The sequence below is a fragment of the Chanodichthys erythropterus genome, chromosome 10, assembly GCF_024489055.1.
Source record: "Chanodichthys erythropterus isolate Z2021 chromosome 10, ASM2448905v1, whole genome shotgun sequence".
Classification (NCBI taxonomy): Eukaryota; Metazoa; Chordata; class Actinopteri; order Cypriniformes; family Xenocyprididae; genus Chanodichthys; species Chanodichthys erythropterus.
The window spans coordinates 23,650,112-23,794,290 of NC_090230.1; the positions used below are offsets into that span (position 1 = coordinate 23,650,112).

The 144,179-nt window shown below is 37.3% G+C and overlaps 5 protein-coding genes and 2 long non-coding RNA genes across 12 annotated transcripts; 5 read left to right on the forward strand and 2 right to left on the reverse strand.

Annotated features, from left to right (window-relative positions):
- Positions 1–1,258: 1,258 nt before the first annotated feature.
- Positions 1,259–18,352, reverse strand: LOC137029269 (SLAM family member 5-like). 3 transcript variants are annotated; one of them, XR_010896267.1, is made up of 6 exons: positions 14,924–16,487; positions 13,259–13,537; positions 10,246–10,350; positions 10,082–10,143; positions 5,675–5,789; positions 1,259–1,387 (listed from the first exon to the last, which is right to left on the reverse strand). XR_010896267.1 is itself a non-coding variant. In XM_067398843.1 (5 exons), exons 1-5 carry the CDS (start codon positions 15,216–15,218, stop codon positions 5,742–5,744), a joined length of 789 nt encoding a protein of 262 aa, XP_067254944.1. In that variant the 5' UTR covers positions 15,219–16,487; the 3' UTR covers positions 5,513–5,741. The 3 variants fall into 3 exon arrangements, 2 of the variants coding, with proteins under 2 accessions (XP_067254944.1, XP_067254943.1); XM_067398843.1 differs by lacking the exon at positions 1,259–1,387 and having other exon boundaries at positions 5,513–5,789; XM_067398842.1 differs by lacking the exons at positions 1,259–1,387; positions 5,675–5,789 and adding an exon at positions 18,036–18,352 and having other exon boundaries at positions 8,535–10,143; positions 14,924–15,244.
- LOC137029270 (uncharacterized) lies at positions 10,125–10,902 on the forward strand. Its single transcript, XR_010896268.1, has 3 exons — positions 10,125–10,184; positions 10,269–10,338; positions 10,879–10,902. It is a non-coding gene; the product is annotated as an uncharacterized lncRNA (long non-coding RNA).
- A 3,836-nt stretch (positions 18,353–22,188) lies between the features above and the next one.
- On the reverse strand, positions 22,189–25,215 carry LOC137027999 (uncharacterized). Its single transcript, XR_010896138.1, has 3 exons — positions 24,932–25,215; positions 24,478–24,842; positions 22,189–24,222 (listed from the first exon to the last, which is right to left on the reverse strand). It is a non-coding gene; the product is annotated as an uncharacterized lncRNA (long non-coding RNA).
- Positions 25,216–25,330: 115 nt separating this feature from the next.
- Positions 25,331–34,587, forward strand: LOC137027968 (carcinoembryonic antigen-related cell adhesion molecule 1-like). 2 transcript variants are annotated; one of them, XM_067396623.1, is made up of 9 exons: positions 25,331–25,536; positions 27,161–27,490; positions 28,676–28,978; positions 30,618–30,947; positions 31,223–31,342; positions 31,468–31,499; positions 31,760–33,060; positions 33,207–33,251; positions 33,342–34,587. In XM_067396623.1, exons 1-7 carry the CDS (start codon positions 25,488–25,490, stop codon positions 31,886–31,888), a joined length of 1,293 nt encoding a protein of 430 aa, XP_067252724.1. In that variant the 5' UTR covers positions 25,331–25,487; the 3' UTR covers positions 31,889–33,060; positions 33,207–33,251; positions 33,342–34,587. The 2 variants fall into 2 exon arrangements, with proteins under 2 accessions (XP_067252724.1, XP_067252725.1); XM_067396624.1 differs by lacking the exon at positions 25,331–25,536 and adding an exon at positions 25,626–26,604.
- Positions 34,588–36,160: 1,573 nt separating this feature from the next.
- Positions 36,161–48,507, forward strand: LOC137027976 (uncharacterized). The gene is made up of 4 exons (XM_067396639.1): positions 36,161–36,270; positions 43,683–43,991; positions 45,114–45,440; positions 45,828–48,507. The coding sequence occupies exons 1-4, from the start codon at positions 36,213–36,215 to the stop codon at positions 46,037–46,039; spliced, it is 906 nt and encodes a 301-aa protein (XP_067252740.1). The 5' UTR covers positions 36,161–36,212; the 3' UTR covers positions 46,040–48,507.
- Positions 48,508–48,593: 86 nt separating this feature from the next.
- LOC137027969 (uncharacterized) lies at positions 48,594–69,052 on the forward strand. Of its 3 annotated transcripts, XM_067396625.1 has the most exons (9): positions 48,595–49,710; positions 49,833–49,882; positions 55,359–55,428; positions 62,276–62,608; positions 63,656–63,985; positions 64,590–64,919; positions 65,407–65,538; positions 65,651–65,679; positions 66,341–69,052. In XM_067396625.1, exons 3-9 carry the CDS (start codon positions 55,359–55,361, stop codon positions 66,389–66,391), a joined length of 1,275 nt encoding a protein of 424 aa, XP_067252726.1. In that variant the 5' UTR covers positions 48,595–49,710; positions 49,833–49,882; the 3' UTR covers positions 66,392–69,052. The 3 variants fall into 3 exon arrangements, 2 of the variants coding, with proteins under 2 accessions (XP_067252726.1, XP_067252727.1); XR_010896119.1 differs by lacking the exons at positions 65,651–65,679; positions 66,341–69,052 and having other exon boundaries at positions 48,594–49,710; positions 64,590–65,020; positions 65,407–65,516; XM_067396626.1 differs by lacking the exons at positions 48,595–49,710; positions 49,833–49,882; positions 55,359–55,428 and adding an exon at positions 61,140–61,601.
- Positions 69,053–136,243: 67,191 nt separating this feature from the next.
- On the forward strand, positions 136,244–139,454 carry LOC137029342 (CD48 antigen-like). The gene is made up of 5 exons (XM_067398930.1): positions 136,244–136,313; positions 138,099–138,434; positions 138,533–138,843; positions 138,924–139,037; positions 139,302–139,454. The coding sequence occupies exons 1-5, from the start codon at positions 136,244–136,246 to the stop codon at positions 139,452–139,454; spliced, it is 984 nt and encodes a 327-aa protein (XP_067255031.1).
- Positions 139,455–144,179: the final 4,725 nt, after the last annotated feature.

Genomic DNA, 144,179 nt, shown 5'->3' on the forward strand with positions numbered 1-144,179 from the left:
GTTGAGCCTATGTACAATGCATAGAAGCTTAAACTCTGTCCGTTCATGTGCTAGATGGCATTAAAACGTGTCTGATTAACTAATAACAGCTGTAATCTGTGAATTCGTCATGATGTAATCAGAATTAACTGAACTAGCAAAAACTGGATTGTTTTAAAAGCCCTTCATCTGCATGCAGACACACACTTAATACTACATGTTCATGCAGAACCTGTCTGTCCACCAACAGATTAAACCACATTTTATTACAGAAGTAAATGAAATGTATGTATTTTGCATCTGTAGTTCTCTTGTATACTATCATGGCCTAAATTAGTTTTGAGACTTTACAGTCAGGCATGAAAATACTGGGCCATACGATACAGATAATGTTTTAAAAATGATTGTATAACAAACTTATTTTGAAGATTCTAAGAGACTGTTTCATCAGTCCATCTCTGAATTGATTTTAAAGCACCAGAATCCCTCAGTTATTCTGTAATCAACCTGTTAAAATTGTGAAGGGAACTATGATTGTAAATTGACGGATTGACGAGTAACATATGCAAATAAGTAAAGGATGACAGGTAAAATGATAGAGTCTAAGCACACTCAATGGGACAGGGACAGTAAAATATGTTTCTTTAATGGCAAGTCAGTCTTTTACAATCATAAAATACTCAAAAAAAAAAAAAAAGTGACATTGATAACATTACATCAACAATCCTAATACGGTGTATTAATCAAAAACATTAAAACCATTTCAGCCAATCACTAGCAATAATAACTGTATCTTTAACACAAAAGATTAAGGTCTATCTATCTTGATGGCAAGATTAGCCTATATGTGTACAGGCACAGCTGATATAATGATGTTAATATGACATTTTTATGTAGGCATAATCTGTGTTTAATTGAGTTTGTCATTAAACAACTACTAACTAACCCATTAAACAACAGGAGGCAGAGCAATGATCAGGTGAGGATGTCTTATAATCTTATAGTCTTTTAGTGACTATTAGTATAGCTGTCTTAGAGAGATGTGATTTTCTGCTTTGGACACTAAAGAGCATTGACGTGCTTGTGCAACATTTGTCAAAACATCCAGCATAGTGTCTGTGTGATTATTTGAATAAATAAAGGAGGAAAGGCAATAATTGATAGACAAAAGAAACAGTGAAGGGTGGGATCAATGTTTAATAATGAAAGTTTGGTAAATTTCCATATGATGAGATAAAAATAGAACATTTTAGTTGAGTTTCTGAATGCTAATAGAGCAGCACTAAATTAAACTAATACAGAGAAACAACATTTCAAACAATACAATAACAACTGTGATGTGCATATGAAGTGTATTTAATCATCGTTTTTTGGGAAAATTTTCATACACAGCATCTGTCTTCGATTTCTGCAAGAAAAAAAATACACTCAATCAGGAATGTTTCTGATACAACAGAAAATTAATAGCAGACAAAGTGATAGTTCTCTGTGCAAAGGTTAATCTTTTGTTTTGAAAAAATGCTGAACAAATGCTAACATGGAGCAGCAAGAGGAAATGACATCAGTCATGACCTTTTAAACAGTTAAATCATCAAACAGATTAAGTTCTAAAGGTTCACTGCAAAAACTGCAGTGTTAAATTAACTCTCCTGGGAGTGTATGTGAGACCACACTCAAGTGTGTGAAAGTGTTAAAATAAGAGTGTTAAATGAACTCTGAAGCGGTGTTAAAGTTAATGAGATAATTAAGTGATTAATTGAGTGATGATTGAGCATTATTGAAGACACCTGATGATAACAAGCAGAATCACCAAAGGAGAAAAAATCACAATTTGTAAGTCACCATTATGGAAATCAGTGCTTGCTTTAGTTTGGGTTTTTGACCTTTACATTTTTAATATTAGATTTTGTTTGGGCTGTTGTAACGGAGTTTATTTAATCTTTAACCATTATTTGATCTGAATCATTGAACTCATTTAGAGCCCAATCTCTGAGTTAGATTTACATTATTGATTACAGCAGCACTGTGATTCTATAAATCAGATTATATTGATAAAGCTGATCTTGTGCTGTAGAATCACAGTGCTGCTGTAATCAATAATGTAAATCTAACTTAGAGATTGGGCTCTAAATGAATTTGGTGATTCACGTCAAATCTCTCTTCCAGGAGAGTTCATTTCACACTGGAGTTTTTGCTGTGTTTGTCACGACAGCCTGTGCTGACTTATTGTCTTTCAGTTTCATACAAAGCAATAGCAGAGGCACTTGTTGCAGCACATCTGCAAAGCAACCAATGGCTAAAGCTGCATTTCAGCTCAGATAATCATGAACCGCAGAGACGCTGCAGCTCGAGGACAGACTTCAGCACAGCTAACATGAAAGTGACATGTGAAGGCCCGGTTAGTGATTGGGGGTTAGGTGCCTTGCTCAGGGGCACCTCAGTCATTTCCTGTCATTACTGAAATCGAACCAGCAACCTTTGGGTTCTTAACATGGATAACAACTTTGTGTCCTACTTTCTATTCTATCCATTGAAAATCTAATGGCATAAAAGCTGATTTTGTATGGGTTAAGCTAACCACATTACATATGATTTTACACAAAAGGTCATTTGGGCCACAGATCACATCAGGAGCAAAAATAAAAAAAATTGAAATGGTCTGTCCATAAACTAAAGGCTAAATTCAAACAATACACCGGTGTGACATGAGACTGACAGAGCAAGATTGATCATGGTTTTAAGACTGTAACATCTGATTGGATTACATGTATTGTTTAAAGTGTTAGTTCACTCAAAAATTAAAATTCTGTCATTAATTGTACTCACCCTCATATAGTTTTCATTTTCAAGCCCCAGAAAGGTGGTTAAGTCATTAAAGTACTCCATGTGACTCCAGTGGTTTAACCTCAATTTTATGAAGCAACACGAGTGCTTTGTTTGTGCAAAAAACCCAAAAACATAATTTATAATTTCATTCAAAAATTCATAATTTACCACTTATTAATCTCCAATGCAAAGTTCAGGAGAGCATCACGATGCATGCATGTTGACTCATTGTTGCGAGAGGATATGTTGTTGTGTTTTGTACATGCATTGGAGATAAATATTTTGTAAATAAAGTGGTAAATAATTTTTTTTGTGCAAACAAAGCACCCGTGTCGCTTCATAAAATTGAGATTAAACCACTGGAGTTATATGAAGTATTTTAATGATGACTTTCTTTACTAACTAACCCTTTAGTACCTTTATGGATCTTGAGAGAGGAAATGTCATTGCTCCCTATATGCAGACCTCACTGAGCCATCGGATTTCAACTAAAATATCTTAATTTGTGTTCCAAAGATTAATGAAGCTCTTACGGGTGTGAAATGACATGAGGGTAAGTAATAAATGACAGAATTTTCATTTTTGGGTGAACTAACCCTTTAAAGTTGAGAAATTAGATGAGAAATGAGAAATTAATTGAGTTGACTAAAACTGAAATGAAATATTTGCATCAAACTCGGTACACTCCAGAGCCTCGGTATGGGCTCAATCTTTGGTCATGATAAAAAAAAATCCTGTCGATTGGACACCAAAAAACATGAAAACAGCTGAAACTATGCAACCGTTAGTCCGATTGACTTGAAATTTGGCATGCAGTGTCTTGGTCCAAGGGTGCATGATAAATTATGAGGACACTGGCATATCTCAATAAACATGGCCACCATCGACCAATGAAGTTTGAGCACATATTAGACAAGGTTAACGGAGGCCGATCGGAACAAAACTCAGTGGGTTTGTTCAACTCATGGGCCTAGAGGTGTGTAAGAAGATGGTGCTAATGATTTTTTACGCCTCTGTAATCACGTGGTGTTTCACAGATCATTGGATCGATCACCACATTCTGAACAACTTTGCCTCAAGAACCAATACTGTCAATCAAATCGTTCATTAAATATTCATGATTATGTGAAAAACCTACTTTTCGGAATGAGATCAGTGCAGAACAATTCTCTGGACTCTCTAGATCAGTGGTTCCCAAACCTGTCCTGGAGGACCCCCAGCACTGCACATTTTGGATGTCTCTCTCATCTAACACACCTGATTCAACTAATCAGCTCATTAGTAGAGACTGCTAGACCTAAATAGGTGTGTCAAATAAGGGCGACATACAAAATGTGCAGTGCTGGGGGTCCTTCAGGACAGGTTTGGGAACCTCTGCTCTAGATCAATAATTATCAAAAAAAAAAAAAAAAGTTGAACTTCACTCTTTGGGTCGCTGTAACAGGGTCATTTATGAAATGGGTGTGGCTAAATATACCCAAAAGCCTATAAAGCCTAAACAAAAACTCAGAACTTCACAAAAATAGGTATAATTGTTAAAAACCTTTTTTAAAAAACATGTTTTTAATGGTTTTAGGTGAATATGTATATAACTGTGGGTGTGTTCAACTTCTTTTCACGGGAGTAAATCATTGTGATTTAATGTTTAAAAAACTTTTGCGAACATCTTGGTCCGATCGAGACGAAAACAGCTTAGGAAACACAAAGCCTAAGTTGGTTTACAAAATGTTAAAGCCCAAATGTCAAAGTTTTTGATAGGAAGTGACAAAAACAAAAATCAAATCACAGTCTCTCATGGGTCATTTTTATGCTCTCATACATTGAAGTGTATATAACTTCAAAACAAAATGAGATATTTTCACCAAATTTGACACACATATGTATGGACACGCTCTAAGGACACCCAAAAAAATTGTGGAGATTGGGCAATAGGTGGCGCTATAACTGTCAAAAAACCTTTAAAAAATTTTTTTTTTTCATTAGTAAATTGCCTGAAACTATCATTTGGTGCCACCAGATGGCAGTAGAAGGCCACTAGTATAGTTCAAGGTTTCAAGGTTTAGTAATTTAAAACCCCTTTTTAAACTATATAAATTATTATAATAACATTACAAATACCATTTTGTCAAAGTTTAACATTTCATTTGTTCATTTGACATACGTTTTTGCAATTATATAACATTACAATTACATTGAGACCTGAAAATGATGATTCAGATCAAATAATGATTATGTGAAAACATAACCAGCTCATGTTTTCTCTTTGCTTGTCAAGCTATTGTACTTTAACAGCCAAGCAAATTGAAAAATGAAAGAGTCAAGAGCTAAAATAATGCAAACATTGATTTCCATGATGGTGACATAAAATTGTGATTTTCTCCTTTAGTTGTTCTGCTTGTTAACTTCAGGTGTCTTCAGTAATAGTCAATCATCATTCAGTTATTATCTCATTAACTTTAACGCCGCTTCAGTGGGTGGAGTAAAAATATGGCAGGACTTTTACTTTCTGACCCCTGGACTTTACACCTCTGCTAGAGAGACATCAGAGAGTGATGATGTGCTTGTTACATTCCAAAATATTCAGCATTGTGTGTGTGTGTAATATTGTAAACCAGAGAAAACAAACAAACAAGAACAGTAATTGATAGACAAAGGAGCACAGGATAAATGTTTAATAATTAAAGTTAGATAAACTTCCAAATGATCAGATAAAATTAGCACATTTTAGTTGAGTTTCTGGATGCTAATAGAGGACCACTAAATTAAACTAATGCAGATAAACAGCATTTCAAACAATACAATAACAACTATGTGCATATGAGCAAAAACAAATATAGACATCCTGTCATAGAATTAATGTGAATAAAACCAAAAACGTGAGGCGTTGTCCTGTATGAGCTCTAACATCAGTTCCAGTAGAAAGATACAGTATTTGATCATCGTTTTTTGGGGACATTTTCATACACAGACTCCGTCTTTGATTTCTGAAAGGAAACACAAACTCAATCAGGAACCTGCTGATACAACATGAAATTAACAGAAGACGAGCTTAGGTTTCTCTATGCAAAGCTTAATGTACAAATACTGACTTTTTTTTTTAAACTACTACTAGGAGGAGACCAGGGATGGTGTCACACTGCATGGTTTTGGGGAATACATGTGGACGATGGAGCTTCAATAACCAGGTCTTTAATGACAATACGCAGGAGAACAATACACATAGCACTACACAGACGTATTACAGAGACAAAGACTGAGGAAGAACACAGGGAATATATACAGGACAGACAAAGGGGCAAAAAGGCTAATAAACAAGACAGCTGGGACTGATAGAACTCAATCAGGGTGACCAAAGGAACAAACTAGAGGTGGGAAAACTGAACAAAAGAACAAGTGACACAGAGAAACAAACACAGACCACTTACATTACTCCCCCCTCCCGGAAGTCGCCTCAAAAAAGTCCAACCGGGAGTACTCTGGAGGCTGGTAAGGGCGTGGTTCAGGGGGATAGGGAGCTTCCAGAGCGGATCGGGCAGTCCGGGGGGCCACGCCGGGTCAGGCAACTCGAGGGCCCAGAGCAGTGCCGGTAACTTGGGGCCACGGTGGTGCAGCCTCCGTGCACCTATGGCCACGGGTATATGGCGCCCCCCCCCAAAAAAATACCTGGGAGGAGCTATGGGTCTCTGGGCTGGAACGGGGTTTGAAGCAGGCTCGCAGGCTGGAGCGGAGTCTGTAGTGGACTCAGGGACTGAAGCGGAGTCTGGAACTAACTCAGGGACTGGAGCCCTCTCTGGACTTCGGATGGGAACTGGAGCTACCACTGGACGCTGGTCAGGGGCTGGAGCCTTTGTGTGGGTGGCCCAAACACACACAATAGCTAGTGTCATTATAGACACTAATGTCCTCTGGGCTAGGAAAGGGACTCAGGGACTGGGGCTAACACAAGAACTGGACTGTGTTCAAGGAAGGGAGTCGCCTCAGGACTCGGGACAAAGGAAAAAGGGGACGAAGGAGAGAGAGTCGCCTCTGGACTCTTGTCACGGACTGAGGCAGACACTGTAGCAGATTCTGGGCTCCAGGACTTCCCATCATACTCCACTAAAAGGCCCAAAGGCACAGGTGTGGAGACCATTACGGCTGAGGGCTAAGGTGTGGTGGCGGCCATTTTGACCAAGGGCTCAGGCGTGGCGGCCATCTTGCGACTAGGCTGGTTGTAACACGGGTTAATTGTAACACTTCCAAGTTCTCCAATCAAGAACAAGTTACAAATCACCTGCTTCACTTCACACATGCTCGGTTTAGTCCTTATTCCACATGTGGTAAAGTAGAGCCCTATGGTTGACAGCAGATTTTACAGAAGAAGAACTCATTTTGATGCAAGAAAGTAACTTATTTTACTTTATTTATTTATTTTTTTATGGCAACTTTTACTTTGTAGTTAAACTCGTCAAAGTTAAGTTATGTTTATTGTGTGTCTGTGTAGATATTTTTCATAGTGCCAGTGTTTTGGATGTTAGCTGTAAGGTGAGCTAGTTCATGGCTACAAGACTTTTTTGAATAAAAAGCTTTCAAAACTGATTTTTTTTTTTTTTTTTGCTAGTGGATATCATAATGTTACATCTAGGGTTGGGAACCAAGAACCGGTTCTCATCCGGAACTGGTAGTGTTTTTTGAAAAGAACTGGAACTGTGCAAGATTTTTTGTAAGTTTCGGTTCCGAAAACGGTTCTGGTGTGATGGGTGGTCGAAGTGCGGGGAGCGTATCCTTTCATAGAGACATCTCACATCATGAATATTATAGCAATGAATGCATTGAAAAGCCCTCGCGCGGCGCTACTCATATACGCAAGATTTCAATAGAGAGAGAGAAAGAGACGTGCCCAAACCTGCACGATTAATCTTTAAAAGATCGCGTTCTCGATTTCATCACCCACATGATCGCCCCTGTATATTAAACCTTTGACAAAAGTAAAATCGCGACATTCAAACCTGCGTTTGCGCTGCCGTTGATCTGAAGAGAGTTGTAATGTGTATACAAACAGCTTCACAAACAGTCTTTTCAAAAGCACAGTAGGCTATCATTATTTCTGTGTGACAAATAGGCCTATTCCAATTATAACAGAAGTATACAAACGTTTATTATTCAGATAGAAACGCTGATGTTTATGTATAATAAATTACCTTCTGTTCTGAAAGTGACGACTGTATCGATTGCATTGTTACGCCACTAGGTGGCAACAAATTTACTGTTAAAAATGTGTCTATCAATGAATCATTCTGTCAGAAACAAGTCTTTATGAATCCAACTTACACAAATATTCTGTTTCACCTGTCTGAATCTTACATGTTTGTTCAAGCATCTTATCTAATTTGTGGCAACACTTTATAAGGTTCATTTATAAACTAACCATCAGTAATACCTTTGTTACTGTATTTGTTAATCTTTGTTAATGTTAATAAAAATACAGCCGTTCAGAGATGTTACTTCACAGTGCAATAACTAATGTTAACAAATACAACTCTTGATTTTAATAATGTAAATGTTGAAATTAACATTAACAAAGATTATAAATGCTGTAGAAATGCAGTTCATTATTAGTTCACGTTAATGTAGTTAACTAATGTTAACTAATGAACCTTATTGTAAAGTGTTAGCGAATTTGTTGAGATTAACAGTTTGTTAAATTAATTTTACACAAAAAGGACTGTTTGAGTTGAGTATTGTGCATTTTTCCCTTACTACTATTTTTTAATAGTTGTTTAATTATTTTAATGGAACTGGAACCGGAATCGTTAGGCAGAACCGGAATCGGAACCGGAACCGGAACCGGAAAATTTCTCACGATTCCCAACTCTGTTACAACTAACCCGGACCATGGAGTGAATTGTAACATTTCACTTCTTGTGTTTGAAACTAAACCACACATTTTCTGTTTGTGCTGCAAAGATAACATTTAAATAAGATTTAATATCTGACACTTAACTAGTTTCAATCACATTTTGAACGCACAGGCTTAAAGGGATACTCCACCGTTTTTTCATATTAAACTATGTTATTCCCTTAACTAAGACGAGTTGATACATACCTCTCTCGTCTCAGTGCGTGCACTAAATCGCTCTGTCTTGCGGCGAAACTTTGTTAGTACTTAGCTTAGCCCAGTTCATTCAATAGGGGCCAAGCAGAGAAGCTACCAAACACCTCCACGTTTTCCCTATTTAGTTCCCTTTAAAAGAACTCCAAGATACAGACAGAAATGTCAAAAATGTTACAACCATCCCTGATCTCCCTACAGAACAGATGATAACATGGATCAGCAAGAGGAAATTACATCAATCATGACTTTTTTAACAGTTAGAAGTTTAGCAGGTTTGTCACAACAGCCTGTGCTGAGTCTTTCACACTAAAGCAACAGCAGAGGCACTTGTTGCAGCACATCTGCAAAGCAACCAACGGCCGTTAAAGCTGCATTTCAGTTCAGATAATCATGAACCGCAGAGACACTGCAGCTCAAGGACAGACTTCAGCACAGCTAACACGGGTAACAACTCTGACGGTATAAAAGCTGATTTTGTATGGGTGATTTTACAATAATAAACCAGATTAGATGTGATTTTAAACATATCAAAGATAATTTTGGCCACATATCACATCACAAGCAAAAATAAAAATTAGAAATGGTCTGTCCATAAATTAAACACGTCACGATGCAACAACTCCATGATTATAACAGTGAAATGATACACCGGTGTGACACGAGACTGACAGAGCAAGATTAAAACTATAACATTTTTAATGGATGACATGTATTATCTATCACAACATGTTTTAATGTGTGTTTTAATGAAGTGTGTGTGTGTGTGTGTTTTAAATATAATAGTAGCTTTCCTATGTGCCGGCTGTCATGGTATCCAACAATGGACTTTAATGTATCAATGACAATATATTACTGTTGTTGAAAAAAAAAAAAACATTTTAATAAATGTATACATTTATAAATAAATACATATTCTATGTACTAATATTTTGATTTGCACTGTTTTTTCTTTTCTTTTCTTTTTTTTTTTGAAGCCTGAAAAATCAAAATAGCCCTGTACAATGGAAAAACTTACACTGAGGTGCAAATAGTGACCTTAAAAAATCTTTTTGATCTGCTCTCTACTGAAGGTAATAATAACTGTTGAGTCGATAAACCACAAACATCTGTTCACAGACCGTCTGATGCTGCAAACTTCAAACACACTATAACTGACTGCAAAAACTTCTTGCAACTTGTTACCTTTTGTCGTGTTGTTGGTTTACACATTGATGAATCAGTTCCATCTTCCTCCCGTGTCTCGACTGCATTAACAATAATGTGTTAAAACAACAGTTTCAATATTGTATTGAAATTTCTTTCCTAAAAAAAGATTTATATTTATACAGATGAATTGCCCTCCTGACCTGTTTTTCTACATCTCCTGCAGGTGCAGCAGATCACGAGTACAATCACCAGAGATCCAGCAGCAGCAGCAGAGATCAGCACTATGTACAAAGGTAGGTGTTGATCTGTAATGGATGAAATGAAGCATTAGTGTGACTGAATCTGTCCTAATCTATGTATGTAATCTATGTTTGAAGTTCGAAGTATATTTACTAGGACTGAATTTATGAATTATAATGTAAGACCACTAATAAAAGTATAAAAACTAATACAGATGCACATTATAGAAGTATAAAAACCAATGAATGCAAATATAAAAAAACATGCTCAGGAGTACAATACCAAATAATGATACATCACTTTTAAAACAGATGTGTTAAAAACAACACAACCTGTGTTATATCTTAACACACCCATGTGTCTAGTTAAGGACAACATATTTTGTGTTACTTGTAACTCAACCAGTGTGTTATTCTTCTTAACACAGGCAATGTATTAAAATATTTAACACACTAATGTGTCATAAATCACAATTTGTGTCATAGATGTGCTATTTTTGACCAGTTAAAATAAATGCAATACATGTATATATAAAATAAAATCTCTGTCATTTAGAGACAGAGACATCAATAATTATGTGTTTTGTTAAACAGTGTTACAAAGAGCACAAACTCACACAAAAAGCCAAGAGTCAAACTGCCCAACTAATGGAAACACTGATCACCAAAATGGTGAGCAAACATTTTCAATAAAATATCAACATCTAAACCTCTGTTAATTCTCAAAAAGAGCTTCTGCTGAGATCTTGAGAGATTTATTGTCTTCTTTTATCTTCAGTTGATTTCAGGCTGTGTGGCTTTTGTCAGTTGTAGTTGTGTTTCATTTTCAGAGAGTTCAAGCATGATGTTGAACCAACTTCACATTGTAACATTGATTCAGTGTCATTACCATTGATTTTTGTTGAAATTTCAACATTTTTCAACATTAATTCTTTTTTGTGCATACGCAACGTTTATACATCGAGCCCCTTGTGTAAATAAGAATATGTCTCCCTCGTCTACTTGTGATCCGATCGACCAAATCACATCTTAATACAAAGTGTAAACACGGCCTAGACATTTCTTGTATTAATTTGATGGCGGCTTGCTCTCTCTGAGCTTGCAGATCAGGTGTACTGATGTTTTTGTAGTTTACTCACTAATACATTGCGATTTTTTCTGTATTCTTTCCCATAGAGCTACTTATGTTTTTTGTGCAACCAACTAACAGCACATTTGCATCTTCTCTAGACAGGGTCTTATCAGGGAACAACACATACTGACTAAATAAATCATCATAAGAAGCTCCATGTGTCCCAAACGTAGACGCTGAGATTTTGAACGCCTTTTTTACACACTCGTCTATTTCACATTCTATAACACATTACTGGAGCCTCCCCAACAATACATGTTTTCCATGTCTCCTTAATCAAACACATCTGATTCAGATCATTAGTCGAGACTCCAAGACCTGAAATGAGTTGTCAGACAAAGAACAGTGTTAATTTTGACAGCAAATTTTGATTTAGTTTTAGTCATAGTCTTTTGACTAAAATGCCATTTAGTTTTACTCATATTTTAGTCATCGGAAATTGTTTTAGTTTTAGACTAGTTTTAGTCGACTAAATATCATAAAATTTTAGTCGACTAAATCTACAGTAGAGTACAGCCAAAGCGGACAGTTTTTGACTGTTCAAGTGCAAAAACACACGAAAGAGCAAAATTCAGTACTTGACACTTAACATTGAGATAGGCTACAATTATAGATTTCATTTAACATTTTTTATTAGATTAGATTTTTTTTTCCGCTTTCATTGTAATTTTAGTTAAAAGTTTTAGTAATTTTTTGTGTTTATGTCTTTAGTTAAATGTCTATAAGTTTTTATTTCTGTTCATTGTAATATCTCAGGTTAAGCTAAAGCTTAGAAACTAGATGTTTACATTTTTATATATTTATTTTTTATTTCAGTTAATGTTTATTTCAAGTAATGAAGATTTCTTTGGTTTTAGGTTTAGTTAACTATAATAACCCTTATACTTGTAAAATATATTGAATAATGTGTCAAATAATGTTCTTAGTCTTTCCTTCCTATAACAGAAGATACAGTAGTTTACTATGAATAAATAGAAATTACATTAAATACAGTTTATTGTGTAAACATAATAACAATAATGACCAGGAAAAAATAATTATAAACCATCCCAAAATACGCATTTTTATTTAGTCATTTTTATTTAGTCTCGTTTTCGTCCGTGAAAAAATGTCGTTGACGAAAATTATTACGAAAATTATTCCTCAACGAAATTAACACTGACAAACAAGACATGCAAAATGTGCAGGCTCAAATAATGTGTTAGGGAACCCCATGGTCTATGTGATAATTTCCATTTAGTTGGTTGTCAAGTGACCATAATACCACAGTAACCATTTGAGTGGCTCTGGTTGTGTTGGAAATCCATTTGTTCATTTGTTGTTTAATGCCCAAGTCTCTAAAGCATGTATATTCATTTCTATTTTTGTCTTTTTCTATGTCTTTTAACTTAATTGCTCATGCTATTCTGCATAAGCTGTGTCCAGTGTATCACTGAAAATTACTTCACAGGTTAAAGTATGGAGTATTTTACAAAGTTAAGGAAATTGGTCTCTAGTCAGATTTTTCATTTGGATGGGCAACCTTTGTAACTGGGAAAATATTACTGTGTCTACACTAGATGTGACAGTTGTCACGCTATGCCGCACCGCAATAAAAGCTTTAGCTTATTGCAAATCCCTTTGCTCTACATGTTCAAAAATATAATTCACAAGCACTTGTTTGAAGGTGCCATAAAGAATTAAATGTCTAATCTTAGAAGGGCTTGTTTTATCTGTCCTATACTACAAAGTGCATGCTTTTTTTTGGTTTGGCCAAAGGACAAATTGCAAACATGTATCAAAAAACATCAGCAACTTGATAGATCAGCGTATTAATCAACGTTAATATCAACACCAACATACCTGAACATGTGTGACAGAGTTGAGTGATATTCAGATGTTGAGTCTGGTTGCTGAAGGGATTGTTCAGCACACAGCTGTAGGTGTTTTTATCCTGATATTCCACCTCCAGAGGTAGAGAGAGACTGATGCTGAGATCAGACACACTGATGCTGGACAATAAACTTTTTCCTTTGTACCAGGAGAGAGTCACATGACCCACATTCACAGCTGAACACAACAATGAACAATTTGATGAAGATGATGAAAAGTCTCTGGTAATGTTAGGAGTGGTCAGAGAAGCTGGAAAACATGAGAGAATAATCAGAAATATGAACAAATGTAAACATCACTCTTATTAAAACCGTGCTGTAAAAAACAACCAAATTCTGACAATAACATACCATTTTCCATTAAATCAGTAATATAGCCTACTGTATAGAAAACAATGCTTTATGTGTAATATTTGACATATTCGTGAAAATAGCCTACAGGAATATATTGTGAATTAACATCGCTCAAAATCGACACTCTGAGGCTGCACAGCAAAATCCCCAGTGTTAAATGAAGACCCCTCAGTGTACATATGTGTCCACACTACAGGGTGTTAAAGGTAACACTGAAGCAGTGTTGAAGTTAATGAAATAATAAGTGATTATTTAAGTGATGATTGACCATTAGTAGTGATTCTAATGGATCTTAATAAGCAGAATCATCGAAGGAAAGCGAAACAACAACAGAAAAAAAGAGAGACACAACAACTACAACTGACTTCCAGCCATTAAACATTATTACACTTATTATTAACCAGTTTTGTTTATTTCTGTAATACATCAACAAAAGTTCTTACTGAGAATTAACAGATGTTTAGGCATTAATGTCTTAATGAAAGTTTAGTTTGAAGTCATCATGATGGCGATCGGTGTTTTCTTTAGTTGTGCTCTTGACTCTTTACTTTTTGGGCTGCTTCAACTTTGTGTTTGTAAAGCACATTTGTTATAGCTAGAGAAACTATGATCTGGGCTGTGTTTCCCAAAAGCATCATAAGCATAAATTGACAATCAATTTAGGTTTGCAATGCTTTGGAAAACACAGGCCAGGTCATGATGGTTTGTAGATTTGAAGTTCGTAGTCACTATCATGGTGGCCAGTCAGTGTTTGCTTTTTTAAGTTTTAGTCAACTCTAATGAAATAAGTTCATAGTAATAATATGCTCACATGATCAGCACATTATAAATATTACTATTATTATTAATTTATATGGCAGAGCGACAATTTCTCGCCAATCTCTCCAATTCTGAGGACTTTTTTTTTTTCACAGAATTGCGAGCATATATTTTGCAATTCTGAGGAAAAAAGTCAGAAGTGTGAGATAAAAAAGTCACTGTTACCTTTTTTTTGTTATTAAGTGGTGAAAACATGCTTCCATAGAATGGGGCCAATGTGTAAACGTTAAAATACATCTTTGCCATGACAATACACCATAAACTGTAAAATGACTAAAAATTCTGAAGTGCTTCTGAAGTTTCCTTTATATCCTTCGAATCATAATCCATCAATTATAAGTGCCTCACCATAACCTCCAAATGAGAGATAAATCCAAATTATTTTTTGTGGTAACTGACACAATGTCACAAATGCTGTGGATTGAGTTATGTAAAAGACAAGACAAATTATCTTTCTACTCACCATAGACAGAAACACTGAATGTTTTTGTTGTCAGTTTCGCTCCATTTATCTCTAGTTTATAATCTCCAGCATGTTCAGTTGTGGTGTTTGTGATGGTCAGAGATCCAGTTTTATTGTCCAGCTTCAGTCTGTCTCTGAATCTCCCATCAAGAACATCATCATATATGGAAAAGATTTGGTTCCCAATGCTGATTTTAGCAATGATAGACTTTTCAGCTCCAAATCTCCACAGTATGTCGTCGTCTTCATGTATTTCAGTAAGATCAGTGTATAAAGTGACAGAATCTCCCTCCATCACTGACACTGAATCACCAAACACACCTGAAGAACAGACAAAAACAGATTAAGACTACTGTTGGTTTACAAATCCTCAAGTCAGCTGTAGTTTTACATGTTAATTGCTTTTTGACTACATTTAATAATTTTGTTGATCATGATTACTGCAGTAATTTTTTAGAGTATGCTCAGTATGTACACTAAACAAGCCTTAAAATCTATTTGAAACTACAAAAACAACAACAACAAAAAACAATTCACCTTTTGATCCTCCATGAGTTTATTCGCTATAGATATTTTTCCTGACTTAATGCTTAAAAACACTTTAACAGGCCTGCAAATCACAATTTTAAAATTCTGTGGCAGAGACCAACTGCAAAGTAGATCACACAATCTCGGTTTGATTAGATCTATCTGAGATAGTAGCAAGTCAAAACAGTAGATTGTTACTCTGTTCTGAAATATTAAGCAATATATATTTTTTTAAACTTACCGATCAGATGGCACCAGCACAAACAAAACAAAACAAACATGTGAAACATTTTCTTCAGCGGTTCAGTGTCTGATCTCAAAAGAGCATCTGGTAAAAACACTCAAGCTGGTGTGAATCCTCCCATGACAGAGTTTGACCCTCCTAGTGCACACAACCTGAATGCATGTTTTATAGCCTATAGTTACATTAAAATACTCTTTTGGCTCTTATTAAGATTGTAACTGTTTTAATAGTGGATTTATATATATATATATTTATATTATCGTTCGTAATATAGTTGTCTTGTGTATTAAATACATGTTCTTTGAATCATCTTGAATTGCATGGGTAGAAAGAGCTTAATGAAATTTTATAATTCAATTATATTATGCATTTATCAATTATATCAATTGCGTATATGGAAAAATAACTGAAAAGATTCAACTGTTTGTAATCTCACACTGCCAGTTTTATTGAGGTTTGACATTAGCAGCTTATCTTCTGTGTCAAACTGAAACTTGCTGTGGTCTGATTTCTATAGAAACGTGGCTTGATCTGCTGGATGGACAAGCATCGTGTATGACGCCAATTGTTTGATGTGTGTTTAATTTGTGGGTAAAAGTCTTCTTCCTGTCCTGCTGTTATGAACCTAACTAAACATCTGTAAATTCTCAATAAGATCTTCTGTAGACATGTGACAGAAATAAAGTCAGTCTGGTTAGTAATAAGTGAAGCTGGTAATGCTGTTTGTGGAGATGTTTAATCAGATCTTCAGAGATTTAATGTCTTTTATCTTCAGTTCATCTAAGGCTGTGGCTGAAGAAAGTTGTAGTTTGTGTTCTTATTTCTCTTTCTTTCAGTGTTTGTTCACAGCAGGTGTTTGAATGATTGAAAGAATGTTCCAGGAACATCATACTAACCTTTAAATAACATTCTACTAACATTAAGGAAACTGGACATTTTCATGTTCTTGGAATGTTACAAATCAACGTTCCTACAATGTTGAATTTTAAATCAAAATTAAGTTGAATAACATCATAACCTATAAAAACGTTCCTCTAAACGTCAAGAAAACTGGAAATTTTTTTCATTCCCAGAACCAACACTGAATATTTAGAGAATGTTCTTATAACACATATAATAAATATCTTTTTTTTTTTTATTATTATATTGAATTTGTGTTCTGAAGATTAACGAAGGTCTTACGGGTGTGGAACGACATGAGGGTGAATAATTAATGACAGAATTTTCATTTTTGGGTGAACTAACCCTGATACAAAAAAAAAAAAAACCACCCATCTTCTAATTTAATTCTAAATTCTAATCTTCAAGGATTAGTTCACTTTCAAATTAAAATTTCCTGATAAATTACTCACCCCCATGTCATCCATGATATTCATGTCTTTCTTTCTTTAGTCGAAAAGAAATGAAGGTTTTTGATGAAAACATTCCAGGATTATTCTCCTTATGGACTTCAATGGCCTCCAAACGGTTGAAGGTCAAAATGACAGTTTCAGTGCAGCTTCAAAAGGCTTTAAACGATACCAGATGAGAAATAAAGGTCTTATCTAGAGAAACGATTGGTCATTTTCTAAAAAAAAATGTAACTGTATATCCTTTATAAACACAAAATGTCGGCTTGCACAAACTTCCCCATTTTTCAAAAAGCTTACGCTGTATGTCCTATGCCTTCCCTATTCATCTTACGGAACGAACGGGAAGCCAGTTCCATTTTTTTTCTGTAAGTAGAATAGGGAAGGCCATATTTGATAATATCTGATATTTGTTCTGTTTTGTATTTTGTTGTGTTTGAGTCTATTCTGCTATATGCTGCCCTGTCCATATAATGTTCTTTTACTGTTTCTTCTAACTATTGTTTGTCATAATTGTCTACTATACTAGTGTTATTCCTTCCTTGTTAAAGGTGGGATCAGTAGTATTTGTTGATATTTGATATATTGTTGATATCTGATATCAACCCAAACAAACCCACCCCTCTCTTCATTGCTCTGCCTCCAAAAGTCACACTCCAATCCTAACCGCCCTGCTCCGGCCCGATTGCTGCTGGCGAGTGCACTAACACTGACGCTAAACACCTCATTCACTAGTGGCCGTCAGTGTGCAGTAGTTTAACTGCAAAACTCTCACTGTCTGGCCACACGCAATGCGAGGATGTCTGTTTATTACAGGTGATGCACAACAAAATAATGCTTCACAAAAAATAAAGCGTAGATGATGAACGGACGACATGGAAGCACAAAAAATTAATGTATAGTACACAAGAGTAAATACAAACAAGTGTTCATTGTTAGTCACCTACTACAGCACAGCAGCTCCAGACAATCAAAACCCTGTGTTACTCACATGAGAAGCAGAATCAAAGTAGTCTCCTCATCTGTTTTCAGGCCTTCCCAGGGGCGGCGCCAGCCAATTTTGCCGGGGCTTCAGCCCCGACTGTTTTGAGTCAAGCCCCGAATGTAATGACTGTCAAAAGCCCCGAATCTTTCAGGTTTGAGGCTAACAGTGCTGTCAAAATATAATTTTTTTCTAAACATATCTCTCTATTAAAATATGTTAAACAGTTCAATACCGCTTTTCTACAGTATCCGACCATAAACCTGCAGCGCTTTCTCTCTCTTCTCTCCGACAGCGCATTCACGTGCCGCAGTTGAACACAGACACGCCTCCTGTCACTCACTCAGAGCAGCGGCAGGCCTCGAGACTCTCTTTCAGTCCGGTTGAAGGGTATTTGTTATGATACTGTATAACAACTAATGTGACAACTTTGGCACATTTGTCAGCTAAACATTCATTCAGTGTTTCCCATTAATTACCCTATGCCGCCATTGTTTCATAATAAACCGAAAATTTATAGCCTAAATGGTCTCTAACGTTGTATTTTGCCAACGAAAATCGAAACTTTGATATGGCTTTGTGCCTTTATAAAACAGCAAAATACAGTGATTAAGTATACAGTCTGTCCATGCTGTGTGTTTTGAAGAGAAGTGAGCACATTTGCTCACGAGATCAGCTGGTGATCAAAATAAAAGTGCAAGGGTTTATCTTAGAAATTAGTAGTCTACAATAGTATTGTAATTTCCCTATACTTTTGTGTAAAGTAGCTAATACAAATTGTCATTTATTTTAGAGTGCATTTGTTACAATATATGGATATTACTGTCATAAAACATTATTATATTATTAATTTATTGTAATAATTGTTAGGCATCCTAAAACCCAATGTAGACTGAGACTCTATATCACAACTAAAAAGATGTTTGAACTCTCTTTAATGTCCAGGTACAGGTCAATGCTGTTTCTTTGTTCAATGTGCACACTGTACATGGGTTAAAGCTCTTAATTTTGAGTTTCCAGAGTGCACCAGATTGATGCATTTAACCTTAAAATGTACAAAATTTTCTTCCGGGGGTATGCCCCCGAACCCCCCTAGTGTCACAGACACGTCATGTTCCACCTCCCAACAATACCCACGCACTCAATCCCCGGAATTCTAATCACCGCCATCTGCACATCATTAACGCCGCTATCACTGTCACTACAAAGGACTCACACACACTCACTGTCTGGTCTCGTTTGCACTACAGCTAGTCCCGGCGCCAGGACATTTTAGCAGGGCGGGCTACCATTTCTGCCCGGGGGGGCACATAGCGTGAGTGTCAGTGGGCGTTTGGTATCGATATAATTTAATTTTGCCTATAAAACAAAGTGATTAGTATTACTATGTAACTATTCGCAAAGAAGAAAAATGTATTATGACTTTGCACTGGGCCGATGCCATCAGAACTGGTTCAAACTTTACACAAACATTTTTTTTAAAAGTCAGGATTAAAATAAGATGACGTTATAAACAACCTTTATAAACGCATTCTATAATAAATAAAATAACACCAACCTGCTAGAACAGCAGTCTGCGGCGCATACTCTCTTTACTTCTCAGTAGAGTCGTAGCTACTAGGAGACAAATCTCCGCCTACCATCAAGGGGCTCGCACACCGGACGCGAAGCTCAGCGCCGCGACAAGTCTTTCAAATTCAAACGCATTGTTTTCTATTGTTTTCCGAGTCGTAGCTGGGCGCCGCGGACAGGCGCCGAATGTCGACGATAGAAAACACTCATAGAAAACAATGCGTTCGAATTTTAAAGACGTGTCGCGGCGCTGAGCTTCGCGTCCGGTGTGCGAGCCCCTTCAGTCCTATAGTCATGTCATATTTTTACCTGATATTTTTTTTAGCGGGTATGGTATGATTAAAACTCGATTCAATTTAAAATGAATAACGTCTTGTTTTTTGTTTTTAATTGAAATTACAAATCACAATTTATGTCACACTGTACTTAATTACGTTTTTACGTTCTCTTCTGCCAGGCTTGGGAAAGGAGGGGCCTGAGATCATCGCAGGGTGGGCTAAGCCCCCCCAAGCCCCCCCTTGACGCCGGGCCTGACTACAGCCACATGTATGCTTACCTTAAGGACTCCTATTACATACTTACCTGTCTCCAATGTCTCCAGTCTCCCTCGTGTGCTTCTCCATCTGTGTGTGAGTGTTCCCAGTCTCCAGTCTCCAGCGTCTTCTCCATTCTTCGATCTGCAATCTACAAAAGGACAGTATTAACTCTGCTACTCATTTCAACCTTCAACATTGACTATTACTCACCTGAATCTCTGCTGATATCAAATAAACACAATTGTTTGCTTTTACATCTGCCTCCTTGCCGTCTCTGTTGTGACCCCTAGAGACTTCGGTAAAGTTGGTTTTATATTCGCACATTCGGACTTTGATAAATTCAGACTTTCCAATAAATGCAATAAATTAATGTTTGAGAATTTGAAGCAGCGACATGATATTGAAAACCAACGATTGTCAACTTACAACATTTTTCACAGTCGATCAAAATAGGCAAGTATTGTTTTAATGGCATATTTATTTGTGAATGTCCACTGAATGTCCAATGTAGTGTGATTAACAAGGCTATTGAATACGGATGTCCGAATGTGCAAATATAAAACCAACTTTACCCAAGTCACCTAGAGGACGTAGACCTACACAAAACATAGGCTAGTTCTACAAATTACAGTGACAAATAATGTACATTTAATGAACTTTATTCAAGAATACTAAACACAAAGTTCCTTTCGTGTCAGTAAAGCTGTTAACAGAAAATTAAAATTGTCATTGGACAAAACTGATTTGGGCTATGCCCCAAATGTTTACAATGTCTGCAGACCAAATTCGGGGCGTAGCCCATGGCTCCGCCCCTGCTTCCCACTTAGCTCTCTCCAGCGCTGGAAAGCTTTTTTTTTTTTTTTGTATATATAAAAGCATGTCCTAAAACACTAGCCCAGTCATAAACCTTCATTCCAGTGATATTATTTTGAGCTCTTTTGTATTGTCTCATCTCTCGTTCTGCATTTTTTTTTTCTTATTTTCAAATCTCCCTCTTGCTCATTCTCTCTCCTCGACCGTCATAAGCCCCTAATGAGGGGCGGAGCCAGACATTGTAAACATTCGGGGCTTAGCCCAAATCTATTTTGTCAAATCACAATGTAATTTTCCGTTAACAGTTTTACTGTCATGAAAGGAACTTAGTAGTAGTATGCTTGTGTAAAGTTCATAAAATGTACATTACTTCCCACAGGATTTTGTACTAGAACTATGTTGGGTGGACCTAGGGGGGTCCGGGGGCATGCCCTCCAGAAGAAAATTTTGTACATTTTAAGGTTAAATGCATCAATCTGGTGCACTTTGAGAGCTTAAAAACATAGAGGTCATGTACAGTGTGCACAATGAACAAACAGCATTGACTTGTACCTGAACATGAAAGAGAGTTCAAACATCTTTTTAGTTGTGATATAGAGTCAGTCTACATTACATTGACACTGGTGTTTCAATTATTAGGCCTACTACAATAATATTATAATATGGTTTAGGCCTTTATAATTATTAATATAAAAGTAATATCCACAGCCTATATTGTAAAAAAAAAAAAAAAAATGCACTGTTTAAAATAAATGAGAATTTTATAAGTAGTTACTTAACAATAGGGAAATTGCAATACTTTTGTACTAATTTCTTCACTTACAAGAGATAAAACCTTGCGTTTTTATTTTGATCACCAGCTGATCTCGTGAGCAAATGTGCGTACTTCTCTTTAAAACACGCAGCACAAACAGACTGTATATATAATCACTGTATTTTGCTGTTTTATAAAGTCACAATGTCATATCACGGTTTCGATGTTAGTTCGTTGGCAAAATACAACGTTAGAGACCTATGTATGATTTAAATTTTCGGTTCATTATGATACAGTGGCGGTACAGGGCAATTAATGGAAACAATGAATGAATGTTTAGCTGACAAATGTGCCAAAGTTGTCATTTTAGTTATGTCATATCAAAAACTCTTCAACAGGACCGAAAGACCGTATCGAAGCCTGACGCTGCTCCGAGTGAATGACAGGAGGCGTGTCTGTGTTCAACTGCGGTGTGCGTGACGTGAACTCGAAAGCGCTGCAGTTATATCGGTCTTTGTCAGACACGTGATTTTGTTGTGTGTGACGTCACCGCGGCGCCATATTTGTGGTATCCCTGCTGACTGTGAGAATGAAAGAGATTACACGAGTTGAGATAACAAGCAAATAACTCGCAAATATGAAGAAGCACAAGAACAAAGTTAAAATTTCATATCGCGATAAACTCACCAAAGATGCCAGGGACCGTTATTTGGAGAATTTTTCATCCATTCATAACATAGATCTGTACGAGCTGACTGCAGTAAGTTGGAGTGCTACTGACCCCGCATTGCTACCTAAATCATCATACTTAAATATTGTTAACTGTCTTGTTTATGGCATAAACGCATAGTGAACAATTTAAAAACTATCAATCCCTCGAAGATCACAGATATTTCACTAATGGGTGCAGGATTTATTTATGTTCTGAAGGAAGGACTGCGATAACACAGTATAGTAACGATAATGATGTCGTGTTAACTATATAACAAGTGCATGATTAAGGATGGTTTAGTATTATCAGGAAGAATTTTGAACTAATACTACCCTTTTTTTCATGCATTTTTTTTCCTTTATTGCATTAAGTACATAAACCAATGTATAACACAATAAACATTGTTCCAATAAACAAGGCATCATCAGAGATGTATGTAGAATTTAATAGTGTATTTTATTACAGTACATTCTGATATAGTATACCTTTTAGACCTACCTCTGTGTTGTCTGGGTCAATGACATTATGAGTCTTTTTTTTTTCTTTTTCTTTTTTTTGTCCAAAGGCCTTAATAATAATAAAAACAAAGATATGTCATGCAAGTTAAATATCTGATTTACAGATTGTGTATATTATTAATTATCCTGTTAATACTATAAGTGCATATAACATAAATCTACAAATCACCCTGAAAAATTTAATTATACATGCTTTATTGTTCATGCAAGACTGGATAAAGCATCAGCACATTTTTACACTACAATTCTACAAAAGATTCAAACATGCGCTGATTGGATGGTTTCTCTGTGAAAATCTCAAAACAGTCAGTAATCTCTGCTACTCTGTATTTAAACAAAGGAGACATATTTCTGTGCAAATCATCTCTGTATGCCCATACAGCTGAAAGCTTCAGGTTTGCATAGATATGACACAGTTTCATTGAATGTTCTGTATACCGTCTCAGGGGAAACATTAGAAGTGTTGTGCAGGCAGACCAAATCTGAGGTATATTAAGGTTCACAGAAGCATTTGAAATTTGTATTTGTTGCGTCTGGAATCAGAGGCACAAAAAAAAAAAAAAAAAAAAATTGTAACGCCATAAAGGTTCCCAGGTTTGGCAGACCCGTATAGTACATTAACATCATCTCCAAAACAAACATCAGACATCCTGTACATATCAAGTCGGTTTACTTCTGCACATGCAGATCACCATCTCCTCCAGCCTCCTGCATCTTCTCAGTGTGAAGATGATCACTTTCTCCAGCCTGATGGACCATAGTGTCAGCTGACTGACTTGGGTAAAGTTGGTTTTATATTCGCACATCCGTATTCAATAGCCTTGTTAATCACACTACATTGGACATTCAGTGGACATTCACAAGTAAATATGCCATTAAACAATACTTGCCTATTTTGATCGACTGTGAAAAATGTTATAAGTTGACAATCGTTGGTCGTCAATATCATGTCGCTGCTTAAAATTCGCAAACATTAATTTATTGCATATTTATTGGAAAGTCTGAATTTATCAGAAGTCTGAATGTGCAAATATAAAACCAACTTTACCCAAGTAGCTGACTGGATTGTTTTTCCTTAGTGTCTGTGTGTGCATCTCAATCAGCTCTGAGCTCTTGAATCAGTATATTGTGTATACAAATTTTGTGACTGAGACCGTCCTGATCAGTGCCCTAACTAATGAACTAGGGAGCTGATTGAGACACAGCCTGTGTTTAATGCTGATGTGGCCTTAATGTAGGGAGGGATGGTGTCCAGTTGGGGTCAGTCTCCATAATCTTTAAGCAGGCTGATCTGCAATGAAATGAAAAGGTCCACAGACCACAGCTGTAAAAAGTAGTCAGAAAATTAGAATCAGTATATAGATACAGAGCAAAAATGTCGTACCTTAAGTATAAAAATGCTGTAGCAAAATTAAGAAAAATAAAATGTAGACATATTCAAGTAAAGGGATTCAGTTTAAATTGACTTGTTTCATAGCACATACAATCCAAAACAATGCGTTGCTATAACGTTTTCTACTTTAGAAAACAGAAACCTCTAACTTACCTTTGTGAAATGTAGAAAGCAAACATACTTGAATGGAGATATCTTGACGAAAGTGATGTTTTGCGTCTCACCGCGGCAACCCGTGCGATCCGGCGCCTCTGTTATTGCCTCTAACGTTACATACTCTCCGTACAGCCTTTTTTCAAGTAGGAAACCGACTAAATCTAATCTCGTAGTAAAGTTTTTGACATTTTCTATCGTGGGACATATTATTGCAGCTTTTCACACAACAAAAGTGTGCCATTTTTACAATGAAAAGTAGCCAAAGAAGAAACAACTCTGCACTGATACAGAGATTGTTTGGATACCTCAGAAATGGCGACGACACCCATAATGCACTTCGGTTTTCACGAGTGTGACGTCACCTGACAAAGACCGATTGAACTGTTTAACATACTTTGGTAGAGAGATTAGAAAAATTATATTTTGACAGCACTGTTAAGAAACCTCAAACCTGAAAGATTCAGGGCTTTTGGGAAAACATTCGGGTCTCCAGCCCCCAAAGCCCACCCCTAGCGCCGCTCACCAGAACCACGCGATTGCAAACAACCTTTTAGCAGCACTGAAGCACTTCCTTGAACTCAAAGATTGAACTACGCGAATCTTGTGACGATCAAGCATTTTGCAGTGTTGCCACGTCTGTGGTTTTCCTGCGGTATTATTGGGCTACCTTTAAGTTATTTACAGCGGGAAAAAAAATAATTTCCGCGGGTTGACTTCCACCCCCGTAAGTAGCCTACGTTTTTGGCGCTCTAACACCCCATACGAACAAATTCATTAGGTAATTCGCCCGTCCGATGAAGATATATATATTTTTTTTTTTTGGCCATTGGTCTACCTTTACCTTAGTTGCATAGACCTGGCAACCCTGGTCCCACCGCAAGACTCTCGCCTCACTTTCTCTTTCTCTCTCTCTATCAGGACAGTGGGCTGCACAGCTTTCACTACTTAAACAGCTTAGTACTTTTAATCATTAAAAGCTGCATCATTGTTTCAACAAACTGGTGAAAATGAAACATCTCCTTATTTTGCCCTTATTACTCTGGTGTTTCGACCATGGTAAGATATTTACGCGTATATAATGTCTCTTCCGGTCTAATTTTGCCTACTGCGCAGTTATGTTTTTAGTCAATAACAGTCCCAGACGTAGGTGGTATGCTTCGTGTGACACAACAGAACCTGACAGATGTAGGTTTGTCAGCGTGGAATGTGTTTTGACTGGGAACTAAACTCGAAAGAATTGTTGTTACCAAGTTAACCAACTTTACCTAAGTAGGCCTATTGTGTTTTAACATGGCCTGAGGTTTTACTAAGCTCTAAACAAACGCCACAGTCTAACCATACCCATAAAACCGTGCAAATATGTTGGTATCCGTATCCCGATAGGTATAATATATATTCAGAAGAACACCGGACGTGAACGTGACGCAGTTTAATATCAGCTAGTCTCTTCGACATAAATGCATTTATCATTTGTATATCAGAGTAGTTTTTTGTTTGTTTGTTTTTGCTATGTTTTTTTTTTTTTTTTTTGGCTTGCTTGACCATGATGCAAATGTTAAAATCTCGCTATTTTGACGAATGTGACGCAGTTATGCAATTTCAGTCAAGGCCTACGAGCCGAGGCCATAACTTCGAAAATATTGTCCATGTATTGTTTACATAAGTCCACGTAAATGAGATTTGATGAGATTTGATAACGAATATAATAGTAACGTGGCATCATAGCCCGAATAAATGGTGCACAAACTGAGCAAAAGTAAATTTTGAATTCGAGTCGCTTTTGGATAACTTCTTCCACAACAGTCTAAATGAAAAACATGTGGCAGACTGAATGACATGACATCGTCATATGCAGTTTTATTCAAATTTTAATAAAATTCAAGTACAATGTAAAAATATTTTATGGGTAATACTTATGGGTAAAATTTATTCAATTGAATTTTAAAATTCTTGGTTGTGAGAATGCACAGCTAATACATAAACTTAGTTTACAGCCCTTTGCAGAATATGCGAAATATAAATAATGTAATGTAAATAACAAAAATAAGAGAGATGATAATGTCACTGTGATTTGGAGATCCATTTTTTTTTCACACTGATGCAACTGGGGGACTATTACAAAAGGTGAAAAATTTGGTGATGTTCAAGAAGGGAAACTGCATTATTTTGACTTGGGTAAAGTTGGTTTTATATTCGCACATTCGGACATCCGTATTCAATAGCCTTGTTAATCACACTACATTGGACATTCAGTGGACATTCACAAGTAAATATGCCATTAAAACAATACTTGCCTATTTTGATCGACTGTGAAAAATGTAAGTTGACAATCGTTGGTTGTCAATATCATGTCGCTGCTTAAAATTCGCAAACATTAATTTATTGCACATTTATTGGAAAGTCTGAATTTATCAGAGGTCCGAATGTGCGAATATAAAACCAACTTTACCCAAGTATTATTTTGATCATATAAGATCACTTTTTTATAGTATAGTACTGCCCTTCAAGAGCTACATAATAGATTTAAATGTTTTCCAAAAGACAAAATTAGGACAATTTACCCAAATCATCAAATTCAAAAAGGCAAAAAACAAAACAAAACAAAAAAACATGTTAACTGCAGTTTCCCATTTGTATAATTTAGTTTGGCTCATAATTATCTGTTCATTTTTTTCTTCAGGAGTGTCTGGTGTTGATAGAGAAGAAGTGTTTGTGATGGAGGGAGATTCAGTCACTCTAAACACTGGTGTTCAAACAAACCAACAAGAAAAGATTAGATGGTATTTTAATGACATTCTCATCGCTCAAATCAATAGAGATCAGAGTAAGGCCTGTACAGATGTTCAGTGTAATGAAGGAACTGAGAGATTCAGAGACAGACTGAAGCTGGATCATCAGACTGGATCTCTGACCATCACGAACATCAGAAACACAGACTCTGGAGAATATAAACTGAAGATCATCACCAGCAGCAGCGACAGTGAAAAGATCTTCAGTGTTACTGTCCGTGGTGAGTCATTATGTTTAAAAGCAAGTCTTGTCCATTTAAATCATATTATTGTGTTCAGTGATTTTTGCAGTGACATTCAGTTTTCTTTGTATTACATTATTTAGTACATTATTTCATATGCTGTAGATCTTTTCAAAACCACATTTGACTACAGTTATAAAATGGATAATTCTGGTCTTTGATTATGATTGGCTGAGCCATGTTCAGAGCTTTTGTAAAATATTCTATAAACATACATGTGACCATGGTGCTTTCTATAAATTTTAGTATCTCTATATAATATTCAAGTAATTTTATGTAGACAATGTGAAGTTCACTTGACAACCATATGCTGATTTCCTATAAGGGCTGTGCTAAAAAGGTTGTTAGAAACAAGAAATATGTAAGCATAAGCTTAATTTGTACTAATATTTGGATCAGACTTCAGCATCAGTTCTCAACAAACACAAACAACAGCACAGTAAGAATACTGTCATTGCCTCTGTTTGAACCAGCTGAAGTAGTGAGTCATCTTCATAGTTTATTTTTTTCAGTAATATAAGTACAATTAATTTCTTTGCTCTCAGATTGTGATTTATTCATTATAGAACACAATTTCCCAGCCAAGCAATCCTCCTTGTCATTGAAACATTAAAATGTAGTTTGTTGTGGAAAAAAATATTTTGTCCATGACATTATTTACAATATCTGTGAGGTTCAAACAGCAGGAGTGTATATATATATATATATATATATATATATATATATATATATATATATATATATATATATATATATAAAAACACTTATATATAATTTTTTTTTTTTAAACATGACATTGTACATTTAATATGGAAGAAACTATAGCAACTTAAATGAAATTTAAAATAAAAAATAAATCACGCAATACTCCACTAATAATGAGTAATATTCATTATGAATTATAATACTTGTGTGAAAGCACAGATAAGGGAAAGGAGGCAAAATATGCATCAGATGTGGGCTACATGAATGTTTGTCTGATGAGCGAATGTGTAAATCGATGTTCTTCAACCATTTGTTTGCTTGTGTTACATTATGAATCCAGACATACTGTATTTCTCTACTCACAATCTTTATTATCTGTGGAAAAACATTTTCACAGCTCTTTCATGTTGTATAATTAATTGTTCATTTCTTTTTTATGTGTGCCTGGTGTTGATATAGATAGAGTATTGGTGATGGAGGGAGATGCAGTCATTCTAAATGCTAATGTTAAAACAAACCAACAAGAGAACATTAAATGGTATTTTAATGACATTCGCATCGCTCAACTCAATGGAGATCAGAGTAAGAGCTGTACAGATGTTCAGTGTAATGAAGGTACTGAGAGATTCAGAGACAGACTGAAGCTGGATCATCAGACTGGATCTCTGACCATCACTAACATCACAAACATAGACTCTGGAGAATATAAACTGAAGATCATCAGCAGTGACAGTGAAAAAAGCTTCATTGTTACTGTTCAAGGTGAGTCATTATGCTTAAAAGAAAGTCTTGTACATTTAAATCACATCATTAATATATATATTTTTTGTCTTGTTTTGTTTTTTGCAGTGACATTCTGAGGTTTTTTTAATGTTTACTTTTATTTACCTTTTGATTTGCATAGTTTAAATTATTTTTTTTTCTCTCCAAAAACTTACTGTTGAATTTGTAACCTTAAAGGGGGGTACCACGCACAGTTTCTGCCAATCTCGTGTTAATCTTGAGTACCTATAGTAGTAGTGCATCCTTCATATTTCCAAAAAGTCTTTAGTTTAATCATATTTCTAAAAGATATATACACTGTACTGAGTATTTACGAAAACAGCCGAGTGCCTGGAGGCATGTCGTTGTGAGCGGAGATACAGTGATGAGCTATCACGTGTATGCGCAGCTTTTGTGTAGAGATCATCTACAAGCTATCACTGGTCAGCTAAACAACTGTATTTAAACATACACAATACACCATCGCATTAGCCCTGGATAACTTTTGAATCACTATAATGAATATAACGTATAATGAATGATGAATAATGAATTCATGAATTCACTACGTTCATATTGTTTACATTATATGCACTCAGGTGCCTATTGCCAACAAAACAGACATTTGATGCAGTTTTACTCTCCATCTGTGGTTCCGACTCATGACTGGGATCATTATCGCTGTGACCCTCCATCTTTCAGTTTCAAATGATCTGTAAATCCAGTGCTGAACTGGGCCTTCTTTATGAAACCATAAGCGCTGATCCTGAGGGCTCGAGTAGCCATGGAAAAACATGAGATATTCTCCATTCATTTTAACCAATAAAGTGATTGATACTATCAGTTTCTATGGTTATTTTAATAACAAATGTCAAGAGCGCATCAATGTATTACGTGAGAACAAAACTCTCAGCTACTCTTAACGCTGGGTTCTTTGGGAAGCAAGGTTATCTTTCCCTCACAACCAAAAACACTTCTTTGGTGACATTGTTGATTTTGTGCAGTCCTGTGACCTGTGCTGACGACTTCCGTAAATCCGAACGCGCATTGATGGGCGTGCTCTTGCTCTCTCGCTCGGTCGACGTGTGCGCGCGCCCTTCCGGGAGATGTGCCCGTACAAGGAATTCCGCCCTCATTGATGTCACTCAGGACCACGCTTGACAGCCGACCCCTGTGGCGATTTGGAAGATAATTTTTTGGAACAGAAATACTCAAACTCACTTTGGCCATGTTTAGCATGAGAATCCAACTCTTTAACAGTGTAAATAAGTCAGAATACATGAAATAGCATTATACCCCCCTTTGACTACAAATTTAGTTATGATGTAAAACATTTCATTTTTCCAGTGGTGAGTTTTTTTCAGTTTTGTTCTGATGAAGATGTCAGTTTCTCACAATGACATCTTAGATCACCCTTCTATTATCTGTTTAATAGTGTTTTTTTTTTAGTTCACCAGCGATCCAAAACACAGATGATTTCATGTAAAATTTATTCATAATCACAAAAAAAGGATAAATATTGCTTTTCAGACTGAAGGTCAAAGAGAATGTTTTATTGCTTTAATAAGCACAGTTCTCTCATGTTGTGTGTCTTTCCACCAAAAAAAGATCCTCCAGATTCTGTTGGTTTGTGTTTTAGGTGTTTCTCCTGCTGAACGAGATGAAGTGAAGAGAAAGTCAGTGAAGGAGGGAGAATGTGTCACTTTAGAGACTCCTGTAGGAACAAACCAATTTGATGTGATGGCATTATATTTTAATGGCATTCTCATTGCTGAAATCACTGGAGATCAGGGTAGGATCTCTACAGATGTTCAGTGTGATGAGAGATTCAGAGACAGACTGAAGCTGGATCATCAGACTGGATTTCTGAACATCACAAACACCAGAAACACAGATGAAGGATTTTATGAACTAGAGATCAACAACAGCAGATTCAGCATCATTAGGAGCTTCAGTGTTTCTATCACTGGTGAATAATTTGAAATACTTAATATCCACTCAGTAAAGTCCACAATGTAAATATAAGTCAGTTTTCCTTTGAACAACTGTATCCTGTTGAGTTCACAAGGGTAATGCTGGTTTAGCTCTTGTTGCTCAAACATCCACTAGATGGCACCATTTATCAATTATCAATAAATCAATTTAATTCGACTTTCTACTGACAGTAGAAGTCAAAACTATTGGTAGATCTGATTATCAGTTGATCTGTAGTAATAATGGTTAATCTGTCTTTATCTGTTCCAGAGTCAGGTCTAGGTCCAGGTGCTGTAGCAGGAATAGCTGTTGGCATTATTGCGTTTGTGGCAGCAGCTGTGGGTGTGATGATTTACATTCTCTACAAGAGAACTGAAGAAAGTCAAAATGGCAAGTTATGCATACAGCATATTGTGCAACGTGAATATATTTATTGTGCAACAATAATCTTAAAAAAAATATGGATTTATATTTTAACTGACCAGAGTAAGAGTTTATAATTTTTGTTTAAACAGGAGCCAGTGTGCAGAATGGTGATCATAATCAGGTGAGATACTATATGCACTGAGTCTGACAAAAACCTCACTGAATTTACTACAGATTTAGATTTGTGGGTTCAGAAATCATTTCATAGAAACACCAAGAATAACTGAATTATTTGAAAGAGAACTCTTGTGCTGTTTTACCTGAAAAACCGTTAGTGATGAATATGGGTTTACATTTAACATATATAAAAAGGAGAAACACATTTAGGTGTATGTGAAACTGAATCATAAATCCTGATCATTTGTTTTTTCTTTCTTTCAGGGTGATACAGAGATTCCACTGACCAGCAGGACACGCATTCATGCAGCAAGCACTTCATTGTCGAATTCTTCTAATGGGGTACACCATTCTGAGGCTGATTCTCCATTAATGACTAATGGGACAAAATAGTAATAATATTTATTTTTTTAAGAGAAACTATGAAATTATGAAAAAAGGGAGTGAGATCAGCTGAAATTCTCATGGAGAAAAAGTGTCACTATACCAAAATATCAGTAGTCAGTGACATCTCACTGGTAACTGCACATTACCAGAAGTAAAGCCAGGAGGAGAAAGTCACCACGATAAAATGTTTTTTTTTTGTCTTGATGACACTAAAACGAATGCTGACAAATACTGTTAAGAGAGATTTTAGGCTAATATTTAGTAGATCTCATCAATGACTAGTTCATAAGACATAAATAAACATAAAAGTGTTTGTAAGACATATGTAAACATACACATCACGCATTGTGCATGTCTACAAGGGATTTTTGAAAATGACTGAGAAGATAGATGCCAAGTGTTTTTACAGTACCCCTCGCAATCTGATGTAAATTTAAATTTGATTGATTGAGGTGTTTACATTAAGGCTTTTCAATCAATTTGAGCCATCAGTCCGATTACTAACATAGTTTGGGTGCATGTAAACCTGATCTTGACATATCAGATGTTTTGTTAACATCCATTTATATCTGATTGTGGACAAATATTTTTTTCAGGATGGGCATATTACTGGCCATATGTGCATATGAGACAGGCAGCTCCTAATTTTAGTCTGTAGTGTAGTACCGATACTGTAGAATGTTAATGTTACATCTTTGCAATTTTCACATTAACATCTTGACAGCACTACAGAGGAACATCAGTGTTGAAAATAATGTATAAAATAATACTTGAACAAACTTTAAATCTCAGGAACTTAACATGTAATAACTGCACTGAAAGACACTGTGGATAGAAGTAGAAACAAAATGCTAAATACATGTTTTATAATGTATTGTTATATGTAATATTCTAACTGTTACAGGAACCACCTGTTACCATCTGTGCCATGGCATTAGCCATCTGAATTGTCTTCTGATAAAAACAGATTTATTTATTATAGATTTCAGATATTTGATACTTTCACTCAGTGTCTTAATTGTTGAAATGTGCAGAAGTGAATGTATTTCTTGTAATTTGTTGTAACAAAAGTGTTATAAAGTGTAAAATTCTGCTTTTTGTGAGATGATTAGGTTGTTTAATTGCCAAGTTTATGCATTTCTTGTGAGGAGGAAGAAGGAGACCTGTGGGACATAAAGGTAAAAATTAACTACTTCACATTATCTGTCTGTTTTTGTCCCTTTTGTGTCTGTTTTGGCTCTCAAGGCACGTTAAGGTATATTCTTTAATTAATGTGTAATTTTATATCATCTAATTGTGCTTTTCTATTGTGTTTGTATTGTAGAATGTTATCACTTTGTAATGGAAATGTGCATCTGTACTTAAACAGGTAAAGCATGTCTGACCCCAGTTTAAATATCTGTTTGTCAATAGAAAACGTGCCTAATTTTGCAAATCTAATTCTAATTTTGTTTCTTAGATTGTTTACAGTCTCCCGTTCAAAGAGCTTATCAACTGCCTACTGAACACTTACTGTACATGTTCCTGCTCAGAACAACAACAGGATGTGGAAATGTTACTGTGGTGCCTTTTTGTATTAGAGCTGACATAATATAGCCAGTATAGTCTGTAACATGACCTAAGATTCAATAATTGTGTGCCTTGAGCAGAATGTCTTTAGACTGATTCTTAGTTTTTGTATTAGTAACTTTGCATTAGCCAAGGAAAAGGTTGAGGCTATGAACACTATTTAGTTTTTTACAATGGAAAGGAACTTGAAAAGGCATGTTCATTTGTAGATGCCATTAAACAGACTTGACTTGTAATGGCTGGAATCTGAATTTGTCATAACTTTAGAATTTTTAACCAAGTAAAAACTTAATCGATTTAAAATCCCTTCAACTGCATGCTAGTCATACAGACACACCAGTGACACACACAAACTGACAACAACCACATGTTTGTCTTGCTCAAGATGCTTCAGCACTGTGCAAACTTATCGGCGTATGACCTCAAAGTACCACAAGAGCGATTCAAAAGCAGAGTCGAATGCTCTCCAATCACATTCACTGTACTTTGTTGCCATACGCTGATCGGTCTGCGCAATGTCGATGCATCTCAAACAAGCCTACCCTGCATCCCAATGTACATACTATCTGCCCTAAATGGTATATGTCTTACAAAAAAGAACTGCAGTATAATTAAGCACAACCATGTAATTAAGTATAATCACAGTACAACTGCAGTACATTGAAGTTCAACAGCAGTAAAATGAAGTACAACTGAAGGTTTGCAATATAATTAAGTATAAATACAGTAGGCTATAACTTCAGTTCAGTGATACTGAAATGCCTGTATAAACCTACCACTCATACTACATTACTGCAGCTGTGTTTACAGTACTACTGTGCAGCAAGTAAAAGCTGTGGACCACTACCAGACACAGCAATCGAGGAAACAATAGAGGTGAGTGTTTGAGCGCAGGTTTCTTGAATAGGAGATTGTGGAAGATCAGAGGAGTATAACAGGAGATCGCTTGAGCACAGGGATGAATACTTTAAATACATTTAGTCTCTCAGCCTGTTATTTAAAGTTTAAAGAAAAGTAAAATAACATTTATTGTTGCATTGCAGTTTGAGATATTAACTGTTGTTTTGTTCCTTAATTCATTATATTGCAGATGTGTGAAAATAAACTTAATATTCTGTGATATACTATATAGTTGTACAGCATTTTATTAGTATTGCACATAGTAATGTAATTGTACTTTAGTATTTGTATAGTTTTGTATTCTGTATTGCAGTACTACCACAGCAGTATTGCATTATTATTTTAGTACATCTGTATTGCAGTAATACTGCAGTTGTACTCCAGTAAAAATTCATTTTTTGTGTGTCCAAAAAACTGTATTTTTCTATATGTAACAAAAACTAGTATTCTAAAAAACCGCTGTAATCTTTTGTAAGGAATAACTAATGTCACATACTAAGGTACGCATAGTTACATATCTATTGTGGTAATTTGCAGGCCATGTCAAAAAAATTTTGGTCTAGATAAATAGCTGTATTCTGTACGTTTGACTCGTCAAGTCACCTTTATTTATATAGCGCTTTTTACAATGCAGATTGTGTCAGAAGTAGCTTAAGTGATAGAGGGAACATACTTTTTTAAAATATTGTGATTGTCCAGCTTAAGTAAGTTCAGTATTGATTCATTCTATTGTAAAAATCATTAGTTATTAATTTAGTTCATTTATCAGAGCAGTTTCCAGAGTCACTGTTCAAAGAGCTCAACAACTCCCTACTGAACACTGAACGATTCCTGCTTAGAACAATAGTTATAATTATGGTGACTATTTTTGCAATGTAAGTTTTATACATTTCAATATCAAAGCTGAAGTACTGTAATAGGCTTAAAGGTGCCCTAGAATTAAATATTGAATTTATCTTGGCATAGTTGAATAACAAGAGTTCAGTACATGGAAAAGACACACTTGAGTTTCAAACTCCATTGTTTCCTTCTTATATAAATCTCATTTGTTTAAAAGACCTCCGAAGAACAGGCGAATCTCACCAACTGTTATGTAACAGTCGGGATCATTAATATGTACACCCCCAGTATTTGCATATGCCATGGCATGAGCCATAGCCCTCAGCTGAGCAGTTATAGTGCACACCACCTTAAATATTTTCCTGGCTAGTATACACCTGGTATTGGTATTAACCTATTATTATTATTATTATTATTATTATTATTTATAAAGATGTAAGTTTTTTCCCCCCAGAAGAATATTGCCCTGATGTCAGTGAAGAACGATGCTCATTGCATTGAGAGTTTGTGGTTACATTTACCAGCAGGTCCATGAAGGATAAAGATTTTAATCTGTTGCACTTTGAGATGCTCCTCTCCCTCACTTCTTCCTAAACAAAATGGTTTAATGAACAGATATGTGATTGTAAAGAAAATGTAGAACATGTTTTAATTAAATGTGGACAATTTAAAGAATGTATTATTAAATTAGGGAGAGAGTGGGATATTAAAGGTATTTTAGGCATAGAAATTTCTCAAAGTGAAGTTGTTGAAGCATTAATGAAAATCATGCAAGAAACTGCTATAGTTTTAAGAATTTAAAAAATATTAATGAATCAATGATTTTACACACTCCAATATAGTAGGTGGCGGTATGGACCTTTAACGCTGGTCTGTAATCCGCCATAAAAATTAAGAGGTAGAAGAAACTATATACCGTTATTGTGGTTATTTGCCCACTTTCACTTGCTGTCGACGAGGAAAGAACTTAAAATGTCTCGTGTATAAAAATCTGCATTGATTGATTTTATTCAGAGAAATAATGAAATTGAAGCTTTTCATTTGTTTTTCCTCATTGCTCTGGTGTTTACTCGATCATGGTAAGATATTTAGGTTTATGCCTATATCTCTCTTCTTGCTGACGCAGTTGTTTTCTATCTACTCAAGTGCTAAATAGGCTGTTTGATAGAAATGCATTGTGTAGTTTGCAGTGTGTGTTTTTATTTGAGCAGTGTTAGACATTTAGGTTTGTCTCTTTGTCTCTATACCGCGTGGTTGCTGAGTGGGCTGACATTTTTGACACACCCGCCAAACAAGAGAAAACGAATCTCAAGCCCCATTGCACAGAAACGTCGTTCAACACGGAAATCGTAGCAAAACGTTGCGCACCGGTTTTGAGCATTTTTTTTATTATTATTTTTTTTTCTTTAAATGAAACTTTCAAAATTACAGAATTCAATAGCAACACAATTCCACACATTTCCACATTTTTAAATGAAAGAACAATAGTTAAAATAAAAAAACAAAACAAAAAAGAATAAAATTAAAAAGGGCATCACAAATATACAGTTCGTTGGGCTTTTCGGTTTTTTGAAAACTTTATAGATTCTAAATAATCTTTAAAGACTGTTTGAAAATGGGCAAAATTGGTTTTCGAGTTATTCCATTTAGATTGATGAATGAAAAATTTTCCTAATAACAAAAACAAATCGACAATACATATTATTCTTTTGGAAAAGTCATATTCATGTGAATGAAGTAAAACAGAGGACAAATTTAAGACTAGGTTGAAATTCATTTTAACACTTAGAATTTGAACTTGGGTTCTTCTCGAAACGTAGCCTACATCACGTCCGGGCGACGTAAAAAAAAAAAAAAAAGCGACAACAAAGAAGCCTCCACTCAAAAAAACAAAAAAAAAAAAACAATATTTGTTTTGATTTGTTTTAAAACGGCATTTAAAAAGAATATACCATTATACAGCGAGTAGTTTTAAATTATTATGTATTTTACATGAGTGCCTAAATTAATTAATATACCTTGAATACGTTGTTAGTTGCTGTGGATAAAAGTGCAAAATGCATAATATGTAAATGAAAACATGTAATTTATGTGGGAGATTTAAACTAAAATGTCAATATATGGTAAAAACATGTCATATCTGAATGTGGTAGAAAGTAGCACAATTTTAATAAAATACAAAAATAAAAATATTTTGTCGGTAATGTTTTAATAATTACAATGGGAAATATTCATTATAAAGTTGAATATGAGTAGATCTTTGCAGATTATGCAAAATGTTATTATAAAATAAGTGGGATCATATTATGATAAAATATTATTGTGACTGGCTGTTGTAAATCATTTTTTTTCACACTGGTGGTATTTGAGGGACTCAAACTATCACAAAAGGTGAAAACATTCACTGATGCTCATCAACACAAAGACTGTATGTAGAAGCAAATTAACTCTAGAAAACAGGCACCTCAAATTAGCCCTGTAAGGCTAAACACCAATAAAGGAAATCTGGGCTATCATCCTGTTTTCTTAACTTTTACAAGTTTGCAACAAAAACCAAGACATATCCAACCTTTTGGACTACGGATCAGACCACATTTATGCATATTGGAACAAACATACTCCCTTAAAATCCCCCCTTTGAGATTCAAAAAAACAAAAATAATTCTAGATTTTACAAGAAACAAAAAATCTGAAACACACCCAAATAACTTTCAACAAAAACTCTTCTACATCAGAGAAATGTTTCCATCACATATCCCTTAATATACTGACAGATCAAAATCTGAGGACTGTCTGTGTATCATCTGCATTTGTAATCAACCATCAAAAAAGAGGAACATCCATCTCTATCTCTAAACATAGCTCAATTTTTACAGCAGAAGCAATGCTATGATTTTTGGCATCAGATTACATAAAGATTATGCAACTGAGATTTCTTATAATTACAGATTCAAAGTCATGTCTCCAAGAAATGATATACCATAAAAATGATCACCCAACACTTGTAATGATTTTTTTATAAACTGCTTGAACTAGAGGGTCATCAATTTAATATCTGGTTTTGTTGGGTACCTTTAGTTAACTTTGAAAATGCAGATGAAAAAAACCAAGGATTGTAGCTGCTTGCAGTACTAAACATTCTTTAGTTGTCTTGACACATTTTAAGTTAAAAGACTACCTGTACACATTAGATGAACACACATTTTTAAGATGACTTATTTTTATTTTTATTTTTATTTTGTTCAAGTTTGCTCAACTTTTTTAGTTGTCTTAAGAAGTTTTAAGTTCAAAATATTACCTGGTACTCATTAGATGAGCAAAAGTATTTAAGTTGAGTATTTAAGTTTTTAACTGGAGGGAAATAGTTGAGTTAACTTAAGTTTAGTGCGATAAGTTGCCTTATTTTAAGTTTTTTTTTCCAGTGCACTGTGGAATCAAAGGAAATGAGGGAAGCAGACTCTACTGCAAAAGAGCTTGGTTGGGGAGTAGCGGAATACATGTAACGGCGTTAAATTATCAAGACACAAAAATCCAGTAACTAATTTGTTACAGTTACGTCGATAAACGTAGTAATTAGATTACAGTTACATTTTGAAAAAAAAGGGGGGATACTATCAGGATTACAATCGTTTCATAATATAATCGTTTCATTTGCCATAATAACACATATTAATTATACAGTATTTCCTAGTTCTGTTGCCAGTGATGACTTACATGGGCCACCTACTGGTGCATGCGCATATAACACCCGTCTACAATCTCCTCAGACGCAGATTGAATCACTGCTGCTACTTGAAACGATCTGTGGGGAAACCAGTTTCAATTAATGGAAATTTTGCTGCTATCTTGTTTTCAAAGCAATCAACATGGTTGTACAGTGCAAACTCTGCCTTCCAGCTAAAACACTTTCTTTATCAAAGGGCCAAACAATAATCTGTAATACCATAAGCTACTGTAGCCACTAGATGTCTGAATAGCCCTTTACATAATATATTCAGGGCTGTGTATTCCCAAGCTGTGGAAAGAGACATGATTGCTTAGTTTTTAAAAGTAACCAAAATGCTAAACATTAAAATGAAAGCAGAACAAACATAAACAGAAATGTTTGATCCAAACTTGTTCAGTTTGGTCATGATCTGATGTGACTTTTATATTTTTAAACAACAACAACGATAATAATATTGCAATAGATAATTTATCAGATTTGTAAAATATTTTTATTGTTGTTCAATGTGTGTTTGTGTACGTGAACTTGAAGTAATCCAAAAGTAATATAGAAGTGAATACTTGGATTACGTTGCTGAATACTTTTTAAAAAAATTTGTAACTTTAATGGAATACATTTTTAAAGCCTGCAAAAGAGGCATTATCAGCAGACGTCAAAATTAGTACAGTACCTCCTATGGATCTACAACCAATAATTAATTTATATGTATTAAAAACAAATGGCAAACAGAATATGATTTATATACTATGAACAAACTTCATGAAATCAACCACAAGGTTGGAAGAAGTAGTTTCTATCAAATCTCAAACTGATGGGACCAGATTGTTTATACCCACTGCAGAATAGGTCATTCCAGGATATCACACACACATTTTTAATACAAAATGTTCTTTCTGTCACAGAAAGTTTTATTAGATTGTGCTGGTTTTAACCCTGTAAGAAACTTTTTTTTTTTTATTATTATTATTCAGTTAACTCTTTTGAAGAAGTTTTTTTAACAGAGTTAAACCAAATAGCCCATATTTTTAGAGTTTTGGCAAAAATACTTATATTATTATAAATATAACTATTATAATTATTATTAAACATCTGATACAGTTTTACCATAAAAGTTTCTCGCATGAAAATAGCCTCAGAATGAGAATGCAATCTGGCATGGCATTAAAAACAAACAATTAAACAAGGAAACGCATAAAACATATAACCATATAATATATTTACATGTTTACTACAATACAAAATAAGATGATTTACCCAGATAATTCAATTCAGAAATGCTCTTCATGCATTTTGCAAATTTCCTTTTCCTTGAGCGTGTAATCCAGGGGCGGAGCAAGGTTGTGGCTTCTGGTGCTCCAGCTCCGCCAATTTTTTCGAAAGCCCTCAATCCTTTAGGCTTCTTAAAGGATTAGTTCACTTTCAAATAAAAATTTCCTGATAATTTACTCACCCCCATGTCATCCAAGATGTTCATCTCTGTCTTTCTTCAGTCGAAAAGAAATTAAAGGTGCCCTAGAATGTTTTTTCACAAGATGTAATATAAGTCTAAGGTGTCTCCTGAATGTGTCTGTGAAGTTTCAGCTCAAAATACCCCATAGATTTTTTTTTAATTAATTTTTTTAACTGCCTATTTTGGGGCATCATTAACTATGCACCGATTCAGGGGCTACGGCCCCTTTAAATCTCGTGCTCACTGCCCTCTGAGCTCGCGACTATAATATACAGTAGGGCTGGGCGATATATCGAATGCTTTTGTCACGCGCATCTCGTCAGTAAAGCCGGTTCCCTGATTACTGCTAAATCGTCATCACCTGCTTTCAAATGAAGCGGCATTTAATAGACAGAGCCGTAGTTCACTGATAAGCCACGCAATATCGCGTTCAATATCGACGGCGATTCATATCGATATTGAACGCGATATTGCGTGGCTTATCAGTGAACTACGCCTCTGTCTATTAAATGCCGCTTCATTTGAAAGCAGGTGATGACGATTTAGCAGTAATCAGGGAACCGGCTTTACTGATGAAATGCGCGTGACAAAAGCATTCGATATATCGCCCAGCCCTAATATACAGTGCATAAACAAAATCAACACAGCTAATATAACCCTCAAATGGATCTTTACAAGATCTTCATCATGCATGCTGCTGCATGCTTCGGATCATGTGAGTATAGTATTTATTTGGATATTTACATTTGAGTCTGAATGAGTTTGAGGATGCTCACATATGCAAATATTGGGGTCATACATATTAATGATCCCGACTGTTACATAACAGTCAGTATTATGTTGAGATTCGATGTTCTTCGGAGGTCTTTTAAACAAATGAGATTTATATAAGGAGGAAACAATGAGTTTGAGACTCAATGTATGTCTTTTCCATGTACTGAACTCTTGTTATGCCAAGGTAAATTCAATTTTTGATTCTAGGGCACCTTTAAGGTTTTATATGAAAACATTCCAGGATTTTTCTCCATATAGTGGACTTCAATGGAGCCCAAACGGTTGAAGGTCAAATTTACAGTTTCATTGCAGCTTAGAAGGGCTTTTTTTGACCTTCAACCGTTTGGAGGCCATTGAAGTCCACGATATGGAGAATAATCCTGGAATGTTTTCATCAAAAACCTTTTTATTTTTTTCAACTGAAAAAAGAAGGACATGGACATCTTGGATGACATAGGGGTGAGTAAATTATCAGGAAAAAGTTATTTGAAAGTTAACTAATCCTTTAATAGTGTTGTCAAAAATAAAATAATCAATACATATCAACTGAAATATTTGAAACGGTTCAATACCGCTTTTCTGCATTATCAATACACTGATATCAGATCTCTTTTCTCTCTGACAGCGAGTTCACGCACACAGCAGTCCTGCATAGATTCAAGCATTTTTGAGATATTCAACTACCTACACTTTGGCGGACCACCATAGTCTTTATAAAAATGTCCCTAATGTTGTTCTGCACCATTGCTTTGGCAAAGTATCTGTCAAATTTAGTAAAAATGAAAGTACGATAAGGCTTTGTGCACCCTTATCAAATCACATTTGAGACCTCAAAAGTATATAGTCTGATTGTGCTGCGTGTTTCAAAGAGAAGTGAAACACACTGTTTTACAATTGTAAAACTAATCCATAAGAATTGAGCGGTTTAGTCCAAAAATTCTGAAGAGACTCGATCGCTTCATATGATGAACAGATTTAGACCTCTAAAGGCTAGCAATTTAGGCTACTGTACATGTGTGCCTGTGGAGTTTTGTGTGTCATAATTCTGTGAGGAATATCTCGTGATCAATGCAATGGACTCATTTTAATCATGAGAATCAGCTGTAAAAATTATATGATGTTTCATTAACAAAATTCGGGAGGAGCACTTTCAAATGATCCTTTCAATCATCACGTCATTCCAACCAGCTGTCAGCAATCAGTAATCAACATGTCTACCCAATCAGCATAAGTGGAGACCATTATAAATACGCAGTCGACTCACCCATGTTCCTCGTCAGTTTTTCAGCATCCCTCCACCACCCCATCTCCTCACACTCGCATGGTTATCTTCCTAACCGAATCTCACACTCGCATGGTTATCTTAACCAGGATACGGGGGGAGTGTTCTGGGTTCGGGCCAAATACCAAGCTCGGAGCCCTCTCCTCGGACAGCAAGCCAATTATGCATACTATTTATTTTTCTGACTTATTTGCAAGTGTGAACTCATGAAGTGCCATTTTCCACAATTGAAGCATGTTTTGTGAAGATGTATGAAAACGTAAACATTTTAATCAAAGCCCAAAAATGACATGAAAATGACTATGACACATAGTACAAAAATGTATTTCATGAATTATGAAACATTTTTTTTATTTATCAACAAATAACTTTACTAACGCTTTACTAGGAGTTTATCGAATTGGCTGCATTAATTATAAAGTTCAGACTCTATTTTTTTTTTCAGTTTTTTTTTTTTTTTGGTCTTTTGTTTTTTGTGCATCAGAGACAAAGGCACATTTGAATACTAGCACATTTAACAGTCATTGCGATGGTTAAAGAATGCGTAATGTTCAGAAGCCGCACACCACCAACAGCATCTTTGCACTCAGACTGTGATTTCTGAACACAATTTCAATAGCTAAGCAATTTATTAAAATGTAGCTTGTCATTGTAAAAATATTCCAAAAACAGTGTGTCCATTTATATTTATTGCTAAAATTTGGCATGAAACAGAAGTTGTGATTTGTCTTTTCTTTCCTATTATGACGTCTATCAGAGTGAAATGGCATCTGGACAAAAACAAAAGTAGGGCAGGGCTTGGTTTTGTCCATGACATGTTATTTGTGTGGGAGATTAAAACAACTGCATAAATAATATTTTGTAGAAAAAAACATGACATTGTCTAAATCTGAATGTGGTGAATAATAATTTTTATAAAGAAGAAAGTAAAAATGAACAGTATTCATCTGTTTAATATTAATAACGGGTAATATTCATTATGATTTTGAGTATGAGAATAATTGTGTAAATGCACAGATAGGGAGGGGGCGAAATATGAATCAGATGTGGGCTGCATGTACATCTTTCTGATGAGTGAATGTGTGAATCAATGATGTTCTTCTGCTGTTTGCACGTTACCTTATGAATCCAGACATATTTCTCTACTCAATCTTTATGATCTGTAGAAAAACATTTTCACTGCACTTTCCTGTTGTGTGTTTTTCATTGGCTTATAATTAACTGCTCATTTCTTCATGTGTGTCTGGTGTTGATTCAGGTGGAGTGTTTGTGATGGAGGAAGATTCAGTCACTCTACACACTGGTGTTGAAATGAACCAAGAAGACAGAATTAGATGGTATTTTAATGACACTCTCATCGCTCAAATCAATGGAAAAAGTGAAACATGTACAGATGTTCAGTGTGATAAAAGTAATGAGAGATTCAGAGGCAGACTGAAGCTGGATCATCAGACTGGATCTCTGACCATCATGAACATCACAAACACACACACTGGAGATTATGATCTGAAGATCATCAGCAGCGGCAGCAGTGGCAGTGAACAGGTCTTCAGTGTTATCGTCATTGGTGAGTCATTATGTTTAAAAACAAATCTTGTACATTTAAACCACATCAAAAATGTTTATTGAATTATTTTGCATTGACATTCAGAGTTTTTTTTTTTCTTTACCTGTAAAAACATTATTTTTCTCATCATTTAACAGTACTACAATGCCTGTTTTCACCCTGTGTGGATGCTCTGTGTTAGTTTCCGTTTCATTTAAAGTTGCCTTCCAAAAAGCGCAGTTTGCTCTGATTGGTCAGTCGCCCCAGTGTGTTGTGATTGGTCTAGTGCTTACTTGGAGCATATAACCATCAAAGTATTAGCTGCGGAGGCTTCATGAGATGCTGTAAACACAACTGTAGCTACTCTGAGTCCAATAATGACTGTTAAGAAGAACGAGCTGATCAACCTGATCTACCTTTGCAAACATGACTTGTGCATTATGTTTCACAGTGGTGATTCTTTATTTTATACCTCCTTACATTTTGGATTTAATGTTATAACTTTGCCATTCATAACATCTGACCTGCATTGGTAAAAAAAACATTTGTTTGAAAAAACATTGATGTTGAGGTTGTATGGCTGAGAAGTGTCCTAAGTTAGGAACGTAGAAGAGGGAGATTTAGACTTGGGGTGGAAAAAACAGTTTCTCTTGGACATGGCTAACATGCTACTAAATCAACCCTTTATTCTACATATGCCTTGGATGGAAATTGTTTAAATTAGGAATATTTGCTCCTGGAAGAAAACTCAAGACTGCAATGGAGGAGTTTGAGGGAGTTCAGGAATAGTGACACTGATATAGAGAATAACTCCCGCTGGAGGGACTTTGCAGAGCTTTTTCTTCCTCAAACAGCAACATTACACACTAAAGAAAGATGAACATGAAAAAAAAGCATGATTTGTCCTCTTTAAACACATTTTGCTCTTCTGTTGGTTAGTTGTTTTATCTTTCAGTTGTTTTCTCAACAGTTTCTCATCATTTTCCCCCAGCAATCAAAATACAGAGGTTTTGATGTAAAAGCCTGTATTGTATAAAGCACTGTATAAATAATGCATGTTTTATTTTTTTCATATCCACAGTTCTTATGTTATGTGTCTGTCCCCCCAAACATCCTCCAAGCATCTATTGGTTTGTGTTTCAGGTGTTTCTGCTGCTGAACGAAATAAAATGAAGAGAAAGTCTGTAGAGGAAGGAGAATCTGTCACTTTTGATCCTGGTGTAGGAAGAAAATCAAACGATTTGATGTGGGATTTTAAAGACACTCTCATTGCTGAAATCACTGGAGATCAGAGTAAGGTCTGTACAGATGTTCAGTGTGATGAGAGATTCAGAGACAGACTGAAGCTGGATCATCAGACTGGATCTCTGACCATCACAAACACCAGAAACACAGACTCTGGAGAATATAAACTGAAGATCAACAGCAGCAGATTCAGCATCATTAGGAGCTTCAGTGTTAATGTCACTGGTGAGTGTCATTGAGTCATTCAGTTCATTTTCACTTGAGTAGATTTAGAAAACAGTTTGAAATAGTTCTCTCAGTAAATGTTTTCATTTCAGATAATCTCTATCAACTTATGCACATCAAAGTGACAGACAGTTTTCACAGTTTTGGTCATTGCAAGTTTTACAATTTTGAAGTCTATTGTTACTAATAAAGAAAAATGTGCAATATTAGTCAACTTTTATGTGAATCCGCTGTTTTCGCTGCTGTTGCACAAAAGCCCACCAGATAAATAATAAATCAATATCATAGAACTTTTTACTGAAAATAGAAATATGTAAATGTCATTCAGAAGTATTGGTAGAGTTTATTATTAGTTGATCTCTAGTAATAATGACTGTCTGTGTTCAGCTGTTCCAGGTTCAGGTCTGTCTCCAGGTGCTGTTGCAGGAATAGTTGTTGTTCTTCTTCTTCTTCTGCTGCTGCTCATTGCTGTTGGTGTGATTTACAGGAGATCTAGGGAACAAGGCAAGTATAGCATACAGCTGAAAAAAATAGATAAATATGAGATTTATTGTGCAAAAATAAAAATATGTAAAAGTATGTATTTTTATTCTAATTGACCAAAGGAAGAGTTTGTTGTTATTGTTCAAACAGAAAACAGGACAGCTATTCAGGTGAGATACTGTGAGCTCTGAATCTGTCTGTCTGCAATGAAACATATTTTTACAGCACTATCAGCTTCGAGTGAAACTAAACAAGCCAATGGAATTGGCACGCGATGTTTGCATAATGCGCACTGCCCCCGTCAGGTGGGTATAAATACAGAAGCAGATGCGATCACACTCTGTTTTTCGCTGAGAAGACAACCTGAGTCTGCACTACAGCGAAGACACAGAAACTGTGATGACGGGACGTATGTCTCCATTCCCTCCTTCAGGGAATGAGGGTTACATACATAAAAGGGAAGACACTGGCTCACCGTGGGGAGTTTGACCATGGAAAATATGCATATGGGACCACTCACATGGAGGGGGTCACAACATATGGCACCCAGCCAAACCTCAACGTCAGATACAGAGATTTGGCCTGGCATCAGACACTCCGCAATGTCTGAGCTGCAAGGGGAGGCGGAGGAACTTGACAGTGTTCGCCAAGTGGGCCCAGGGGGTGGGAATGGCATTGCAAGCTGACACTCGAATTGGTTCTTCGCGTTTCTGGAAGCAAGCATGCGGGAAGATACCGGTTTCACACAAAGGCTATAGAATCTAACAAACATGTTGGGTGTCGCCCAACCCGCAGCTCTAAAGATATCTGTCAGCGAGGCGTCATGCACCAGCGCCCAGGAAGAGGCAACTCCTCTGGTGGAGTGAGCTCTTAACCTGAGCGGGCAAGGCAGGCCTTGGGACTGAAAAGCCAAGGCGATGGCGGCCACTCTCCAGTTGGCCATCCTCTACTTGGAGACAGCCTTTCCCTTCTGTTGGCCTCCGTAACAGACAAAGAGCTGATCTGAGGTCCTGAAGCTACTGCCATCCACGTACAGGCGCAGAGTGCGGACGAGACGGAGCAAAGCCAGGGCTGGGTCTGCCTCCTCCGAAGGCAGCGCTTGCAGGTTTACAACCTGATCTCTGAAGGGAGTGGTAGTAACCTTGGGCACGTATCCGGGCCGGGGTCTCAAGATGGCGTGAGAGTCACCAGGCCCGAATTCCAGGCGCGATTCGTTGACCGGAAATGCGTGCAGGTCCCCTACCCTCTTAACCAAGGCCAATGCAACCAAGAGGATGGTTTTAAGTGACAGTACTTTTAACTCCACTGACTGCAAAGACTCGAAGGGATGACCCCAGAGAGATGTAAGTACCAGGGAGAGATCCCAAGAGGGTATCGAGGAAGGGTGAGGCGGATTCACTCCCCTCAGAAACCTGACAATCAGGTCGTGCTTCCCCAAAGACTTGCCATCAACTGCATCATGATGTGCGGCAATAGTGGCAACATACACCTTGAGGGTGGAGGGAGACAGCCTTTGCTCCAAGCCCTCTTGCAGGAAGGAAAGCACTGACCTGACCGAACATGATCGGGGGTCCTCTCGGTGAGAAGAACACCATTCGACGAACAGGTTCCACTTCAACGCATAGAGGCTCCTGGTAGAAGGAGCTCTAGCGGAAGTGATAGTGTCTACAACTGACTGGGGGAGATCACTTAGAACCTCTGTGTCCCGTCCAATGCAGATTTATTTTTACAGTCATCTTTGATCATATTTACCAAGGGTGCCAATAATTCTGACCAGCACTGTATATGTTAGCCTTAAGGTTATGAATAAGCTGCTGTGTTCTAAAACAATGACAAAATTCATATAAATTTTTGTACGTTTGATATTCATTCAAAACTTACAGCCTTTCACTTCCATTAAAATGGATCACGGATTTTCATGAAGTCACATCACACTTCAGCTTCTCATCAAATCTTCTGTCCAATCAAATGCTGTCTAGAAACTGAAGTCCCGCCTCTTCCTACACTCAAAATCAGTCATTTGTTCACACATTTACTAGTTTCTACATGGTGAATGGCACATAGTGCACTATATAAAGAATAGGGAATGATTCAGACGGTGTAAATATGCTTTCGTTTGAAGCGAATGAAGTCCATTTTCGCATTAGTGTCACATAGGATGATCTGCCATAACGCGTGCAGTCTGCTCCGGTCAAGAGACACGAGCGCACAGAGCGGATTATATGTGTGTGGCGAGTCGGCACAGACCACAAAAGGTATCAGAGCCATTTGAATTCTGCACAGAATGCTGTATATTAAAGCATATAAAGGACATTAGGAGGAAAAACGGTTAGAGATTAGAAGGCTATTTTAAAAAAGGGGCGAGGCTGTTCGATATATAACACTGTCTTTCTGTTTCAGTTGAAATTATGTCAACACATTGTCTTGGCTGCACATAAGTGTACTTTAACATAATGACTAAGGGTTTTCTTAAGCCCCTGTATGAGTTTGTGTTTCATTAAGAAATCATCACATAGAAACACTAATAATGATTGACTTGTTTAAGATAGCGCTACTCTTGTTCTGTTTGACTTCAGAATGTAGAACAGGGGTCTTTACATTCAGAAAAACACAATTTTGTGTTTGTTTAACGGAATCATCAATCCTAATCATTTGTTTTTCCTTTTCCTGTAAATCGGTTTCTTTCAGGAGAATGGTGGCCCAGAAGAAGTCGTCCTTAATCAGACTTGGACTCCACAAACGGATGAAGCTAATGGCACGTCCTTTATCGGACAGAGACTCTGCAGATGGTTGTCAATTATGGGGCATCCTTAATCAGACAAACCTCCCTTGTTCAGCTAGCTTTGTTAACCCTAAACTGGCATTTCTACCCAGGAACACTTGAGAAATTAATCATTTTGGTTAACCTGTAAAACTGCCCTGAAAGACACTGGATTGAAACAGATACAAAATGCCAAATATGTTTTTTACAAAACTTTTGTATTTCATAACTGTTACTGACTGCTGTGCGAGCCTTTTAATGGGCGTTACGACTCAGATTATGGACCAACATAAAAAGCCGTTGAAAAGAAGTTATGCAAAAATCGATCAAGATCAAATTTATTGGCAGTAAAAGTCTCAAAACTATAACAAGCAAACAAACAAAACGAAGAAACATGTAAACATACAAAACTCAAATCGGGACTGGTGAGCTAACTAATCTAAACTACAACTCCTCACTCCCAAGGAAAATGACAAACACAAAAGAATCTTCCGGGTCTGATTACTTACCTATGCTTTCCCGCTATTCTAATATAACTAAACAAACAGATCTCACCATCCTTTACAAAAAAAAAAAAAAGAACAAACTACAAAACCTCCATCAACAGGTTTCTTGAGGTAGGCCAAAAGTGAAGTGCCACCACCTGCTCTTAAATAGGCAGAGGCCACAGGTGTTGGAGATAAACACCATCAAATTGGCAACTATGCTCAGAAAAGAAAAAGAAAACAAAAGAAAGAGCAGGGGCACGTAACAATGGGATTGATCATCTGAATGGCATTTCAAGTGCTTTTCACAAATGTGTTTACCGATAAAACAATGATATTCGTTTTTTATTATAAATTTCAGATGTTTGTTTATTCTACTGAATGTCTTTGTTGAAATATGCAAAATTGAATATTTGTTTGTTTTTTGTACTGTGTAACTTGTTTCATTCTGCCTTTTTTCAAGCTTTTGAGGTGTTAAGTTCTTTATGTGAAGTTCTTTCTTTTCACGTGAGGAGTGATGGAGACCTGCGGGGAGTTCAAGGTAAAGATTCACTACTGTTTCCCTCCATTTCTTGACTAATTATTTTCTTAAAGCATGTTGAGCTGTGCTGTATTTTAGGGTAATCATTTAATTATTGTTTTGCTGATGTGTTTGTGTTGTAGAATATTATCACTGTGTGATGGAAATGATCGCCTGCACTTGAACAGGAAAAGTATGTTTTACCCTAGTTTAAATGTCATGTTTGTCTGAACAATGAAAAAGACCTGTAATTGTGCAAATCTCTCTGTCTTTCTCAAGTTAATCAGAGCTGTTTCCTACACTAACTGATTACACTATGTCAAAAGTAACTTCTATCTTCTGTCTGTCTACTTTTTGTTCAATATAGAGCATTAAAAAGTCATTACTAATTCAGCACTATTTAGCCCTTCAGAATTTGTATTGCTTAATGCTTATGTGAATATTAAATTATTGTCTAACGCTTATTAATTTAACTACTTTTAGTTCCTTTTTCAAAAATGTGATTTGTCAACTATGGATTGTTATATATTGCTTGCGTGATTTTAAATGCTAATAAAAATGTCATTAGCCTGCATAACAGTTGGATTTGTGAATTTCTATGGTTATTTTAATATTTCTAGTTAAAGGTGCCCAAGAACGTTCTTTCACAAGACGTAATATAAGTCTAAGGTGTCTCCTGAATGTGTCTGTGAAGTTTCAGCTCAAAATACCCCATAGATTTTTTTTAATTAATTTTTTTAACTGCCTATTTTGGGGCATCATTAACAATGCACTGATTTACACTCGGCGCCGCCCCCTTAAATCGTGCGCTCCCTGCCACACCAGCTGTCGACTATATTACAGCGCATTTACAAAGTTCACACAGCTAATATAACCCTCAAATGGATCTTTACAAGATGTTCGTCATGCATGCTGCTTGCATGCTTCGAATTATGTGAGTAAAGTATTTATTTGGATGTTAAAGTTTTATTCTGAGTGAATTTGAGGCTGTCCTCCGTGGCTAACGGCTAATGAGGAGAGATTTATAAAGAATGAAGTTGTGTTTATGAATTATACAGACTGCAAGTGTTTAAAAATGAAAATAGCGACGGCTCTTGTCTCCGTGAATACAGTAAGAAATGATGGTAACTTTAACCACATTTAACAGTACATTAGCAACATGCTTACGAAACTTTTAGAAAGACAATTTACAAATATCAGTAAAAATATCATGCTATCATGGATTATGTCAGTTATTATTGCTCCATCTGCCATTTTTCGCTGTTGTTCTTGCTTGATTACCTAGTCTGATGATTCAGCTGTGTGCAGCTCCAGATGTTAACTGGCTGTCCTTGTCTAATGCCTTTTATAATGTTGGGAACATCATGGGCTGGCATATGCAAATATTGGGGCGTACACCCCGACTGTTACGTAACAGTCGGTGTTATGTTGAGATTCGCCTGTTCTTCGGAAGTTTTTTAAACAAATGAGATTTATATAAGAAGGAGGAAACAATGGAGTTTGAGACTCACTGTATGTCTTTTGTTATTTAACTATGCCAAGGTAAATTCAATTTTTGAATCAAGGGCACCTTTAAGTAAAATGTTAACTAAAATGTTACTATGATTTGAACCCCTAAATAGGTTCTACAAAGAACTCTAAAGGATTCTTCTATATGGAACCCTTTTCTTCTAAGAGTGTACAAAGATTTTGACTGGGCCAGCGAAAGGATAGCTTTACGTACATTTACTATCATTATATATAATTGTAAGGCTTACGCTGCTATTTTGAACCAATGATCAGAAACAAAAAGCAGTTGAAGGATGACGTGCATAATTCAGTTATTTATCTGACTCCAGTATAATTAATCTGACTTCATTAAAGTTGTTGTTATTTTTTACCTCTTATTCATTAAAAGTCTTTCTTAGAATTGATAGGAAAACGTAGGATTTAACCTGAAAGTTTAGATAATGAAAGTTACAATCAATTTAGCTTTCAACATTATCAGTTACAAAAGGAAAGATTCTTAAAACCTTTAAAGCAAAGTTAAATATACAGACAGCAGAATGGAACAACATCCTGTATAGAAAACTTGTAACGAATAATGCACTGCTGTGCAGAAGAGACTGTAAAAGCTTTTCTTGTATTCAGAGGTTACACACCGGTGTGCGGGAGTGGCAGGGTTACAGCCTTTCTCCCAGAACATCAGTTACCTTTCCTTCTTATACCCTGAGCAAAGCATTGTTATCCATGAGTGGAATACCAACACCAACTGACAGGAAACCAAAAGATATGGCAAATGGGTGGTGATCAAGAGGGGGAGAAGTACATCAGCATACTGTGATGATGAAGGCAATTGTGCCATTTTTATTGTGCCGATTGTGCCGAGGAGAGTTGAAGTCAGGTCAGCTTTATGGTAATAACCAATAACGTGGTTCAATGGCAACCAGAATGTAGAGGTCCTTTGCTTGAGAGGATCTAGAGAACACAGTTGTGTAAACTTTGGTTCAGACCAAACATTAGTTCCCAAGCATAACAGAGAATAGGTGGATAATTGCCGTGGCGGGTTTCCCAATAATATACGACGTGTGTCCCTGTGTACAGGGGCATAAATAAGAAAAATGATGCGTGGACCAAGGTGTCCGACATTGTTTGCATGCTATGTCTGAATGGCAGTAAGTGATAGACAAAAGAGAATAAAAGGTGGGATCAGTGTTTAATAATGAAAGGAAAGAACATTTTAGTTGAGTTTCTGGATGCTAATAGAGCAGCACTAAATTAAACTAATACAGATAAACAACATTTTAGACAATACAATATCATCTTATGTGAAGGAGTGTATTTAATCATTGTTTTTTAGGAAGATTTTCATACACAGCATCTGTCTTCGATTTCTGAAAAAAAAAAAAAAACACACTCAATCAGGAATGCTGCTGATACAACAGAAAATTAACAGCGGCCAAGTGAGGTTTTTCTGTTGCAAAGCTTAATCTTTTGTTTTGAAAAACTACAGAACAGATGCTAACATTGAACAGCTAGAAGAAATGACATCAGTCATGACCTTTTAAACAGTTAAATCATCAAATAGATTAAGTTCTAAAGGTGCACTGCAAAAACTGCAGTGTTAAATTAACTCTCCTGGGAGTGTATGTGAGACCACACTCAAGTGTGTGAAAGTGTTAAAATAAGAGTGTTAAATGAACACTGAAGCAGTGTTAAAATTAGTAGTTAGGTTATTAATAGTGATGATTGAGCATTATTGAAGACACCTGATGATAACAAGCAGAATCACCAAAGGAGAAAATCACAATTTTTAAGTTACCATCACAGAGATCAGGGTTGACCCTTGACTTTTAATATTAGATTTTGTTTAGCTGCTGTAACTGAGTTATAACAGCCAGACACAGGCTGTCATGACAAACACAGCAAAAACTCCAGTTTTAAATTAACTGTCCTGGAAGAGAGATTTGATCTGAATAACTGAACTCATTTAGAGCTCAATCTCGGAGTTAGATTTACATTATTGATTACAGCAGCACTGTGATTCTACAGCAGAATATTCAGCTATAACCCAAAGGATTTTTTAAAAGTTGTTCTAATCGAAGAACTTCATCAAGAATCAGCGTATGAATCTCAACAACAGTGACAAACAGCATATTCTGATAAACTCTGATCATTAAACAAGCAACTAAAAGTCACATAAAAACAGCTAATATAAGAAAATATTAAGAATAAAAGGAAATTACTAAGACAGTTCAGCTCATAATTTATTTATGCAGCAATGCATGATGGTAGTTTTTTGATCAGAACTTTTAAGATATCCTTTAGATTACATTGATAAAGCTGATCTTGTGCTGTAGAATCACAGTTCTGCTGTAATCAATAATGTAAATCTAACTCAGATATTGAGCTCTAAATGAGTTCAGTGATTCAGATCAAATCTCTCTTCCAGGACAGTTCATTTAACACTGGAGTTTTTGCTGTGTTTGTCATGACAGCCTGTGCTGAGAATGATTGTCTTTCAGTTTTACACAAAAGCAACAGCAAAGGCACTTGTTGCAGAGAGTCTGCAAAGCAACCAAGCTGAATTTCAGCTCAGATAATCATGATCCGCAGAGACGCTGCAGCTTAAGGGCAGAGTTCAGCACAGCTAACATGAAAGTGACATGTGAAGGCCATGGTAACCCATACACAGAATTTGTCCTCTGCGTTTAACCCATCCAAGTTAGTGCACACGCTATAGGAGCACTAGCAGTAAGTAGTGAACACAAACACACTGCAAACACACCCGGAGCAGTGAGCAGACATTGTGCTGTGGTGCCCGGGGAGTGATTGGGGGTTGGGTGCCTTGCTCAGGGGCACCTCAGTCATTTCCTGCCGGTAATGAAATCAAACCAGCAACCTTTGGGTTCTTTGTTACATGGGTAACAACTCTGTATCCTACTTCTGTCCAGTGAAAATCTAATGGTATAAAAGCTGATTTTGAATGGTTTAAGCTAACCACATTACATATGATTTTACACAAAAGATTATTTAGGCCACAGATTACATCAGGAGGAAAAATAAAAAATAGAAATGGTCTTTTTAAACTAAAGACTAATTTCAAACAATACACTGGTGTGACATGAGACTGACAGAGCAAGACTGATCATGGTTTTAAGAAGATATTAATTAATTAAATATATTTTTTTAAAGGGTTAGTTCACTCAAAAAAATTCTGTCAATAATTAGGCTACTCACCCTCACATCGTTCATTTTCTTAACACAAATGAATATATTTTTGATGAAATCTGAGAGCTTTCTGTCCCTCCACTGACAGTCTACTCAACTACCATTTTTAAGCCCCAGAAAGGTAGAAAAGATGAGTAATCCAGTAATCCAGGTGACTCCAGTGGTTTAACCTCAATTTTACATAGCGCCACAAGTGCTTTATTTGTGCAAAAAGCATAATTTATAATTTCTTAATTTCATAAATTCATAATTTGCCACTTTATTTACAAAATATTCATCTCCAACGCAAAGTTCATGGTGTATGCGTGCTGAGTTGATGTGAGAGCAGATGTTGTGTACTGTAAGTGTGTTGGAGATTAATATTTTGTAAATAAAGTGGTAAATCATATTTTATAATTATATTATATATTATATACTTTAAATGATGTCTTTACTAACTAACTAACTAACCAACCCTTTAACACTGCTGTATGTTTCAATCTGTGTATTTCTAGTGTGCTGCCGTATCCAACGATGAAAAACATTCTCTATTTGCTAATAAATTTTGATTTGTACTAATGAATTTCTTTAGCTCTGCAGAATTGAAATAGCCTTGCAAAATGGAAAAATTACACTGTGCTGAAAACCATAGCCTGTAGGCTTTTGATCTGCTCTACTGAAGGTAATAATGACGGTTGAGTCGATAAACCACAAACGTCTGTTCACTGACCGTCTGATGCTGCAAACTTCAATCACACTATAACTGACTGCAACAACTTCTTGCCTTTTGTCGTGTTGTTGGTTTACACAATGCTGAATCAGTTCTGTCTTCCTCCCGGGTCTCGACTGTATTGACAATAATACAGAAAGTTACAATGACTGTTTTTAATATTATAAAGACATGTATGTCTTAAAAAAGATGTCTATTTATACAGATTAATTGCTTGCTCTGCTGACCTGTTTTTCTACATCTCCTGCAGATGCAGCAGATCACAACTACAATCAACAGAGATCCAGCAGCAGCAGCAGAGATCAGCACTATGTACAAAGGTAGGCGTTGATCTGTATGGACAAAATGAACCAGTAGTGTGTCTGAATCTGTCTGTCTAAAGCAAACACTATATGAAATATCAGACAGCACTATCTAACTTGAGAGATTATCTCTGTTGTACCTGAACATGTGTGACAGAGGTGAGTGATGTCCAGATGTTGAGTCTGGTTGCTGATGGGATTGTTCAGCACACAGCTGTAGGTGTTTTTATCCTGATATTCCACCTCCAGAGGTAGAGAGAGACTGATGCTGAGATCAGACACACTGATGCTGGACAATAAACTGTTTCCTTTGTACCAGGAGAGAGTCACATGACCCACATTCACAGATGAACACACCAATGAACAATTTGATGATGATGAAGAACATTGTGAAGAGTTACTGCTGATGACAGGAACAGGCAGACGAGCTGTAAAACATGAGAATAAACAGAAATATGGATAAATCTAAACATTTTTATATTAATGTCTTATTTTCAGTGTAGTGTGTTGACAGTCAATGAGTTTTTCTTTGATTCGCTGTGACTATAAAATGATTAAACATTTTAGTATGTAAAGATTTAAAGAAATATTCACTACAGAGTTCATTACAAGTTAATCTCAGTCTAATGTATTTTTGTTGGCATAATGTTGATTACCACAAAAATGTATTTCAGTTTGTCCACCAGAAAAGCAACAATCTGTTACAGTGAGGTGCTGAACGGGCGATCTGTAAACGTTAAAATATTCAGTGTTTCAGTTGTGAAGGACAAGACAAATGATCTCTACTCACCATTGACAGAAACAAGGAATGTTTTTGATGTCAGTTTCACTCCTTTTATCTCTAGTTTATAATCTCCAGCATGTTCAGTTGTGATGTTTGTGATGGTCAGAGATCCAGTTTGATCGTCCAGTTTCAGTCTGTCTCTGAATCTCCCATCAGGAACTTCATCATATAGGGAGAAGATTTGGTTCTCAGTGCTGATTTTAGCTATCAGAGAGTTTTCAGCTCCAAATTTCCACAGTATGTCTTCATCTTCATGTATTTCAGTAAGATCAGTGTATAAAGTGACAGAATCTCCTTCAATCACTGACAATGAATCACCAAACACACCTGGAGAACAAAAAACAGTTTTTTTACAAACCAGTAGCCATGCAGTTGCAATAGCTAGATGGCAATTGATTGTAAGACTATAGGCTGGACATTAAATGCACCTTAAGTCCTGCGTAGAATTAATACCTGTTGCACCATTTAGGCATATTGCACATCTAAATATCACCTACTCAAAGGTAGGTGTAAAGTCAAAAGTCATGACTTGTTTGGACAAGATTACTTTCATGCCTGTAAAGTTTATGGTTAATTTGTGGATACGTGAGATGGGTGTGCCGACTGCACACTGACGACAGATGTAATGGCCTGACCTAACAAAATTTCTGTAGGAAATATTAAAAATGAACTTATCTGGGATTATTAGCAGAAACTGTATATCATGCATTTTCCTGCTCAGAATGACAGTATGTTTGGTAATATTTTATGTCTTTATGGATTCCCAGAGGCGGTCCTCAGCCAGGATGGTGTTCTAACATTCTGTCAGGGGTTAGTTGTGTGGGAAACACACGTGGACGATGGAGCTTCAACGTAGAGGTCTTTTATGACAAAACTCAGAGATAACATATACAACCTAACATAAACGAGAACTGACCAAGACAGAGGGAAAACACAGGGAATGAAGAGTTCATTTGCAAAAACCGATAAACGCCATTTTTAAAAAAAAATGAACTAAGTGTTGTGCATTATTCTCCATATATAGCACGTTCTGTACCCTAAATCCATTTTGTCAGAAGAGCCGGTTTTGCCTACTTTCAGGCATCGCAAGTTCACGTTTTACAGCAGAAGCCGACAAGCGCCCTTGTTTGTGTACAGACAGAAACCGATAAGTCCGTTTTAGCGAATCAGCGCGCAGTATTCAGGTCAGGTGACAAGGCTTCTAGTCACTTCAAAAAGACGCGCTAGCTGAGGGAAGTTTTATCAAAGCTCACTAAAAGTGATCGAGGATTTATGATTTCGATTCCTGTAAGTCCTTGTACACCATACACGACTTACATGCTGAAAAATTGGTTGTCCTTTTGCTTGTGTGTGTGTGTGTGTGCGCGCGCGTGGATGAGTGCGTGCGTGTGTACCGTGTGTACTTGTGTGCCGATCTGTGTGTTTGTGTGTGTGTGCGCGCGTGGATGAGTGCGTGCGTGTGTACCGTGTGTACTTGTGTGCCGATCTGTGTGTGTGTGTGTGTGTTTGAGAGAGAGAGAGTGAGAGAGAGAGCGTGCGTGTGTGTGTGTGAGTGTCTGTGTATGTGTGTGCCGATCTGTGTGTGTGTGTGCGCGTGGGTGTGTGTGTGCGTTTGTGTGCACATGTGTGTTTGAGAGTGTTTTAAATGCAATTACTTGGGTTTTGTTTAACTATGAAACATGAAATGTGGAGTTATCTGCTTTTGCTAAAAAAACAAAGTTTTAATATATATATAAAACATACTTTCAATGAATTTTAATTTTTTAATTTACCTGTATTTTTTAGAGTTATCATTACTTAATCAAAACAGCCCAACTGCAGTTTGATTGTTATAACTTGGAATGCACAATAAAAAAAACATGATTTGTGAGAATTCATAAAAATGGAGTTATCTGTTTTTGCAAATAAACTCTTCATATACAGGATAAACAAGGACCAAATGAGACTAAAATTAAGAAGACACAGCTGGGACTAATGAACTCAATCAGGATAACCAAGGGAACTAACAAGTAGTGGGAAAACCGAGAACAAAGAAGCATGTGACACAGAAAATAAACAGAACCCTGATACTCACACTTTGAATAAACAGGGACAATTCCCGACTTTAAATAAATGACCATTTACATGCTCAGGACGTTTGCGATGTAAGGATATAAAAACCCCATTCGGTATAATTGAAATCAGATGGTGCAGTGGCTTCACTTGTTATGATGACATGAGCAGTTCAGTTCTTTATTTTTAGCAAAGAGTGTAACCGCTGTCAATCATCAACTGGTGTAGTTGCACCTGGTTGTAGTTTTAGTTTTAGCAACAGGTGTAAATTTTTATCGAATTGCTGGAAGTAGCTGACCCGAGCATAGACCTTACAATCAGCTGGTGCAACCAGCCCCTGTCTTTTGAAATATGTTAATTGCTTTTTGACATTTTTATTTTTTTTTTACTTCTGTTGTTGTTCATGATGATCAAGGTATTTAAAAAATAATTTTAAGACATGGCTATTAGTATTTGTATGTTCTTTATTAATCCTTAAAATAAATATATATTTAATCCTGAAGAAAAAAAAAAAAAAAAAAACTCAAAAAAAGTTTTGAAAAGTGCTTTCTGAGCCCCCACTGAGTTTATTCAGTATAAAAATCTCCATTATTTCCCTTGGCTTTAAAATTTTAAATACATTTTTCAGACCTGTAAATCACAATTTCAAAATTCTCTGGCAAACAACAGAAGTGAACGGCATGCGCTGTTCTGAAATATTAAGCCTTAAAAATGTTTTTATAACTTACCAGTCAGACTCCACCAGCACATACAGAACAAAACAAACATGTGAAACATTTTCTTTACCCGTTCAGTGTCTGATCTAAAAAGACTATCCGCTGAAAACACTCAGTCTGTGTGAATCCTCCCCCGACAGAGTTTGACCCTCCTAGTTCAAACCACCTGAACGCATGTCATACAGTCTATAGTTAAATTTGAGAAAAGTTTTTTCCAGCTCTTATTACGACTTTAACCCCCGGTTTCACAGATGAGGCTTAAGTCTAGTCCTAGACTAACATGCATGTTTGAGCGGTTTTAACTTAAAGCAACTTGTACTGATATATCTTAAAATATGTCTAAGCCATTGTTCTGTCTCAAGACACACACAGTAATATTTTTTCTAGTGAACATTTACAAAAGCTACTTAAATGTCCTAATTGAACTAAGGTCTAATCCTGGCTTAGTCTAAGCCCTGTCTGTGAAACCAGGCCAATATTTTTTAATATTGGAAAAAAAATGTTTTTTCATTTAACCTTGATACGTTAAATAGGCTGTTTTGTACATCTCTTTGAATTAAGAACTTCAAATGGTTTTATAATTCTATTGAATAATCAATTATTGCGTATATATGACAAAAATAAACAGTTAAAACTGTGTGCTATCTGTCATTGAGGTGTGACTCTTGCAACTCATTAATTTAGACAAACTGAAACCTGCTGCGGTCGGTTTTCTTCATCTGCTGCAGCTGGATAGACAAACAGCTTTTGCATGGCAAGGGCCATTTTGTTTTATCTGTGTTCAGCTAGGTGAAAAGTTTCTTCCTGTCCTGCTGAGCCTCACAGTCCTCTTCTCTCTAGATAAACCTGCTTTACAGAGTAATAAAGTACTGAATCAAAACTAACATCAGTGAAAGAAGAATCACAGTTCTGTATTCTCCAAACTGAAAGTAAAATGTCATGACTACATAAATGTTTGTTGACATAACTGGACAGTGAATCTAGTTCCAGCATGCTTTGATACTGCATTAGGAGAGTAATGTTGAAATCAATTGTTATTTTACACACTTTTCAGTAAAGTTAGACGTTTTAGTGTTTAATATTATGTTGGCAATTTAGAAGAGTTTCTGTGATGTTTTTTTATGCTTGGGTTAAGGCTGTCTACATCTACAGTGACATGTGTTTTGAGTGTATACCAGACATTAAAAACATTTTTCCGGCTAGTATAGGCCTAGGAATGGTACTGCAAGTTATGGTTTGTGAGTGATTCAAGGTTCCAGAAGAATATTTCTATAGCCCTGATTTTAATGATAAAAAATTACTTATTGCACTGAGTGTGTAGTTACAACATTTACCAGCAGGTGCTAGAAGAAAAAGGGTTATATATAGAGACTGTAATCTGTTGCACTATGGGATGCTCCTCTTCCTCGCTTCTTCCTGAACAACATGGTTTAATGAATATAAGGTAAATCAAGTCTTTAAATACACATGTTATAGTGAATATATAACTGACAGTCAATATTTATAACTAATTGAGTTGGTCTCTTTTTACTCGTTTGGGGATGTAAAAGATGTTTAAATTCACCATGTCCATAACCAAAATAATGAAATGCCAAATTATACTATACATTTATAATACTAAACTACAACATTCTTCTGCTCTTTTTTTTTTTTTTTTTTCTTTTCATAAGACATATCAATGTTTTAGGAAAAGTGCTTTTAAATTTTTAGACTAACAAAACCACACTGTGAGTTAAAGTGATACGTCCTCTTTTTTTCCCGAAAATGTCCTGGCCAGGATTTCTAAATTGCCTAAAGTGCCCCAGTTTTAACTTTATTTTCATACTTGCTGAAGGAAATTAATGACTGAAAAGTAATTTGACCAATAGCGTGCAGGGATTGTACATAATTGACCGATCGTTTACGAGAAGGCGGGATCTACAGAGCAGCACTGTCAAAGCATTGCAAAAAATACGACATTTTAATGTATGAAGACCCTCAACAGGAACAGTGGTGTGCACAGACCTCATCAGCGTAAATTCGCGTTCCGAAATCGCGTTCCGGGGGCACCTCGATACGACCGAGAAAGGTACTTTCATTTAGAAGTGCTGGCCAGGACATGTCCGGGAAAAAAAGCACATATGCACCAGCGCCGCACAAACAGAAGCCAAGTCTTTTTTTTTTTCTTTTTTTTTTTTTAAACAATTAATAATGTACAAACAACATGACACTATCAACACATCTTTGCATTACAATTTACAGAACAGGTGTATGAGAGAATACGCCAGAAGTAATTTTTAATACAGTTTAAAGAAAGTGATGTAACGTCATACGTCATCAAGCATAGACATGCGCAGATCAATATTCCTTCATTTGGTATTTATTTATTTAATTTAATAACTGTATTTGCAGTATTGTACGGGTAGTTTTAGGGTTGAGGGTATGGGAAATCGTTAATAAAATACAATCTGATAAGTAGCAAATTAATTTACTGTTATTTTATCATGAAATTTTGCCTCATTTCCGGTCGTTACTACATCCCTTCTAGGCACAACACAACTTTTGAACAAATCTATTACTTTCACATGTCTTAGGAAATGTGGTAAAAATGAAGCTTTTCTTTAGTTTGCCCTTATTGCTCTGTTGTTTACTCGATCATGGTAAGATATTTAGGCTATATCTCTCTTCCGGACGAAACCGAAAGTAACTCAATTATCAGCGCTAATCTTTTTATATTCGACAGAAATGCGTGTATTTCGTTATCTGTGTTTTTGCTCGACCATGGCAACACATTTATTTAAATTTTTAAATTAAATTAAATTGAATTAAAATCTCACTTACTTTCATCGATAAAAAACCGGAAGTTTCCAACTTGAAGTTTTGTGAGGTGCGACGCCTCGTTTTTGGAAAGACAGAAAGAAAGAAAGTCGTGTCGAAAAATATTAAGGTCCGGGTAAATGTGATTTGGTATATCCCCCTTAAATATCTAAAAATTATGCTTTTGCTTATTGTACTGAATATGACTTGGGTAAAGTTGGTTTTATATTCGCACATTTGGACATCCGTATTCAACAGCCTTGTTAATCACACTACATTGGACATTCAGTGGACATTCACAAATAAATATGCCATTAAAACAATACTTGCCTATTTTGATCGACTGTGAAAAATGTTGTAAGATGACAATCGTTGTTTGTCAATATCATGTATCTGCTTAAAATTCACAAACATTAATTTATTGCACATTTATTGGAAACATAAGTTATTTCATCTTGTTGTGGACTATATGTAAATGTTTTTGTTTGGCATATAATGAACTTCATTTCTTTTTCAGGTTTTCTCTGTGTTTCAGTTGGAGTGTCGGTGTCTGTGATTGAGGGAGATTCAGTCACTCTAAACACTGATGATGAAATAAAACAAGAAGAGATTAAATGGTATTTTAATGACATTTGCATCGCTCAGATCAGTGGAGATCAGAGTAAGAGTAAGATCTGTACAGATGATCACTGTGAAGATGCTGATGGGAGATTCAGAGACAGACTGGATCTCAACTGTCAGACTGGATCTCTGACCATCACAAACACCAGAACCACAGACTCTGGAGAATATCATCTAGAAATCATCAACGGCAGCATCAGTGAAAAGATCTTCAGTGTTACTGTTCATGGTGAGTCATGTTTAAAGCAAGTCTTGTACATTTAAAGGTTGGGTAGGCAATTTTTTTTCTGGTTGAAATTCTCTTCACATCCTGATAGCAATCAATAATAGAAGTGGTCTAAATATTAAAACATGTACATATATCTGTTGTGGATGTCTCAGGACCAAAAAATCTTCTTCCAGTCGTCGCATTCCATCCGATACAATGTCTTACCTGTCAACATATTTATTTTCGTTTCCTCTGCGCACCTTCTCTCTTAGACATGTCACACACGTCATCAGTGCGTTCCATAAGGCTCAACAGATTTGTAGACAGACGAGCACCAAAAAATGAACAGCAGCTGCCTTTTATAGTTTCTCCTGAACAAAAAAAATGAGCTTATGCTGCGCTCATGCCATGTTGTAACCATAATTATGGGATGTGACCTATGTCGTTCTGCCAGAGATGTTCACAAGTCTTCATCTGAAGTCTGAGTCATGTCTGGAGTCTTTTGTCACAAATCTGAATTGAGTCTCAATAAAATGGCCATAAATCGGTTTTCCCATTCAATGCATTTAATCTCTACACTGTATATATATATATATATAATGTGTTATTGGAGCAACATGTAATGAAAAAAAGTGGGAGTAATAGTTGGCAACATTTTCACAATAATATCTAATATTCCATAGGAATATTGATATGTAATTTCTTTCCCTATTCACTTGGTGTGTCCTTCAATGATAAACATAATTTAAGTACTGGTGTCTTCTACTGAGGACATGAAATCAATGTCCTGTTTTGTAACAGAAAGTCATAATTTGAATAGAAACCCCATGACATATTCCTGAGATGTTGATTTATGACAAACAATTTGAAAATTAATAAATGTGCTCTTTACAGGACATCCACAACTGTGACATGTATAATGCCAGAGAAATTCACTAAAATCTACATTATGAATCCAGACATTTTTCTACTCACAAACTGTTAAAATATATTATTCTGTTAATATATTAGAATATTAATATTTTATTAATTTGTTTGCTTATAATGAACTGTTCATTTCTTTCTCAGGTGCATCAGGTGTTGATACCGACAGAGTGTCAGTGGTGGAGGGAGATTCAGTCGCTCTACACACTGGTGTTGAAACAAAACATCAAGACAGAATTAGATGGTATTTTAATGACATTCGCATCGCTCAAATCAATAGAGATTTCAGTAAGATCTGTACAGATGTTCGGTGTAATAAAGGAACTGAGAGATTCAGAGACAGACTGAAGCTGGATCATCAGACTGGATCTCTGACCATCATGAACATCATAGACACAGTTGTTGGAGTTTATCAACTACAGATCAGCAGTGGCAACAGCGACAGTGAAAAGACTTTCATTATTGCTTTATATGGTGAGTCATTATGTTTAAAATCAAGTCTTGTACAATAATTACAAATTAAACCATTAACGTGTTTTGTGTTATTTTTGCTGACATTCAGAGGTGTATTTTATTCAAAAACATTTGTAGATTTAAATATAAATGACTATGGATGTTGCAAAAATATCTTATGTAATATAATTAATGTAGTTAAAATAGTAATAGATATTATATAGCATTATTATTTGTATCTGTGTAAATAATAATGTCGTTATGGTAAAAAGGTTCAGCAAGAAGAAATCCTTATTGTAATACATGCTTCATTGACTTCATCATCATCTTGCTTGCTGAATACTTGTACTCTTTTCATTGGATACTTTTTTTACTTGCAATTAAGTAATTAATAACATTATTACTTAAGTCATTACTTCTATAAATACTCATACTTTTACTTAAGTAGAGATTTAGGTTATCATACCCACCTCTTGTGTTTATAAGCACAAAATCTGTAAAATGTTGTTTTTCAGACTGAATGTCAAGAGAGCATGTTTTATTGCTTTGATATCCACAGTTGTCATATTATGTGTTTTTCCCCCGAAACAACATCCTCCAATCTGTTGTCTATCTTGTGTTTCAGGTGTTTCTGCTGCTGAACGTGATGAAATGAAGAGAAAGTCAGTGAAGGAGGGAGAATCTGTCACTTTAGATCCTGGTGTAATAAAAAAACTGAATGATTCAATGACGTGGTATTTTAATGAGATTCTCATCACTGAAATCACTGGAGATCAGAGTAAGATCTGTACAGATGTTCAGTGTGATGAGAGATTCAGAGACAGACTGAAGCTGGATCATCAGACTGGATCTCTGACCATCACAAACACCAGAAACACAGACTCTGGAGAATATAAACTACTGATCAACAGCAGCAGATTCAGCATCATTAGGAGTGTCAGTGTTTCTGTAACTGGTGAGAGTTAATCATTCTGTGGAATTCCCCATCAGCAATTTTAAAATGATTTACTACATATAAAACCAAAACTGAAATTTCATTCTGGCCTGTTTAAAAAGGTGAGCTTTGACTCCATATTAAAATATAATTGAGATAATCTATCATCACAGACAGCTGTCACATTGAGTTTTAAGTTGCATTATTATGTTTACATTTGAAGTCTATTATATATATATATATATATATATATATATATATATATATATATATATATATATATATATATATGAATAAGAACACTCCATACAATCCATAATATCAGTCAGTTTTCCTGACATTGTTTCCTGTTAAGCACACAGTGCTGATGTTGTGGCTGCTGTTGATAAAAAAATCCACAAGATTTATCAAAAAAATAAACCAGCTATTAATGAAATAAATCAATATCATACGTCTTTCTACTGAAATTATCAGTTGATCTCTAGTAATATTTACTGTCTGTCTTTAGCTCTTCCAGATTCAGGTTTGTCTTCAGCTGCTGCAGCAGGAATAGTTGCAGTTGTTGTTCTGCCGCTTGCTACTGTTGGTGGGATTTACTATCACCACTGGAAATCTAGGAGAAGGAAAGCAATACAAAAAAGCAAGTATTACATACAGCTGATCGTTCAAAATGTGAATAGAAGATTTATTGCATGTGTGTATTTTTATTCTAATTGACCAAAGTAAAGAGTTTGTTGTTATTGTTCAAACAGGAAACAGGAGAATGTGTGATGATCATCAGGTGAGATACTATGAGCTCTGAATCTGTCTGTCTGCAAAAAAACTGTGAATTAACAACAGATTCAGATCTGTGAGAACTGTGCCCTAATGACATGATTTCAAACAAAGTCAGACCAAAACAAAGTTTGTTCAAAAACAGCTTGTTTCTGGCTCTGGCTGGTAAACACCTTTTGAACTACCGATTCACATAATATGATTACATTATATGTCGATGTGTCTCCGCCTTCTGCTTTCTTAACTGTGGTTTCCTCACCACTGTCAACAGGAACATCTCCAAATGTAACTGCTGTGATTTTTGTTGTGTTTATTTTGTCATTGAGAGGAAAGTGCACAGCACATATCTACATATTCATCTAAAACGCCACTCTCCGCATTGTGAAAGGCTTCGGGATGTTCGCTAACAGTGTATTGCTGGTCATGTATTTGAAGAACTAAAAAAAATGGTTTGATGGTTTATCTCTCTGTTTGTGGCTTTATTCAGAATTTATCACTCAGAAACACTAATAATAACTCTTATTTAAGAGAGCTTTGCTCTTGTGCTGTTTCAGAGGTCTTTACATTCATAAACATCAGAGGGAAAAACACATTTTTCTGTATGTGCCACTGAATCATCAATCCTGATAATTTGCTTTACCTTCTGTGAATCTGTTTCTTTCTTTCAGGAGAATGGTGCCCTAGAAGAAGTGCCCCTTAATCGGATTGGGACTCCTTAAATGGCTGTTGTGCATCGTTCATAGAGGACACTAGCCCCAGTAGTGTGGCTCTGCTGGAAACTGCTGACAGACCCTCCACACAAACAGGAGTTACAAATAGCCTTATCCAACCATTGTGTGGCTTTGTCAGTGTTGGATGTAGATGAAGAAAGGCTTTTCAGGTGCAATAATAGAATGTGCCACACCCATGTGCACGATCACCTGTTGACAAACACAACCATGGATATCAACTGAGTGCTTGGAGCTGGTAGAGAAGCGAAAGCAGGCAAAGTTGGTCAAGGCGTTACTCCCAGCTTAATCAAGAAGTCAGACTGAGGTGGAAAGTGGAACAAGAGTCGTACTGGAATCAGGTGGCAGCTGATCTTGAACAAGCAGCATCCAGACACAAATACCACATTCTCTATCGTACATTCAGAAGACGGAGTGAGAAAAACAAATCGACCAACAACAATATCGGAAAGCTAACGGTACCTTCGTGTGATGATCACCTCTTGAAGTGAAGGCGGCTGTATGATCACTGAAAATGGCAAGGCACCGGGAGTAGATCCCTATAGAATCTATTGAGCCTGGAGGAGATGTCCTGCATCTTCATCTAAATACACTTCTTCAAGCCATCTCGTTTAACTAACATGTGCCAAGCACATGGAGAAAAGCCATAATCATGCACATTTTTTAAAAAAGGCAGTAATCCGTGGGTGCTGTGACCAGATCTTTGTACTTGGGCAGCTGCTGAAAGAAAGAATTCAATACAGCCAACCATCATTGTCTTTATTGAGCTAAAGTCAGCATTTAACTGTATCTACTCGCAGGCCTTGTGGAAGACACTAAAGACGAAATTCATTCTCCAGAAGTTCATTAAACTCCTTCATGCATCCGATCAAGGATCAACTAGCCAAATACGAATCTGGTTTTAGTCCAGTATGGAGTTCATCAAAGGGACGTCATCTCCCTGTTATTCAACATCGTAACTGATGCTGTCATGAGAAAGGCTTTCCAGGGTATTTGTGGAGTCCAGAACGATAAAGATCACTTTTTAACCGATCCAATGCTTGCCAGAGACAGTACCATATTCATAGACGGTGATGCTGAAACTATGAATATAATGCACACCATCACTCACCTCGCTCATTTGTATGGCTTGAAAATAAATGCAGACAAAACCAAAGTGATGGCAACCAATGGCTCGCAGGTCACTGTCTACCTCGATATGTAGGGTCGCTTGTTCAGGAGAAGTAAGTGGCATCCACTGTAGAGATTCATAGCAGTATTGGACAGGCAGCCAGGGTTTTCGCTTGCCTCAAGTGTTGCATGTCGAAGAGGACCAACATCTCACTTCATCTCAACATCTCACCTCTTCCGGACTCTTTGTTTTGCCAATTCTTCTTTACGGATTAGAAACATGGACCCTTATCAAACCCGACCATGACTGATAACAGATTACCATACAGATTCCTCTGGGCTTTTTTTCTATTGGGAAGATTGTGCTCTCCAGTGAAAGACCAAGGAAACATGAGTGAGGCAAGTAGAAGAGGATGTAAGGAACCACCATAATGTCCTCAATCAAGCAAGGGATTTCACCTAGCATTTACACTGCAAGACCCAATAACACACTGATTTATTTTGAACTAATTCATTCATACTTTAAGATGCAAGTTCTCTTCATAGAAAATGTGTACCGTTGGGTGTATGACAGAGAATTTCTGTGCCAAATACACTCCTACAGGATTCGTATAAGTTTTGGAAGGTTTTTTTCCAAGTATGTCCCTGTATGACGTCATAAAGAGTGGAATTCCTTTTATGGGCACTCCTCCAGGAAGAGGGATTTCAGTTATGTTTTATAAACAAGGCCCAGTTCGACACTGGATTTGCAGGTCATTTGAAACTGAAGATGGAGCAGTCCTAGTGATAAAAGATCCCGGTCATGAGTCGGAACTGCATATTATGTAAACAACACAAACATATAGTGAATCAAAAGTTATCCAGGGATATTGTGTGTGTGTTTAAATACATGCTGTTTAGACGGTCGCTACACAAAAGCTGTGCATGGTCATGACTCTTTAACTCTGCCCATGGCACACCTCCAGGAGCTTGACTGTTTTCTGAAAGAAGCGGTACAGCTGTATCTGATTTTTATAAATCCGATAAAACTAAAGACTGTTTGGAGGCATGAAGGATGCAGTACTACTCTATAGGTACTCAAGATTAACATGAAATTGGCAGAAACTGTGTTATGTCCCCTTTAAATCTTATATGTCATATGTTACTGACTGCTGCAAGCCTTTTAATTGTGTTAATCATCTGAATGGTGTTTTAAGTGCATTTCACAAATGTGTTAATTCTGTGCTACAATAATTGTAATGTGTAACATTCTGCCTTTTGTAAAGATTTTACTGCCAAGTTCTTGCATTTCATGTGAGGAGACCTGTGGGGTGTTCACTACATCACATGTGTCTGTTACAGATGTTTTGTCTATGTCTGTCTTTCAGTTCTATTTATAAAGCATGTTCAGATGTGCTTTGTTTGTTTGAAGTGATTGTTATTAATTATTGTGTATTCCTGATGTGTTTGTATTGTAGAATATTATCACTGAGTGTTGGAAATGATTGAATTCACTTGAATTATCTGTATGTTCAGTCTCTACTGCCACGTTCCTGAAGAGCTGCAAAGAGAGGTTAGTATGTTTAACTTGTTTTAAACATCATCTGTTTGTATGAACAATAGAAAATTCTTCTAAATGTGCAAATCTCTCTCTCTTTCACAGGTTTTTCCTGTTACATGTGGATTTTCATCTTTCTTATAAGTTAATAAAAAGTTGTAACTTTTTAATGCTTAATCGTTTGAGAAGTGATCATTGTTCAACTCACTCAATTCTTAGTTGATTAGACTATTCTTTCTATTAGATGAAGGTGAAGGCTGTTCCTGGAAAGGTGAACTGTTAGGACACTAGATGGGGCTCTTGTAAAGTACATGCTCTTTGAAGAAGACCCCATGTCAACTAACTCTGAATATTAGTAGACATAATAATAATAATAATACATTTTATTTATAATGCGCTTTTCTGGAACCCAAAGCGCTACAAACAAATGAAATACAAAACTACATTAAATGTAATACAAAGTAGAAGCTAAAAACCTAAAATAATCAATACAGTAAAACACAATAGAATATTACTTACAGTCCATAAAAGCAATTTTAAAGAGATTAGTTTTTAACAGCTTCTTAAAACTGGCTAGTGAGACAGTTTTAATATCTGCTCTTTGAGGAGGAAAGACTGCCTCCATTTCCAACTTATCAGCTAATTCTCTTCCACTGGACAACACAAACTACTGCTAGGATGTCATCTTATGGTATTGATAGAAGGGCTGTCTGACAGGGAAATACAGACATTTTGGGAGGCAGGTGCTTAAGTGTAAAAAGAGCACCACCTTATTATTTAAAAAGTAAAGTTAAATATTGTTGATCATCTTCTAATTAATTACACTAATAGAGCTGTTATATGAATTAACTCCATATCAACAAAATCCATCTTACCAATCATCAAAATAAATTTACTTACATTCATTTTCAAAATAAAACATTATGATATATAAATAAGCAATGTTTGCAAAAATGAAACAATACTATTAATTATGAAACTAAAACCGCCAGTAGGTGGCGGCAAGTCATAATAAGAGATTCATGGAATCATTAATTCAAACTATTTGTTCAAACCGGCTGATTCAATCATGAATGAAGCAAGTGTCTATAGGGGATGCTTAGTACTCAAACTGATGTGTCCTCGCTCCTCCATCCTGCAGCCTGTCACCCTGAAACCGGTCAAAGAGAGCCATTTTGAAGGACATCTCAATTGTCTAATTGCACCATGAGGAGTGATGAGTGAGGATGAACAGATGTATTTTATGCAGAAGTCTTTCTTGTCAAAAAACCTGATGCACATATAAATTGTCCTCCCCTTCACATCTGTCACAATCATTTTATTATGTTTTACCTTTGCAGTTAAAGCAGCAGTCCGCAACTTTTTGGGGTTAAAAATACATAACCAGTCAGTGTTCAAAACTAACAAAGATTCACAATGATAAGCTTGTAATAATGTGTTCTGATCTGAGTGGTACTGGTGGGTGTTTGGGGGAAACTCAAGCTTGCTGCCGTTCGTCTTTGCATCATTACATCACGTCTGTTTGTATAAATGAGTCCTGGCTAGTAGGTTATATCACATGTGAGGATGCTGCTGGTGATGGATCATTTATAGCCTTTTCTCAGAGCAGTTGGAATAATTAACTCATTATGATGGCAGATTGTAATTAAGATTAAAATTTAAAAAAAAAAAAAATGCCTGCAATTTTTTTTTTTTTTTCTCTCAATACCACATTTGCATAGATAATGGGTTCTATTGTTTGTCCTCACGATGCAATTGGATAGAAGAAGTGTTTATAGGTCCGGTCATCTGGCCATGAACTCACTCTACAAACTCTACTCTGCAAACTTCGCATTGAGCTCATCTCTTTTTTTTGCATGTCTGGATGTCGTCAAGATTCAAGTAAGTAAAATTCCTTACATATTTTTTTGTGTTTATTACAATGTCTAGAACACATACATATTTAGTTAGTTTGGAAAACATTCATCAAATTTGATTTAGAGATTGTAATTCTACAACGTTGGGCCAGAGTGGTCAAAATAGCCTGTGCTCCTACATGTTACATAAGGACACTGCACTTCTCACATGGTCACAAATTGAAATTTAAACTGTTAGATGATTCATTTGAACTAAGTTAGTACTCAGTTTAGCTTATACCATAATTAAACACAGGAATGCATTGTATGTGGAATTTGAAACTCCCATCATCTAGAGCAGTATCTGAAATTTCCTGTATCTTTGTAATTTTTTAACTTCTAAATGAACCTGAGATTTTTTATGAGTGTTGCCCAAGTAGCAGTTTATAGCATTAGGATATAGAAAAACAGGCTCTGAATGTTCTGGATTTTTTGGGGGGGGATGCCTGTTGCATCGTTCAGAGGTGTGAATGGTCTTGAATATGAACCTGTAAGTGCTCTGGGGGTGTGCATGTGTTCCTTTTGGTATGATAAGTAGAGCGCATAATAGGCCAGTCAGACAGTATTGTTTGAATGTAGTAGTGGAATTTTGATTAGCATTTGCATTGAAATTATAATACTTTGATGGATAATATTTAGATCTCTACCCTCAACACATGGTCTACCACCCTGTATTCTTTCAGTTTATCTACAATATAAGACCCATTTGTATTATTCACTCATTATTTTTTTTTACTTTTTCCATTTCAGAATGCCAAGATGTCATCGGACCACCATCCACTGGATGTACGCAAAGACATGATTGCACATTTCCCAGTAAAGACGAAGAGAGGACGCTGTAGACACTTCAGTAATAGATACACAAATACATTGTGTAGCAAGTGAAATGTTCGCCTGTGCTTCTCAGATGAAAAGAACTTGGGGACAATCTTAGGGACTATCACTGCAAAACACAGACTTCATTCAAACCACACTAAAAGTGCTAGAAGAAAAAGTTTTATAAATATAAATTTTCTCAATATTTTTATTAATAAATGCTTATTTATAAAAAAAAATATGATTGTTGTGTGATTATTACTCATGATATATACTGTTATGGGGCTATGTAAGCAATCAACCCTGCAAATGAATGCTAAAATGCTCTGTATATCTGCTCAGACAAAGTGAGCACAAATATAGAAATCCTGCTCCTACCTAGGCCCAACGTTGCAATATTACAACATTTCCCTAAAAAGTTACTAAAATGTAAAAAATTTGAAAAATCTTTAATTTCTACACCAGAGGCCTCCTAAAACTATATCTGAGAGGTCAAAAAAAATGTTGCTCATTTTTTTCTATATTTGGGTTTTACAGGGTTTTAAGCTTTCTCAACTTTAAATTTTGGGCAAACACTGTCATCAGTGAAGCAGGTCAGAGAGACGTGGATGCTGCTCTGCAGAGCGCTGTGGTGACTGTGACAAAGGATGTTGGAGAGGGGTCTATATCTGTGCACGTACCTGCTGTGTCTTGTCTGTGCACGTTCTCAATTTCCTCTCTGCTCCTTGAGGTTTTTTCCACTGCATGAAAAAATGGACGCGTAGCGTGAGAAGTCTCAATTGCATCAGTCTCACGCTGAATGCATAAGAGTTGGGGGCCTGGTGTGAGTGACTGTGCAAACATGAAAAACAAGTTATCGGAGCTATCTTTTTCCAGATTGCCAAAAGCTACAGAAAATATATGTAGAATGGATAGCTGTGATTTGCAGAAACATTTGGATAAAAAGGGCCTTGCTAAAATCACTTTTTTTTTTTTTTATGGTTTGGTTGATGACAATAACTAACTCCATATATTTATACCTTGGAAGTCTGATTTAATATGGTCATTTAAAAAAAATTACTAACAATAAAATTAACTTCATCATTAATGCAAGTTTACATTTTATTCAATAATTGATCATACCTTATTTCTACTGAAAAGTTTAAAAAATCAATAATTTGATCCAATGTTAGCTTCACTTCCTGTCTCCTGCAATTCCTTCAACTGATCTGTTTTTGAAGGCAGCACAGATGTATCCTTCACTGTCTTTAATATCCCACAATCCTGTGCATTCCAATGAGCTAGAAAATAAACATGGCATCTAAAAGTTGCATTTGGTGTTCAGTTTGTGTGTGAATGTACAATTTTAACCAACATTTTCCAGTGTCATTTCTTGTGGGAAATTACTATGGTAGTAATTAAATATTCACTTAGTTATTCCCAAATCTCGCTCTATTCTGCAGTAGATCACTAAACTCTTACGCTGCCTGAAATCAGTTCTGTGATGCCAAATGCTGCCTGCAACGTCATTGCCTGATAACATGAGGCAGTGAGGCAACAATCAGATGGTTATATTCAGACGCAGCCAATGATTTAACAGGAAAATGTTACTGGGTCTTGCTGTCACTGTTTTAATGAAAACAGATTTACACATTTCAAGCTCAAACTACTGCTGTTGTCAGTGCAATCTGCTGCATTTCAAGAAACATAATTATTAGTTATTTTTGGTGCCAAATAAGGTGCCACCATCAGTTCACTGGTGCTTCTGGTCTCAAATGTTAGTCTGGAGCTCTGATTATATTTATAAAAAAGATGTGAGATCAAGAATAGTTCTTCTTAAAAAAGACCCTCCTCTTACTAGAGCTATAAATAAGCACTGAAACTAGCAGATCTTATCTGCAGGATCACAGCATGAGGAGATGAGGACGAGGATATAGAAATGCTTCTTGATTATCAATCAAAATATTTCACAGACATATAATAAGATCTCACAGTAATATCACTGTTTGATTTGAATGAATCTTTTATCTGTCAGATTGAGTATTTTGCAGTAAAACTTTTGTCTTAAAGAAGTCAAATGGTTTCCTGTGAGCAACAATGGGGAATAAGCCCTTTAACCGCATTCTGTTCACTCACAGTCTATTCACACCTCAGAGACACAGACATCAAAAACAAACGTCCAACAGTAGACATGTGCTCATGCACAATTTGGCCCAACCACATTTACAACAGCAAGGTTCACTCCTTTTAAAGAGTATTTTTCATCTACATTTTGCACATATTCATGAGATGTAAACACATGGTCTATTTAACATTCAAGAGTCAATCTTGAAAATGATCAATACGATTTAGATCATTTCTATTACAAGGCAAAATCTTTTTTTCATTAATCAGTCTTTACATATCAAACTTTAAACTGTATGTGCGCTGTGATTTCCTGATGCTACATGTGATGATTCTCTCAGTCCCAAAACTCGATCATCGACTCAGAGTCTGAGGTTGTCGCAGGAGGTTGAGAGCGAAGACACAGTAGCTGATACTAGAAAAAGATTGACGATTGATCATCTTATGGCAACAGCTGCATACTCCACATGACCCTCCTCTTCAACAGTCTGTTAAAAACAAAACAGCACACAAAGAGATAGTAATGAAAAACAAGTGTGATGATCTCAGAAGGACCTTTTCGTAAGAAAGATTACTTCTTGTAAGCATGTGACTTTCTGGCTTCACCCTATAGTGAAAAACAATTTACTAAAATATATTTGAAATTACATTTTTATTTATGTGCTTAATAAAATTACCCAGCTATTGAACTTTTAGTATAATAAACTGATATACTTAAAGTCTGCTAAATTAGAACAACTTAATGTACTTTAAAGTGGAGCTATTACAAGTATAGGCCTACTTTAGGTAAACTTAAAATATCTTGCATTTAAAGACTGATATTATACAAAGATCATACAATCCTCATTAATAGTGATATTAAAACACATTTTAGGCATAATAATAAGACATGTGCATTGTTCAATAAAGAAATACTCCAAATAAAATTTCAATTTTATATCAGTAAGTTTGTCAATAAATATGTTCATGGATTTGAAGAGTACTCAGTATGAAATAAATGCATTTTAAATAGATTTTGGTATAGTTTTGTTATTGTTGTTGTTTACTAGGGCAGTGATACATAAGAAAATACAAGATATTAAAGTAATGCCAAATTGGACACTAAAACATGATCTTATATGAGATTTTGCTGTAACAAAATCCTATCCAGATGTCTGCAAATAATATGCTTCTTTTTTTTTTTTGGAACAAAACCAGCAACACTTGTGGCGTGGTGGGATCAGAAATAAACAAAAAACTGGAGCTAAAAAAATCAAGACTGTATTTTGCCAAGGCGTTTTGGCACACAGGCCTCCGTCAGGGCTAAAAGGGCACACCTGTAAATTTTGGCCTGACGAAGGCCTGTGTGCTGAAACACATTGGCAAAATAAAGTCTTGATTTTTTAGCTCCAGTTTTTTGTTTATTTCTGATCCTGCCACGCCACAAGTGTTACTGGTTTTGGATGTGTGAAGTTGCACCAGACTAATTATATTACACTCTGCAAAAAAGATGCAGCCATTGCGTTCTAAAGCAGATTTGACATCATTGTATGATGTAAAAAGCACATTTTCTCGTTAACTGTTGTGCAAACCATCAGAAAAAGATGCAATGTTACGACTTTCATTTCCTGAAGGCTTCAGTTTCCTGTCAGACGGTTTAACATAGTTTCTGCTAAAACAAACGAACACTGTTCACTGCTCGAATCAAACACGACGTTCAATCCAGGCACATGCACAAGACCCCACAAGTCATTTTGGCTTCTGACTAAACAAGTGCCCTTTTGCAAGATTTTTTTTTTACTTTTTTATTTTATATTTCACTTTTTATTTAACTGCATTTATGTTCTAATTCTGTGATACCTGAATTCTGAAGAGACACAGTCTACTTATATTTGTAAAACAGAACTTAATTGTTTAATATTGGGACAAAATTTGCTTTTTTTTTTTAAACAACCAACTGGGCAGTGGATTCCCAGCATGTTTTTGATGGCACTGCATTATGAGTGTAAATGTTTAAATGAACAGTAATTAAATGTGTTTTTCAGCAAACAATTAATGTGTTTATTGTGTTGCTTTGCTCAGTAGAATTAACTGTGCTTATTCCAATAACACATCATATTTAGTACACATATATGTATATGTGCTATATAGTAGATAACTGACACGCAAACTTGGACGTGTTTCTGTTGTATGTTTGAGCATAGACCTGGAAATGAAATTTCCAACTTAAACTGTCGTAAATCTTGAATGGTTTGGAGCACAAACTTCAGTTTGGTCTCTTTGTAAAGAAGACACTTGGCAGATTATTGCTGAAGTGAAAAAAAATATAGAAGTTTAAGTTTATTATTGTGAAATAACTGCATAAAAATATGTTTTTTAAAGTATATATGAAATATAGCCTATATTTTCCAAAACATGTTTTACTGTAAAACTGAGCAAATCAAAGTCAAAAATCTAAACAAGTTGTTTTCTAATTTTGAGGTTGATTAAAAAAAAATAAATAAAATAAAAAGTTCAATAAGATTTTGTTTAGGCAAAGTACCAAAAGTTTCCACTAGAAGAAAATCACTTACATTTTTTTTTTTTTTTTTTTGGACCAAACAGTTCATTGAACAAACTTTTTTTTTTTGTGTGTGTGTGTGTGTGTGTGTGTGTGTGTGTGTGTGTGTATGCATATTCATTGACCGAAAGTTGAAGTTTATAGTGTTGATAATGTTTAGAGATCCCGGACTCTTTCAGTCTTTCTCATTTTCATTTCTTTCTTCAAAAATAAATTACTTTGGCTTTTTTAGAAATACGTTTCTTGGCAGAGTTGATATTTTGTGTGTCTCTAATACTGAATGATATGGTGCTGTGTGTGCAGTAGATCAGAAATGATACAGATACTTAGGAATACATAATCTTACCAATGTATGTGCGTTTCTTTTGTGGCCTGTCGGATGAGCGTAAGTGATCTTTCTGTTAAGAGTCTGAACTGTTTCTACAACAACAATAATAGATGCATTAAAACAACAAAACAATCTTAACTCAATCTGATTTTTGAAACATTATTAGGGCTGTCAGATAAAGTAGTTCCAGCAGGTCTCGACCGCAGTACAGTTTATCACTTGATCTGCAGTTATTTCAAAGATCCTTACAGCCTAAAACCAAAACTTACAAAAGCGCTGACCAAACTATTAAATATAATAAACAATAGAATACAAATGTCAATCTATTTCCATTTTTCCCCCACTAAATTATCTTTTATTCTCGATGGAAAGCTCTCTCTCTCTCATATTGTATGGAAACATATATGTGCACACAAACTTTTCACCGCTGCCCCGCAATTTACTTTTCTGAGAATATATTTTGCAACTGAAAACCTATGCCATTTTTCACTAGAAGTAGAAAACATGTACCTTCTTGATCAGTTTTTCTACATATCTTGCTGATGCAGATGATCCCAATGAATGCAGCAACAATCAACAGAGATCCAGCAGAGATCGGCACTATGTACATCAAGCCCTGATCTGTAATGGATAAAATTAAAGTGAAAGTGTGTGATCTATAACAAAAGACAGAGATCAGCTCAGTAAATAATCACATTATATCAGTTCTGTTGTACCTGCACATGTGTGACAGAGGTGAGTGATGTCCAGATGTTGAGTCTGGTTGCTGATGGGATTGTTCAGCACACAGCTGTAGGTGTTTTTATCCTGATATTCCACCTCCAGAGGTAGAGAGAGACTGATGCTGAGATCAGACACACTGATGCTGGACAATAAACTGTTTCCTTTGTACCAGGAGAGAGTCACATGACCCACATTCACAGCTGAACACACCAGTGAACAATTTGATGAAGAACATTGTGAAGAGTTACTGCTGATGACAGGAACAGGCAGACGAGCTGAAAAACATCAGAGAATAAACATTAAAAATGAACAAATCTATGCAAAAATATTCAGTTCAGTGTGTGTTGAATGATTCAACTTGAATTGAAGTGTTTATATGGTCTGTCATCTCAAACTATAAAATTATTCAACAATTCAATATGTAAAAATAAAACAAGAACACTTTAATGTTTGAACAAATGATCTCTACTCACCATAGACAGAAACACTGAATGTTTTTGATGTCAGTTTCGCTCCATTTATCTCTAGTTTATAATCTCCAGCATGTTCAGTTCTGGTGTTAGTGATGGTCAGAGATCCAGTTTGATCGTCCAGCTTCAGTCTGTCTCTGAATCTCCCATCAGGAACATCATCATATGTGGAGAAGATTTTGTTCTCAATGCTGATTTTAGCTATCAGAGAGTTTTCAGCTCCGTATTTCCACAGTATATCGTCGTCTTCATGTATTTCAGTACGATCAGTGTATAAAGTGACAGAATCTCCCTCCATCACTGACACTGAATCACCAAACACACCTGGAGAACATGATTTTATTGGTTTACAAATCCTGAAATCAGCTGTAGTTTTTTATGAACTGAAGAACATTCACAACAGCAGCAGAGACAAAAAAAAAAAAGGTGTGTAAAGTTACATGTCCATTATTTTCCATGACCTTTAATTGCAAATCCTGTCCAGAATTTCTGTGTAAAATTCTGAATAGAAATCTGAATTCAAGGTTAGTAGATTTCACAATTATTCAAGATTCATTTGGTACAGCAGATAAAAATAGTCTAATAAGCAGCAGCTTTATTACTCTAGAAAGAAATTAAGTCATAAAAAAATGTTTATATATCTTACCAATCAGACGGCACCAGCACAAACAGAACCAAACAAGCTTGTGAAACATTTTCTTCAGTTGTTCAGTGTCTCATGATGCTATAGACTAAAAAGACTCGGTCTACAGTATGTGTGAATCCTCCCACAGCAGAGTTTGACCCTCCTTCACCCGCTGCATTTGCATATAATATAATGTTATCATTCATATGGCCTTTAACTGTTCTTAATGGGTAAAAATTCTTTATTTTTATAATTGAACATACTTTTTGTAAGATTGTTGCCTGACTTTGTTAAATGGCTAAATAGAAGAATATTGTGTGAATTGTGTATAAACTATTCTTCATGGTAAAATAGAGTTTAACTATATGTGATTTAAAATGGTTGTGTATATTTATTCATTTCTCAATTTTAGTGAATGGAAAAACAGAAGTAAAAAGTTAAAACCGTATATGAACTCACATTACGAGTTTTACTGACATTCATCTTCCGAGTCAAACTGAAAGCGGCTGTGGTCGTTCTTCAGAGATGTGGTTTGATCTGTTGGGTCTACAAACATCTTGTGTGTGGGCATTCAGAGCGCCTTTAGTTTGTAGGTCAGGGTCCTTCCTTCCTTCTACTATAGGAAGAGCTTTTGAAAGACCCCATGTGGTGAAAGTCAAGTTTTTACTGTCTATGTGGCTTTTTAAATATGTTTTAAGACAAACCATATACAAATGCATGCATCAGTTAATCAACACTATTGCTGAGAATTTTCTCCTTAAAACTGAAATTACTAAAGATAATGTGCTTTGATATACTCTTGTTTCCTACCATCACAAACATGTTGTCAATCCCATAAATGTACGGGAAAAGGCAAAATATAGCATTTCTAAGGAAGCTGTTTTTTAAAAGGCAGCTGTCTGACATTTTGTCACAATCTGTGGTCTTTTCTGTTTCGATTTCAAGGACTTTTAAATTTGTTTTCGTCATTTCCAGTGTTTGCTTTCTGTTTTCTTTCATTGCTATTCAATGATTATCACACAGCAGTTCCTCATTTGAACTTTTGTTCACGTGCATATAATGCCCTCAGTTTCTTTAGTTCACTGTCTGTGCTTGTGCACAATGGTACATTAGCTTTGTTCACTCTGAAGTGATGTTTTACCAGGTATCCTTGAGAAACTGAACATTTCACACTCCACACTATCAATTGTTTGGTTAAAGCTTTGTGGTTAAAGACAGGTAGTATCAAGTAGGTGGAATCTAGCAAGAGCTGATCTATGAAATATCACCATTATGTCTTTCATCAAACTCTGAATCTCAGGAACTGATCCTGTAAACATAAAATGCAATTGTTTGAGTCCTATGGTGGAAAATACCACTAGGTTATAGCTTTAAAGGTGTAATATCCATCAGGCATCCAATATGCTCATTGCTTGGGTCGTATAAGTGTACAAATATATGGGAGCAGGGTATAGAAATAGGATGTAGGTTGAATGATGTGTATCCACATGAAGGTTTGTGAGTGAATGTGTTTGTGTCACCACCATCAGGTGGGTTCCTGTTTCCTGTTGCAGTTGTTAAGGAATTTTCAAAAAATCACAACTAACTTTTCTCTTTCTTGTAGGATTAACATTTATATGCTTTTCAATACTAAGTTCTCAACACTTGGGCCAAAGTTAGTGTGTCTGAATATAACAAAAGTGGAAACGGAACTAGACAGATGCCTAGTTATATGTAACCTCATGACCCTACAACAAGCTGAAGTATCAAGGAATCCAACAGGCATTTACCTAAACTGTAAAGCCTAACAGTGATATGTACTAAATAAAATTGAATTCATTGAACTGAAATATTACCGAAAGTTATGTGGACACAATGACTGAAACAGAACTCCAGCTGAATGAAAATTTCTAGTTCCCAGCATGACAACTGGATAGTAACTAGACTCTCAAAAAGGATGTGTTAATTATTAACACATTTTTTTGTGTTATGGCTATTTTAACACATTTTTGTGTCAATTTAAGTTGATCATGTGTAGAGAGAGAGAGAGAGAGAGAGAGAGAGAGAAAGAGAGAAACAACACTGTGTCCAACACAACATGTGTTAAACTATCATCCAATCACATTGCTGCTACGTCACTCCGCAAGCTGTTAAGCACGTTTGTGCCTCTTTCTTCATCGGTGGATGACTTGTGTTCATTTTGACACATTTATTGTGTCAGGAAGATGATCTGCTGTTAACAAGCAGAATCAAAGGAGAAATTCACAATTTTAAGTTACCATCATGGAGATGAGTGTTTGCTTTAGTTGAGCTCTTGACCCTTGACTTTTTAATATTAAATTTTGTTCGGGTTGCTATAACTGAGTTATAATAGCCAGACAAGCAAAGAGAAAAGATGATCAGGTTGTGTTTATGTTTTCATATAATCATTATTTGTCTTGAACTTGTTTAGAGCCCAATCTCTGAGCTAGATTTACATTATAGCAGAAGATCAGCTTTTTCTACATAATTTAAAGGTATTACTTAAAAAGCTGTTCTGATAAAAAAAAAAAACTTTCTTTTAGGCACACACAGACATCAAGAATCAGCCTGTGAATCTCAACAGTGGTGACAGGCAACATATTCTGATTTTAGAAACATTACAAAATAAGCTACTAAAAATTCACATAAAACAGAGAAAAAATTAAGCTCATAATTTATTCATGCAGCAATGCATGATGGGAGCCATGGATGAATTTTGATTGGTGGCTCCCAGAATGCACTGCAACATGCTTTATGATGGCCACCACTGTTGAGATTCACAGGCTGATTCTTGATGTCTGTGTGTTTAAATGAAAAAGCTTTTTCTTTTTTTTTAATCAGAACAACTTTTAAGAAATTTTTCAGATTGTATTGATAAAGCTGATCTTCTGCTGTAGAATCACAGTTCTGCTGTAATCAATAATGTAAATCTAACTCAGAGATTGGGCTCTAAATGAGTTCAGTGATTCAGATCAAATAATGATTATGTGAAAACATAACCAACACCACCTGATCATCTTTTCTGTTTGCTTGACTAGCTATTACAGCAGTTCAATCAAAGTCTAATATTAACAATTCAAGGTTCAAGATCCCAACTAAAGCAAACACTCATCTCCATGATGGTGGCTTGAAAATTGTGATTTTCTCCTTTGATTCTGCTTGTTAACAGCAGATCACTTTCCTGACACATTTAATGTGTTAAAATCATTGACTCAGTGAATGTGTCAGAATTAACACAACAAGCGTCGTCCCTAAACTCACACACTGATGTGTAAGAATTTAACACATTTTGAGTCAGTTTTAACACATCCTTTCTAAGAGTGTGTATTGCATTCATTTTAACTGGTCAAAAATAGCACATCTATGACACAAATTGTGTGATTTATGACACATTAGTGTGTTAAATATTTTAACACATTGCCTGTGTTAAGAAGAATAACACACTGGTTGAGTTAAAAAAAGTAACACAAAATGTGTTGTCCTTAACTAGACACACGGATGTGTTAAGATATAACACAGGTTGTGTTGTTTTTAACACAACCTGTGTTATATCTGAACACACCCATGTGTTAAGTCATCCGCCAATGAAGAAAGAGGCACAAACTTGCTTAACGGCTTGCGGAGTGACGTAGCAGCAATGTGATTGGATGAGAGTTAACACATGTTGTGTTGGACACAGTGTTGTTTCTCTCTCTCTCTCACACACATTAGTGTGTTAAATATTTTATGCCTGTATTAAGAAAAAATAACACACTGGTTGAGTTAAAATTAACACAAAATGTGTTGTCCTTAACTAGACACACAGATGTGTTAAAATATAACACAGGTTGTGTTGTTTTTAACACATCTGTTTTAAGAGTGTATATAATTAAGTGATGATTGAGCATTAGTAATGAACACCTGCTGTTAACAAGCAGAATCACTGAAGAAAAGAGAAACACAAGAGTTGACTTCAGTCACAGCCTTAGGGTACGTTTACACAACAACAATGTACTGAAAACTGACTTTTTTCTTTTTTTTTCAACACGGCTATTCCAGAAAGTTATAATAAGAGGTCTAGAGACAACGTCCCTTTGAAAAAGAGCCTGAACCGGTCGATTATTGTGTTTAACAGAGGAATAAGAAAAGCAAACTTGACTAATAGCAGTGTCAACAGGGTCTAGATACTGTAAAGACAATTGGGAACATGAGTTACAAAGCATTTTTAACCCGGAGGGGACAGCATCCATAACTACAGCATATTCTTTGGGAGTGATTGAGATTTTAAATTTTGACAAAAAGTATGGTCTTTATTTAAAAAGTAATAGCTGTGCTCTCTTCAGCTATAGTCTCCTTTCTAAATACTTTAGTACATGCAGGTGTGCTTGTGCATATGAAACATTAATAATGTAAATAATTATAAAATATAAAAAATATATTCAATTATACATTTCTCTATAGGGGCATGTGTGTTTAAACTGCATGAGTAAATTTATTTGCAATATATACATATATCACAAATACATCTATATATTGTGAGGTGTACAGAATACAAAATTACATAAATTATGATATGTTAATAAATATATTCTCATACGTTTCAATATATGAAAAGTGGCAATTGCTTATGTATTATTCAATATATCGTAATATATTGACACAATATATTATTCAGTATATTTTCAAATATACCATTAAATCGTTTAATATATTGATCATTCATATATAGCAAAATATATTTTCTTTGCGTATAGGATTAACTGCTCTTATTCCCATCATTAGTGAAAGTAGCAGGGCATGATGATAGAAATATTGACCTCTTTACATAATATATTTTACAAAATTACGGTTGTGATCACGCTAGTCCATAGGGTTACTTTCACTTTAACTAAACAACTGCGACTACAGTGAAGCAAAAGAACGACATTATACAGCATTCATTTGTCTGAGGAAAAAACAAAAAAGTGAAAATAAAGCTTCTCTTTAATTTACTCGCAGTGATCTTATTTTTCCACTATCTCGGAAAGGCATTTCATGTATAATTCCTCATTTATGCTTATGAATGGAAGTGAAATGTGTTAGTGATAAAACGATGTGGACATATGTTATTTATAGACACCGTGCGCGACGACACAATCGAGGACTGCGTTTAGAGGACGCCCTCCAAAAAAGCATCGTAAACCTTACAAAATCTTATCAACTATTTGCACTAGGCTACTTAGGCTTTATGATTGTATACGCGTCAAAGAACGTGACGAAGCGTCAGTGCGTCATCGCGCTGCAGCAGTGCAGTAGCATAACTGAATCATCCCAAAATATTGCTTTCTCTTTAGCATCGACGCAGAGGAGGACCAGAGCAATATTGTGTATCAAAAGCTGCGGTGATATTTTAAGTAGAAGTGACGAAAATGAAACCTCTAATTATTTTGTCCGTTTTGCTCTTGTGCTCAATCAATCATGGTAAGACATTCAAGCTTGTTATTGTCTCTTACCTTATCGATTTATATTCGACAGAACTTTTTATCATTTTCCCCTTTTTATCTAGCTATTTATCATTTGTATTTTGCAGTGTGTGTTTTTATTTGATAATTGTAAGACATTTATGCTTGTACACATCCCACCCTGCAGAAGCCCATTTCAGAGAGTTGTGATCATTTAGACTCACACAGACATCAACAATAGAATCTGAGTGCTTTTCAATTCTTATTTGTGCATCCTCGTTTCCTCTCGCATTTTAGCTCCACCCCTTCAGGATGCGAGGATGTCCAAATACCCACCTGACCACTTGTCTACTTACATTATGTATTTCCTGTTTTTGGCCCAAGTGTTCAAGTGTGCATGAAGACCACAAGTGTGTGTAGAAATTTTGATTATTTTCAGTACTCTGCATTTTATAATACACTTCTAAATGAGACTGTTTTAAAATTGTGGTGCTTCTTTAAGTGATAAAAAGTTGCAATTGTTGTACAAAATACACATAGCCCACTCATCTTTGCATCAATAAAATGTGCTACACTTTATATTTTACTACCAAATTATATGTAATTTATAATTAATTTACCTTACATTTGTATGTTTTCCTTGACATCTTGCGATTTCAGGGCACGTGAGTTCCCGAACATAATGCATGATGGGATATGCTTAGCCTTGAATAGCACTCAGAAGTGGTATTCAAGATAGTGTGGGTTTAGTGTTCATTAAGGGCACTGCACTTGGACATTTTAAAGACATGGGACAATCTTGTGCCCATACTTCCTGTTGCGTGCACGAGCTCTCAAGTAGCCAAGACCGCAAGTGTGGGTATTTGGACAAGCCAAATGAATCAAGTGAAATGATATCCTCACTCCCTTTAGTGTCACTTCAAAGCGTCATCAGTTGCACTCGAGGGATCATATGTTGTTAAAGTTTGGTTATTAAAGTTTTGGTTATATATATATATATATATATATATATATATATATATATATATATATATATATATATATATAATATTAAGAAAGCAAGATGCCCTGTTGAAATATGTGAGATGTAATGTTTATTTAAACTGTAAAAGTAAAAGTAAAGTATACATTTAAATTATTGTCAAGTCAAGTCAAGTCACCTTCATTTATATAGCGCTTTTTACAATGCAGATTGTGTCAAAGCAGCTTTACATTGATAATTGGTATATAATTTTTCCTTTTAAAGAATAGTGTCAATGCAGGCAGATCAAAAGCACTGTTGAATAAATGTCAAGGATACTGTTGAATATCAAATGTCAAGTCAAATTAAATTAAATTAGGGCTGCACGATTAATCGTATTTTATCATGATAACGATATCTGCTTCTCTTGATTGATTTTAAATAATCGTCACGATATTGGCCTGCTCTATGAAAATGAACATCATTTGGAAATATTGGAAGTAATATTAGGAATTTCGCTGTTTTATCTTTTGAAGTTCCTAAAGGTTTTACCAGTTTTCATAATGAATCTGGTTTGTCTTATTGCAAACGAATTGTGTTGCTTTAAAATCTAATGTGAATACATATTACAAAGCGCTCACCAAAACCATGTTTTGTATTGATTTACCATCTAACGAAGTTATCATAGGCTACATTCACACTGCAGGGCTTAATGATCAATTCCGATTTTTTGAAAAAATTCGTTTTTTTTGCAAGGCCGTTCACATTTTCAATTAAATGCGACCTTTTGTGATCTCCTGTGTGAACGTGAAATGACCCAAAAGTGACCCGCATGCGCAGAAGAGTACACGGTCAACGACGTCACTCGTTGTTTGCGGAAGTAGACGGCCACCTCGTTTGTTCCAGGCTTTAACCTCCTTGTATTTGGCTCGGAGGCTTTTTATTTTTCGCTGGCATTGGAGCCAGGATCGTCTGTAACCACGCTCGGCCATTTCGCTGGAAATGTTTTCGTAAACCGCCCGGTTCCGATAAGACCCCTGGAGTTTGGCCTGAATAGAGCTGTCACCCCAAATATTAATTAAATCTGTGACCTCGCTTCCCTTCCATTGACTGGTCTCAGCAGCATCGTCCGCCATGGTTGTTGTTTATCTTCTCGTTCCCGCCTACTTCAACGCACAATTATGACATTTGTAGCGTATCAATGACGTACGGGTCGGATATATGTGGTCTGGATGTTCAGACGGAGGTCGCATTTCAAAAGATCGGATACGTATCGGATTCAGGACCACATACCCAAGTGGCCTGGGTCACATTTGAAAAGATCGGATCTGTGTCGTTCAGACTGTCATGAAAAGATCAGATACAGGTCGCATAGGGGCAAAAAAATCGGAATTGGGTCGTTTCAGCCTGCAGTGTGAACGTAGCCATAGTTGGTTAAATTAAGTCGTTGTGCCACCTACAGGCCTTTTGGGTGAAGTGTAGGTTGGTAAAGAACTTGCAAAATAGCCATAGTTACATTACTCTTTTGATAGAATAAACATGATTAATAATCGTGATTATAATTTTGAGGAAACTGTGGCACTGGCTGTCGTGTTGATGGTGTCTTCACAATGGATGATCTAGTCGACTCAATCTCTGCTGATACAGGGCTGCGTTGTGGTCGTGTCAAGGCACCGGTCCTCGGTCTCATCTGGAAACGGCCCCGAATCTGGTTGACTACGGTAAACCTCGGGATAAACAGAAAGACTAATATTAGCGTAGATGCCATTCTTGTGACAGATATGAAGGGGGAGGGGAATGTATAGGCCTACGTTTATCAGGTTTTTCGTCGAGAAAGACTTCCGCAAAGGATGCACCTGTGTATCCTCGCTCATAACTCCTCAGGAAGGTTCCTCACTCCTCGTTCCTCACCTCCTCATGGTGCAGTTATAGAATTGAGATGTCCTTCAAGATGGCTGTGTTCGGGTCATAGGATGGAGGATAGAGGAGCGAGGGAATGAGGAGAGATATTGAGAAGCACTATTGGTCAGTGTTGTGTCATAGCTGGGGGTGTGATGTCGGGGAAAACAATCCTTTCTCCCTGACTGGAAAAGTATGGTGTTAAACCATTATGATGTACCTAGAATCACTTCTGTCGCTCGATAGAGCCAGATACATTGAAAAACTTAACCGGATTGTCCATACAGTATCCGTGACTAGAAAAAAGACCCAACGGAAAGGCCAGAGGTGTCGTTTTCCTACATGTTTGTAACCTAACTGAGTCTCCAGGTATAATAGACAGCTAATCTTGGATTATTCATTCTGACTATAATATCAGTATCTCACACTCTCAAAAGGGATGTTAATTAATGGCTATTTTAATGTGCAATTTTAAGTTGATCATGTGTAAAAAGAAAGAGAGAGAGAGAGAAACAACACTGTGTCCAACACAACATGTGTTAACTATCATCCAATCACATTGCTGCTACGTCACTTCGCAAGCCGTTAAGCAAGTTTGTGCCTCTTCATCGGTGGATGGCTTTGGTGCACAAACTATGTCAGGTATGTGGATTTATTTGTTATTACACTCTAAGAAGAAATGCGTATAAAAATGATATGATGTATAACGTTCTAGTTTACACATTTTGTGTCAATATTACATAAAAATGTGTTGGAAGACTTCATTTGTTTTACACAAATTATGTGTAGTTTTAAAATTACTGTTTGTATTTGTTCACAGCATCAACACAATCTGTGCAGCCAAGAATAGCTATAATGTGTTAATATTACACATTTACACATCTTTCACGAGATCATGTGCCCATATAATCTTAGCGTAAGTGGTAAACAGATTTGGCTGGCTGTCTGCTATAGAGGAGCTCAGAAAGGATATCCTACTTGAGCTCTGATTGCCCTCAATAACAGGCAAAAATAGTACAAGGGGAGGAGGAGGGATGCTGAAAGAACTACCAACAGGAAGAAGTAATATGCTGGTTTTATACTTTGGTATTAATTGGAAGATTAGATGGGCGTACTCCTCCCAAAATTATGTTTATTAACTTCATTTCAGAGGTGAAGACCAGACCTCCAAAACCAAGATCATTCAAGACCAGAGGTGTGATCGAGACCAGACCTTCCAAGACCAAAACAAGACGATTCAATCAAGATAATTCATTAATATTGTGACTATTAGTGATATTAGTAACACCTGCTGTTAACAAACAGAATAACTGGAAGAACAGAAAAAACAGTAGAAACCCAAGGACAAGATAAAATACATTAAATGCCAACCCAACACTTCATCACAACCTTTCAATTCAACTTGAGTCATCAACCATTACTCCTTCCAGGACAGCCAGGAACCTTGGAGTGGTGATGGATGATTGTTTAAGCTTCACAGATCACGACCATGTCCTGCAGATTTGCCATGTACAACATCAGGAAGATTAGATCCTTCCTATCAGATCATTCCACACAAATTCTTGTGCAAGCTCTTGTTCTATCCAGACTGGACTATTGTAATGCTCTTTTGGCTGGCCTTCCAGCATGCACTGTCAAGCCTCTACAACTGATCCAGAATGCTGCAGCAAGACTGGTCTTCAACGAATCGGAGAGAGTGCATGCCGCTCCTCTCTTCATCAGTCTGCACTGGCTGCAAATAGCTGCTCGCATCCAATTCAAGGCTCTGATGTTTGCCTACAGAACGACCGCTGGCTCTGCACCGCTATACCTTAACTCACTACTTCAGACTTACGCGCCCTCCAGAAACTTGCGTTCTGCAAGTGAACGGCGCCTTGTGGCGCCATCACAAAGGGGCACAAAATCACTCTCGCGGACCTTCTCCGGGACTGTTCCTGGCTGGTGGAATGACCTGCCACGCTCTATCCAAGAAGCTGAGTCCTTGGGCACTGGACTGCTAAATGCATATCTTTTTCATCAACATTTGACCCAGTAATAGTAGCACTTACTTTTTATTTATCTTTCTTGTCTTCGATTTCTACTCTTTGTTCATCTATGTATGTATTTTTTTTAAAAACAAATCCTTGCTACAAGCACTTTACTGATTAAACTGTGACTTCACACAGTACTTACATACTGTTGTACTCATGATGATTTGAGTGCTACTACTGTCATTTTAAACAACTCCACAAGCAGAGGTGGAAAGTCCAGGGGTCAGAAAGTAAATGTCCTGCCGGATGATTCACAGCATAATGGCCGGTGTTAAATGAACACTGAAGCAGATGGTAGCAAGCTGAATCATTAAGTCATCATCACTGAGATCAGGGTTTGCTTTAGTTGAGCTCTTGACCCTTGACTTCTTAATATTACATTTTGTTTTGGCTGCTGTAACTGAGTTATAACAACTAAACAAGTGATGATGAAAGATGATCAGGTGGTGTAGGTTATGTTTTCACGTAATCATTATTTGTTCTGAATCATTCTCTTTTTCTTTCTTTTAGGATCACACAGACATCAAGAGTCAGCATATGAATCTCAACGTAAAAAGTCTCATCTGTAAAAAGTCACAGAAAAAACAGCAAAAAATAAAATAGAATAAAGGAAATTAATAAGACAATTAAGCTCATAATTTATTGATGCAGCAATGCATGATGGGAGCCATGGATGAATTCTGATTGGTGGCACCCAGAATGCACTGCAACATGCTTTATTATTCTCACCACTGTTGAGATTCACAGGCTGATTCTTGATGTCTGCGTGTGCCTGAAAAAAATGTTTATTTGTTTTGTTTTTTAAATCAGAACAAATCTTTTGGATTATATTGATAAAGTTGATATTCTGCTGTAGAGTCACAGTGCTGCTGTTATCAATAATGTAAATCTAACTCAGAGATTGGGCTCTAAATGAGTTCAGCGATTCAGATCAAATAATGATTATTTGAAAACTTAACCAACACTGCCTGATAATGTTTTCTCTTTTCTTGTCTGGTTGTTATAACACAGTCACAGCAGCTAAACAAAATCTAATATTAAAAAGCTAAGTGTCAAGAGCCCAACTAAAGCAAACCCTGAAAATTGTGATTTTCTCCTTTGATTCTGCTTGTTAACATCAGATCACCTTCCTGACACATTTACTGTATTAAAATCATTACACAGTGAATGCATCAAAATTAACACAATGAGTGTTGTCCCTAAACTCACACACTGATGTGATGAATTTAGCCATTTTGAGTTGGTTTTTAACGAATGCTTTTTGACACATTCTTAATGTCTGTGTTTGACATTGTCCTTAACTAAACACACAGGTGTGTTAAGAAATAACACTGATTGTGTTGTCTTTAACACATCCTTTTTGAGAGTGCAGGGTCAATCTCTCAGTCTGTATAGTATTATTACATGTTCATTAAAGCTATATAGATAATAGTATGTCTTAGCATGTTAAATTCCATTCATGTCCTGACATTTCATCCTACCTGTTAGATTGTCTTACCTGGGCTTACTGAGCATGCGTCCCAATATTTAATCATTTCTGTTATGATAAATAACACACAATTACTGTATTTGCATTGTTGCAAGGGTTAGTTTAGGTGTACGCTGTTAAATGTCGCTGTAGACTTAGCAACACAGTACTGTAAAAACCTACAGTACAATACCACTATTATTTCTATTACTATATTTCTATATTACAGTAAAATACTGTAATTTATATTGCATTCCGGGTAATTTTGATTGAGCGGGAATATTTTACAGAAAATTTTAGTGCTAATATACGACGCAATAATACAGGATTACTGTAAATAATGACCCATCTGACGTCACATCAGAAGAACACAGCCGCTGGTGACTGGAGAAGTTTGGTAAGTTAATTTTACAATTAGGTTTTTACACAGTGTAACGTTACATCGTTTTTATTGTGGAATGAAACTACAGTTATTAGTTGTCTATGTACTGTTTCGCCCCGCTGCTATCCCGACATTTTAAAAATCTAACTCAGGGAATTAGCTTAGGGTTTATTTCGATATATTCAGTCCGCGGACGGCTGCTGCGTTCACGGTCAACACTGCATCTTCAGTGCTTAGGCACAAAAACATGGAAAAAGACGGCCCAGATCGAAAATACTTAAGTTTCATTTGAAAAGTACTGTAAATTGATGGTTTGGGGTCAGAGAGATTGGCTATTGTTAACTTGACCACCAGATTATTACTGGATCTGTTTGGGCAAGAAGACCCTGTTCTGTAGCATAGTGATTGTAATGACAAGTAAACAATTATGATAATAAAAAAAAAATATGAATAGGGGTGTAAATTACTTTTATCACTGCTAATAATTATCTATTAGGCAACAAAGCAAGTATAATGCATGCCATGTCAAAATATTCAGCAAGGTCAAGGATAATATTTGACTAATTTTTTTCTAATCTAAATATTATTGAAGTGAATGAAATGAATATGTTTAGACGACAGTGTGTGTTAGCCTCCGATGCCGGAGACCCAGGTAGAGGGGTTACATCTGTTCGTCTTTATTGGTGCTGTGGATAAACAGTTTTTGTAATACGTGTATTTGTGTATGTGCCTTGACTTCGTTACAGTTCCAGCATTGAAGGGAAGAAATGTACTGCCAGACAGGGAGTGAGCAGAAGATCAGGACAGTGGTGCAGAGTGTTGGCCATCAACCCACATGTCAACAGCTTCATTCGGTCCTTGATGTTGGTGTTTAAATGAAAGCCTTTACACTGAGGGTCTGTGGCCTGTTTGCCACCATCCACATGCCCTTCAATTAGGAGTGAATGTTGTGGGACACTTGTTGTTTTTGCTCACTTTTTAAGATAAAGCAAATTGCTGATGCACTGGACCATGGCGAAAGATGGTGACAATTCTGAAATGTTTTCAAATGTTTAAATATATTGATTGAATTAAAAAAAAAAAATATATATATATATATATATAATACAATGTTTGGTTTGCCTTTTGATTTGTAATGTTATTCTGTATTATAGTACTATTGTAATATTACTAACTATAATATAACTAACTATAATATACTAATAACTATAATATGTATAGTATTATTAGCAATGATTTTAACAGTAAAAAAAAATATATATATATATATATATATATATATATATATTACATTATAGTAAAATACAGTAAAAACAGATCAAATTACAAAATACTGTTAAAAATACAGTAAAATACTGTTATGTGGTTATACAGCACTGTTCTTTATACTGTAAAACTGCATTACAGTACATTGCTGTAAAAGTGAAATACAGTACATTGCTGGAAACCGTGCTGTAAAAATACAGGGAAATCGTTAACAGTGTGGACATTAATAAAGCAGAGTCTGATAGCATTTTTTTTTTTTTTTTTTGCTGTTTATTTGCACTTAAGAATAATGCTATATCAGACTGTGCAACCACCATGTACCACCAGGCATTATTGTAAGGGTAGGTTTAGTGTTGGGATTTGTGTATATGTCAATAAAAGCATAAACCACATTAATGTCAAGCTGGAAGAACTATCTGTTTTTTCCCTGTTGAATTGTACTAACTCATAGGAGGTATCAAAATCTAATATGGTCGACAAAACACCGGCTCCGGCAGTTTATATGCAGTATATAAAACTTCACCGTATTTTTTTCAACTTATTAGAGGTGCAGAATGCCACACAGTAACTAGGCATTGTTCCAAGCAAAAATCTATCATTATTATTACAAAAGGTGAAGATCAAGCGTCTAACAAGGTCTACCTGCATTGATTCGAATGGTTTGTTTTCCCCCATGGTATAAAATGTGACGTTTTCGTCAGTAATGCTGACCAAGTCTATGCTGGGTACCAGCACAGTGCAAAACTCATTGTGTGTTTCTCCTTATTTCCTTTCCTTGTGTCTCAGCTCCACCCTGAAGGATGTGAGGGAAGGCTGCAAGGAAACAAAATGAGATCAGAGGATCATATGAACTCTTACATTGAAATATTCTTGATGACTCGAGCGTCATCTTCAAAGTGTCATCAGCTGTGCTCAAAGGATCTGTCTTTGTTGAAGTTTGGTTATTTAAGAAATAATAATAAATAATAATAAATCAAGATGTCCTGCTGAAATATGTGAGATGTGTGGTTTATATAAACTGCAAAGATAAAGTATAAATTAAAATGATTTTGAAAGATGTGAAGGGTGAGGATAATAATATGTGCGACAGGTTTCTCAACAAGAAGGACTTATGCACAGGATACACCTGTGTGTCTTCATTCATGACTCTTCTGAAAGCTTCCTCACTCCTCAACTCAAGGTACAATAAGAGAATATTGATTTCCTTCAAGATGGCTAACTTAGATTTACAGGCCGCAGGACGGAGGAGCGAGGAAACGAGGAAGCATCAGTTTGAGTAGAAGCTCTGATGACTCCATGCATGCACTGCAGCATGAATTAATTATGCTTCTGAATTATCTTACTGTTTTCTTTTATTCTCATGATTTGCTTTTATTTTTGCTGTTGTTTAGTTGTTTGTTTTGTGATGTTCAGAGTTTATCGTTCAGATTGTCACAACACTGCTAGATCTCATGCTCAATTCTGTTCCTGGAAATATAACTTGTTTAGCTCAAACACTGATCCAACACAACTGAAGCAGCTAATTCAGATCTTCAGGAGCACATGATAATTACAGACAGGAGTGTTTGATCAGGGTTGGATCTGAACTCTGCAGGTCGATCTCCAGGAACAGGATTGAGCTCCTCTGCTGGAAATCACTGAGGTTCTTCTGCTGTTTGTTTGCATTATATTATGAATCCAGACATTTTTCTCTACTCACAATCTTTATGATCTGTAGAAAAAAAACATTTTCACTGCACTTTGTTGTATAATGTTGTTTAGCTCATAATGAACTCTTCATTTCTTCTTCAGGTGTGTCTAGTGTTGATACAGAAGAAGTGTCTGTGAAGGAGGGAGATTCAGTCACTCTACACACTGGTGTTGAAACAAAACATCAAGACAGAATTAGATGGTATTTTAATGGCATTCGCATCGCTCAAATCAATAGAGATCAGAGTAAGACCTGTACAGATGTTCAGTGTAATGAAGGAACTGAGAGATTCAGAGACAGACTGAAGCTGGATCATCAGACTGGATCTCTGACCATCTCAAACACCAGAAACACAGACTCTGGAGAATATAAACTGTGGATCACCAGCAGCACCGACATTGAAAAGATCTTCAGTGTTTCTGTTCACGGTGAGTCATTTTGTTTAAAACCATGTCTTGTACATTTAAATCACATCATTAATGTGTGTTTTTTCCAGTGACATTCAGAATTATTTTTTATTTTTTTATTTACCTGTATATTAATTCACATACAGTATAAAGATAATTTCTTCAAAGTGATAAAGGTATAGTAATAACACTGTAATATATATATATATATATATATATATATATATATATATATATATATATATATATATTTTACTGTGTAATTACTATACCTTTATATATATATATGTGTGTGTGTGTGTGTGTGTGTGTTGAGTATAATTCACACAAAATTGTTCATTTATCATTTATACATCTTATGTGGTTACCTGATCAAAATGAGTTCTTCTCCTATAAGTTTGATCATAAAATGACTTAACTTCTCCTCCTCTTCCCATTTGTAATGTGATATAATGGGAGAGATGGGTTTCTTTTGATTTCCTGAGAATCTTAATCATTTTTTTAAGTATTGGTTTTATATCTATATTTTCAATCAAATATAATGTGTATAATGGTATTTTACTTATTTCTGTGATTATTTTTGTCATTTTACACTTTTTGAGTTATATTTTTGTCTTTTTATGTGGAAGTGAGGCGAGCGCATGATGATGAATGTATGTTTGAATGAAATTTTTGTTTTATAGAGCACAATAAGGGCCATTTAGTCTGAGAGCTTGTTTATTTGTTCTGTGTCGATCAGGTATGTTTTCTATTTTATTTCCTTTATAATTTTTCTCAGTTTTCTCATGTTCATGTTTTTCCATTATTGACCATTTTGTAATGTAATCTAATGGGAGGGAGCACAATAAGGGCCATTTAATCTGTTAGTCTGCATATTTGTTCTGTGTCGATCAGAGGAGAGATTACATGATCCAGTAAAACTGCCTGCTGTCCCTTGTGTGAGTGTCAAACTTTAAACACTACACAACGCAGACAAGTTTTTAATAACTGGTGTCGCTGGCTGCTCCTCATGGGCATCACGAGTCACCAGTTACATAAACACATTTACTGTTAAAGTGAAATTTGTAGATTTAAATGTAAATTTTAATCAGTGTGGTTTAAAACATTACGTTTTTCCTTTGGTTGTTAGTTTTGACAGTTTTGTTCTGGTACAAATGATGTTGAGAGTTTCTTATCATGTCATCTCTGTTCATCTTTTATAATCAGCTGCATCTGTTATTTCATACTCAGTGTTTTTTAGTTCAAGAATTACATGTAAAATATATTTATGAACACAACATGTTAATACGAGAGCCTGTTTCATCTCTTTCATATCCACAGTTGTCATGTTATCTGTCTGCTCCTTAAAACAAGATCCTTTCAGCTGTGGTTGATTAACTTGGTTTGTGTTTCAGGTGTTTCTGCTGCTGAAGTGAAGAGACATGTGGGAGAATCTGTCACTTTAGATTCTGGTGTGAAAAGCTCAAACGCTTTGATGGCGTGGTATTTTAATGGGATTCTCATTGCTGAAATCACTGGAGATCAGAGTAAGGTCTGTACAGATGTTCAGTGTGAAGAGAGCTTCAGAGACAGACTGAAGCTGGATCATCAGACTGGATCTCTGACCATCACAAACACCAGAAACACTGACTCTGGAGAATATGAACTGAAGATCAGCAGCGGCAGCAGCAGCCGTCGTCATCGCAGCAGCTTCATTAAGAGCTTCAGTGTTTCTGTCACTGGTGAGTATCATTTAGTCATTAAGTACATTTTCCCTTTGAGCAGTTTTAGAAAAACATTCACTCTATTTAAATCAACCCAGTAAATTTCAGTTTACTGGGTTGATTTCCATTGCGGCCTGTTTGAAAAAAGTGAGATTTATCAAAATGATAAAGATGATATCATCTTTATCGTCTTCATTATCATCTTCAAAATGATAAACCCCACTTTTTAAAGGGGGATATAGACCTATTTCCATTTTGCCTTAATTGTCTCTCTAAAGTGTTAGAGAAATTGATCAATAAGCAGCTCACACACTATTTGGAGACTCATAATGTTCTTAATCAGTTTCAGTCTGGCTTTAGATCCGGTCATAGTTGTATCACTGCTACACTTAAGGTTGTCAATGACATCATATGTGCCATTAACAACATGGAATATTGTGTAGCCTCATTCGTTGATCTGGCAAAGGCTTTTGACTCTGTGGACCATGAAATATTGCCGGATAGGCTACGAGGTATTTGGACTCTCTGAGAGCTCTCTGGCTTGGTTCAAGAGTTACAGCTCTGGTCGCTCACAATCAGTAAGGGTGGAGGGGTTTTGGTCAGATCCCCTGCCTCTATTTAAAGGGGTCCCACAAGGAAGCATACTGGGGCCTATATTTTTAATATTTATGTCAACGATATCGCTTTTGCTGCAGGTGATTCTCACATACATTTATACATGACTATCATTTATTCATTTAATTCTTCCTTGACCATTGCACTGCCTTTACTGCAGGCCAGTTTTACTCACATCCAACATGCTTTCTCTAGCCTTCATCTAGTTTTAAATACAAATAAAACAAAATGTATGGTTTTTAATAGAAACCTAATGTTGAACATCTGCCTGAAATGTTTTCATTGGAACTGTGAACATTGTTTTCTGTTGAGCTCACAGTGATGATGCTGTTTAAGCTGCTGTTGCTCAAAAACACACCAGATGGCGCAATTTACAAATCAATATCATGCAACTTCCTGCTGAAAATAGAAAGATGTAAATATCAGTCAACACAACAGTATTGGTAAAATTATCAGATGATTTCTATTAATAATTCATCTGTTCCAGATTCAGGTTTGTCTTCAGCTGCTGTAGCAGGAATAAGTGCTGCTGTTGTTGTTCTTCTGCTGTTTGTGACTGTAGCAGTTGCTGGTGTGATAAACTATTGCCACAAGAAATCTACAAAAGGAAGACAAAATGGCAAGTATAACACACAGCTTATTATACAAAATGTAAAAAGATTTATTGTGCAAAAAGAATCCTTTAGAAGAATTCTTTTCTAATTGACCAAAATGAGTGTTTGTGTTTTTCAAACAGGAACTGGGAAACAATCCAGTGATGGTCAGGTGAGATACTCTAAATCTATCTGCAAAAAAAAAATAAAAAAAAAATTGCAGAATACTGACAACTGTGAGAACTTTAAAAGCACTGAAAAACAAATTGATGTGACATTATTTCAAACAAAATCAGGCCAAAACAAAGTTCGTTTGGACTTTGACTCCCATTGGCTTGTGGCAATAATGTTAGTGTGGCTGTTTTCTCACCACTGTCATTTTGTTACGGGTGGCTGGTAGAGAGATGAGGCAGATACGGATTTCCACAATAATAGACACTTTACTTCAAACAATGGCAATGAACAACAGACAGACACCTTAACAAAACAGAGAACGGACAAGGAGTGAAGGGAGTGAGTGCAATATATGGGAGTGCTAACAATAGAGTCCAGGTGCAGGTGATCCGTGATGATGAGGAACTGACGAGGGAAGTGAGTGCAGGTGTGGAGAACAGGAGGATCATGGGAAATGGAGTCCAGGAGAACACGGGATCTATAACACATTTTTGTTGAGCGTTTATTTTGTTATTGAGAGGAAAGCGTGCAGCACACATTTACATATTCATCTAAACTCCACTCTCAGCAATGCAGATGGCGTCTGGATGATTGCATACAGTATATCGCCTGTAAAGTATTTAGCCTTGAAGTGAAGAAGGAAAAAGAACTTCATGAGTAAATTGGGACCTTAGGTGGTGTGTATCTGTGTTTTTTGTGTGAATGTATGTGTGGTTTCATTCAGAAATCATCATAGAAACACTCATTTTAATTAACGTATTTAAGAGAGCGCTGATCTTGTGTTCTTTCACTTCAGAATGAAGAACAAGGGTCTTTACATTTAGCAAATATCAGAGAAAAAAGGTGTTTGTTTAAACTTAATCATCAATCCTAACTTCTGTGAATTTGATTTCTTTCTTTCAGGAGTCTTGTGTCAGAGAACCCCTTATTGAGAGTTCATTGAAGGGTGTCAAAAATGAAACATCCCTTCATCAGCCAGAGAATCCACAGATGGATCCTGAAAAAAGAATATACCTTAATCAAACTATGACTCCACAGATGGGTGTCACTGACAAGGTGTCCAGTAGTCCAACCAAACCTCTGAGCATGGCTATCACTGGCAGGCCGCACGACATTCAGAAGAAGCCTGAGGAAAAAACTGGCCCCGGTGAGCCGCACGACATTCAGAAGAAGTCTGAGGAAAAACCTGGCCCCGGTGAGCCGCACGACATTCAGAAGAAGTCTGAGGAAAAACCTGGCCCCGGCGAGCCGTACGACATTCAGAAGAAGACTGAGGAAAAACCTGGCCCCGGTGAGTCGTACGACATTCAGAAGAAGTCTGAGGAAAAACCTGGCCCCGGCGAGCCACACGACATTCAGAAGAAGACTGAGGAAAAACCTGGCCCCGGCGAGCCGCACGACATTCAGAAGAAGACTGAGGAAAAACCTGGCCCCGGCGAGCCGCACGACATTCAGAAGAAGACTGAGGAAAAACCTGGCCCCGGCGAGCCACACGACATTCAGAAGAAGACTGAGGAAAAACCTGGCCCCGGCGAGCCGCACGACATTCAGAAGAAGACTGAGGAAAAACCTGGCCCCGGCGAGCCACACGACATTCAGAAGAAGACTGAGGAAAAACCTGGCCCCGGTGAGCCGTACGACATTCAGAAGAAGTCTGAGGAAAAACCTGGCCCCGGCGAGCCACACGACATTCAAAAGAAGACTGAGGAAAAACCTGGCCCCGGCGAGCCGTACGACATTCAGAAGAAGTCTGAGGAAAAACCTGGCCCCGGCGAGCCACACGACATTCAGAAGAAGACTGAGGAAAAACCTGGCCCCGGTGAGCCGTACGACATTCAGAAGAAGTCTGAGGAAAAACCTGGCCCCGGCGAGCCGCACGACATTCAGAAGAAGACTGAGGAAAAACCTGGCCCCGGCGAGCCGCACGACATTCAGAAGAAGACTGAGGAAAAAAATGGCCCCGGCGAGCCACACGACATTCAGAAGAAGTCTGAGGAAAAACCTGGCCCCGGCGAGCCGCACGACATTCAGAAGAAGCCTGAGGAAAAAACTGGCCCCGGCGAGCCGTACGACATTCAGAAGAAGACTGAGGAAAAAACTGGCCCCGGCGAGTCACACGACATTCAGAAGAAGACTGAGGAAAAAACTGGCCCCGGCGAGTCACACGACATTCAGAAGAAGACTGAGGAAAAACCTGGCCCCGGTGAGCCGTACGACATTCAGAAGAAGACTGAGGAAAAACCTGGCCCCGGCGAGTCACACGACATTCAGAAGAAGACTGAGGAAAAACCTGGCCCCGGCGAGCCGCACGACATTCAAAAGAAGTCTGAGGAAAAACCTGGCCCCGGCGAGTCGCACGACATTCAGAAGAAGTCTGAGGAAAAAACTGGCCCCGGCGAGACACACGACATTCAGAAGAAGTCTGAGGAAAAACCTGGCCCCGGCGAGCCGTACGACATTCAGAAGAAGTCTGAGGAAAAACCTGGCCCCGGCGAGTCGCACGACATTCAGAAGAAGACTGAGGAAAAAACTGGCCCCGGCGAGTCACACGACATTCAGAAGAAGACTGAGGAAAAAACTGGCCCCGGCGAGCCGCACGACATTCAGAAGAAGTCTGAGGAAAAACCTGGCCCCGGCGAGCCGCACGACATTCAGAAGAAGCCTGAGGAAAAACCTGGCCCCGGCGAGCCGCACGACATTCAGAAGAAGTCTGAGGAAAAAACTGGCCCCGGCGAGCCGTACGACATTCAGAAGAAGTCTGAGGAAAAAACTGGCCCCGGCGAGCCGTACGACATTCAGAAGAAGTCTGAGGAAAAACCTGGCCCCGGCGAGCCGCACGACATTCAGAAGAAGTCTGAGGAAAAACCTGGCCCCGGCGAGCCGCACGACATTCAGAAGAAGTCTGAGGAAAAACCTGGCCCCGGCGAGCCGCACGACATTCAGAAGAAGCCTGAGGAAAAACCTGGCCCCGGCGAGCCGCACGACATTCAGAAGAAGTCTGAGGAAAAACCTGGCCCCGGCGAGTCACACGACATTCAGAAGAAGCCTGAGGAAAAACCTGGCCCCGGCGAGCCGCACGACATTCAGAAGAAGCCTGAGGAAAAACCTGGCCCCGGTGAGCCGCACGACATTCAGAAGAAGCCTGAGGAAAAACCTGGCCCCGGCGAGTCACACGACATTCAGAAGAAGTCTGAGGAAAAAACTGGCCCCGGCGAGTCGCACGACATTCAGAAGAAGTCTGAGGAAAAAACTGGCCCCGGCGAGCCGCACGACATTCAGAAGAAGTCTGAGGAAAAACCTGGCCCCGGCGAGTCACACGACATTCAGAAGAAGTCTGAGGAAAAAACATGCCCCGGCGAGCCTCACGACATTCAGAAGAAGCCTGAGGAAAAAACTGGCCCCGGCGAGCCGCACGACATTCAGAAGAAGCCTGAGGAAAAAACTGGCCCCGGCGAGCCGCACGACATTCAGAAGAAGTCTGAGGAAAAAACTGGCCCCGGTGAGCTGCACAATATTCAGAATGAGTCTCAGAATACAGATGTCAATAGCACTTCATGCTTGTAAATCCTCTCATTATAACAAGCAAAATGCAGACATGGTATAAATAAGAGACTCATTTTGCAATGTAGAAAGCTTTGTTGATTATAATGAAACTTTGTGAGATTGCGATGAACTGAGAGTCACAGCTTTTTAGTGATTTAAAATGGACCATGAACTTTTTTGTATTTTGCATTAAAATGTTACGATAACAAAGTTGACAAGAACATGACAAAAATTAATAGCTGACCTCATGTTATGTTGGACTAATTTAAACTGCCGGCATTATGATGCGATTATAATACTTTACTATAATGTAATTATGCATGATTATGCAGTTACCATAGGTATTAATTTGTACAATTAGCATTAAATCACAAGTTAACGACTCTTCATGGCAGATGTTAATGCACTATTTTTTTTTTTTTTCTTCACTTTACTGGCAACACAAACACCGTGAGCCATTTTGCTTCTTTTAAACTGCAAGTGCAGTGTGTTTTCTTTCAAATAAATTTAGATTTCTTTTTATTTGACGACAGGTAAAAGGCTAGTATATTAGATGTTTATGTTGATTTGTTGTTTAATTCTTGTAATTATTTTTTCTTTACAGATTTGTTAGATTATTACCATTTACTTCATTTTTATGTTAATTTTTATATGTATTCATTTCATAGTAAATTGCAGTTCATATGATTATTTATTTAGTGGGGGCGCTATCTAAAATCTCTCTTAGGGCACCATCAGAGCCTGGGCCGGCCCTGTACATAGGCTACTGAATGTCCTTATTGTTGAAATGTGCAAAAGTTTTTTTTACTTTTCTGTAACAAATGCGATATTTCCTGTAGCATTGTGCCTTTTGTGATGCATTTTGTTTGTGTGTGTGTATTTATGAAATGAGAATTGGTGCAGGTTAGACACTGGATGAGATCAGTGAATCAAGCATTGCATAATGATCATATCATAATCAAAACATTATCATATTCTTTTACCTTCTTCATGCCATAACAAATGTATCTTAAAAATTAGTGTAAAATGTATTGTTACATTCTCCTCCCAGTCTAGGGGTTAAGAGGGAAGGTAACAAAAGAGAAGAAAATATGCTAACAAAAGTAACGCAAGGATGTAAAAATATGTGGAGGACACACTTCAGCCTCAAACTCAACAACACAAACTTCCCTGATCTTCCTCTCTGATCAATGAACAGGAGAAAATGATTGTACACAAAAATAAAAAGGCATTCTCTCCCTACATTTCCCAAGTAACCAAAAACTATTTAACAGAGAGAAATTATACAAAACCTTCTAGTTACTCACACAAGGATAGACGAGTAAGCAAGCTAAGGAACCATTGCTGACACCAGCAAATAAGTAAAGGCCCACACCTTACTTAATGAACCATTTATAGAGGGTATTCGTCGACGTCACTTTCCCGCCGAAAACGTGCTCCCTCAGCTGGACTGAGTGACAAAAGAACCTGCTGCGTTACTGGATGTTATATCGTCATATTGTCCAGCCCTAAAACATATATAGTTTTATAGTATAGTTTTTGTCAGTGTTGTTTATTGAAAAGCACCCAATTATGCAGAATATAAGATGGAAAATATTTAATTGATCAGTTGTCAACACAATATATAACAATACAATATATACGGTATGATTTTACCTCAAAATCCAACAATTTGACACAAAATGATAACTGCAAATCCACGTTTATCTGCCTGGAGTCGTTGCTTTCTGCAGTTTTTAAATATATACCTCAGGTTTTGTATCAAAGCTATTTGTACAGTCAATCACAAAGCTCTTTCCCGTTTTGGATGTGTTTTGGGTGTTTTTCACGACATTCACGCTGAAAACCAATGCTGCCGCTCAAGGGGCTCGCACACCAGACGCGAAGCTCAACACGTCTTTCAAATTCGAACGCATTGTTTTATATATTTTTTCAGAGTCGTAGCTGGGCGCCGTTGACGGGCGCCGAATGTCGCCGCCGGTGTGCGTACACTATAGAAAACAATGTGTTCAAATTTTAGCGACGTGGCGAGGCGCTGAGCTTCGCGTTCGGTGTGCGAGCCCCTTCAGTCTTTTGCCACTCAGTGGGCGTGACCGCAGTCGTGACGGTCGATGGTGACGTCATGTGCATACCCTCTATACTGCTATGCTCAGACAACATAAAACAATAAACAATAAATTAAGATTTTTTTAAACCAATCAGTTACCAAAAAAAAAATAAGATAAAACTCATCATTGATCACCAAAATGACATATTTAATAAAAAATTCAAGTGAAAAGATGTATTCATGCTTTAAAATAGCTTGTACACCCCCAGCCAACATAGCATGGTGGGGCCCAGATGGGTGTCACCTGGGCAGCCTAACTGGGGCCCAGACATTTTTGTCCACGGTTTCCATGTAGGCCCCACATGGGTTAGCCCAGATGAACTGAACACTGCTCAGTGTGCACACTATAGGCTGTTAAATGTAACACAGACACATGCTGGAGTTAATGAGATAATTAGGTGATAATGAGCAGAATCGCTGAAGGACAGAAAAACAACTATGACTTCAACCACAACCTTCGATGAAATCAATTGAAGATAAAAGACATTACATCACTGAAGATCTGATTAAACATCTCCACAAACAGCATTACCAGCTTCACTTATTACTAACCAGACTGACTTTATTTCTGACATACATCTACAAAAGTTGTTATTGAGAATCACCAGAGGTTTAGATGTTGATGATTTGTTGAAAATAAGTTTGGTTTGATGTCACCATGATCGAGGTCAGCGCTTACTTCAGTTAGGCAGTTTGACTCTTGACTGTTTTAGTAATAATGTTTCTTTGCCTGCACACCAGGACTAGGACTATACGTCAAAGTGGTAACGTCTATTCAACGTCAAACTCTAACATCATTAGACATTGATCTTTTGTTATTTTAGGTTGTGGTTTTAACCAACCAAAATCCAACATCGAATCAACGTCTTAAACCAACGTCAAAATGACGTCAAATACTGACATTTAGTCATCAGGTATGGCAACCAAAACCCAATGTCTCCTTACCATCATAATGGTAATTCCCGAACAATTTCAAATTCCAAAATCATTTGACATTAGACATCGTGTTGGTTTTAGGTTGTAGTATTAACTAACTGAAATTCAAACTTAAGCCAACATCTGAAGCCAACATCAAATTAATGTCAAACACTGACATTTAGCAGAGGTGGACATTCCAGGGGTCAGAAAGTAAAAGTCCTGCCATATTTTTATCTCATCCACTGAAGCATTAATGAGATAAATAAGTGATTAATTGAGTGATGATTGAGCATTATTGAAGACACCTGATGATAACAAGCAGAATCACCAAAGGAGAAAATCACAATTTTAAAGTTACCATCATCGAGGTCAGGGTTTGTTTTAGTTGAGCTCTTGACCCTTGCCTTTTTAATATTAGATTTTGTTTGGGCAGTTTTAACTGCATTAAAACCAACCTGATAAGCAAAGAAAAAAGATGATCAGGTGTTGTTGTTTATGTTTTCTCAAAATCATTATTTGATCTGAATCACTGAACTCATTTAGAGCTCAATCTCTGAGTTAGATTTACATTATTGATTACAGCAGCACTGTGATTCTGCAGAAGATTAGCTTATACAATACAGAATTTTTTTTTTTCCTTATCACAAAAAAAAAAACAAAAAAATATTTTAGGCACACACAGACATCAAGAATCAGCCTGTGAATCTCAACAACGGTGACAAGCAATATATTCTGATCAACAGATCAACTCTGAACATTAGAAAACAAGCTACTAAAAAGTCACAGAAAAACAGCAACATTTTAATAGTGAGAATAAATGAAATTACTAAGACAATTTAGCTCATAATTTATTCATACAGCAATGCATGATGGGAGCCATGGATGAATTTTAATTGGTGGCTCCCAGAATGCACTGCAACATGCTTTATGATGGCCACCACTGTTGAGATTCACAGGATGATTCTTGATGTTTGTGTGTTTAAATGAGCGCTTTTTTTAAAAATCAGAACTCTTAAAAAATTAATAATAATATTGTAAAAGCTGATTTTCTGCTGCAGAATCACAGTGCTGCTGTAATCAATAATGTAAATCTAACTCAGAGATTGAGCTCTAAATGAGTTCAGTGATTCATATCAAATAATGATTATGTGAAAACATAACCAACAACACCTGATCATGTTTTAACTTTGCTTGTCTGGTTGGTTTTAATGCAGTTAAAACTGCCCAAACAAAATCTAATACTAAAAAGTCAAGGGTCAAGAGCTCAACTAAAACAAACCCTGACCTCGATGATGGTAACTTAAAAATTGTGATTTTCTCCTTTGGTGATTCTGCTTGTTATCATCAGGTGTCTTCAATAATGCTCAATCATCACTCAATTAATCACTATCATTAATGCTTCAGTGGGTGGAATAAAAATATGGCAGGACTTTTACTTTCTGACCCCTGGAATCTCCACCTCTGGTGTCCAGAAAACATCAAAAGAGACGGAAGCAAAAATTGCAGCGGCCATCGCCTTTTGTTTAAAATATGCCCCAGACAAGTGTGGAGGTGGCAGGAAAAAAAGCTGTGAATAAAACTGATGTTAATGTTTTGAAAAATATTCAGTTCCAATAAGGTTGGTGTTAAAATTAAATTATTTTGAAAATGTTCTGTTCCAATAATGTTAATAATAAAACAAATAAATAAATCATATTTGTTATAATCCAGTTTATCTCTTTGTCATTTTTCTGATAAAACCACCAAACATTTGTAAATTCCATTTTCAAATTAAGTTAAACTATTCTTTTTGCTAATGTCAATAATAATTCTGTTTAATAATAATAATTTGTTACATTTATATAGCACTTTTCTGGGTACTCAAAGCACTTTACATATTGAAGGGGGAATCTCCTCAACCACCACCAATGTGCAGCATCCACCTGGATGATGCGACGGCATTCATATTGCACCAGAACGCCCACCACACACCAGCTTATTGGTGGAAAGAAGCCAATCAGTGTTTGGCGATGATTAGGAGGCCATGATGGTCAGAGGACAATGGGAAAATTTGGCAAGGATGATCAGAGAGAGTCAGGACCTTGGTTTAACGTCTCATCTGAAGGACGGTGCTTTTTGACAGTATAGTGTACCCATCACAATGTTGGGGCATTAGGACCCACACAGACCACAGGGTGAGCACCTCCTGCTGGCCTCACTAACACCTCTTCCAGCAGCAACCTAGTTTTCCCATCCAGGTACTAACCAGAATCAACCCTGCTTAGCTTCAGTAGGCAACCAGTCTTGGACTACAGGGCGATATGGCTGCTGGCATATATCTGTAAAGTAAAAGTTTTTGTACAACATTTTTTAAAAGTTAGGATATTTCATCTTAATTTTACAGCTTCTGCCATTGGCACAGTGGGAAAAGGGGATTTAAATAAACAACAGAACTGTAATATGAGCACCATCTTAGTGCACACTAGTGTAAATGTATTAATAACCATTTCAACTGTAGCAAAAAAAGTGAGTAGCCAACTGTTATTAGACCGTTATTAAATTATAAACTACGTGCAAACTAATTTTGATTAATACATAATGCTTTCTCACATATAATTTTGCAAACTTAACTTCGGTCATGGTAACAGTAGCAGGGCATGGTGACAGAAACTCTTTTGTTACGTTCCACGTGTGTTGTGTACACTTATACGCTCTTCTGTCCTCCTATTTTCTCTCTGCTTTTAGGTCGGTGTTTACTGGCTGCTTCAACTGTCAATCATAATTTCTGACGTCATGATGTCCTGCCCATTTGCTGATGCGCCAGCTGTAATTAAGGACTTGATTTGACCATGTGTGGTGCTTGCCATGCCAGCGTACCTCGTGCTCTAACGCGGCCAGTCATTTCGGGCTATTGCCATTTGTTTCTCCGCTTATCTCACTTTGTGCAGTCATGCTTTGTGACGTGAGATTTTATCTATTTATAGATTAGTTTAACGATGTATGTGTTGGAGTCTTGCCATTGTGCGTGTCGAGTTAAAATTAATCAATCTAACTAAACATGCTTTTTGACATGTCTTGAGAACATAGCCAAGAGCTCTTTGTTGTTTGGTTTGGTTAATTTGTATTATGTCAGCCTATAGGTTTGTGAGTGTCACATCACCCTTGTATTTTTGTTTGTTGATTATAATAGTTTAGTTCGGTCGTCGCATACGCTGAAGATTTTGGTTTTATTTTTATATTTTCTTTTGTTAGCCTAGTTTAGAGGTTAGTCGTAAGGATTGGTTTATTCTGTTTATTTCTTTTATTTGGGTGACACTCCTCTTTCCTTTGTTTAATGTTATATTTTTTCATTCTCTAAATTCTTTGTAAAACTCCTCAATAACGCCAAAGTAAAGTCCTTTAAAAAACTACCGTTTACTATTGATCTGCACCACACCTGGGGCCCGTTTCAGAAAGGAGGTTAAGTGAGAACTCTGAGTATGTTAACCCTGAAATGAGGGGATCTCTGGGTTTTCTGTTTCAGAATGGGAGGTATGTCAAACCCGAGAAAGCAGGGTAAGTCAAGCCCGTTTCTAAAAGGGAGGTAACTCTTACTCAGAGTCAGTTACCATGGTAACTTACTGTGTGAACCTAACCTGGTCGGGAGCAGGTTTTCTTCAGTAAAGCCAGTTTCCTTTGATCTCCTCCCCTTTTTTAAAGTGCAGGTGATGCTTAAATACATTCATTCATTCGTTCATGCTGCAAAAAATGTTTTTCTTACTGAGTATTTTTTGCCATATTTCCAGTACAAATATCTAAAAATACTTGAAATGGATTTTGTATAAGAAAATTATATATGATATTTAGTCTTGTTTCCTAGGGGGGTTCTAAATTAAGTGCATTTTACTTAGGCTAAGTAAAATTATCAATATCTGCCAGTGTGGTAATACAAATAATCTTAATGCAAACCAAAAACAAGATTATTCGGACTATTACCAAGTGTTAATTTACAGTAGCTCCGCCCACCAATGTCATACAAGGTTAAATTCAACACATTTGCTGAATGGCTTGGAGTGGAGTGGTGGGCAGTAGCATTATGACGCATTTGCCTGGGTTCGAATCCGCCTTGTGTCGAACTCGTTATTCTCCCTTTCCCCATCACATATCACACCAGAAAGGCATTTATTTTCAATAAAAATTAAGAAAATGTTCTAAAAGTGGAAGTAAATTGCCTAAATTGCACTCTGTTATTATTGCACCCTGTTAATGTAACAATACTGAGGTGCAAATAGTAGCCTATGTGTAACGAAGCTGCGTACTCCATAGCAACAACTGATCAATGTCCATACCGTACAAATGTCCTCCGGGGAAGCTGCTGGATCGAGGTGGCGGCGAAGTCTTCTGTAACGAAGCGGGACTGAGGCAGAGATCCAAATGCAGCATTTTATTAAAGTAGAGTGGTCGTACAGGCAGGGTCAAAACAGGAACAAACAGGAACAGTAATGGTGCGTTCACACCGGACGCGAATGAAGCGGTAAGCGCGAGTGATTTACATGTTAAGTCAATGCAAAGACGCGAATTGACATCCTGCGGCGCGATTCGCGCGAATGAAGCGGCGCGAATGACGTGATTCGCGCGAATGACGCGGCGCGAATTGAGCGATTCGCGCGAATGACGCGATTCGCGCGAATCGCGCAAGTTGAAAAATCTGAACTTTGGCGAATTTCCGCGCCGCGTTAACCAATCAGGAGCTTGCTCTAGTAGTGACGTGACGTAGCGAGCTGAGGCAGAAATTCGAAACAACAATGGAGGACAAAATCATCGTTGCTGTACATCTTCATACATTTATAGAAACAGAAATAAAAAGGATCGTGTTTGAAAGAAAGTGAGTGAGGAGGTCGGACAATCTGATAAGTTGTAAAAAACGGTCTTTACTCATTTTGAGCTTTATATATACATATACATACATATTAAGACTACAAGCCAACTAAAGACGACCAATTGAGCTTATTCGCTGTAATTTACAATTATTTCCCCACTGACAAGTTGTGTTTATTCAGAGGAAGTGTGCAGAAAGCAGTTGGAGAGTCTGGGACACTTAAAGGAGCGGGAGAGCCCCTGTCATGACGCGAATTCGCGTCTGTTGTGAAGGGATTTTCACGCGCGAATGAAGCGAATGTCACGCGCGAATGAAGCGAGTAAACTCAAAATGTTCAAGCGTCCAACTACGCGCGAAAAGCGTGATTTATTCGCGCAAGTCGCGTCTGGTGTGAACACAGCATAAGGAGCAGGCAGAATCGTAGTCAGGGTACAGGCAGTAGATCGAGGCAGGCGGATATCATACACAGAACGTTATACCAGGCAAGGGTCAGGACAGGCAGCAACGGGTCAAGAAACAGGAACAGGCAGCAACAGTAACAGACAGGCAGACAGGAATATAAACGCTCGGAGATGATACACTGGGTAATCAAGACTTCGCGATCGGATGGTGTGAATGTGAGTCCTTTTATAGTCCAGGTAACAAGCTGTAGCTGGGTGTGGTGATTAGTGAGGAGTGTGTGCATGGCTGTATGTGGCGACAGGTGATTGGTGTGGAGTGAACATGTGACTGGCAGGGAGGATTGTGGGAAGTGAAGTCCGGGAACTGACAGGAGCAGACTGTGATCATGACATAATGCCCCCCTCCCGGAAGGCGCGTCCTCGCGACGTAAACGGAACAGCTAGGGAGGGGGGGTGGGTGCATTGGGGACTGGTATGCAGACATGAACAGGGTCCCCAATGCAGGTTCCAGGAACTCGGCCACCATGGCGGGTCAGGTGCCAAGGAGAGCCACGGCGGGTCAGGTGCCAAGGAGAGCCACGGCAAGTCAGGTGGCTTGGGCAGCCACGGCAGGTCAGGTGGTTTGGACGGCCAGTGCGGAACAGAGTCCATAGTTGACCCCAGCGGGTCAGAGTCCATTAGTGGCCATAATAAATTGCAGTCCAAAGGCGGCCATAACAACCAAAAGCCCATGCCAGCAGTGGTCGGGCAAGGTCCCCACCCACAAGCTCCCCACCCCTAGGTATACTGCCCCCCCCCCCAAAAAAGTTATTGGGGAAATCCACAGAGTACGTAGCGGGTTGATGGACAAGGAGCTTGGATGACGCCGGCAGGGCAAGGCGTTTGGGTGGTGCCGGCAGGGCGAGGAGCTCGGGTGGCGCTGGCAGGGCGAGAAGCACGGGAGGCGCCGGCAGGGCGAGGAGCTCAGGTGGCGCCGGCAGGGCGAGGAACACAGGTGGCGCCGGCAGGGCAAGGAGCACAGGTGGTGCCGGCAGGGCAAGGAGCACAGGTGGCGCCGGTAGAGTGAGTGAGGCGATGGTTCACCGACTGGAGCGGTCTCTGGAGCAAACTCACTGGCTGAAGCGGGTTCTGGAGCGGACTCAATGGCTGGAACACCCCCTACCTCCGTGAGCATCGAAGGGGCAGCCATCATGCCCGTAGGCACTGGCAAAGCAGCCATCTTGTCCATCGCGTCCAGGGCGCTTGAGTGCGTTGCAACAGGTGAGCTTGAGAGCGTTGTAACAGGCGAGCTTGAGAGCGTTGCAACAGGCGAGCTTGAGAGCGTTGCAACAGGCGAGCTTGAGAGCGAAGCGTCCGGCAGGCTTGAGAGCGAAGCGTCCGGCAGGCTTTAGAGCGAACCGTCCGGCAGGCTTGAGAGCGAAGCGTCCGGCTGACTTGAGAGCGAAGCGTCCAGCTGGCTTGAGAGCGAAGCGTCCGGCTGGCTTGAGAGCGAAGCGTCCGGCTGACTTGAGAGCGAAGCGTCCGGCGGGCTTGAGAGCGAAGCAGCTGTGGGTTTCGGAATGCCAGCTGCCCGTGCTGTAGTCAGTGGAGGATCATTCATGCTAGAACGCAATCCTCTCCGCTCTCGGACAGGACCAGCGACGTGACGTGACTCTGGGCGATCAGCGGAGACGTGATGTGACTCTGGGCGATCAGCGGAGACGTGACGTGACTCTGGGCGATCAGCGGAGACGTGACGTGACTCTGGGCGATCAGCGGAGACGTTGACTGGTGTTGCTGTTATGGGAGCCGCCATCTTGTGAGTGTCCTTTGGCGCGGCAGCCATTACATGATTAAGCGAGGAATCACGTTCCCCCGCTTCACCCACAGTAAACTGAGAGCCAACAGTCAACAAGGCATAATCCAAAAAATGACTAAGGGTGGAACGGGGTCCATTGTGAACTAATTGTTCTTTGAGTGGCTGATTCACTCCATCACAAAAAAAGTCAATAAGTGCGCAGTCAGACAGATCCGAATAATAAGCTAGGTTGAGGTATTCTGTGATGTAATCATCCAGTGAACGTGTGCCCTGCGTACTCCATAGCAACAACTGATCAATGTCCATACCGTACAAATGTCCTCCGGGGAAGCTGCTGGATCGAGGTGGCGGCGAAGTCTTCTGTAACGAAGCGGGACTGAGGCAGAGATCCAAATGCAGCATTTTATTAAAGTAGAGTGGTCGTACAGGCAGGGTCAAAACAGGAACAAACAGGAACAGTAAGGAGCAGGCAGAATCGTAGTCAGTAGTGATGACCGTCTGACACCGATGCTCCGACACAAGCTTCGAACTCGGAGCAGCATTTTTCATGAACTACTGCTTCTGAGCTTGCTTTGGTGCAGAAAAAACACACGTGACCGATGACGTCCGAAGCAGCAACTGCTTCAGTTATCTAAGTGAATCACGTGAGTGGTTCAGACCAGTCGATACTGCTTCGCATCGCGAGAGGCTTCATGACGCGAGACTTTGCTGTGCGCACGTTTGATCATCTTCATCGAGCCAGCTAGGAAGAGAACCTGTTCTCCAATGTGGGAACATTTTTATTTTTATAAGTTGAATAAATTGCTTTATTATACCTTGGTTATCCTACTGCACCTGGCTTATTTATTTTGTGGCCGGTTTATTTACATCATTCACACAAACCCTAGTTATACTTATACAGACATTATATTGCTATCTACAATTTCGCCACTAGATGTCACTGAAACGAAGCTTTGAATGAATGAACCCATTTTCAAAACAATTGATGAAGTGGTTCAATACTGATTCGTTGCTTCATTTGGACATCACTAGGCAGTAGATCGAGGCAGGCGGATATCATACACAGAACGTTATACCAGGCAAGGGTCAGGACAGGCAGCAATGGGTCAAGAAACAGGAACAGGCAGCAACGGTAACAGACAGGCAGACAGGAATATAAACACTCAGAGATGATACACTGGGTAATCAAGACTTCGCGATCGGATGGTGTGAATGAAGGTCCTTTTATAGTCCAGGTAACAAGCTGCAGCTGGGTGTGGTGATTAGTGAGGAGTGTGTGCATGGCTGTATGTGGCGACAGGTGATTGGTGTGGAGTGAACATGTGACTGGCAGGGAGGATTGTGGGAAGTGAAGTCCGGGAACTGACAGGAGCAGATTGTGATCATGACACTATGTATCTGCCAGTATAAAAAAATAAATAGTAATTACTATTTACACTCATTGCAAAGAACTACTTTTAGAACATAATTTGCACAAAAAAAAAGCACTTAATTTTTTTTTTCTCTCTTTCTTTTTTTGCATGTGGGATACCATGAAAATGAATATTAGTTCAATAACTTACCATTCTGCCAGTTTTCACCTTTAATATTTTAACAGTGATAAGAATTAAACTTGCATTGCATTGAAGTATGCAGACATCATTTTGTCATGTGCTGTTGCCATGGTCAATCGTAATATCGACGCTCCATGACTTTTCATAGCACGCCCAACTCCGAGTCAACCTACTCAGAGGCTCTTGAACTAACTGAATTCAGCTGTTATGAAACAGAAAACTCAGGGTAAGTCAACTCAGAGTTTAAGTTTTAACTCAGAGTCGCAGAGGCGGATCTAGAAAAATATTTATAGGGTGGCAAAGGGGTGGCATGAGGTCTGAGTTTTGGGGGGGCTCTTATTTTGGAATCCAAAATCAGAATATCCTGCTGAAACGGTGCTATTAACACTGTGATAAGGTGTCCTCTCCACACGAGGTAAAATAAGTCTGTGAAATGTATTCAGTTTCACAATGTATGGACAAAACAGCGTGTGAGTGTTGGAGGGCTTTAATTTTGGAATTCAGCAGCATACAATGTCAGGCTTTGAGGTTTACTATCATTTTCAGGTGAAATTGAGCTGTGAAATTTTAGTTATTTTTATTCATTCATACAGATTGACTGACTGACTGAATAAATGAATGAATGTGAAATCACGTTCAGATCGGTTCACAGACAGTCTTACCGTAATACCAAGTATGCGCGGACCGCGGAATATAGGGGCGGCTAGATTGACCGCTCATTTCTGGGTGGCGGCTGGCTTGACCGCAGTCTTTTACCTGAGGGTGGCAGTTGCCACCCCGGTAGATCCGCCCCTGAGTTGGTTGAACCTCTTTATTGAAACGGCCCCTGGTAACAGTTGTCTCGCTTAAATGTTATGAAAACATCCCGTTTTTAACATCAAACACGTAACACTCTTCTAGTGAAACAACCGCGTGAAGCAGAAGAACGACTTTTATGAATCAGATATTTGTCTGAGGAAAAAAGTGGTGAAAATAAATATTCTCTTTAATTTACTTAGACATTTGTTTATCTCTCTTTCGATCAACGAAATATTTTATAATTCCTTATTATTGCCGATGAATTGAAGTGAAATGTGTTAGAGATAAAAATAAATAAATAAATAAATATGGTTTTATTCGTCAAATGGTTAAAGAACGTGACGAAGCGTCACTGCGTCGTCGCGCTACAGTGCAGCACAGTCCATACATTTACTTTCTCTTTGGCCATCGACGCTGATGCAGAGGGAGAGCGCTATTGTGTATCCATTGCTGCAATGATTTTTTTAGGAAAAGTGGGGAAAACGAAGCTTCTGTTTAGTTTCCCCTTATTGCTCTGGTGTTTAATCAGTCATGGTAAGACATTTAATCTTATATTATAGTCTTTCTTATGTAATCACTTTATATTCGACAGAAATGTATTTATCGTTTTGCAGTGTGTGTTTTTACTTGCCCATTAAGACATTTATGCTTGCAGACATCCCACCCTACAGAAGCTCATTTCAGGGAGCCATCATTCACACACACACACACACACACACACACACACACACACACACACACACACACACACACACACACACACACACACACACACACACACACACACACACACACACACACACACACACACAAAACAATCAGTGTAGGAATATTAACAATGAATGAAATGAAATGAAATGCTCAATGCACAATGAAATGCTTTGTGCTGCAATGCATGCTGGGCTCCACTCATTGTGTGCTTCTCATTTCATCCTCCGTTTCTTAATGCGTCTCAGCTCCACCCTGTAGGAAGAAGGAAGGAAGACTTGAAGGAAAACTTATTTGTACATTGGAATATTCGTGATCACTCAAGCGTCACTTCACATCATCAGCTGCGCTCAAAGGATCTGTTTGGTTATTTAAGAAATTAATAATAATTAATAATAAAGCAAGATGCCTGTTAAAATATGTAATATATGCTGTTCATTTAAACTGCAAAGGCAAAGCATAAATTAAAATTATGTGTGACAGATGTGAAAGGGGGAGGAGAATTATATGTGCAATAGGGCTCTTGACGAGAAAGACTTCTGCTGCAGAATACACCAGTGTGTCCTCATTCATAACTCCTCTGGGAGCTTCCTTACTCCTCGCTCCTCACATTAGAGAATTGAGATGCCCTTCAGGATATCAAGTTTTGAGAAACACCCATGGATGACTCCCAGCATGCATTGTGAATTAATCATGCATCTGATTTGTCTCATTGTCTCTTGCTATTTATTTTTTTGCTGTTTACAAGTTTGTTAAAATCTTCTGATTGCTGCAGGAACTCATTCTGAAGTAACACAGGGTTTATCATGTAAATGTATTAATAGCACAAAACAACTGTTAGATTCAAATGACATCAGGGGCATGTTTCAATAAGGAGGTTCAACCAACTCTGAGTTGAAACTTGAACTCTGAGTTGACTTACTCTGAGATGGAAAACTCTGAGTTTTCAGTTTCAGAACAGCTGAATTGAGTTAGTTCAGTCGACTCTGAATAGGTTGACTCGGAGTTAAGCGCGTGCACCACGACTATGAAAAGCCATCATCAATGTAGCTCCGATATTACGATTGACCATGGCAACAGCACATGACAAAAGGACATCCGCATACTTCTGAGTCAATGCAAGTTTAATTCTCATCACTGTTATAATATCAAAGATGAAAACTGGTAGAATGGTAAGTTTTTGAAGTTTTTAATATTTATTTTCATGGTATCCCACATGCAAAAAAAGAAGAAGAAAAAAATAATGCAGGATGCTATAATAAAAGTGTAAATGATTTTATCGTTATTAAACACTCGTTAGGCAATTTACTTCCACTTTAGAGAAAAGTTTCTTCATTTTTATTAAAAAAAAAAAAGCCTTTCTGATGTGATATGTGATGGGAAAAGGGAGAATAGCGAGCTCGGCAAAAAAAACTGGAGCCGCTAGAACATCTGTCAATTTTAACCTGGTCTGACACTGGTGGGTAGAGCTACTGTAAATTTGCACTTAGTAATACCCAAGTGAAAAAAAGTATACTTGAGTGCATTAAAAAAATACTTAAATACAAGCAAGTACATTTGTAGTACATTCTTTATTTTGGTGCTAAATAAAAGTGTCAAAGTTATACACTATAAATACACTAATTCAATGTATATTTGTACTTCAGTAGTACTTCACTGCACTTGGAAAAGTATACTAAATATCACTACTACTTAAATAGATTTTTAGCGCAATGAAATAAAAATATACAGAGGAGTTTTATTAGTGTATTTTTTAAAAGTGTGCTTTCAATGCTTTAAAATTAGTTCAATCTTAGTAGACTTTTATATAATAATCCTAAGTTTAAATGACATTGATTTTCTTACAAATATATTACTAATGTACTAGTTATGAGTACATTTTCCCCCAGGTGAAAAAAGTGCAGTAGAATACACTTTATTTTAGTACACAGTACACTTCCATAATGTACTTAAAGTGCTCTATTTCTGTGCACTTATTTTGTACTTAATATACTAAAAGCTGTACTTTAGTACTTCTTAAACGTGATAAAGAGGATCTTTTCGTCGACTGAGAAACCAAAGACTGTTACTGAGTTTTTGAAATGAGCGCATGCGTAAAGGCCAGAACACACCAAGCCGACGCCGACGATTAGTGGAGATGAAAGCAGACTGCGGGGTTGGCTCACGTCGGCAGCGTCTGTGTCCAAAGTTGCCCTGACACACCAAACCGACGCTAAACAGCCGATGGCCAAGCAGCACATCAGTTCTGCGCCTGGGTGAGAAAAACTGCCCGACGGCCAACCGTCGGCTTGGTGTGTTCCGGCCTTATGAACAACCCCCCTCCTTTCGAGGGAACGCCTCCCAAAACTCGTGCACGAGTATTGGAACATGAGTGTTTACCACCGGCATTCGCTGTATCGTGTTCGTGGATTCATTATGTCGGACTCACCACAGGTAACTCATAATCTGCAGTTGTTACTCCTGTCTCCTGACAAAAACATCGCATGCGGCGTCTGTGGAGTGTGGAAAGTTACTGGAGCGCGCAGCCGCGCTTGTCTCTCACAAGGAACGTCACGGCAGTGATTGACAAGCCAGAGGGCCAATCGTTAACAAGATGATCGACAGTTTCAAGTAATATTGCAAAAATGTATAAAACAAAACATCCTCTTTAGCACCTTTAATATAATCTTTAGAACATCTAAGTGTACTCAACTGTGCTATTTTGAGACACCATGAATTTGAACTAAAATGTGCATAATATCTCTGTATAAAAAAAATATATATATATTTAGTTACCAGTTGTAGTACACTTGAACCCATCTTTCATACACCTTTAAATGTACTCATCAGACATAGGAAATACACTTATGAATTATTTAAAATATAAGAATAATATATGATAAATATATACACAATGTATTCGTAATGTTGTAGGCAATAAATTATAAATACATTTTGTATTCATTATATATCAATCTTATATTTAAAATACATCATAAGTCTATTTTAAAAGTGTATGAAAGATGGGTTCAAGTGTACTACAAGGGGTAACTAAATATAAAAAAAAAATTAATAAAGAAATATGTTAAAAGCACATTTTAGTTCAAATTCATGGTGTCTCAAAATAGCACTGTTGAGTACACTTAGATGTTCTTAAGATGATCTTAAGAAGTACTAAAGTACAGCTTTTAGTATATTAAGTACAAAATAAGTGCACAGAAATAGAGCACTTTAAGTACATTATGGAAGTGTACTGTGTACTAAAATAAAGTGCATTTTACTGCACTTTTTTTACACCTGCAGACACTCTGACACTTTCGGTTTGCATTAAGTTTATTTTTATTACCACACTGGCAGATATTGATGCACTTAATTTAGATTCCACAGGAAACAAGACTAAATATCTTATATCATTTTCTTATATAGAAAATCCATCTTAAGAATTTTTAGATATTTGTACTTGAAATAGGATGACAAATACTCAGTACGAAAAACATTTTTGCAGTGTGAATGAATGAGTTAACTATTTAAACATTACTTGCACTTTAAAAAGGGGGAGGAGACCGAAGGAAACTCTGGGTTTACCAAAGAAAACTAGAAGTTACCTCTCTTTCAGAAACGGGCTTAACTTACCCTGCTTTCTCGGGTTTGACATACCTCCCATTCTGAAACAGAAAACCCAGAGTTTCCCTCACTTCAGGGTTAACATACTCAGAGTTTTCACTTAACTTCCTTTCTGAAATGGCCCGGGCCATTTCATGACGACCACAGAACAATCAACATCATCATCACCTGATGTCATTTTGTTTCAGCTTTCTTTGCTACTGCAAATGTGTTTAACAAACAGACTTTCACAACAGCCAGAAAAAAACAAATGCATAATAAGAGTTAAGAGCCCAACTAATGGAACAACTATTCACCATTATGGTGACTTCAAATGAAACAGTTAAACTTCTGTTAATTCTCAATAACAACTTTTGTAGATTTCTAACATAAATAAAGTCAGTCTGGTTAGTAATAAGTGAAGCTGGTAATGCTGTTTGTGGAGTTGTTGAATCAGATCTTCAGAGATTTAATGTCTTTTATCTTCAGTTGATTTCATCTAAGGCTGTGGCTGAAGTCAGTTAGTTCTTGTGTTTCTGCTCATCTCTTTTTCTGTTCTCTTCTGTCCTTCAGTGATTCTGCTTGTTAACAGGTTTATTAAGGCTGAGATTATTCTATACTTAATATACACAGATTTTGTGGCTCAGATAAGGTCCAGTTTAGGTTTATTTCTTTGCTCTTGGCTGACATGTGGCATTGCTGTGGCCTGCTTGTGGCTCAGATCTGGCAAACAGAAATGGCCCACACAAGGACCGTAATTCATTGCAGCATGTGGGCCAGATCATCATGCACATGTGCCAGATCTGGGCTGGATCAAGGCCGACACAAGGTTGCTATGTGGGTTGTTTAGCTCATAATGAACTGTTCATTTCTTCTTCAGGTGTGTCTAGTGTTGATACAGAAGAAGTGTCTGTGAAGGAGGGAGATTCGGTCACTCTACACACTGGTGTTCAAACAAACCAACAAGAAAGAATTAGATGGTATTTTTATGACACTCGCATCGCTCAAATCAATAGAGATCAGAGTAAGATCTGTACAGATGTTCAGTGTGAAGATGGTGATGAGAGATTCAGAGACAGACTGAAGCTGGATCATCAGACTGGATCTCTGACCATCATGAACACCAGAAACACAGACTCTGGAGAATATAAACTGAAGATCATCAGCAGCAGCAGCAGTGAAAATATCTTCAGTGTTTCTGTTCATGGTGAGTCATTTTGTTGTATAGTTAAATCACATCATTAATGTGTATTTTTGCAGTGACATTCAGAAGTTTTTTTCTTTTTCATTCACATGCATAAAGATATTATTTTTAACCCTCTACCACATAGTGTTGCCATATGTTCATTTCCTTGCCACTGTTTCTTGAAGAGAACATTCTCTGTTTTTTTTTGTTTTTTTTGTGCTTTGGTTAAGTCACATGACATGCAATTTTTCTGTGGTGTGATTTCTGACAGACTGCCGTCTCTTGTCGGTAGTTGCTGAAAGCAAACTAAAACGTCAGTAGCAAACAAGGACCCGCCCATGTCACATTCACAAAAAAAATGTTAACATCATCTCAGGTAAGTTATGATGACATATTCACCACTCAAAAAAGTTTTTATTAAATTAGTTTTTGGTAAATCGATAAAATGTCTGTGTTGCCATATGGCAACACTGCGCAATAATGGAATGCCATTTTTTTTTTTAACTGCTTAGTTTAAGCAGTTTAAGATACACTTACACTTATTCTAAGTTATTTCCACTATTGTATGTTGCATATCATAAAGTACCTTAAAATAATATTTTTTTTTACATTTTTTTTTTTTTTTTTTTTTTACAGCACTGAGCCATTGTTAAGTTAAGTTAAGCCATTCTAAGAAAAGAAAAAGAGTCAAATATTTTTTTCTATAAATTCATCATAATGCGTGCGGTAGAGGGTTAAATACATTTACTGTTAAAGTGATATTTGTAGATTTAAATAAATATATATTGTAATCAGTATGGTTTAAACTTTAAAATGTTTAATTTTTCCATTGGTTTTCAGTTTTGACAGTTGGATTTGTTCTGGAACACATGATTGACAGTTTCTCATCATATCATCTCTGTTCATCTTTTATAATCATCTGAATCTGTTATTTCATACTCAGGGTTTTTTTTAGTTCATCAGGAATCCAAAGTGTAAAAGATTAGATGTAAAATATATTCACAAAATGTCTAAAAATTTTACTTTTCAGACTGAAAGTCAAGAGAGCATGTTTTATCTCTTTCATACAAGTTTTCATGTTATGTCCCAGATAGCAAGCCACATCAAAATAATGTTAAATCATTGGTAATGTCTTAACGTTAACTGCACAGAAACAACATCACGTTTGGACCCGCAATTAATGTTGACATTTTTTTAAAATTTCATCCATAAATCAATGGTAATGGCATTGAATCAATGTTATAATGTGATGTTGGTTCAACAACTCCACAAACAGAATTACCAGCTTCACTTATTACTAACCCCAGATAGCAACACTGTGTCGGCCCAGATCCGGCCCACATCTGGCACATGCGGGATGATGATCTGGGCCACATGTGGCAGGAATGATGGCACTTGGGCGGACCGCTCCTGTTTGCCAGATCTGGACCACAAGCAGGCCATAGAAATGCCAAATGTCAGCCAAGAGCACACTCTTAGCCCGGATTTTATATTTACTTAAAAATATAATTACAATATACTTAAAATATTTAAGTTTGGTTGCATTACTTATAAAATATAAGTATATTCTACTAATTTGTGGGCGTATTTGAATGTGTTAATAAATGTAAGTTAAATGCACTTAAATTATGAAGTTTTTCTCCTGGCCACGCTCCTACACACTGGTTTGCGGCAGGTAATGACGCCATTTTGTCGTGGTGTGTGTGAATTCAAGGAGCTGTTGATGAGCAGTTGGAACATTTGTTTTGGCTGTTCTACAGACATTTTTTCCTAACATTTACCTTTTTATAGTTTTTCACCAAAGGAGAAAATCACAATTTTTAAGTTACCATCATCGAGGGTCAGGGTTTGTTTTAGTTGAGCTCTTGACCCTTGACTTTTTAATATTAGATTTTGTTTGGGCAGTTTTAACTGCATTAATACCAACCAAACAAGCAACGTTAAAAGATGATTAGGTGATGTTGGTTATGTTTTCTCAAAATCATTATTTGATCTGAATCACTGAACTCATTTAGAGCCCAATCTCTGAGTTAGATTTACATTATTGATTACAGCAGCACTGTGATTATACAGCACAAGATCAGCTTTATCAATACAATTATTTTTTTTTTTTAAAGTTGTCATTATCACAAAAAAAAAAAATATATATATATATATATATTTTTTTTTTTTTAAAGTTGTCATTATCACAAAAAAATATAGGCACACACAGACATCAAGAATCAGCCTGTGAATCTCAACAATGGTGACAAGCAACATGTTCTGATAAACTGATCAACTCTGAACATTAGAAAACAAGCTACTAAAAAGTCACAGAAAAACAGCAAAATTTAAATAGTGAGAATAAAGAAAATTACTAAGACAATTCAGCTCATAATTTATTCATGCAGCAATGCATGATGGGAGGCATGGATGAATTTTGATTGGTGAAAGTTAACTTGCTTAGTACATTGAACTTAAATATACTAGTTGTAATAACTACAAAATAATTAATATTACAAAACATTTTAAGTTAAATGAACTCGAATTATTAAGTTCACATTACTTAATCATTACTTAATTTTTTTAGGGCAACCAGTTTCCTCAAATTTTTTAAGTAAATTCAACTTATCCGGGCTAACAGTGCAAAGAACTGGACCTTATCTGATCCACAAAATATTTATATATTATTTATAGAGTCATCTCAGCATTAACAATCCTGTTATCAAGCAGAATCACTGAACGAAAGAAGAAAAAAAGAGATGAGCAGAAACACAAGAACTACAACTGACTTCAGTCACAGTCTTAGAGGAAATCAACTGAAGATAAAAGACATTAAATCTCTGAAGATCTGATTAAACAACTCCACAAACAGCATTACCAGCTTCACTTATTACTAACCAGACTGACTTTATTTCTGCCACACGTCTACAGAAGATCTTACTGAGAATTAACAGAAGTTTAACTCTCATGTTTGTTTCATTTAGGGTTACCATGATGGTGATTGATGTTTCCATTAGTTGGGCTCTTAACTTTTAACATATATATTGATCTTCTCAGGCTGCTGTGGTAGTGTTTCTGTCAAACACATTAGTGGTAGCAAAATAAACTGAAGTATGATCATGTGATCATTATTAACTCTTGATGATTTTGTAATCATCATGAAATAGCCTGCTTCACTTAAGTCATAATAATTGAATATAAATGTTACTGCAAAAAGAGATTCAGTTATATTGCAGAAATCAGTTAGAAGATGAAAATAAATAGAAACAGAAGAAGGAAAACTATATTGACAAACACAGATATCAGTAATCAGCATATGTGTCTCAACGATGGTGACAATAAACAAAATATTTAGACAATCAGATCAGCTGCATAATGCTCTGATGCATTCTGGGAGTTTTATACTATAGTACCCAGCATGCATTGCGGCTACACGATGCTTTTGATTGTCACCATAGTTGAGAATCATGTGCTGATTCATGATGTCTTAGTGTGTCATCTCAAAGTGCCTTTTTAAAAAAATAATAAAAATAAAAATTTCTGCAATTCAGCTCAAGCCACAGAAACAGTGTTTGTAATGTTAGTGTCTTAATAGCGCAAAACCGTTCTTTTCATCTAATCAACATCATTGTCATGTAGTGATTGGCATTCCGGCTCTTTTCCGTGAGCCGGCTCGTTTGACTCAGCTCCCTGAAAAGAGCCGGCTCTTTTGGCTTACAAATGGCTCTTTAAATAATACATGTTTTAACTATGACTTTGATTATGATAGGTGTGAAAACAGTTCTAATTAAATTATTAAATGGACTCATACTCACAATGTCTCACAATTTCTTTAAAAATGCATTGATTTGTTATAAAAAAGAATGCTATTAAACATTTGTATTTAAATTACAACTTTTTAATGTATAGAACCAATATTCAAAACAAATAAAATCTGAACAACATAATAGAACCCATATTAAATATTAAAGAAAAATAAATAACTGAAAGAATTAAACAGGTCCCTCTTTTTTCTTTTTTTATTGCCATATGAGCTCTCACTAGTTAGGATATATTATTCATAATGAACATACACACACACACTGCTGGCCATATTTTTACTTTATGAGAGATTTGCATTCAGAAATGCTGTTTTTCCTCTCCTCTGAGTTTCGACTACAGACCGTGAGGCTGATCAGACAGTCGAAACGAAAGAGTGTGTGTGCCTAGAATTATATAGCCTAATTATAATTTTTGTGTTGTTCTTTGAATTATTAGTCTATTGTTTTAAATAAAATTAAAATCCTTCATTACATAATGATTTAATTTCTATAGGCTATATTTTGTAAGATAGAGTCGGCTCTTCAGATATGTGAGCCGACTCTTAGAATCGGCTCGTTCGCGAACGACCCATCACTATTTTCATGATCGTAAAATCACCAACAGCTAACAGCCAACACCTGATTTGATTTCAATTTCTATTTCTGCAGCTGATATTGTGTTTGATAAACAAACCATCACAGCAATCAGAGAATACAGTTATATATGTATAAAGTTAAGAGGCCAACTAATGGAAACATCAATCACCATCATGGTAACCTCAAATGTAACAAACATGAGAGTTAAACTTCTGTTAATTCTCAGTAAGATCTTCTGTAGACGTGTGACAGAAATAAAGTCAGTCTGGTTAGTAATAAGTGAAGCTGGAAATGCTGTTTGTGGAGATGTTTAATCAGATCTTCAGAGATTTCATGTCTTTTATCTTTAGTTGATTTCCTCTAAGGCTGTGGCTGAAGTCAGTTGTAGTTCTTGTGTTTCTGCTCATCTCTTTTTTTCTTCTTTCCTTCAGTGATTCTGCTTGATAACAGGATTGTTAATGCTGAAATGACTCTATAAATAATACATAAGATTTTGTCGATCAGATAAGGTCCAGTTCTTTGCTCTTGGCTGACATTTGGCATTTTTGTGGCCTGCTTGTGGTCCAGATCTGGCAAACAGGAGCGGTCCGCCCAAGTGCCATCATTCCTGCCACATGTGGCCCAGATCATCATCCCACATGTGCCAGATGTGGGCCGGATCTGGGCCGACACAGTGTTGCTATCTGGGACCAGACTGACTTTATTTCTGTCATTTCTGTTTTAATTAAAATAATTATAATAGTTTCATATAGTTGACACATTAACATTGAATTAACATTATTTCTATCACTGCTTGCTATCTGGGGTGTCTTTCCTTCAAAACAAGATCCTTTCAGCTGTGGTTCAACTTGGTTTGTGTTTCGGCTGTTTCTGCTGCTGAAATGAAGAGACATGTGGGAGAATCTGTCACTTTAGATCCTGATGAAATAAGAAACCCAAATGATGTGATGGCATGGTTTTTTAATGATATTCTCATCGCTGAAATCACTGGAAATCTGAGTAGGATCTGTACAGACATTCAGTGTAATGAGAGATTCAGAGACAGACTGAAGCTGGATCATCAGACTGGATCTCTGACCATCACAAACACCAGAAACACAGACTCTGGAGTTTATAAACTGAAGATCAGCAGCGGCAGCAGCCGTCATCATCGCAGCATCATTAAGATCTTCAGTGTTTCTGTCTCTGGTGAGTATCATTTAGTCATTAAGAACATTTCCTTTGATGAGCAGTTTAAGAAAAACATTCACTATATTTAAATTGACCCAGTACATTTTTTGTGGCCTGTTTGAAAAAGTGAGCTTTGACTCAACATTAAAATATAATTGTGATCATCTCTATCATCTTCAAAACAGACTTACAATTTTGAAGTCTGTTGTTAATGACTAGCCCTTGTGAGGTCTTCATTTGGGGACTACACTCATGGTCTTCGGGGTCTCTGGTCCCTGGGCAACAAAATGTAATTTTGTAACAATATAATATATATTTTAAAAATAATGTAATTTTACTATGTTTATTGATGTTTTTACTCAACATTTGTGCAGTTTTTGGAGGATTTGTGATATCTTTTAAATGTATATAAATAAATAAAAAAAAAAATTAAATAGGTCTTTTATGCATAGCTTTTTATGTACAATTCACTTTATAAAAGGCCCAGATTTCTAACTTTCATTCATGTGGATAACATGGATAATTTGACATGGTTCAGTGTAAGATTTTTGCCCATCTTTTGGAAAATGCAGTTATAAAAGTAAAAAAACATAATTTTTACCAGTAGGCTGCAGAGCTCCACTATGTGCTATTTGAATGACTGAAAGATGTCTTTTCACAAGTTTTTTTTTTTTTCAGTTGGATTCATATCTAAATGTTATGAAATCACAATTATAACAATAAAAATTACTTTTTGTCAAAGTTTAGCATTTTTTGTACTGAAAAAAAAAAAAAAAATCAGTTTTTCAATAATATCATCAATAATGTAATCTCCACAGACCCCGCTTAGAAATTGGACAAAATCCATTCTCAAAATCAGAAACAACACGCAACACACATAGACAGAAATGAATGGCACACTTCCAAAAATGCAAAAAACATCCTCAATACAAAATGGACAAGCTCACACACACACACACACACACGCACACAAAAATAAAAATATCTAAAATAAAAATTTATTTTATTATTTTTATTATAAAATTATTATTAAAAAAATTATTTTGCCCTGTACAAAAATGCTAAACTTTGACAAAAAGTCATTTTTATTGTTATAATTTATATATGAATCCAACTGAAAAAAACTTGTGAAAAGATGTCTTTCGGTCATTCAAATAGCACATAACAAATAGTGGAGCTCTGCAGCCATCTACTGGTAAAAATGTTAAAACGTCTCGGTTATGTATATAACCTTAGTTCCTTGAATAGGGAACGAGATGCTGCGTAGTTTCTATGGGAATGCCTCTGCGTGATTGTGTCATGAAGCACCAATGAAATCAGACCAATGGGGTGACGGAACGTCATAGGCGGGTGACGTCACTGACCAGGAACTATAAAGCCTACCCGAAAACACTCTCATTCAGCTTCTGAATTCTGAAGCAAGGCGCTTGCGGGCATGCCAGGAATATGGCAAGGCAACACAGCGTCTTGTTCCCTATTCAGGGAACTAAGGTTATATACATAACCGAGACGTTCCCTTTCAAGGGAACTCGTGCTGCGAAGTCACTATGGGAACGACAATACCAACGTCCCCATATGAGCAAGTGACCACTCATGTGAAGCCGAGGCGCACAATTCACAGTAACACCTGAAGTGGACCCGAGGTCTAGTTCATAAACCCCAAGAATGTGAGCAGTGAGGACCAGCCTGCCGCATCACCGACATTTTGCCATATTCCTTGTAGAGTGGGTAAACAGCCAAAGGTGAAGGCTGACCAGCCGACTCATAAGCCAGTGAGATGACCTCGACCACTCACTTGCTCGTTTTCTGCTTGGATGCAGGGTACACTTTTTAGGTGACCCAAACATAAAAAGATTTGCTTAGTCCACACAGCATAGCTCTGTGGTAATAAGCATCCAGTGTTTCTTGAGCAGCAGATCAGCATATTAGAATGATTTCTGAAGGATCATGTGACACTGAAGACTGGAGTAATGATGCTGAATATTCAGCTTTGTCATCACAGGAATAAATTACTTTGTCAAATATATTTATATAGTACACAGTTATTTTATATTGTAATAATATTTCACAATATTACTGTTTTTACTGGATTTTTAATTAAATAAATGTAGCCTTGGTGAGCAGACGAAACTTCTTATAAAAACATTAAAAATCTTAGTGGTTCCAAATTTTTGGACTGTACTGTATATGAGACCACCAATGTGTTGTCTGATCGAATGAACACATGATGGTCCCTGAGGTCTGGAAGGAAAAATTTCACAACTAGAAATACCGCCATCATCTCTAGGCATTTTATGTGCCACGAAAGATGATGGTCCTGCCACCGACCTCAAGTCGAGCGACCACTTGTGATCGCTCCCCCAGCCCGTGAGGGATGCATCTGTCGTTAGCGTGACACGACGACTGAGAGCCCCCAGCACAGGTCCCTGGGACAGAAACCAAGGTTGCTTCCATATGAATGGAGCACGTAAGCATCGCCGTGTGACTCTGATCATACGAAAAAGATTCTCCCTCGGTGAGAACCCCTTGGTTCTGAGCCACCACTGTAGTGGTCTCAAGTTCAGCAGGCCAAAAAAGGTATTATGTTGGTCGCTGCTGCCATAAGACCTAACAGTCTCTGAACTGTTTGACAGTGAGTGACTGGCCTAGCTTTATGTCTGAGACGGTAGTGAGAATTGATGTTATGCGAGCCGGAGATATACGGGCGTGCATAATCACCGAATTCAGTACCACGCCTAGATAAGTGGTTCTCTGAGCTGGAGAAAGCACACTTTTCTTAGCATTTAGTCTCAACCCCAACCTTCTCATGTGAGCAAGAACATCTCAATGTTGAACTGCCATCTGCTCTGATTGAGCCAGAATCAACCAAAAACTTCTGTGTAGTTTAGAATGCAGATGCCCTGCATACGCAAGGGCGTCAGAGCCGCGTCTACACATTTGGTGAAGGTGGGGGGGACAGTGCTTGGCCAAAAAGAAGAACCCGATATTGGAATGCTTCGTCCCCGAAAGCAAACCGTAGGAACTTCCTGTGTTGCGGAAAGATTGATACGCGGGAGTATGCATCTTTTAGATCTATCATAACAAACCAGTCCTCAGACCTGATTTGTGACACAATATATATTATTGTCAGCATTGCTAACTTCTGTCTATAGCTGATGCAGATCTAAAATCGGACACAACTCCCACATCTTTCCTTGGCAAAATGAGATAACGGCTGTAAAAACCCCTGACTCCCTGCAGGGAGGAGGATCCCTTCTATAGCCTCCTTTCGCAGAAGAGTCACTACCTCTTGTGCCATCACCAGAGCCTGCTCGGGACCACAAATGTACAGGACCCATTGTAGATATAAATGACAGACTTCACACTGTCAGGAAATCTACTGAGGGTACCAGCCTCTCGAGGCGGGCCTCTGGTAACATCTATGCAGCCAGCACAGTGCCCTGAAGCAGAACACCGGCAGGGAACAACTGGCTTGGCTACAGTAGAGGGAGCGCACCACCCTCGGGTGACACGCAGGGAACTACTATTAAGTGATAAATTGAGTGATGATTGAGCATTATTGAAGACACCTGATGATAACAAGCAGAATCACCAAAGGAGAAAATCACAATTTTTAAGTTACCATCATCGAGGTCAGGGTTTGTTTTAGTTGAGCTCTTGATCCTTGACTTTTTAATATTAGATTTTGTTTGGGCAGTTTTAACTGCATTAAAACCAAATAGACAAGCAAAGATAAAAGATGATCAGGTGGTGTTGGTTATGTTTGTACATAATCATTATTTGATCTGATTCACTGAACTCATTTAGAGCCCAATCTCTGAGTTAGATTTACATTATTGATTACAACAGCACTGTGATTATACAGCACAAGATCAACTTTATCAATATTATTATTATTATTTTTAAGAGTTCTGATTTTAAAAAAAAAGTACTTATTTAAACACACAGACATCAAGAATCTTCCTGTGAATCTCAACAGTGGTGGCCATCATAAAGCATGTTGCAGTGCATTCTGGGAGCCACCAATCAAAATTCATCCATGGCTCCCATCATGCATTGCTGTATGAATAAATTATGAGCTGAATTGTCTTAGTAATTTTCTTTATTCTCACTATTAAAATTTGGCTGTTTTTCTGTGACTTTTTAGTAGCTTGTTTTCTAATGTTCAGAGTTGATCTGTTGATCAGAATATGTTGCTTGTCACCATTGTTGAGATTCACAGGCTGATACTTGATGTCTGTATGTGCCTAAAATATATGTATTTTTCTTTTTGTGATAAGGACAACTTTAAAAAAAAAATCTGTATTGTATAAGCTGATCTTGTGCTGTAGAATCACAGTGCTGCTGTAATCAATAATGTAAATCTAACTCAGAGATTGGGCTCTAAATGAGTTTAGTGATTCAGATCAAATAACGATTATGTGAAAATATAACACCTGATCATCTTTTAACTTTGTTTTTCTGGTTGGTTTTAATGCAGTTAAAACTGCCCAAACAAAATCAAACATTAAAAAGGCAAGGGACAAGAGCTCAACTAAAACAAACCCTGACCTCGATGATGGTAACTTAAAAATTGTGATTTTCTCCTTTGGTGATTCTGCTTGTTATCATCAGGTGTCTTCAATAATGCTCAATCATCACTCAATTAATCACTTAATTATCTCATTAATGCTTCAGTGGGTGGAATAAAAATATGGCAGGACTTTTACTCTTTGACCCCTGCATTACCCACCTCTGCTGTTTTAGCTGCTGTTGCTCAAAACACACCACATGGCGCAATTTACAAGTTAAATCAATATCATGCAACTTTCTGCTGAAAATAGAAAGATGTAAATATCAGTCAACACAATATTATTGGTAAAATAAATTATCGGTTGATTTATATTAATAATGACTGTCTTCATCTGTTCCAGATTCAGGTTTGCCTTCAGCTGCTGTAGCAGGAATAAGTGCTGCTGTTGTTCTGCTGTTTGTGGCTGTAGCAGGAATAAGTGCTGCTGATGCTGTTGTTGTTGTTGTTGTTGTTGTTGTTGTTGTTGTTGTTCTGCTGTTTGTGGCTGTAGCAGTTGCTGTTGTGATTAAATCTGCAAGACAAAATGGCAAGTATACAATGCAGCTCATTATACAAAATGTAAAAATAAGATTTATTGTGCAAAAATAATCTTTAGTAATAAAGATTATTTCTAATTGACTATTTTTCAAACAGGAACTGGGAACCCATGCAGTGATTGTCAGGTGAGATACTATGATGGTAGATTGTGATGTGCACAAAAAAATTGAAAAAACAATTGGTGTGACATTATTTCAAAGAAGGTCAGGGCAAAGAAAAGATTTTTTGGACTTTGATTCAGGAGTTTGAAACGGCTTGCTTTGATCTCCCATTGGTTCATGGCAATAATGTTATAGGTAGATGTGGCTGTTTTCTCACCACTCTCATTTTTGTTGAGTGTTTATTTTGTTATTGAGAGGAAAGCGTGCAGCACACATTTACATATTTATCTGTGCAGTGCAGACGGCGTCTGGATGATTGTATACAGTATATCGTCTGTACAGTATTTAGCCTTGAAGTGAAGAAGGAAAAAGAAGGTTCCGATATACTCATGACATTAGGTGTTGTGTATCTGTTTGTGTTTTCTGTGTGAATGTATGTGTGGTTTCATTCAGAAATCATCACAGAAACACCAATAGGTTGTTTCGCAATCACGTGGTTCTGGTGACGCGCGGAATTCCGGTGGAGGGCAAGCAGTGAAAATTGGAAGAGATGGGGAAAAGTCCTTTCTGTGCTGATTTAGAAAGGTATAAACAGAAAGTCACAACATATGTTGGACGCGATCCTTATGTTATGAAGAGGAGCGACTTTTCCGCTGAATTAAAAGACTTTCCTGCCATTGAGGAGGCAGCGTTCAGTTCTAGTCTGGGTTTGTTTATATCGCGCTGCCTTTCTACTAGTGAAGTTAGAGCAGTATTTTGATTTTCTGTCGTGATTGTTAAAAATGTTGCCATTGTAGGTCATTTATGATGAATCGAGAATTGTAATAGGAACTCACGATATCGTTCGTGGAAAAAAAGGATGGTAATACAATTTTCGCCTTGGTTGAGAAGACTTAAAGTTAGAAGGGTAAAGTTGGTTTTAAATTCGCACATTCGGATAAATTCAGACTTTCCAATAAATGTGCAATAAATTAATGTTTGCGAATTTTAAGCAGCGACATGATATTGACAACCGATGACTGTCAACTTACAACATTTTTCACAGTCGATCAAAATAGGCAAGTATTGTTTTAATGGCATATTTACTTGTGAATGTCCACTGAATGTCCAATGTAGTGTGATTAACAAGACTATTGAATACGGATGTCCGAATATGCGAATATAAAACCAACTTTACCCAAGTGTTGAGAAGATGAGGGAAGACGACTAGCAAATGTAATAATGTCACTAAATAAACCCACTGCCTTTCACTAAAAATAATCACATACTTCGCTGAGTTTTGTATTAGGTTTTTGCGTAATAATTAACATTATGTTTTAGAGTATGAGATTGGCTTGTGAATGATTATAACTTGCACACTGCACTTGGGTAAAGTTGGTTCATATTCGCACATTCAGACTTCTGATAAATTCAGACTTTCCAATAAATGTGCAATAAATTAATGTTTGCGAATTTTAAGCAGCGACATGATATTGACAACCAACGATTGTCAACTTACAAAATTTTTCACAGTCGATCAAAATACAAAATACTCAATGCTGCATTGATAACGGCGATAGTAACTCTCATAATTGTTCTGAGAGAGAACTGGGCAATGAACAACATTTTTTGCCTATTCTACGTGTAAAAACGCCAAGGAAAGCAGGTCGAGGAGGTGACGAGCAGATGCTGGATGGCAAATCTTTTAGTAATGGCACTGATTAAACCCACTGCATATCACTCAATAAAAGAATCACATTGCTAAGTGTTTTTTGACATTTTTGGTTTAATAATTAACATTACCTTTTGCGAGTCTGACTCTCACTTCGCTCGTGAATTAGTAGATCTTGAACGGGGACATTCAAATGCTTAACAAGAATGAAGAAACTTAATGCACCGAGACAAACACAAAATTCTGTACATATCTGTTAAAGCATACTGTGTGGAGAACGCGTTGCGTTCATATTTAGGGCTCCTCTGCACATCTTTTAATATAATGTCATAATACACTAAGCCAGCGTTTTTTAAAATGTGCCCTTGCAGAGTCACTACTAAACTGTTGACAGCTCCTAGGGTTTTGATTTTGGTTGTGTTGAAATAAATATAAAAATACAGTGTGTTCGTGTCCATCTGTCCGCTAACCAGAGGTGGAGATTCCAGGGGTCAGAAAGTAAAAGTCCTGCCATATTTTTATCTCATCCACTGAAGCATTAATGAGATAAATAAGTGATTAATTGAGTGATGATTGAGCATTATTGAAGACACCTGATGATAACAAGCAGAATCACCAAAGGAGAAAATCACAATTTTTAAGTTACCATCATCGAGGTCAGGGTTTGTTTTAGTTGAGCTCTTGACCCTTGATTTTTTAATGTTAGATTTTATTTGGGCAGTTTTAACTGCATTAAAACCAACCAGACAAGCAAAGTTAAAAGATGATCAGGTGGTGTTGATTATGTTTTCTCAAAATCATTATTTGATCTGAATCACTGAACTCATTTAGAGCTCAATCTCTGAGTTAGATTTACATTATTGATTACAGCAGAACTGTGATTCTGCAGAAGATCAGCTTATACAATACAGAATTCTTTTTTTTTAAAAGTTGTCTGAATCACAAAAAAAGTTGTTTTAGGCACACACAGACATCAAGAATCAGCCTGTGAATCTCAACAACGGTGACAAGCAACATATTCTGATCAACAGATCAACTCTGAACATTAGAAAACAAGCTACTAAAAAGTCACAGAAAAACAGCAAAATTTTAATAGTGAGAATAAATGAAATTACTAAGACAATTTAGCTCATCATTTATTCATAAAGCAATGCATGATGGGAGCCATGGATGAATTTTGATTGGTGGCTCCCAGAATGCACTGCAACATGCTTTATGATGGCCACCACTGTTGAGATTCACAGGATGATTCTTGATGTTTGTGTGTTTTACAATACATTTTTTTTTTAATGCTGTTCTTATGCTGTAGAATCACAGTTCTGCTGTAATCAATGTAAATCAAACTCAGAGATTGGACTCCAAATGAGTTCAGTGATTCAGATCAAATAATGTTTATGTAACCAACACCTGATCATCTTTTAAATTTACCTGTCTGGTTGATTTAATTAAAACTGCCCAAGCAAAATCTAATATTAAAAAGTCAAGGGTCAAGAGCTCAACTAAAACAAACCCTGACCTCGATGATGGTAACTTAAAAATTGTGATTTTCTCCTTTGGTGATTCTGCTTGTTATCATCAGGTGTCTTCAATAATGCTCAATCATCACTCAATTAATCACTTAATTATCTCATTAATGCTTCAGTGGATGAGATAAAAATATGGCAGGACTTTTACTTTCTGACCCCTGGAATCTCCACCTCTGCCGCTGACTTTTACCCATAATCTCTGATTCTCTAGGATCGTGGAAAGGAATATTTACAATGACAAAAGTTGTATGCCTACTCAATATGCTCGTTTAAGCGTCATTTAAATGTTTCCAACAAATAAATGAATGGACTTTTCTCAACTTGTTGAACACATAGATTTATTTGAATATTCATATGAAGCAACAGCAAGCGTCCAGCGTGCAACATGGTAAACAGATGAACATTGTAAACGAAATTCTACAAAACTTAAGTGAAAATAAATAAATAAATAAAATTATCATTCGATGCTATAAAATAGCTTCTGTTCCCTGCAAACGATAACATTAAAAATGTGAATGTTCCACTTAATGGCAAAAACAAAACAGAAGGTAAGCAAGTATCCGTATTAATTTCAGTGCAATAGGGGGCGATCCTGTCAAAATGGCGGCGGCGCCCCAGCATGCAACGCGGCATGATGTCGGTTCGTATTCTCTATAGAAACATCACTCCCTGCCCTCCAGACTCATTCGCGCTGCTGCTGTGATGTCATGTGCAAACAACCTATTGATGTATTTAAGAGAGCGCTGATCTTGTGTTGTTTCACATCTGAATGAAGGACAGGGATCTTTACAATAAGCAAATATCAGATGGATTTGTGTTTGTTAAAACTTAATCATCAATCCCAGACATTTGTTTTAACTTCTGTGAATTTGTTTTCTTTATTTCAGGTGAACTGTGTCACAGAATGTATGTCCCTTATTGACAATTCAACAAATGGTGTCAGTAATGAGACGTCCCTTCATCAGCCTGAGAAACCACAGATGGTGCACAGTAGTCCGAATGAGTCGGACGACAACGGCAGGGTGAACGATAGTCAGAATGAGTCTGAGAAAACAGATGACAAAGGCCCGGCGAACGATAGTAAGGAAGAGTATCTGAAAACAGTTGACAACGACCCGGCGACGGATAGTGAGAAAGAGTCTCTGACAACAGTTGACAACGACCCAGTGAAAGATAGTGAGAAAGAGTCTCTGAAATCAAAATCACAAATCACCTGAAAAAACTTTCAAGAAATCCTTTGGATTATTAAAGTTGGCAGGAAAAAGCCAACATGAAGTTGATCAGGTGTTTGACTGTTGTGATGATGTAATTATCTTGGACTTGTTTAATTCATTGATCTCTTTCTGTGTCTAGTCTTTGATTAAATGGATATTTTAAGTTTATATTAATATATATTATATTTAATTTATACTGTGATTCAACAGGGTAAGAACCAGTAATGTTATTTAGGAGAATATATAAATCCTTATAATGCATAAAATATTATGAGCTCCTGCATAACTTGGACAGCAGTGATGTTACAGTCTGTGCTGAGGCTTCGGAGCGTGTGTCGAGAAATCCCGGAAGCTTTCAGTGAAGCGCGTATATCGAAGCTTGTATCGTTTTAGATCAGAGGCGTCATTGATGACGTTCGAAGCCTCGCTTTTGCCTGACTGGTTCGAATGGTTCGACTGGATGCGGTTCAAATCTTGGTGTGATATTTTGACAGATATATAGACCCATGAGATCACCACAGATTGTGTGGTTTTATAATAATAATAATATCTCCCCTCCTGCATATAGGCTAATGACCAAAGAATTTATTACACACATTTAATAGCCCCATTCATTTACAACCAATATGTTTATTACACAGTTATGCTATACAATTATTATATACAAACCAGAAAATACACATTACATTCAAATAAATATTTAAGTCTTTGCGGAACTGTGTGTTTTTTTTTCTTCACTGTTATTTCAAAGCCATAACTGCTACAAAACAAAGTGTATCAGATCACGTTAGGTCATCTGTAATGCATCTGCTTGTTTTACACTCTTTGGCTACCACGCGGTATTGTGAACAAATGAAGCCTCAAAAAACTAACCCTTTTGTGAACCACTTGGCTGAAAAGCTTCAATGCTTCATGTCACCATCACTTTTAGACAGCAGAGACATCAACAATCAGAATATGAATGTCAACAATGGTGACATCCATACAAAACTCCCAGCATGCACTGCAGAATGAATAAATGATGCAACTGAATGGTCCTTTTTTATTGCCACCATTGTTGAGATTGATGTGCTGATTTTTGATATCTGTGTGTGTCTAAATAAGTCTGCAGCTGTTTTTTGTTCATTGTGTTGATAAATATACTCTTTTTAGCTGTTTGTTTTTGGAACTGCTAAAGTTTCACAGTGGTGATAATGTAAAATATTAGTCTGTTAATAATATAACAATAGATAAATCACAATATGAATGCAGTGAAACAAAAGATATTTTGTTAAAGAACAGTATCAAGCTGACAACACTGTTGCTAATAGTCTATAACAAAACATACAACAACAAACCTAACTCCTTAACTGCCCCAAAACAGTTGAAAAAAGTTGACCAACAAAAAGAAACAAGGCACTCACCCCTCTACGGCTTCCCAAGTTGATTAAGATGTTACAAGCATGGTCAATGGGGCATTGAGGTTAAGGACATAAAGGCTCTCACAATCAAGCGCTAGGTTGGAGCATAAATCACAATATGTACCAACATTGTCACCAGGGGCCCGTTTCAATAAGGAGGTTCAACCAACTCTGAGTTGACTTACTCTGAGATTGGAAACTCTGAGTTTTCAGTTTCAGAACAGCTGAATTGAGTTAGTTCAGTCGACTCTGAATAGGTTGACTCGGAGTTAAGCGCGTGCACCACGACTATGAAAAGCCATCATCAATGGAGCTCCGATATTACGAATCACCATGGCAACAGCACATGACAAAATGACGTCCGCATACTTCTGAGTCAATGCAAGTTTAATTCTTATCACTGTTATAATATCAAAGGTGAAAACTTGTAGAATAGTAAGTTATTGAACTAATATTTATTTTCATGGTATCCCACATGCAAAAAAAGAAGAAGAAAAAAATAATGCAGGATGCTATAATAAAAGTGTAAATGATTTTATCATTATTAAACACTCGTTAAGCAATTTACTTCCACTTTTAGAAAATTTTCTTCATTTTTATTGAAAATAAATGCCTTTCTGATGTGATATGTGATGGGAAAAGGGAGAATAGCGAGCTGCAGTGTGCAGTGTGAATGAATGAGTGACCTATTTAAACATCACTTTCACTTTAAGAAGGGGGAGGATACCGAAGGAAACTCTGGGTTTACTGAAGAAAACCTGCTCCCGACCAGGTTAGGTTCACAGAGTAAGTTAACATGGTAACTGACTCTGAGTAAGAGTTATCTCCCTTTTAGAAACAGGCTTGACTTACCCTGCTTTCTCAGGTTTGACATACCTCCCATTCTGAAACAGAAAACCCAGAGTTTTCCTCCTTTCAGGGTTAACATACTCAGAGTTTTCACTTAACCTCCTTTCTGAAACGGGCCCCAGAGCTAACACACAGAATCAAACAACCATGAGCAATCGAAACAAAGAGGCAGAGAGCGCCCTCTAGAGGAATCCCGGGGGAATTTATAGTCCGGGGGTGTATTCCAGAAAGCAGGGTTAACTTACTGTCACATATACCATGAACTCTCGGTTGATTAACCCAAACCTTGCTTACTCGAGGTATGCTGGTTCCAAAAATGTGTCCGGGAGTAAGTTCAGCCAACCCAGAGTATGTTCCCGGTTAACACACAAGACATTCTCAACAGAGCGACGAATCGATGATTCACCATGGAAACAGACGCTAAGAAAATGCGCGCCATTCTACACTCTTGTTTAATGGCGATTTACATAACCTACTTGGTGCACATCACCACCTATTGGGGGGTTATGCAATCATTTTTTAATCTTAATATTGTTTGTTTGATGCTAATTATTTAATATGATATGTATTTTATTATAGAAATTATACCATATAAAATGTCCTGTTATAAAGGATGAAAAGCAGATCCATGTGTGAGATGACAATAAAATAAATTCATTTATTAGAATTGAATAAACATTTATATATTATATAATATAACATTGTGTATATAACTGTAACTATATAACAAATTTAGATACATTAATATAACCATATTGATATCCCTCTTAAACTAACTAACCCTGCTCCGGAGCAGGTTATGTTCAAAGAGCAAGTTGCTATGGCTACTTACATACCCTAAAAGTTACCTCCACTTTTGGAGCCGAAAGTTGAGGTTATCCGCTTACTTACTCTTAAACATACCCATGTCACATAACCTGCTTTCTGGAATACCCCCCCGGTCTCTCCTGCGGTCCAACCATATGTTCACCTCTGTGTCTCTGTCCCACCTGTCCATAACACCAATATTTCAAAAACAACAACAACAACAAAAAAAAAACTTCACAGCATACTCTAGTCATGCTGCTCTGAATGCTGGGTACCTTCATAGTACATATTCACTGTATAAATATAGTATGAAATTGTAGATTTTTACTTTAAATGTCAAAGAGTGCGTTAGATACAAGGAAAGCCCTACTGTGGAATTACTGTTAAAGTAATGCAATTATTAACCTGGAATATACTGTAATTTCACACTAAACATTTTGTAGATTAAAAAGTTCAAAGCTGTTTATAGTAGCAGGACAGGAAGAAACGCTTCACCTACAAACTAACATAAACACACATTCACTGTCTGCTGCAGGTTTCAGTTTGTCTCAGAGGATGAACTTCTGTAAATCTGTGAGATCAGAAATGGTTTTAACTTTAACTTAATTTTAATACTTATTCTAATTTTCCCATACATGAATGGAATAAATATAAAGCACTGATTGATGTTACATTTCTATTTTATCATGAAATGTAGTTTTTATATAATGTGTTTATATATATGTATGTGTGTGTGTGTGTGTGTGCATCAGGAGGGTCAGACTCTGTCGGGGGAGGATTCACATCACTTCTGTCACTTGTGTTTCTTTAGATCAGTTGTGTTCTCATTGACAGTCTTATTAGATCAGAAAATGTTTTGTGTGTTTGTTTTGTTCTGTTTGTGCTGCTGGCGTGTGATTGGTGAGTTATTTGTGTCATTTATTCACAATTCAGAATAAGATCCCGCTGCAGTTATTTTCATCTACTCTGATCAAATCTCTTGTTGTTTTAGAAATCTTAATTTCAGTGATTACAAATGCAAATTCTCCTTTCGTTTTAATTATCCTGCAGAATTCAGCAATAATACGTTTAATTAAACTTACTTTCAAGCTGTAAATAATTTATCATTTTAATTTTTATTTTGTTCTACAGCAAATAATTTGAAAACACATTAAAGATCAAATTATTGTTTCACTCAGATCTACCTGTTCATATATTTGACTTCATTTTGTTTGGTGTCTTTGCTGCTGCTAAAGGTTACAAACTGATCTCAGGCTTTCTAAACTAACATGAGCATTAATCTGAAAATCTCTTCATTGTTCTTCAGGTGAACTTGATGCTGAAACAACTGAAATACAACCAGTGTCAGTGATGGAGGGAGATTCTGTCACTTTACACACCAGTGTTACTAAAATACGTGAAGACGACGACATACTGTGGAAATTTGGAGCTGAAAACTCTCTCATCGCTAAAATCAGCAATGATAACCACATTTTCTCCACATCTGATGGTCCTGATGAGAGGTTCAGAGACAGACTGAAGCTGGACAATCGAACTGGATCTCTGACCATCACAAACATCACAACTGAACATGCTGGAGTTTATCAACTAGAGTTAAATGGAGCGAAACTGACAACAAAAACATTCAGTGTTTCTGTCTATGGTGAGATAATTTGTCCTTTCCTTCAATCATTCTTATTAAATTAACTTCTACACTACCAAATGTTTAAACCAAATGTTTTATTCTCTGATGTTTTTCAGCTCGTCTTCCTGTTCCTGTCATCAGCAGAAACTCTTCACAATGTTCTTCATCATCATCATCATCATCATGTTCATTGGTGTGTTCAGCTGTGAATGTGGGTCATGTGACTCTCTCCTGGTACAAAGAAAACAGTTTATTGTCCAGCATCAGTGTGTCTGATCTCAGCATCAGTCTCTCTCTACCTCTGGAGGTGGAATATCAGGATAAAAACACCTACAGCTGTGTGCTGAACAATCCCATCAGCAACCAGACTCAACATCTGGACATCACTCACCTCTGTCACACATGTGCAGGTACGGCAGAGCTGATAGTTGATGTCAGCGCTGATATTAGCGTTTATTGACTGATCTGATCTCAGTTTGATGTTTTTATTCCTCAGACTCTGTCCAGTTTTGTGGTTCTACTGAAGCTGTGATCCGATTGGTCCTCTCTGCTCTGGTGGGCGTGGCTACTGTCATTCTTCTGGTTTATGATATTAGATCCAGAAGAGCTGAACAAAATCAAGCACATATTCACCCATTGGGACAGTAAATGATGATGTCATTTCTCATTCTCAACTATTTCAATCATTTAACAATCTTGATTTATTTTTTATTGCTTTATATATTAATCTGCTGGTGTCAATGTTTATTTATTGGCATTTTTTTCAATAAAACTTTCCCACTCTGAAATTCAAGAGTCTCACCATCTTTTGTTACATTTCACAAGTTCACCTGTTCATCCACTCTAGATTAATAATGGTAAACATATGGATTGTTGTCTGTGAAGGAGGAGCTCAGTCCAGAGACTCAGATAGCAAGCTCACTCGCTATTTATATGTACCAAGACTCAAAAGAAGATCTGCAAGAGGAAGTCACACTGCTGCAGCAGTTAGGAAAGATAGAGATAAGAGGAGAGAAGAGAAGGAAGATATTGAATTAAAGATAGAAGAGAAAATATGAAGGTATTACTAGAGCAAAATAACTGAGCAACTGCATTACAGCACTGTGTGGTAGAAATTCCTTTAAGCACCTGACTGCTAAACGGGGTGTCTCCACTTTGACACCTGCTTATAGTTAGATGATATCTCTTCCTTTATGAACACTTGGGAATAAAGTCACTATAGTGTTACATTAACTCGCCTTGCAGCAGTAACCACAGACAATGCCTTTGAATGTACTTTAATCAATTGACATAAAGAGTAGTTTGGTAACATGATTCAATTGCACCATTTTTCTCCAATATGATTGGTTCTTCATATGTATAATTCTCTGTTACTAAGTAAAAAAGCAAATTTGGATTCCTTGATACTTCAGCTTGTTGTAGGGTCATGGGGTTACGTATAACAAAACTAGTCATCTGTCTAGTTCTGTTTCCGCGTTTGTTATATTCAAACACACTAACTTTGGCCCAAGTGTTGAGCACTTAAGGCTGATTTATACTTCTGCGTCGGACCTACGCTGGCGCTTCTGCGCCGTAGGCTATGTGTCTGTTTTCATTTATATTTCTGCGTAGTTGTCCACGTCAACGTACAGCAGACCACTAGTAGTCAGTGTCTGCGGTCATGTTGAGGATCAAGGCAAAAGCAGGAGAAGAAGCAGCTTGTCATGTACGTTGTCAGAGAAGCTTAGAAGCGGCAAATAGGCAACAACTTTTTTTGCAGTATGACTGTATGTGTCCCCTGAAACAGAGCGTTTTTTAATTCATATGGAAGTTGAAAGTGCTCGCTCTTCTCCGAGTGCTCCACACCAGTTTTTTGACCTGAGGGAGGGCTTCTAGCAGACCAATCACAGCGCTTGCTGTCCACATAGAATTGAGGCGTTGTTACATTTTTGAAGAGGTGCACGGCAGGCTACGTGTGGTACAAACAACCTACACCGTAGCAACGGCGTACACTCGATGCAGAAGTATAAATCAGCCTTTAGTATTCAAAAATCCGACATGTCAATCTGTTTTAGCAATGCAGAAATGTTTTCTGAAAACACCTACAGTTGCTGAAAAAGAAGCAAGGCCATGATGGTGACCTCAAACTAAACATTCATTAAGACATCAACATCTAAACCATCTCAATAAGATCTTTTGTAGACGTGTGACAGAAATAAAGTCAGTCTGGTTAGTAATAAGTGAAGCTGGTAATGCTGTTTGTGGAGTTGTTTAATCAGATCTTCAGAGATTTAATGTCTTTTATCTTCAGTTCATCTAAGGCTGTGGCTGAAGAAAGTTGTAGTTTGTGTTCTTATTTCTCTTTCTTTCAGCGTTTGTTCACAGTGTTACGGTACACAGGAGGCAGACACAGATGTAAACAGGTAACTGTTGTTTTATTGACACCAGTAGAGCAAGGAGCAGTGAATAGGTAAGCAGTGATGAATCAATGGATGTATAGATGATAATAATGGAGATAGTTACTGTCCTTTAACTTTCAGATACAGAGATCTGTGAACACGCTGGAGCTTGGAGATCGCTGGAGATGGCTGGAGCTGACTGGGCCACTCACACACAGAAGACGAGGCACACAGAGGGAAGGAGACACGCTGGAGACAGGTAAGTATAGAGCGAGGAGTCCTTGAGGTAAGCATTAACGTGAGTATATGCGAACGAGACCGGACATGGAGTGCTGTGTGTGTGTGTGCTCTTTATGGTGCTGCTGATGAGTGCAATAATGAGGTGCAGGTGGCGGTGATCAGTACTCTGGGGATGACAGTACCCCCCCCTCCACGGCCCGCTCCTGAGGACCCCGACGCCGTGGTGGTCGTCCTCTTCTCCGCGGTGCCGGTCTATCAGGGTGACTGTCGTGGAACGTTTGAAGTAAGTTGGGATCAAGGATGTCGTTTCTTGGAACCCAGGAGCGTTCCTCAGGACCGTAACCTTCCCAGTCAACCAAGTACTCCAGCTGACCACCACGACGCCGGGAGTCCAAGATCTCATGAACCTCGTATACCGCACTGTCTTCCAGGATGAGTGGAAGGGGGGGTTCGGCGGGAGTCACGTCAGGTCCTGTGGAGAGAGTAGAAGGGTGGTAAGGTTTGAGGAGTGATACGTGGAAAGTGGAGTGAATACGGTACCCTTGTGGCAGTTGAAGTTGGTATGTGACTGGGTTGACCTGCTTGATGATGGGAAATGGGCCAATGAACCTGGGACTCAGCTTCTTGCAGGGCAGACGCAGTCTGATGTCCTGAGTCGACAGCCATACCTTCTGTCCGGGCTGGAAGACAGGGGTGTTGGAACGCCGTAGGTCCGCTGTCATCCTGCGTCTGCGCAGGGCTCGTTGCAGCTGGTGGTGAGCTGAGTCCCAGACCCTCTCGCTCTCATGGAACCAGTAATCCACTGCCAGAACGTTAGATGGTTCCCCTGTCCAGGGGAACAGTGGGGGTTGGTAGCCAAGTACGCACTGGAATGGTGTGAGTCCTGTAGTTGACTGCCGGAGAGAGTTCTGGGCGTACTCTGCCCAACCCAGGAACTGGTTCCAAGAGTCCTGGTGGTCATGACAGAAGGTACGGAGGAAGCAGCCGATCTCCTGGACCTTCCTTTCCGTCTGCCCGTTCGACTGCGGATGGTATCCCGAAGTTAGGCTGACGGCCACACCTACGAGTGAGTGGAATGCTTTCCATACCCTGGAGATGAACTGGGGTCCTCTGTCTGATACAATGTCCTCTGGTATTCCGAAATACCTGAACACGTGGTTGAAGAGCATTTCAGCGGTTTTCATGGCAGTGGGTAATCCTCGTAGTGGAATGAGACGACAAGATTTGGAGAAACGATCTATGATGACTAGGATGCAGGTATTTCCATCAGAAGCAGGGTGGTCTGTTATGAAATCCACCCCTAGGTGTGACCATGGTCGGTTGGGAATGGGCAGAGGAAGGAGTTTCCCAGCTGGCAGATGACGAGGACTTTTGGAGATGGCGCACTCCCGACAGCCCTGCACGTACCTTCTGACATCGGCTGCCATCCCTGACCACCAGAAGCGTTCTTTCAGCAACGAGAGGGTTTCATTGATCCCCGGGTGACCAGTGCCTAGTGACGTGTGCGCTGAGTGGATGGTTGGAGTGCGTCATGATGTAGAGCAAGCCAGGTGGGCAGCTCGGCGGAGGGTTCGTGGAGGCATTGGAGGAGGGAATGGTCTCCTCTGACCAAGTGATTATGAGTGAGCTCGGGATGATAGGCTCGGGTTCTTCCGCCTTCTCTTCGGGAGCATGGAGACAGGAGAGAGTGTCGGCTTTGGTGTTCTTAGAGCCTGGTCGGTAGGAGATGGTGTAGTTAAATCGGGAGAAGAACATGGCCCAACGGGCTTGTCTTGGGTTTAACCTTTTGGCAGAATGAAGATACTCCAGGTTTTTGTGATCTGTTAGAACCAGGAACGCATGTTTGGCTCCCTCCAACCAATGCCTCCACTCTTCCAGAGCAAGCTTCACAGCAAGGAGTTCCCTGTCACCGATGGTGTAGTTGACTTCCACCAGGCTGAGCTTGCGGGAGAAGAAGGCGCATGTATGGAGTCTACTTGGCGTCCCCTGCTGCTGCGACAACACTGCTTCCACTCCGGTGGTAGAGGCATCCACCTCTACGATGAAGGGTTGCCCTGGATCGGGGTGAACGAGTAAGGGAGCGGTGGTGAAGGCTTCGTTGAGGCGATTGAAGGCGTTGGTGGCTGCTAGGTTCCAGGACAGAGACTTGGGTTTATTTCTGAGAAGACTGGTGAGTGGATGGGTGATGGAGCTGTAATCTTTGATAAACCGGCGGTAGATTTTTGAGAATCCAAGGAAGCGTTGTAACTCTTTGATGGTAGTGGGTTCTGGCCAGTTGGTGATGGATTCCACCTTCCTCTCGTCTATCCGGATGCTACTGTGGTCGATGATGAATCCTATGAATGACACTGTGGGTTGATGGAATGAAATTTTTTCTGCTTTGAGGAATAGATGGAACTGACGAAGGCGTGTGAGGACCTCCGCAACGTGCCGGCGATGTTCGGCCTGGCTCCGGGAGTAGATGAGTATGTCGTCGATGTAGACTAGGACGAAGCGATGGAAAAACTCCCGGAGCACCTTGTGCATGAAGTCCTGGAATACGGAGGGGGCGTTGACCAGGCCATACGGCATCACAAGGTACTCATACTGACCAGTAGGAGTAATGAAGGCGGTCTTCCACTCGTCCCCCTCACGTATCCGGATGAGGTTGTACGCGCTGCGGAGGTCCAGCTTCGTGAACACAGTGGCACCACGGAGATGTTCCAGGGCCGCTGGGATGAGAGGAAGGGTATATTTGAACTTTACGGTGATCTTATTGAGAGAGCAATAGTCAATACATGGCTGTAAGCCTTGGTCCTTTTTTGCCACGAAGAAGAAACTGGAAGCAGCAGGGGAAGTAGATGGCCGGATGTATCCTTGGGCGAGGGCCTCCTTGATGTAATCCTCCATGGCCTTCTCCTCTGGGATGGATAGTGGGTAGATCTTGCCCTTTGGCACTGGTTCACCCGGAAGCAGGTCAATGGCACAGTCCCATGGCCAGTGTGGAGGCAGCTTGGAAGCCCTCTGTGGGCAGAAGACATCGCTGAAGGGGGCGTAGCACTGTGGGATATCGATGGAGCGTTTCTCAACTGGACTTTCGATGGATGTTGCACAGAGGGAGAGATCTGAAGATGGAGAAGATGGCACAGGAAGTTCAGTCAGACAG

Bases quoted from the DNA above. Each gene is read 5' to 3' on its own strand.
- LOC137027976 (XM_067396639.1), top strand. From the start codon at position 36,213: ATGAAATTGAAGCTTTTCATTTGTTTTTCCTCATTGCTCTGGTGTTTA. The intron at 36,271-43,682 runs GTAAGATATTTA...GTGTTGATTCAG, and splicing joins CTGGTGTTTACTCGATCATG to GTGGAGTGTTTGTGATGGAG. The intron at 45,441-45,827 runs GTGAGTGTCATT...GTCTGTGTTCAG, and splicing joins CTTCAGTGTTAATGTCACTG to CTGTTCCAGGTTCAGGTCTG.
- LOC137027969 (XM_067396625.1), top strand. From the start codon at position 55,359: ATGCAGCAGATCACAACTACAATCAACAGAGATCCAGCAGCAGCAGCA. The intron at 55,429-62,275 runs GTAGGCGTTGAT...TTTCTTTTTCAG, and splicing joins GATCAGCACTATGTACAAAG to GTTTTCTCTGTGTTTCAGTT. The intron at 65,680-66,340 runs GTGAGATACTAT...TCTTTCTTTCAG, and splicing joins GAATGTGTGATGATCATCAG to GAGAATGGTGCCCTAGAAGA.
- LOC137029269 (XM_067398842.1), bottom strand. From the start codon at position 15,218: ATGGAGGGAGATTCTGTCACTTTATACACTGATCTTACTGAAATACAT. The intron at 10,351-13,258 runs GTATGTTGGTGT...CATCCATTACAG, and splicing joins ACTCTGTCACACATGTTCAG to ATCAACACCTACCTTTGTAC. The intron at 10,144-10,245 runs GTCAGGAGGGCA...TTGTTAATGCAG, and splicing joins CAGGAGATGTAGAAAAACAG to TCGAGACACGGGAGGAAGAT.
- LOC137029342 (XM_067398930.1), top strand. From the start codon at position 136,244: ATGAACTCTCGGTTGATTAACCCAAACCTTGCTTACTCGAGGTATGCT. The intron at 138,435-138,532 runs GTGAGATAATTT...GATGTTTTTCAG, and splicing joins ATTCAGTGTTTCTGTCTATG to CTCGTCTTCCTGTTCCTGTC. The intron at 138,844-138,923 runs GTTGATGTCAGC...GACTCTGTCCAG, and splicing joins CAGGTACGGCAGAGCTGATA to TTTTGTGGTTCTACTGAAGC.
- LOC137027968 (XM_067396623.1), top strand. From the start codon at position 25,488: ATGAAACATCTCCTTATTTTGCCCTTATTACTCTGGTGTTTCGACCAT. The intron at 25,537-27,160 runs GTAAGATATTTA...TTTTTTCTTCAG, and splicing joins ACTCTGGTGTTTCGACCATG to GAGTGTCTGGTGTTGATAGA. The intron at 31,500-31,759 runs GTGAGATACTAT...TCTTTCTTTCAG, and splicing joins AGAATGGTGATCATAATCAG to GGTGATACAGAGATTCCACT.